At 40.3% G+C, this 144,179-nt stretch overlaps 2 protein-coding genes across 3 annotated transcripts; one reads left to right on the top strand and one right to left on the bottom strand.

The window, feature by feature from the left end:
* Positions 1-11,851: 11,851 nt before the first annotated feature.
* RDX (radixin) lies at positions 11,852-56,428 on the bottom strand. Of its 2 annotated transcripts, none has more exons than XM_060770985.2 (15): positions 56,191-56,428; positions 45,322-45,397; positions 39,026-39,109; positions 35,747-35,842; positions 33,358-33,632; positions 31,898-31,981; positions 30,834-30,980; positions 30,429-30,525; positions 28,053-28,216; positions 27,173-27,303; positions 24,212-24,372; positions 23,353-23,445; positions 22,464-22,730; positions 20,069-20,229; positions 11,852-12,494 (listed from the first exon to the last, which is right to left on the bottom strand). In XM_060770985.2, the coding sequence occupies exons 2-15, from the start codon at positions 45,331-45,333 to the stop codon at positions 12,458-12,460; spliced, it is 1,809 nt and encodes a 602-aa protein (XP_060626968.2). In that variant the 5' UTR covers positions 45,334-45,397; positions 56,191-56,428; the 3' UTR covers positions 11,852-12,457. The 2 variants fall into 2 exon arrangements, with proteins under 2 accessions (XP_060626968.2, XP_060626969.2); XM_060770986.2 differs by lacking the exon at positions 56,191-56,428 and adding an exon at positions 45,954-45,975.
* Positions 56,429-88,217: 31,789 nt separating this feature from the next.
* Positions 88,218-109,970, top strand: FDX1 (ferredoxin 1). The gene is made up of 4 exons (XM_060770984.2): positions 88,218-88,433; positions 102,261-102,385; positions 104,776-104,905; positions 106,807-109,970. The coding sequence occupies exons 1-4, from the start codon at positions 88,315-88,317 to the stop codon at positions 106,919-106,921; spliced, it is 489 nt and encodes a 162-aa protein (XP_060626967.2). The 5' UTR covers positions 88,218-88,314; the 3' UTR covers positions 106,922-109,970.
* The last annotated feature ends 34,209 nt before the right edge of the window (positions 109,971-144,179 follow it).

Below are 144,179 nucleotides of genomic sequence, written 5' to 3' on the forward strand. Positions count from 1 at the left end.
GCAAGTTGCCTGCAGGCCTGTGGAAGGGGATGAGTTAAATCCCACACATTGCATGCAGCTCCCTTACAGTCTCAAAGTCTTCTCTAGAGAGCTGGGAAATTATCCAGAGCAGATTTTCAAGCAACACGTAAGAGGGAGAACAGAAGGAGAAACTCCTATTATGCCAGGGAAAGTACACTAGTGCAGTGCTGTATCCTGGCTCAAATAGACTGTGTTCTCAAGTTAGTTTGTCTAGCCTGTTGAATGTAGGTCTCATTCTCTCTAGAAGCCACATAGTTTTAAAAGAAAATAGGCTTGTCTCTTCTAGTATTTTTAAGGGAGATTTCTGGTTTTAAGTTATGGGTTCTGCTAGCTCTTTTAAAGTGTAATTTTACATAGAATAGCAATTGATCTGGTAGTCAGCGACTTTATAGGCCTTGCAATCAGCTGCTTACACACTAGGATTTCCTACGGAGCAACATACTGTGATGTTTCCTTAGTATTCAGTGCTAGTGCTGATCAATGTGTGTGCAGCTGTCACCTGAAGACCCTGTAGAACCAGAAAGTACCTTTTACTGTTGATACAAATTGTATCTTTAACTATGAGAACGATTTTAATTTATAGATCTAATGGTAAAACACACACACACAAATGTCTGTAGATGATTTTAGAGACTTTGGGCAACATTTTATCACTTATTTTTAAAGAGGAAAAGAAAATGAAGCTAAAGGAAAGTTGTTGAGTCCTTATACACTGCACACATTTTCCTCCTATTTAAAGATGTCTCTTTCTCATGCTCTAAAACAATATTGAGTGAGATCTTACCAGAAAATATTGATAAAATGCTGCCTGAAAAGAGTGTCCAAGCACCTTTGAATAGGAAAACATTTTTGACTACTTCTCCAACACTGTGTGTTGTAAGAAGTAGGATTTTGGTATACCGTAAATGCTCCTATAAAGCATTGTGCTTATAAATATATCCAATAATCTGAACCATGTTCAGCAACTTTGATTCATTATTGTTCTTCTATACTGCTCTTACTGTTGACTGATGACATAGGATATGAGTTCTCTTAGGCATGCTTTTCCTAACCTGGTAGCATCCATGTATGATGGACTATAAATCCCAACATGTTAGGTTGATGGGAGTTGTAATCTAACACTGTTGGGAATTGCAAATGGTTAGGAAAGCCTGTGTTGAATTTCTCTGCCCTCCTGTAGGTGCTATCTTATGTTTTGTCCATCTCTCCTGAAGGAGAATGTAGGTCCCATTTCTTCTTCTGAAATTGTTTGTTCCCTATTTAAATAGAGTAGTTTTAAATAAGAAATTGTACATAGTGTATTGTGCACAAGACTCCCCTCCCCTTTACATGAATAGAATTTGTGCAAAACCCTGACTTGTTTGTTACCACTACAGCAAAAATTCCTGGTGGACTATGAATTCATGTGTTGTTTAATGGCTTTATATTGTAATTTTGAATTTTTACTGTCCTCTTACCTTATCCATGGTTTAATGGGATTCCTTATCCCTTGGGAGTGCACAGTGTTGAAACATATGTCTTCTGGAATGGGATATTTTCATAATTTGCTTTTTAATTTGTCTTGTGGTATGTTGCATGCTGAAGCCTGGCCACGTGGCACAGAGTGTAAAAACGGTTGTCTGTGCATTGAGTTGTTGTAGGGTTTTCAGGCTGTATGGCCATGTTCTAGAAGCATTCTCTCCTGATGTTTCGCCTGCATCTATGGCAGGCATCCTCAGACCTCACAACCTCTGAGGATACCTGCCATAGAAGCAGGCAAAATGTCAGAAGAGAATGCTTCTAGAACATGGCCATACAGCCTGAAAAACTTACAACAACCCAGTAATTCTGGCCATGACAGCCTTCGACAATACATTGTCTGTGCATTGTGTGCTACGATATGAAGTGAGATTTTTCTGTGTTCATGTAATGTAAAATGATTATACAAGAATATGCCCTACATTTATAGATGAACAGAGGTTTGCTGGTCTAGAGAGTCCAGAACCATGGTGGCCCTGTTTAATGACCTCCTTCAGTCCTGAAACCTGATTTTAGCTCTCCTTGTGCACCAGGAGAAGGTGGGAGTTAAAAAAGAAAATCCCATGGCTCCACTGTATTCTGCTGCAGGAGCTTTTCAAAACACTCCATGCTTTGAAAGATTAATATGCCTGGCATCAGTACTTATTCTGAAATGAATTGGTTGGCTGGTCCATCTGTAATTATGCTGTCTCCTGAACAGATCCTTACCTCTCTCAATTGATTGGGCTCAGCCCAACAATATACTTAGTTTGAAGAGTCATTTTCTAAAGGGAAAATCAAGAAATTGTATGACACTTTTACTAGCATGCATTACTGGGCTTATTCCCTTTACCTTTTTCAGTTCCAAGCCTGCCTTTTACTATTACCAAAACTGATTAAAAAAGCTTATATCTTTTCTCCAGAAAGATTTAAACATAGATGTGACTGTGAAACTAAATCCCAAAACTCCCCAACATTTCAGGCAAGAGAGAGACTGGACAATTTTGTGTAATATTTCTCCTTATTTTTCTAAATGTCAAGGTCCCCCAACCTAGTATTTGTACAATGTAGCAACTGCATATGAATTAAATCTATTAACATTAATGAGCTTTAAATGAATAATGACTGAAGTTCCATTGACAATCAGTCTACATTTAACTTTGATTTGAGCTCTCATATCTATCTATCTATCTATCTATCTATCTATCTATTTTTACTTCACTACTAATTTGCATTCTTAACTCCTTTTAGATTATGGATATCTTCACAGTTTTGATTGATATGTAAAGTTCCCTGCTGGTCTTAGTTTGTATTTGATTTAGTAAGTTGGACATCTGTTTGCATTTAATGCTCAATGGTACTGCTTTGTTCACTGCACTTGGATGTGGTTATCCAGTCATTGTTAAATATTAAATATTCAGGTTTCTCTATGGAGTCTTGGTCTCTCCCTACTTTTAAAGTTGTTGGCTATCTGTTGAGAAGAAAAATACTCCACATGAATATCATAATTGTAATGCTTCACTTTATCTACAGCTTCTAAAAACACACATATTTATGGAGACATCAGTAAATCAGCAAATTAGGTTTCATCAAACATAAAGCAAAGTTTTGGGTCTAGAATCTTGTTACATGATAGAGTACAAGTGAGCTGTAATTTCATATAATACTTTTATTTTTTCTTAGTTTTTTGTTGTTCCATTTCCATTTTTGCTTAATGTTCTTTTCTTTGTTGGTCTTGCTCCTTTCCAGGCCATCAATCCTTAGTCATGAGGTATCTACTTTTTCGTTGCCCCTCACCCCCATCTACCCTCTTTGGGAACTTGTGTATTCTATTTCACTTTCCTCAGATTGACTCTACATATCAATGTCCATTCAATGCTCTTATCACTCAAATAGTTCATAGCAAAGGGCACAACACACTCTTGAGGCCTGAAAGTTTCATACAAGCAGGTATGCACATTTTAAAAATATGTGATAACATTTGAGATATTGCCTAATATTTAAATGTTATATTCTGTTTTATTCTGTTCATCTTTGTTTCAAGTAATAGAGTAGGGAATTATTTATTTTGACATATTGTCATGGGAATTATTTAATTCTCATATTTAAAATGGGGAAGTGGGAGATCTGCCCTTTTTCATATTAGAATATGAAATAGGGGGGGGGGGGAGAGAAGAGAAAAGGTATTTTGTACAAGATTCCTCTAAGCCAGTGGTTCTCAATCTGTGGGGCCCCAGATACCCCCAGGCCTTTAACTCCCAGAAATCCTAACAGCTGGTAAACTGGCTGATATTTCTGGAAGTTGTAGGCCAAAACACCTAGGGACCCACAGGTTGAGAACCACTGCTCTAAGCAAACTTGTCTCCTGGTCATTATTTATTTTAAAACAAATTTAGTAAGTGGTCTTCATTTTTATGCTTTGTAAATGATTGACATTGTTAAGGGGTGTGCTGTTTTGCCCTTTAGGATGTTTTGTTATTGAGAGATCCTATTGTTATATGCAACTATGGAGGTGTCCGAGCCAAACCAACTACAGTCTTGTTGCCCAGCCTTCATAGCTTATGGTTGCAGTACGGAGACATGTGGCCTTGGCTCCATATTAGGGCAGTAGGGAATTTCCTTGCCATTGACATCACTCCCTATCCATTTGCCCTCACTTTTTGGCTTCACTTACCTCCACTCTGTGCAAAAGTATGCAGCCTGTATAAAAGGAAAAAGACAAGCAAGTGGATGGAGCTCAAGGGTTTGAGCAGATTGCCAGTAGTATTAAGTCTTGACTTTGCTCCTACACACATTAATATTAAAGTTGTTACATTCACATCACAAAAGAGGCTTCGTGCTACAAAAATATGTTTTAGGGCTCCCTCATCTGAAAAGCAAATGGTGTTGTCCATGTAGACAGAAGCTAATTTAAACAAGTGGTTCCCAATCTGTAGTCCATGGACCACCAGTGGTGTGCAAGAACAAAAAAATGGTCCACGGCCTCACCGTTACTACACTGTTGCCTCAAAACCATGTGGCAACAAGAGCAACTGGCTTTGCAAAACCCTCTTATAGTGCCAAGGCAACGGGGATGTTAGGGAGAGGGAGGGAGAGGCTGACTACTTACGAAAGATTATTACTACCACATCAGCTTTAGATGATTAAATAAAGTTTTCTGTGGGCGAGCAGATTGCGACTACTGAATGGCATATATTCTGTATCAGAAACTAGAGCTAATGTGATCTATCCAATGCAGTTTTCTGAATCAGCACCTCAAATAATCAAACCAAATCTGAAGTTGATCAGAAACTGATTTGTAACCCTTTTGATACTAATGTTGGAGAATGGTCTTTGTTCAAGTGGTCCCTGGTCAAAAAAGGTTGGGAACCACTGATTTAAACCATGTATATACTTACACAGTTCCATCTAAAACTTAACCATAGAGGACTGCATGACATAGTGATAGTACGTGTAATGAATGCCCCAAATCCTGGTTCGTTATATAACATATAAATGTTCAGTATTATGGCATTATACCATTGAAATGCTAACAGCTTAAGGTATGTATCACCAGCACCACTAGAGCTTCTATGTGAAATTTATTTATTTTTGAATGTGATTATTAGTAGTATCCACATTTGAGATATGAACTTGAAATTGTGTATATTGCTCAGTTGCAAAAAAAATTACACAATTGGGAAAAGAAATCAACAAAATGGTCCAAGATAGTGAAATATTATCCTTCAGAATGGATTTATTCAGATTTTCTATTGTACCATTCAAATGCACGACCATTTAGTGTAGTGGTTCTCAACTTGTGGGTCCCCAGGATTTTTTGGCCTACAACTCCCAGAAATCCCAGCCAGTTTACCAGCTGTTAGGATTTATGGGAGATGAAGGCCAAAACATCTGGGGACCCTCAGGTTGAAAACCACTGATTTAGTGTATTCTACATTTTGCTTTCTTTTCAATCTATTTCAATTCCTACTCTAACAGCTCTGAAATTTGAATTATCCTCCAGCTATGTACAGGTTTGTGGATCACTGGGGGGGGGGGGGGGGAGAGAAGAAGAAATAACTGGTGTAATGGTGAACCTAGGTTCTTGGCGCTGTGCTCCCACATTCTGTTTGCTTTCTTCCTGTGGGATGCTAATATCCATTTGGAAATTCTTATTTAAAGGGGAAAAGTTCATGTGTGTGAAACACTTGTTAATCCCATTTTCCACTGGCTGTCTTGTACATTGTCAATGATTTGGCTATTTACATCTAACACTGCAATATTTGGACTATATGAAAGCAGTGGCAAAACATGTGCATGGATCCTGCTCTCGAGAAATAAAATGCTAGGTTTTTCCCCCTTTATGGTTGAACTGTTTTTGTTTCACATCACCGACTTTGCTAGAACAGTACAAAACTATAAAGACAGTTTGTAACAAAATGGTAAGAATTGCATTACTTGAGTTGACTTGTTAGAAAACCCTCTTAACGCATCAAATCATTTTACATTGCTCCTTGTACATTGGGCCACTGACCTCAGACCCTCTTTTTTTCTCTCACCACTGCCATATTGTCTTTACCAGAGATTTGTGCTGCTGGTCTATTTCAGATGCATGATCAGTCATGCAGCAGGAGATTTTATATGAGAATCTTGGAATGAAGAAGAGATATGGGTCGCTTATTTCATCCTCTGCTGTTGCTGGCAGTTGAAGTGCGGTTCAAAGACTGATGCCCTGGTAGTAGGATTAATAGTGAGGCATCTCACAGGATTTATATAAAAATAGAAAACAAACTCAGACCTTTCAATTTTACATTCTGCAGTGAAAGAAGGAGCAGCAAAAAGATCTTGTCTCCTCAGATCTTGCACTGTGTTTTTGTTTTTGTTTTCGTGTCAGGAGCTATTTGAGAAACTGCAAGTTACTTCTGGTGTGAGAGAATTGGCCATCTGCCCAGGGGATGCCCAGATGTTTTACCAACCTTGTGGGAGGCTTCTCTCATGTCCCCACATAGGAGCTGGAGTGGACAGAGGGAGCTCTTCCGCACTCTCCCTGGATTCGAACCTCTGACCTGTCAGTCTTCAGTCCTGTCGGCACAAGGGTTTAACCCATTGCGGCACCAGGGAACATTGACGTCACTACATATGTTGATTCCATGTTATGACAGTTTGGAACAAACCACTTATCAACTACTCTATTGTATACCTTCTTATAGTTCCAGAATTCACACATGTTAGAAGAGCATTGTAGTAGTTGTTATCAAAGGTTGCTCCATCCAAGGACAGAAAAAAAATGTCTGTTTTGTAAACGTCTGTCTTCTGAGACTCTTTGCTTTCCTTACAATATTTTAGGAGCATGAATCAGATATTACTGGGACATTACTGTCAAATAAAAAGTTGATGAATGTTTCAGTTCAGGAAAGGAAAACTGATAAAAGGATATTCAAACATACAGTTATCTCAGGTATTAAGGGTCTGGATGCGGCCCCTTGGGCTCTTTTCTCAGGCCTTCCTCTCTCTCACCATCCTAGCCTTCCTTCATTCTTTCATGCCTCCTTCCCTCCCCCTCTTTCCCTTCCCTTTCATCCTTCCTCCCTCCCCTTTCTCCCTCTTCTTTCTTCCTTTCCTTTTGTCCGTCCCTCTTTCCTCTCTCCCTCTTTTCCATCCTTCCCTTCCTTCCTTTTGTCCTTCCTTTCTTCTCTCTCTCTCCTTCCTCCTTACCTTCCTTCCATCACCGGGCAGCTGATCCCCCTAGCAGGGAGTGATGGTACGTACAGCCCCCAAGTTAAGAGTTTGCCCATGCCAGAGCTATCTGGCTATACAAGTTTTTGCACTGTCCCATCACATCAACTCTTTAATCATACTGAGTTTAGTAACTGACACTTGATATGGTTTCTCTTCCAAGAAATCAAGATTAAAGGTGTCTTTAGACCCCAGTAAAAGGGGATGGCCATTATGGTTGCCCCCTCCCCAGATTTAGGCACCAAACCTTTCAATCTGAACACTTCACGGCACCCACATTTACTCATTCTTATCTACCAAGAAAAAAGATTTATATAAAATTTAAAGTAGAGGTGGAGAAGGTGAAGCCCTTGTGAGCACACAAGACTCAAAGACTGTTTTTGTAGTACTTGACTGTTCCAGATTCCCTGAACCATTCACTTCTGCTCACCTCGAAAGGTTAGTTGCCTCTGCTGGAAACCTCCAGATATAGCACTTAAATATGTTATGCTAATTTAAACATTTAAAAAAAATAGAGGTAGACTTCTTGCAATTTTTTATTTTGCTTGTTTCCTTCCATTGTCATTTTTGGCAGTCTGTGTGACACTACAGAGAGTTGGGAAGAAAGCTGGTCCTCATCCACACAATTTGTATTCATTTTCTGGAAAAACAACAACACAACAGCTTTATATCTAGGTATAAGAATATTAATTTTTTTGAAGTCGCTGTGTATATGGCATAATTTTGTTTGGTGGAAGTACTAATTAGCAGAGTAAATGTGAACCTGAAATTCGTATAGAATGTTCTATCCATGTCTGAAAATCAATCTTGTTAATCCATATGATTTACATTATTAGTAGCGGCCCATAGGCATATCTGTTTTTACTGATATGGTGACCCAAACCACTTTGTGAATATAGATTCCAGTGTACCCTCTCCCCTACTAAGAGATAGTTTGGCACATCCAATACGTTTAAGCAAAGCTTGGTAAAGTTACTTTTTGGACAGCAACGCCCAGAATCCCTCAGCCAGCTTTGCTTCCTGGGAGTTGTAGCCCAAAAAGGTAACTTCTGCACTCTGTATTTAAAACATTAGAAGCCTCAAAATGGTTGATTGTGATTGCCTGTCAAAATGATTTCTGGAATATCAGTAGAACTTTCCTTAATTTTGCAGAGCAGATGTTTTAAGTTCTTCCTTATCCTGAAGAAACTGAAGTTTCATCTGTTTGTGATGACCGGTTATGAAGAACCAGGACGTTGTTCTCTGAAGAGTCCTGACAAGAGAAATATTCTCTTTCCTTACCAGGTTTCTGCTGTCCCAGTTGGTGTTGTAGCCTTCCATTTCAGATACTATTCACGTTCTTTCCAGGACAAGAGATGTCAATTGTGTTCCTTTTTGTCTATTTTTGCTTCTTACTATTTTCATGAAATCATTTCAGCCAAATATATCTCTCCCAATGTGCCTTATAAGTATACCAGCAGAGCTATATTTGGTACAGTGTGCTTAAAATAACAGGAGCCAGCTTGTTTTGTGTTGCTTGGGAGACTAAGACATGGATCAGTGGTTTCAAATTGTAGGAAAAGGGACTTATCACTTAAACAATAAGTAAGTGCTGGTCACCAGTGGAGTATGATGCACGAGTCTCCTTGAATGTACTTATACAGCCCGTATGGCCATCTATCAGGAGTGCTGATAGCATGGGCTTGGATTGGATGGTCCTTAGGTTTCTTCCAGCTCTAGGAGTCAATGATTCTAGTACTCTTTTCTTCAGATGACTACATATAAATACAGATGAATAGATGATGATCACTCTTCTTGAGTTGTTATGCCAGCATAACTCCTGGCTAAGCCAGTAATCGTACTATTTAGACACTAAATGTAAGGAGATGTATAATGTCCCTTTATACTAGTCATTTCCCATGCAGGCACAATGCCACACAGACAAAGCTCTGGTGTCCCCCATGACTAGAAAATCATTGGCGTGTCCTCCAAGGCAGTTGGGAAGCCATCAGTCACACTGCTTATCTGCCACTGTTAACCTCCATCCATATAAGCAGGATAGCCAAGTAAAGTAGAAGAAAGGGCACAGCCACATATAAATTCACATACATAATGCATCTAACAAATCCTTTAAAGTTATGGCTTTTAAGTTGATTGGATTTACTCTTGCTGTTGAGGTCTCCCGCTCTTTTGAACTAGTGCATCTTTTGTAGTTTTCCATGGCATAGGTCTCATCAATTCCAGTCAACCTCATCAAGACAATAGCGAATAACAGCACACAGTAGATTTCTCAGTCAAAGTTTATCTTATCAGGCTTTAATTCTGCTGCCGCGTTTTGGCATTGTACAGCCAGCAGGTGATGTCTTCTTCAGGAACGCTACACTAGTCATCCCACATGGAAGTTCTTTGTTCCTGCTTTCTGTCCTTAGCCTCAGGATTTAATAGCCAAGCCATAAATGCAAAATATATAACAAGTACGAGATGGAGCTCAGAAAGAATTAAGACTCAACTGAGAACGTCAAGAAATTCACACTGCTTGTGCTTTTGTAACCATATGTTTATGTCACTTATTTGAAATGGAGGTGACAGCCAAGTAAGCTCTGTTTAGAGAGTAAAGGCTACAGCAGATCCTTTGGTCATGGGTCCAAATACAGCAAAGAAAATTAAAAATGCATTATTGTGATACCTTTATTAGGCAATTAAATACTACAAAATCCATTATACAAGCTTTTAATATCTGCATGTTGAGGCTTCATCATGCAGGTACTTAAAAGGGAATTAGATAATGGAGAGTGACAGAGCTGCATCTTTCTTGAAATGTTTTAGCTGAATGTAAGTTTCAGGAAATTGTGATGCAGGCAAAGGCCCAACCCCCTTATTGGCTGTTCTTGTCATTTGGGACACAAAAGCGAGATGAGGCAAGTTAATATTTCTGATTCTGGACCCGGATGCAGATCTGGATAGTTGCAGCAAGGATTCTTCGGCCTCATGAGCATCCTTTCCATATCAGAACACTCCACAGTATTATAGCTACAACACCAGAAAATTTGACAAAATCAACAAGAAAAATGAATAGCAATGAAAAAAAGCTCGTGCTTGTAGCATGTGCATATGAAACCATGTAATGTGAAAGATAATTGTAATTTCTTAATAATATCTCTGACCTAAACACATGTGCATTATAAGCTTCAAACATTTTAATCATTTTGGTGTCACCCTGGTGCAATGTGCACCCCCACATCCCCATAGCAATGCCACTGAGCTTACTGAACTCTGCCCTCTCAGACCATGAGTTTGAAGATGAGAAGGAAGAGGCCACTGGATACTAATTATACCCGGCAGCTTTTATTTTAAGGCTCCCTTGGTGGGAGCACAATTGAGAGGCAGGATAAAAATACAACTGAGAAGTATTACTTTGACCCGCAAAAGTCCAGCTCTTGCCAATGAAGAGGATAAGACTGCCTCGTTTTCGTAATGGTCACTTCCCTTTTCATCATTTCCAAGACTAAAAATAGTGTGGCAGTAGTTTTGCCCTCTTCATTGCATTGTGCAACCAATCTTGTTATGTCTTGCATTAGGGAAAACCTAATGGAAGCATCTCCATGGTAAATCTCACCCTTTGCTAAGAGTCTTTGGAGGGCACCTTTCTCCATTCTCATTCCACAAAGTTGACGACAGAGCCCTGCTTTCTGGTTGGAGCAGAATGGTGGGACTTGACAACGGATATACACCAAAGCCCCCGGTGGCACAGTAGGTTAAACTGCTGAGCTGCTGAACTTTCTTATTGAAAGGTCGCAGGTTTTAATCCGGGGAGTGGGGTGAGCTCCTGCTGTTAGCCCCAGCTTCTGCAAACCTAGCAGTTCAAAAACATGCAAGTGTGAGTAGATCATTAGGTACTGCTCTGGCAGAAAGGTATTGGTGCTCCATGCAGTCATGCCGGCCACATGACCTTGGAGATGTCTATGGACAGCGCCGGTTCTTCGGCTTAGAAATGGAGATACACACCAACCCTGTCGGACACGACTGGACTTAATATCAGGGGAAAACCTTTACCTTTACTATACACCAAAGAAGAGCTACTGGAGAACTGACCAGGAGAGCCTTTTCCTGAAAGTGTGATAGTGTTTTAAGAGAGAAAATATTTGCACATCCCAGAAAAAGCCCCCAGATACGAGGAGTTGCTGCCATGGCTTCCAGGAGCCATTTCACACTGGAACAAAAAGGCACAAGTTCACAGATGCTCATCTCCTAGCTTTCTGGTCTGTGCAGGGGAAGGAGGGTGTCAAGCCATCTGGCCTGGTGCCACTTTGCCTTGAGGTCAGGCAAGGCCAGCTGTTTGAAACATTTCTAATGAAGCCAAATTGAGGTTCTGATTATCTGGAGATCAGAACAAGCAACAGAATTGAATGTGTTCTGCTTATTTTCCCCCCTCTTTGAGATGACTTTTAGTTTCTCCAGGCAAAGAATTCTAGTTCAAACACTGGAAATGCCTGAGCTATAGCTAAGTTCATTCTTCGGTGTTCTTCTCCACCAAATACAAAGAGCCTCCCATTGAGGATGTTTGGACAATTATTTTCTTGGCCAGATGGCTTAACAATGGTACAGCAGGAAAAGCCGAGTCACCAAGCGGACTCAGGAGCAAGTTGAATCAATTTATTCAAATACGTATGCAGAAACAATTTACAATATATATACATAAAATATCGCCATATAAATTAGACAAAAATCAGCTGCAGAACAAAAGAAAAAAAGTGGGAAATGTTCATTTGCTGCTGACAAATCCTCCATTGTTCTGCTCCAGATGTGCCATCAAGGCATAACAGAAAACTTGCAAAACAAAGAACATAAAGGCAAGTGAAACCGCAATGACTCATAAGCGTCTGTTTCTGCCCAGGCTCCATGCAGAGAAGATCTGAACAATCCATTCTTGCAGAACTGGTTGTTTAGTGCTCTATTGCTTTCCATTTTAACTACAAGGTTTAAAAAAACAGTTTCCCCCTGTACATTGGTGGGAATTATCACATCAGGCATTTCCAAAGTCTGAATACCTTTTCAAGGAACCACCATCCCCTTCAAGCAATACTTTGAAGGAAAAACTTGAAAAAGAAATCTCCTATAGCCATGATGAACTCTTTCAAGAAAGTTGAAAACCACTTAGCACCTTTGGCTTGTTTAAAAGATTGTAAACTTTTCCCAAATAACAGAAGCACAGAGGCAGGTTCTTCTGTTGTTCCCCATTAAGTTTTTATCCTAAGGGTTGCAAGAGATCGTAATTTTGTAACCTGCATAAAGAAACAGAAGAAGAAAAACCAAGCAGATCAAGAAAAGAGAAAAGGACCATACATGCACAAGTATGGTTATAGCTGTGAAAGGGCCAGAGCAAGAATGTAGAACGTGTGGCTCTCTGGGTGTTAAGACACCCAACTCCCATCATTTTCGGTCGATGTGGCCAACCGTTCAGGAAGATGGGATGTTAAGTTCATCTTAAGGGTGATGGGGCCCCCATGGTTGGATTAAATGGTGAGCTGTGTAGATTCCAACAGAAATATGCAAGGATTCCTTAAAGTTGCATATACATGTGATGTCGTGTTGACAACAGGCAAGGCATGCAAAATGTGCTAGATCACAATTCAAATGAGCATCCCTGAGCTCAGTGCGATACATCAACAATACTCTCCACCTGTTCCCTTATGAGCCAAGCTTTTTACTTGGGATTGTTTTTTGTACATACTTCCTGTACTTTCCTCAATCTCTTTCCCAAGTTTAGTTTAAAGCTGTTACTAACTTCTGAAGTTTGAGGTTGGGCTGGTGTCCTGTTTAATATTCATGATGTTGTAAACCAGATTTATCATCTCATCATTTTGGCATTCATTAGTTAATGACTGAATGAGACTCACCCTGCCACCAGGAGCCCCCCATGGTGCAATGGGTTAAACCCTTGTGCTGACAGGGCTGAAGACCCACAAGTTGGAGGTTTGATTTCGGGGAGAGCACGGATGAACTCCCTTTGTCAGCTTCAGCTCCCTATGCAAGGACATGAGAGAAGCCTCCCTTAAGAATGGTAAAACATCAAACATCCGGGCGTCCCCTAGATGACGTCCTTGCAGACGGCCAATTCTCTCACACCAGAATTGACTTGCAGTTTCTGAAGTTGCTCCTGACACAAAAAAAAACCCCTGCCACCCATAGCCTATTTCTTAACCTAGGCAGTGCCTCATGCAAAACATTACAGGCGGGGCTGACTACGAAATTATGACTGCTGCATTCTTCTGGTTGCCAGGTGTATGAGACAAGCAGCTACAGCAGAACCCCAAGAAGTCTCTCCAGCTACCCATTGAAGCACAATGCAACAGTCTTCATTTGCTAGCATCCTTATCTACAGGGGGCTGTTCGTTGAGACTGCTGCCTGGCATAAAGGTTGTTCTCTGGGATTGGCATCGGCAAAAGTAGCTACAGTGCTGGAGCTCCATTGCCATAACTGCCTACTCATGCAGGATCTTGGTCAAGCTTTTTTCTTTTGGTCAAAGGGGACAGCATCTAATGAAGTGGGCTGCAGCCAACAAAATATTGTGCAAGATGTTAGTTGCTGAAGTGCCAACAGGTTCTGAACTGTTAACTATTTAATCATCCTTTTTTTACTTTATATCGTACTTATATTTTCTCTCATAAACAAGGCTCAAAGGTGTTATTGTGAGAAGGGATCAAATCCTATTATGGAAAGAACGAGAAACATGTAGCCCTCCAAATGTTATTGAACTGCAGCAACTAGAATTCCTCATCATTAACTATGCTTTCTAGGGATGCTGAGGGTTGCAATTCTCATCCTGTACTAGAATAACAAACAGTGCTATTGCTGTTTTATAAATAATGTTTCTGCGTCTCTTTCAGTCCAGTGGGAAATTTCTTTCATCTGTTTGCCAGCAGCCTTTCAGCTGCTGTTTTGAGGGGATTTGGATCCCTTGTTGGTGTGTAAGATATCTTTCTCTTTAGCTGTGGCACTTTAGAACCTTGGTGCACAGTAGCTTTATAGTTATTATTAGCTGTAGGGAAAGATACTGAACAAGATGTTTACATTTTAAAAATTGAAGAGTAGTTCTACAAAATTTACAGAAATTGATTTACTGCTTTGCTTTTATGTCTTTACCTGAGGATAGTCTGGAATTCCATGGTCTGCAGAAGATATTGGAGATGCAATAGTTCTTTTCTGCTCTCCCCTTCCAAGGGTGCTTACCTTTCGATATTATACTGGAAAAGGAGAAGGCTAGCAAGGGCTGTGGATCCACAACTCTCCTGGCCTCCAAACCTGCCCCAAATTGGCTTGTCATCTATGCAAGTGTTAAGAGCAGTGGTTCTCAACCTGTGGGTCCCCAGATGTTTTGGCCTACAACTCCCAGAAACCCCAGCCAGTTTACCAGCTTTTAGGATTTCTGGGAGTTGAAGGCCAAAACATCTGTGGACCCACAGGTTGGGAACTGTGTTAGAGGATAATGCATGCCAATCTCCTCCCACTGGTTTCAATGGGAGGAAGGTTTTTTAAAAGTAATACAGCTGGGGGAGGGGGAGAGACAAATACCATTTTTCTTGGCTAACAAAAGAAAGACTTGGATTTCTCCACAGCCCAAGGTTTAATGTTATTGAGAACAACATCCTACCAGTATATGTCAGTGAAGGTCAAACATGACCCCCCCCCTCGGCCTCCCCCCAAGTGTTTGGGCTTCTAACCCTCAATTACTCCATCCAACAGTGAAATATGAACTCTTTAACACTTCTAGAGAATAACAATAGTAATAGGGTGATACTTCCACTGGCTGTTTCCCCCCAAATGCTCAAAGACTCTTCTCAACATTAAGGTACAATTAATCTGGATTCTGCAGAAAATGCTTACAAAAAAGACTGCTTAACTACTTTTGATACAACCCTACAGTATATTCTCATGTATTAGTTGACCCCATGTATAAGTCGTGGGAAGGTGCTGGGGCCAAAAATATGGATTTGGCCATGACCCATGCATAGCTTGAGGGTCATTCCACAGAGAGGGGAACCACCAATGCCACCTCAAGGGGGGAGCCACCCCTGGTCATCACCACTTCCCAAGCCAGCCATTCAAAACAAGGCGGAGAAAGAAAGGATTGGTGTTTCTTTTATGTTCACTCAGGATAGACAAAGTTCTTGCCTTTTGCCAGTCTACTCGGAGGAGATTATTCCTTCTTTGATAAGACTTATGGTATAGTAGCAACCTGGCCTGTGGATAACTTAGAAACAGTGTTTGGGGGTTGATATTTTGTCAACAATGTTTAGTCTTATACATTATATAGGGTAATTTGCATATATCCATGGAAGCCCATCAGCAGAGGCAGGCCTCTCCTCCTTTGTGAAGGTAAAAAACTTGCATAACCCTGTTCAGTACAACACGTGTGTTTCTGTCCACCACAGGATCTTACATGATGGCAAGGTGGCCAAAAAGGCTTACAATTCAAGGTGAAAAAGTGACGAATGTCTTTCTGGCACAATTCTATTTGAAACACACTAGGAGAAACAAAAAATCTGAGCATCTTTGTAAATAAATTGTAATATTTGCAGTTTATATGGTTTTCCGATTATCTTTTTCTCTGGTTTCAAACTAGTGTTGCCTTTCTTTTTTCACCCTAATTGCATTACATATTAGAAGAGAAAAGGTAATCCCATGCGATCTTTTTACATAAAAAAATAACTATCAGAAAGACCTAGTGCGTTAAAAATACTTGTTCAACCCCAATACATCTCTGTGGAAAGAAAACTTCTATTTTACTTTTTCAAGAAAGATTTTTATATGCTGTGGGATAAGGAATAACATGCACCCTAAAGCAACCTTTTGGCAGAAAAAATGCTGGAAAACACATTTTATTTTTGAGAAGTCGGGTTCTGGACAACAGTGATCTAAAACAGCAGATGACATTTTCCACAAATATATGTTAATGTACATAAATGTTCTGCAAATCATTTGTGGTAGGAGTGGGGGTCAAATGAATATCTCTGTGTTACAACCAGCAACTTCCATTCGCACTATGATAAACAGTTTCCATTAAGTACTGCACTCTTGCAGGTGCACCTTAAATTAGCACCAGTGGTGTATGGGAATGGTGAGCATTGCAACCTTTTCTGAATCATTCTTCAATAAAAGCTTGAAATGCTTTTCCTGGATACATGCTTAATTGACCATTGAAATGGGGATAGTGGCATGCTACTGGAATCACAGGCTGGACTCTTTGTGGTTACAAAGACTAAGCATATGTATGGATAAATTCCTACTTAGTTCCATATATCCCGCAAAGAGCTCAGAGTTAATTAAATTGAATTTATCCATTTTACATAAGCAAGGTGATCTCAAATCCAAGTTCATGCAAAGATCTTCATGCTGATCAAGATTTTCCCAAAGTCCAATCCAGTCAACACATTCTTCCACTTAATTTAATGGAATACTAGTACCAAACCAGCCGACAAGGCAGAAAATAAAAGAGTGACGAGAAAAGCTGAGGAGAAAACTGTTGTAACTGAATCCAATTCCTGTCTAGTCAGCTGGCGCTTAGGGAAAACCCAGTAGTAAGTGGACTACACCACTTGACTATCCAGAGAATTATTAATTACAACATCTAAAATGGGCAGATAAAGGAGTATAGTATTAAAGTAGGGGCTTAACTGAACAGCTTTCATTTGCATGAACTGTCATAAATTTATTTGAGTGCAGGACATTGTGCATAACCTATGCCACAAACCATGATTAACAGTTGAATATAAACTGATGTGCACATGAAATGTGTTTTAGATAATTTGGATTTCACAAACCAGGCAGCGCACCACTTTGATACTTAAAAGCTAAGTTGCTTCATGTGCAACCTTAAGTCAATGATATTCAAATGTGCTTCCTCCAAAGTCTATGTATGGTAAAAGGTAAAGGTAAAGGTAGTCCCCTGACATTAAGTCCAGTCATGTCTGACTCTGGGGTGTGGTGCTCATCTCCATTTCTAAGCCGAAGAGCCAGCATTGTCCGTAGACACCTCCAAGGTCATGTGGCCGGCATGACTGCGTGGAACGCCGGTACCTTCCCGCCAGAGCGGTACCTATTGATCTACTCACATTTCCATGTTTTCGAACTGCTAGGTTGGCAGAAGCTAGGGCTGACAGCGGAAGCTCACGCCGCTCCCCGGAATCGAACCTGCGACCTTTCGATCAACAAGCTCAGCAGCTCAGTGCTTTAACTCACTGCGCCACCGGGGGCTCCATCTATGTATGGTACTAGCAGTGAATGTTTTACTCCTCATGTACCTCAACAAAGTAGATTCAAGCATACAGGCACATATCTTTGCATTTGGGTCACCTCACAAGAGGCATCAATGAAAGAATATCTAAACTCTGCCACATGAAAATTGTAGCTTCATCCAGCTCTTTATCTGTGAGACCAATTTTGTGCCCATGTTTGTATTGTTCACTCCACAATTGCCCTCCCTGACATGCTACTGCCCATCTCCCTCCCAGGTTTCTGCTTACACTTCAATTCCACTTCTGTCCCAACATAATGTTATGCATTGTTCAGATATTTATTTACTGGTTCTAGGAAAGTTATGCTTACAGGAAAGAACCAGGTAAAACTAATTGGGATCAAATAACAACAGCGGACCTCAGAAAAATGACTGTATTCTCTTTATTGTTAGCCAATGAATGTTATCCAAAATAATAGGTGTTATTTACTGTAGCTTAATTTTACAACACAAAACATGATGCTAAGGAGGGGAGGGGGAAGAAGAGGGGAAGCATGTGGGGGTATTTCCCCAGAAGCTGGTGACCAGTATCATCAGCATCATTTTGTTCATAGTGAAAAACCTTGCAATATAGGTTAATTCCTGATTGCTTAGAAAAATTCACACAGTTTTTATAAATGAATTAGATCCATTTAAGTACTAAGCTATACATCATAGATAATGAACAGCAAACCTGACTGGTATTCCCCTACTCCTCACACTCGCAGGCTAGCATGTCAATGCCCATGCATACATTTCAGGGGAAACCCATGCACTGCATTCCACCTGCTATGGCAAAGGTTTTGAACACTTCAGATATACAGGTTTTGTAATTCACTGCATGAAAAAAATGCAAGATGCTTGCCCCATTTTCTGCAACAGGAAGCAGAAATGCCCAGGGCAATCAAACAGTGTTTTGGGCACGTGCACACCATTTGCACGCAAGTCTATACAAGGCTAGCCAGCTACCCTTATCCAAAAATAATATACCGGTGTATGTGTTTCTTTCATAATGTGCCCCCTTGAAGGATCTCTCTTAAACACAAAGGTTCATAGGGAACTTGTGCATGGAAATTTTATAAAAATGGCAATTGTTACAGGTAAGTGTGAATTTTGAGTGCATAATACCTAACAAAAGATAGCTGAACCATCCTCAGAGAAAGCAGAGCTTCCTTCTTCCAACTTTTAATTAAATACCTAGAAACACTGCACACATTTCAGTTTCACTTCTATCAACAACATGATCCTCATGGTGCTAGATTCTAATTAGTCATTCCAGGTAAGAGCGATTCAACATGAATTCTAGACACACATTCAATATTCACTGGATGCATGTTTGCTTCCACCTAATGGTTGTTCATGTAACTCATCTGTTCCTTGTTCTGCCACAATTCCCCTTGTTATATTCCCTGGAAATGCAGAGCACATTGACATTGTGTCCTCCCTTACTGCTTCAATTTTCAGGAAAGAACAAGAAGAGCATGTTGAACGGGGCTTAGAGTGCGTTGTCAGATGCTGTTTTATGCACAGCCTTCATCAAAAAATGAGCCTCACAGTGATATCGTACAGAGGAATTCAGGAAACGTGCCCATACAGGTCATATCCTCTCATTGGACAGGATATAGTGACAGGTTACATCAAGATGCAGAATTTCACTTGACAAAAAGGCAGCTGTATATTCTTTGAATGCTATAAATCTATCTGTAATAGAACAAAATATTAAAAAGTAAAGGCTCCTAGATGCATGTGGCTTTTAGCTATGGAGAACCCAGCTTAACACAGTTAGCATCTTAACATGGTGTTTGAAGGACCAGTCATCATGTAAATAGTGAGGTAGGATACTGTCCCCTCTTCGGGACTGATGTTTTCATATGCTCCCTTGCCAGAAAGGTCCAGGTTTCCCACACTGCAATTCATACTAAACGAATGCAAGGGGAGGAGAACTGAAAGAACTTCACTTCTTTTCCTATTCCTACTTGAAATATGAAAGACTTTGGTAAAAGAGAACTATACATAAGCGCTTACAGGTGATGTTCCACTATTTTTTACAGGAACAGCTACCTGCCATCTAGACCTTTGTGAACAGGTAGGCAAAGAAAACCATCAATGATGACAGGACATGAAACACCAGATAATTCCACCCTTCTGGGGGAGGGGGGAAGGACCATCATATCTATGATAAATCAGCATTACCAAAATCCTTGCAAATTCACTAAGCTGAAAAGAACGTTACAAAGTGCACCCATGCCAAAACTATGGCCAGTTTTATAAAGTAAAAGCTAGTGTTCTTTCAAATGGTCAAGGCTTAGGTTAACAGCTTTGACCATATTAAACTTTTAGAGGACAAACAATAAGAATATGTGAAATGAGATTACAGAAACTACCCCCCCCCCCCCAAAGAGTCATAGCGGACAGACTGCCTTATTGTTGATCGACTGCCATGAAATGTGTTTTAAACCACAAATGGGTCTAAGTGCTTTGGCAAGGTGGGGTGTGTTTCTTTCACATGTGGAAAGGCCTGTGTTTCTCTGCTGGTGGTTCAAACTTAATGAAGAACATATATGCAAAGGAACAGCTCTCACATTGCTTCAAATTCATCAATGCGTTGCTTTGTATTTCCTTGTCGGATCTGTCGAAGAGTCTTGTATTTATCACGGCCTGCTTTGACATTCTCCGCATGAAGGACATCATTCTGGGTTTTCTTGGTTTCATCTCTGGCTTGGGCCAACTCAGAACTCAAGGCCTATTGAACAAGATCAGTAAGAATTTAGATCCTGTCACTCCTAGATATAGCATTCAACATTTCATTTGCTAAACAAAATTAACGTGGTCTATACTGTTAAGCAGGAGCCCCTGGTGGCACAGTGGGTTAAACTGCTCAGCTACTGAACTTGCTGACCGAAAGATCAGCAGTTCAAATCCAGAGAGCAGGGTGAGCTCCTGCTGTTAGTCCCAAGTTCTGACAACCTAGCAGTTCGAAAACATGAAAATGTGAGTAGATCAATAGGTACTGCCTCGGTGGGAAGGTAACAGCGCTCCATGCAGTCATGACAGCCACATGACCTAGGAGGCATCTACTGACAATGCTGGCTCTTCGGCTTAGAAATGGAGATGATCACCACCCCCCAGAGTGGGAAACGACTAGACTTAATGTCAAGGGGAAACCTTTACCTTTACCTTATACTCTTAAGCAGGGTGAGAACTGCACAGCCCTACACATGCTGCTGTACAGATAGTCAAAGCATCCCCTGTCATTTTAGTCAATAGAAAGGAACACTGGGAGCTGAGGTCCCACACGCAGAGTGCCAAATGATGCCAAGCCATGCCCTAATGTCTTCCAACCATAGAGCTTAATTTTATACATGAAACAAGGGAGTACATGTGTACTCTCTTTAAGTAAAGCAAGTTACACATTTTTCTATGACATTTTTTTAACTATCAGCATCTCAGATCCAAAAACCTTACTCAAAATATTCAAATTTTAACTGTGTAATAACTGTTTTAACCTTATGCTGTTTTTTAAAAATCACTTATGATTAACAGATACACAACTAATCATTTACATGTTCTTTGGAGGCATTACTAGTAAAGGGGAACCGACAGTGTAAAAAGAAGCATTGGAGTTGCATTAATTCTTTGTACGCTGGCAGTTTTCCAAATCCATGGCTCAAGTAATCCTTCCTTACAAGCAAGTGGGAGGGCTAAGTTATTTTGGTTTCTTTGCCTTTTGAGAAAGGAGGGGGAGAGAGAACACACAAGGTAGTAATTATCCTGTTGGGTGGATCAATTAATTTCTATATCCTTCTGAAATAATCATCAATTTTTCATGTCAGACTGAAACTTGGAAAGAAAATGCTCACTCCAAAAAAAAAACAACATTTATTGATGTTGATGACCTTCCAAAATAAACAGTGCTTTGATATGCATCACTGAAATGGCCTAGAGACTTTTAAAAAATAATGTCATCAAAAAGTCTGCTCTAAATGAGTCAATAAAAATATAATCTGATCTTTGGTTTAAAGGTTTCAACTAGATGCTCACTATTTAGACCAGCGTTTCTCAACCTGGGGGTCAGGACCCATGGGGGGGGGGGTCACAAGGGGGTGTCAGAGGGGTTGCCAAAGACCATCAGAAAACACAGTATTTTCTGTTGATCATGGGGGTTCTGTGTAAAAGGTCTGGCCTATTTCTATCGTTGGTGGGATTCAGAATGCTGTTTGATTGCAGGTGAACTATCCCAGCAACTACAACTCCCAAATGTCAAGGTCTATTTTCCCCAAACTCCAGCAGTGCTCACATTTGGGCGTATTGAGTATTTGTGCCAAATTTGGTTCAGTGAATGAAAATATATCGTGCATATCACCTATTTAAAATACGATTCATAAGAGTAGCAAGGTTACAGTTATGAAGTAGCAACGAAAATAATTTTATGGTTGGGGGTCGCCACAATATGAACTGTATTAAGGGGTTGTGGCATTAGGAAGGTTGAGAACCACTGGTTTAGACAGAACAAGTACATCTGTATTATGAATGTTCATGAAAAATTTAAAAACCTTTTGCTTTACTGAGCCTTTCACCATAAAAACTCAATGCTGTATATTACATAAAGTGCTATACTCCAAACCTATGCAGTCCTCAAATATTTCCATTTCATAAGTCAGCATTAGTGGTAAACTATATTCAGATCTCCTTTACATATCACATGAGGGATTATCACACGAAACACAATTTCTCAATTATGTGTGAATATATATATTATTATTATTGTTTGCATTTCTTATAGTCCTCAACCAATGAACTGAATGTGTTCTCCATACCTGCCCCTGCCCCCTACACCCTGCCTATAGATGATAATCCTGGGAAATATATATAAACCTATCTAGGATATTATAAGAAGGAATTGCAAAGAAGAGACACTCTTGAGAAGAATATACCACCCTCCAGCTGCACAGTTAGTTTAGTGTAAGCTTTCAATACCTGGAGCTGTTTCTTAACACGTTCATTCTTCTGTGTTTCCGTTACACGCTCTTCCTCATTTCTATGATTCACAGCTTCATCAGATGCTAATTCAGCGCTAGCCTCAGCATGGTTCTCATCCTGTTCATCATGTTCATTCTCTGTTTGAGGAACAACTGGTGGAGGAGGAGGGGGAGGAGGAGGAGGGGGCAGTGGAGGGGGAGGAGCTGACATCACAGTCTTCAGTTCTTCTTTGGTCTTTTCTAGATCTTCTTGGGCTGCAAAAGCCTACGGGTAACAAAAAAGTTCATTTAATATTCACAAACTACAAACAACTAAAAGCTGCCACAGAAGTTATTTATTAGGAATGCAGTGAGCAGACGTAAGCTTCTTTGTGGAGAGAAAAAACAAGGTATAAATAATAATGATGATGATGATGATGATGATGATGATGTTACAATCCCAGGCGACAGCAGAATTAATGAGAAGCAACTGGAAAAGTTAACACAATACGAGGATTTAAAGACCAAACTGCAAAGACTTTGGTACAAGTCCAGGGAGGGCCTCTGTAGTCTGTATAGCGTAACAGGGTGATTTTAGAAATTTATTCCCTCACGAAAAGAGTGAAGAAAAAACTGAGGAACTGCATACCTCAACCCCAGCAGTTGACCACCTCTAGTTTAATGTTATCCCCCCCCCCCACACACACACACACAGTATACCAAAAGTTCAACTCATCTTCAATGATATCTATTGAAATCATTTGACAACTTAAGTCCCATTGATTTGAATAGACCAACCATTATGTATAGCTAAATCTGGATTTAAGACAGCACTGCTAGAAAATGCCTTGATTAAAAACTCAGGTATACAGTTCACAACTCCCATTTTTCATGCACAAAGGGATTACTTTGTGTTGCCATTCTGAGGCTTCTTCTTCCTTCTTTTTCTTGGCCTCCTCCAAAAGTGCAATCTTAGCAGTGAATTCAGCAAGTTCTGCTGCCTAATAAACCAGAAAAAAACTATTTTAGATCAAACATACATCTCCATAAATGGAAAGATTCATACTTTTGCTGAGTGATTCCAGATATTATACACAGCTTTGTAAAAAAAATAGTAATTTCACATTCTGTTTTTTTAATTTATCATGTCAGAAGCGAATTGAGGCTACTGTTATAATGTATTTAAGAACATAAAGTTAAAAACTTCTGTTAATAATAGATAAATTAAACCACTAATTATAATCTCACATCTAATAAAAACATTTAGAAACCAGCCAAAACACCTGACAAAATAAACTCTTCTATTGAGGGTACTTTATTTTGAAATAAAACAAAATAAAATACCACAAAATTCAGTTTTATATTATAAACAGAATTTATAATATAGTGTAAATTTTAAGATGCTTTAATATGGTAGGTTTTTCTTTACTTTTGAAGCTAAGAAGAATAGGAGTTAGGAATGTTTCACTGTGAAGAGCTTCCCAATGGAACAAGGAAAGTTTCACCACCACAAACTAAGGACAACACCATGGCATATCACTGAGACAGTGATGTAACATTATTTCAGGAGTTTAAAATTTCATTCTTTCTCTTTCCTTACTGCCCATTGTACATCTCAATATGAGAATCAGTAATAACACTGAATTTTCATGCTCAGGGGACACCATGGGGTAATATACTTGAACCAGCTAATCACCATTGGACATATCAGTTCTAATCAAGTCTCCTAGAAAACTAAATATTCAAAGTTTGCATAAAACATCTTACTAGCTGCTCCTGATTTTTCATCTGATCAGCAGCCTGTTTTGCCAGAGCAGCTTTTGCTTCTTCTGCAGCTCTCCGATCTTTCTCCAGGCGCTCTGCTTCCTCTTTTGCTTTCTTTCGTTCTTGGTCCAGCTCAAGAGCCCTTCTAGTCTGTTCTTCTAGTTCTGTACAAATATTTATAAATAATGACTCAAAAATCTCACAAACAAAACCATATTTCAATGTAGATATGTAGATTAATCTGAAATATTGCAGGATACAATGATAAAGAACTGCAAATCCAAGAGATGGCCTGTTTTTTAAATAAAGTAGATTGAAAATTTCCAAGAAGGCACAGATTAAGACTCTCACATTGCTTACTAAGATCAGAAGCAAATGGAGACTGAATGGGATTAGCCAAGGCCTGCTTGTACAGCAGGTCAAATACACAGGATTATAACTGAATGCCATTTTGCACTGCAGTCAGTGTTTTGTCTTCCTTACTCTTTTGGTGGTGATCTTGATACCACAAAAATATCTTTAAAACAACTTCGTGCCTAGATTACTATGAGATTTTGTAAAGTAGATCTGATAAAAATAAGCACTATCAAAAATTAGGCTGAAAGAGAGGCAAAAAAGCAAAAGAGAGCTCAGAAGCTAGCCAATTCACCAAATATATTATACCCAAGGTGGTTGAATAGGAGTAGCTACACCATACACAGCAAGAATAACACACAGCAGTACACCTTACACCTTCCAGACATGAAGTCTCAAGTTCAATCCCTGGCCTGCCCAGTTAAAAGGATTAGTGGGCCATGGATGGGACAGTTAGCTTCATGAGAGCAAGAAAAGCCACTGCCTCTCAGTAGACACCAGTGAGCTAAGTGGATATGCAGTGATCAAGTAAAAGCAGCTTCTCCTGTTCCTTGCAGTTTCTTTGAGTGCAGCTTAGTACCACACCGCTCTTTCCGTGTAACAATAGCGAATTTGGGATAATTCCTGACAGTGTGGGAATACCCTTTTCAAACCCTGGTTCCTTTTAAGGCTTGTAAAAGTGCTTCTTGTTCTCAGACAACTACATCTAATTTTAAAGGTATCAACCACACATTTACTTTGGGGGGGGGGGGGAGTGAGTGAGAATTCCTAACACCTAGGATTTTTCATCCCTGTATATTTTGGTTCTTTATTAGCTGTTACTGGTTGTTCCAGTTGTCTCACTTCAGGAAATCCAATTCCCACAAGGACTTCCTGATTTGGGAAAAGCCACAAGTAGCTAGTGTGATTTGCTTTTGCTTTTTATTTGTGTTTGACTTCTGTGGGCAGATACTCTGGGTCTGCAAGTATTAGATTGTTCATTTTTTTGCCGAAATGTGCCACATCACAAATCAATGCAGACTTTGGAGAATTACTGATTACTGAACTTTAATGCAAGTTGTTAAGGAGATCTTTAAATCCTGAAAACAGATGTTTAAATGCTGAAAAATCCAAGGAATCATCCATTTTCTTTTTTTAAAAAGGATCAACACATCTTTGTCCAATTATGTTCTAAATGTTTTTAAAATGACACTTTGACTTCAAGTTGTATCATAGGCCAATTGAGCTACAATTCAAAAACTTTTAAAAAAAATAAACAGACGTAGCATTAAAAGCAATATACGAAACCCTACAAAACAGTCAGAAGGTATTCTATTTACCAAAATAAAGACTTTGTTTTAAAAATTAGAAATGCTCCTTGAGTAAATAGATTCTAACTGAACTTTTCCCTGAGAACTGGAATATGGAACACCTGGTTGATTTCTTCTTTGTCATTTCCCTCAGCTGTGAGTTTCTCCACATAGATTTCTATTCTTAATTTACATATCTGACCTATACAAACAAGATTAAAAGAGTTTCAGTATTGTGAAAATAAAAATATCACATAATTTTGTTCACTTATACTACGATGGTAGTTTATAGATAAAATCTAATTTTCTCTCATGCCTAAGTAGTAGCTACTTCAAAAATTAAAATTTAGAGAAGAACATCATATGCCATACTGTATTGTCAAAAGCTTTCATGGCCAGAATCACTGGGTTGTTCTAAGTTTTCGGGCTGTATGCTCATGTCCCAGAAGCATTCTCTCCTGACATTTCACCTGCATCTATAGCAGGCATCCTCAGAAGTTGTGAGGTCACAAGCTCATAACCTCTGAGGATGCCTGCCATAGATCCAGGTGAAATGTCAGGAGAGAATGCTTCTGGAACATGGCCATACAGCCCGAAAAACTTAAAACAACCCATATGTCATATTTACTGCCCTACAGCAGAATTTGATTTTGATCTAGGCTTATACTTTTGTTATAAGCATACATCCAAAAATCACAAGTAAATACTGAAAATCCACATTCTTCCCAACATATGAAACCTTTAGACCAGGGGTTCTTAACCAAGGGTCCCTTGGTGGTCCATGGAAAGATTTCTGAGGGTCTGTGAGTCTGAATTGGAAAAAAATCTCTGGCCTCTAATTGAAATATAGGGGCACCTATCTGCTACTATGTTCTGAGACAAGGTCCTTGAATTTCACCTGACTGGCACAGAGGTCCGTGGAACAAAATAGGTTAAGAAATCCTGGTTTAGAACATTATGTATGAACTGCACTCAAACATAAGTGTAAACGGTTGCAATTAAAAAGCTGTGTGCACTTCAAATTCATATTAAAGTAGCAGTAAAAATATTAAAACCTAAATTCAACTCTGATCCCAACTACAGTAGATCCACCAAAGCAACAATTAACAATTCATTAAAAAAATTAACCTAAATCCAACTCTGGTCCCAACTTGAATAGATCCACCAAAGCGATATTCAACAGCCTATTCTAGTTGTAAGTAACAATTCAATTTAGGACTAAATTTATTAACCACTTTACCCCTCTGCCTTCTTCTTTCCTATTCTGTCACACACATTCCACGGATAACTAAAACAAATTAATGTGAAGCAAAAGACTCACCTTTTTGTGCCTTCATTGTCTGTTCTTCAATTTGTCTTAGTCGTTCCAACAACTCGTCCTTTTCACGTTCTATTCTTTCCTTTTCTTTCTCTGCTATTTCTCTTTTCTTTTTCTCATTTTCTAATTGTGCTCTAAATTGAAGAGAAACAAGTATATATCTAGTGAAGAGCAAGTGATGTTCATTTTATAGTTGAAGAATAAATATACTTTATCTAAATATGCTAAACTAAAAAAAAAAAAAACTACTATAGATATAGATATACCAGAGTAGAAAATTAAAGAGAGTAATAAACTTCAAATGGTTTGCTTCAGTTATGAAGCTGTATACCACTGGATGTCTGCATCACCTTCTCCTCTTCATTAAGAATGAACATAGACAATCCAATGTGGCTCATATATCGTAATATCTTAGCAGCACTTATAGGCCTGCCACAAGAGGTAATTTCAGTATCAATATTCAACTTAACTAGTACAGGTTCATTTGAAATCACAGTGGGGATATGGGGCAAGCATGTCAGTGTAAGTATTTTATTTCACCCCAAAGCATTAAAAGTCCAGTTGAAGCAGACTGTTCTCACTGATCTTTACAGAAAGACACATTTTGTAGTACAAGCTGGAAAAACATGGGCCAAAGAAAAACCAGGAACTTTACAGAACATTGCCTCCCTCTCTTGATACAACACAACAATAGTTTCCACTAAGGCCACCATTTTCAGAAAATTGACTCCACAGAGTCTACTGTGGTCATATTTTTCCTCATTAAGTCCATCTCAAATTCCTACTTTGTAACAGACTATTTTGGAAAAACTGGACTATGAAATTAGTTCTTAAAACAAATACATTTTCACTCTTTGTTCCTAGGTACTAGTCCATATTATACCTTTCCAACTGTTTTTGGTGTTTTTCTTCTCTGGCTTGGGCCTTCATCTGTTGAACTTCAATTGTATCTGGCTTTCTCCTTCTCATGTATAGCTCATGGTTTCCCATACACAATGCCAATATCCTCTTATTAATTCTCAGCCGTGGTGCATAAAAGACAAAATCCTAATGAAAAATGTTTTAAGTTACTGACATCTTATTCATGTCCTAAAAATAAACAGATTTACAAATAACATTCTAGCTAAACACTCTTGCAAATGAGATTCCAGCATCTCAATATCAACACACTTTCACTTTCCAATGAAACCAACTGAAATTATCAATGATGCAGCCATGTTTAGGAAGGACATCAATTATGCCTGATTAAATCCCACACAAAGCTTCATCATATGCACTGCAGAGCTAGAAGGTGAACACGCACTTCAAAAATTGAGGTAAATTATTAAGATACTGGAAAAATCATTCTTCAGCACCAGAAAGTGGCAAATCTGCCCATATTGTATTTTCCTCTTGCAACTCAATTCCATCGAGTATCTTTTGTTTTCTCTTTGTCTCCCATATACATAACTTTCTGACTTTAGAGATTCTTTCAGACCTCTTTACAGTCTGGTTGGGATTTCATCATCAGAACTTGATGAACAGCATTCCCAAAACTGAACTCAATTGCTAAGATCTTGGAAGTTCCACCTGTCAACACCAGGGGTGGCTAAATCTGCCCACACTGCACTTGCCCCTTGCTCCATCAAACATTATGCAATGTTCTGCCTCAAATTCTGTCCCGCTCCTGAGCAGAAAAGTAAAGAGTCAAAAAATGTTTTTTCATCATCATCCTGCTGGACAGCTAAACCAGGAAATCCCAATTGGATGGCCCCCCACAAGGGTCTTCCTCCAAAGATAAATCAAGAATGAAAAACGTGAAAGTCCCTGAACAGACTAAGAAGTGGAGTGGGCAGATCAAAAGACAACCTGCAAAATGGCACTACCTAGAAGAATCCCCCACTTTGTGCGACTGTGGAGCAGAACAAACAACTCAGCACTTATAGGCTTGCCCGCAATGCATCTGTCTCATACACAGAGGAAGAACTCTTGAAAGCTACAGAAAATGCGGTCACTGTTGCCCGTTTTTGGTCAAAAATTATTTAGCCACTCTATTTTATCAGTTTTATATGTATTTATGCAATACTTTTGACACAAAATAAATAAAATCAGAACAAGAGAAACATCATGTGTTCCAACAGAACTGGGGCTAAGGTAAATATGAATTATTTAGCCCATAGATTGACAAGACAGAAGTGATAAAATGCTATTTGATCTACCTTATATACTCATGTAGAAGTCAAGATTTTTTTAAAAAAAATCAACCCCCAAAATGGATTTACTTGGATCCACAAATCAGTAAGAAAATGGATTTACTTGGATCCACAAATCAGTAAGAAAACTGTACCTTAATTCTGATAGAAAAAGAACCACCCCCTTCTCTGCGCAGAGCAGCAAAAGGCAAGAGCTTATTCCATCCCAAAAAAACCCCCAAAGAAGGGTCATCCCCTCTATCTAAAAACTACGGTACCACTTCTAGCCCTTTCAAATGCCTGGGCAGCAAAATAGTGGCAGCAACCAGGGGCTGGCACAAGATGGAATGACCAACTTAATTGATAGGTCAGAGCAAAAATTATAATTTGGGCTTCAAAATCTGTCAACACCTTATAGAAGGACATATTCAGTAGTCTCCATCGATCTATGTAATTGTTTTCTTGAAACAAATATTAATAGCAAGACTATGCATCACTCTGTAGAGATAACATGAGGATACAGTTTTATTGGTAATTAAGGTTTTATACTGTTTAATTAATGGCTTATGTATTTTATGTATTTTAATGGTTTGATGGTTATGTTTAATGGTTATTGTCTTAACTGTTCATGTAAAGGCATCGAATTGCTGCCTATGTAAGCTGTCCTGAGTCCCCCTTTCGGGGTAGAGAAGAGATGGGATATAAATAAAGAAATAAATAAATAAGTATTTGATACTTTGAAACTGACGCAGAACATTCCTTATTTGTGCATTCCCAGAGGTGTTTTGCAAGCCACTTTGAAAAGAGAATGCTGGACTACAACTTAGTCTAGATCGTTCTGAAATGCTTCCTTTATTTTCAAAATCAAATGAAGTTCAAGTTGGGCTTTGCATCAATCTATATATTTTAATTAAAAAAGTTAAAAATCTAATTCAAAACAGACTAGCAATCAACAGGTGGAAAGGGGTCATGGAATTATTTCCAAAACTATTAGAAAATACAGGCACAAAATACTAGAGAATAGTAAGAATCAGAGAGGAATGGAACAGGTGTGCACATGCCACTTTCTTAAAACTATTTTTACTTACAGGGGCCTTTTTGTCAATAGGCTTTATCACAAATTTTTTGTCATTAAATGAAATATTTCTGATTTCACTCCAAGGAAAGCCGATCTTGGGAGTCAACCTTTAGTGAAGACAGAAGAATCCTTAATAAAAGATCACACATACTTTATCCCCCCCCCCCCAAAAAAAGACACTTTTAATATAGTATATTAAAGACAAGAATACTTGGTTATCCACTTATTTTGTAATAAGAACAAGAACAGAGAGAAAAAAACAAGTTCTTCACCATTAATTAACTTTTGCATCTCAAATTCTCTTCCTAGGATCATATGTTAAAAATAACTTGCAGGTTTTACTGGTAAGAAGACTATTATTAAGATTTCTGAACAGTATTTTGGACGTAGTGAAATATATCCTGTTTTTACTTACTTGTCCCCATGTTCATAAATATTTAAACCCAACGCATCAACACCAAGCCATAACTCAGTTCCCTTTTTGTTCTTAATTTCAAAATAGTTGACGCCATACATTTCCAAATCTTGGGCAATTTTCAGATACTCCATCATAGAATCTTCCCTGATAAGGAAGAAAAAATAATTTAAAACCAAATAACATGCAACTCTACCTTTATTGTAATAACAAAAGTGGCCATGAACCCAACCTTGCATCCACTAAACACAACTGAAAACTAATGGATGCAAAATGGCCAACTAGGTACAAACATTCATCCATTTTAAAGGGATCTTCCATGATCATTTCATGCATGTTCATTTGGAAAAAACTCCGACTTTATTTAATGTTGCTCACTTCCCTAGTAAATTAACAAAACGTCTTATTTTTATTACAGGTTTATTTATTTATTTATTTATTTATTTACAGTTCTTATATTCCGCCCTTCTCACCCCGCAGGGGACTCAGGGCGGATTACAGTAAACACATATATGGCAAACATTCAATGCCAGTTTGACAGACAACAAATACAGACAAATACACCAAGGCTATTTAACTTTTTTCTGGCCGCCAGGGGAGCTGCTGCTTTTCATCGTCCATCAACGACACCGATGAAGTTCTTCCGCATTCCACATTCCCCGGAGTCTTCTTTCTTTATGGCCTCATAAATTAGTTAAATTCAGCCTCCCACACTTTAAGGTGGTACCTTATTTTCCTACTTGACAGATGCAACTGTCTTTCGGGTTGCAAAGGTCGACAATGGGCTACACAATGGCTGGACACCCACTCCAGCCCGGGCTGGCCTCGAACTCATGACCTTTTGGTCAGAGTGATCTTAATACAGCTGACACTCAGCCAGCTGAGCCACAATCCCGGTGCTTTTAAAGGTTTAAAGGAGAACTAGAGAAAAGCGACCCAAAAACAAAGCCAGTTATGTACAGAATGGAACTAAAGATAACATGTTTCTGTTATAAACATAAATCAATAAGCAAAAACAAACTAATCTCAAGCTTGGAGGACTATACAACTATTACAAAAATTACCTCAACATTCCCCTGTGTTCTTCATGCCAATTCTGTATCCTCTCTTCCCATTGTTCCTTTGTCAATTTATGTTGTTCCAATACACTGTGAAAATAAAGATAGCCATGTAATGTATACCCTGGGTTTTATGCAAAATCTAGTTTACAGCAACATAAATGAGAGGGCACTAAGAGTTCTCAGAGTATATGCAACTTAATAGTAATCAGAAATCGTAGTATTTGAAAATAAAAAAGGAAGATTGCAAATTAAGTTGATACAGTTTTCTTTTTATCAGTATTCCAAAAAGCAGCTGTAAGTCTAAAAGGACACTACTTGATTTTTAAAACTTGGAGAAAGGTAGTGAATAACTAAACGTATGCCTAGTCTACCTTACCATTTCAACTACAGTGACTACTTCGGGCAAACCTATCTTATCTTATCTTAGAAAGTTTTGCATTTTACAATTCACAATATATGGGTACTTACAACTATTTAAACAAAAAAAAAACCTCAACAATTAATATAAAAATAATATAATAGGAAAATAAAACTAAATTCTGCTGATTTAGATGATTGATTGTCTAACTGTCCCTCAGATATTCAAAGGAATTTAATGGCATGGGAATAGTAAAAACAATATTACCAGTGGTTTATCCACCATCAGTTGTTCTTTGCTTAAAGTGACAACACTGAAATGGGACTTGGATCTTTACAATTGAATTGATGTTCCTTTTGCCTTCCATTAAGGTTTTTAGTCAAACTAGCTAAGTTTAGTCTCATTACTAAAGAAAATAGCTCCTTGTTAAAAAGGGGCCAAAAACAATGGCTTATATTTGTGGTCTACAGTGCTTATATCCTCTGTAAGCACAACTGTTAGGAGTTATTAAGGCACATCAGCTATGAAGACATAACAAGTTAACATGACAGTATGTAGTCATGTTAACACGATGCAGCAAAAACCTCAAAATCCCTTGCAACACTAAGGAATAATGCATTTTATATGGCACAGGCTTCCTTGATTCAGTGTGCTTCAACTGGAATGTGCCAGTCTTAACAGCTCATTTGTAATGTTTGTGTTAACCATTGTTTGTTGCTTAAGTCTACAGGGTAAACAGCCAGTGGTTTATCTTCTTCATTTCTCTCCTGGTCTTCTTGTTTCCAGATGGGTAGATAGAGAAACAGAACATGGATTAAACAGTTGCAAGTCTGGAAGTCTAACAAGCCAGATTTTATAAAGTAAGATTTTATAAAGTTTGGAAGGTGGAAGCAGCTTCACAAGTCATGAAATGCTGAAATGTGATTTGTAGTGATGTGTGAAGCTGCTTCAGTTAACAAGGTGTATTACTGGAGATGCAGCATTTGTGTACTGAAACCTGTCTTGTGACATGTGGTGGTAAATCTTGTTTTACTTAAGCCATTAAGCATGCTTAGCATTCAACTGATATGCTATACCCCATAGTGTTTCATAATCTTTTGCTTACCGTTGGGGAAGCAGTCTGTCATTTGCCAAATATCCTAGCTTATGTATTTCCTTATTGTAATCGCCATACTTGGCTTGAACAGCATAAGAAGCTAGAAGAACAGCAGTTTCAGGCGGACAATAAATTTCATCATTTAAAATGGCCTCTTTGACTTGCAGGAAAAAAAGTCTCTGGGTTATTTCTTGTATTAATTCTTCAGATACATCCTCGGGGAAAAACTTGGCCCTGAATTTGAACTGAAGTGGATTTTCTTTCCTTACATCTTGCTGTGTTACCTGAAATAGGAATTTTAGAAAGATAAAGAAGATATAAGAGTTATCAGAAAAAGCAATCTAGTTACTGGTTATTACATACTGTAATTCAAACTCTAGAAAGCACAACACTGAAAGACTTGTGATTCACACAGACATCTAAATAATTAATTATGAATTAGGAAAACACGACAGCTTTCAGAGGCTACATAAAACCATTTAAAGTCTTTATTGTATTCTTGTGTCACTCCAATTTTTCATTATATAAATGCAGCTCTGCAGACTTATCTCTACATAAAAGATGGGATACATGTTTGATTTCCATGAAGTCAATTTTTAATTTATAAAAATGTAGCAGAAACACTTTCAACAGTTACAATTTTTATTATTTTGGCATGGAGTTGACAACACTGCTGAGCTAATGAGCATTACAAATCCCAAGCTTTTCAAGTACATCAACATATATCTGGCCAGCTCCCATTTAAATAGAATTTTCATTTTAAATCTTCATAAAAATTTCAAATTATATTGAAATGGGAGTTTGAAAAGTCTGGAACATGTAATGCTCATTAGTTCAGCAATGTTGGCAAGTCCACGCAAAAACATTTCTTGTAACATTACTTCTGTACCAAAATGCTGACTATCAATACAAAATAAAGAAATGGTAGCATATTTTCTTGTAATACTACGTTAACAAAACAAAAAAAAAAGGAAATTACAACAAATGTTTGAAATGTGGAGGGATCCTGTTTATGGTCCCAGACAGTCAAGCACGCTAAATAAGAAAATATCTGAAAAGATATTTCATTTCCACTGCCTTCGTGTTCCTTTTGTTTCCCTCAGACCAAAGCACTAGGGTTACTAAGTACAGTATGACCCCCATATCCAAAGTAGATGCGTTCTTGTATTTTGTTTGGATAAGTGAAGCCACGGATAATAGCAAGCCCTATTATTTTCAATGGCATAAACAGCAAAGGTGCTGAGAAGACCGTGTAACATGTACAGGAGACCTGAAGTGAATAAGTGAAACTGTGGATAACTGAAACCCTGTATATCAGTTCTGCAGATATGGGAGTCATACTGTATGCTCAGTTAACTGATTTGGTTTTTAATAGAGGGGTATAATTTACACTTCCTTGTATTCTTATACTTTCCCAAAGCATGGCGGCCATATGAGTATGTGGTAGCCCAATTTTGCTTATACCTGCCCGATAACATTATTATTACAGAGAAGAATGTATGAAATACAAGGAAGGGTATTTACTCATACCATTCTTTGCACACCTCAGCCCTTCACAGGTTAAGACAGTGACAAAGATGCTTCCACCCAGGGCACCTATTCATTTGTTGCTTCTTCCCGCTCCAATATACACATGAGCTCTTCAGCAAGCCTAGATTTGCCTTCTGCAGAGCTCATCTCTTTGGACAATAAGAATTTGGGACATTATCACAGTAACAAATTTTACTGAGCTTTTCAAAGGAAACAAATACAGAAGGCTCCAATAATGCCAAATATCAGTTGAGTTTATTTCCATAACAATAAGACTGTCACCTGGGTAAGGCAACATTGTAATGACATCAGCTACTCTAAAAATACATTTTAACTATACAGATTTTTTAAAAAGCAATTTGAGATACAAAATGGATGTATGTTCATATCTAAATTAGTTTGACTTGTGGCAAGACAATCCTGGAACAGTATCTTTCTAGGCTTGAAAATATATGGGTGAGATTCCAACTGGAGGATATATCAAACTGACTAACAGCACAACATCTAAAGCTTCACCATTATCCTGAGTCAAACAATTGTTCCACCCAGTCTAATTTTGTACATGCAGACTCTGTTTCTAAGTAAAAATAAAATCTAAACTTCATCATAACTTTTTCACAAAAGAAATAAAAACTACAAATGATATCACCACATACAATTGAATCTTTACAGCAAATCGCTAGTCGTAATTTATATTTAATTTGGGAGAAACATAATAACAAAGAGCTACCAAGGCAGGAAAACTGTTGAGGAAGATAGAAGAGTCAACAAACTTACTGGGGTAAGGAAGCAGCCCATTAGTTGTGGACTGCTCCCCCAGCCAGGCAGAGAATGAATTATTTCAAACTCTATACCTATCATGCATTACCTTTTTATTTAATTTCAACCAAGTTGTATATCCTTTGCTGTCCACATATTGAAGTCCAAAAAACCAGACTTCCCGCAAGCCAACTGTTTTTACAACCTTAAAAAGAAGAAATGCATTAGTATTGATCATATAACGTAATTTATAAATATTTGAGTTTCCTTCTCCACTTCTTTTTAACATGACAGCAACCCCATTGGATTAGAATAAAGTCCAAATAATTCCAATATGATATTTCCCACAGTGACCAACCAGATGATGATCCATTCATCTATTCCAGAGGTGTCTCCAGATGTTTGGGCCTCTCAGAAGTCCCAACTAGCTTCTCTAGTGGTCAGGAATTCTTGGTTCTCAAGCACAAAACACCGGGTGAGCCACAGATTTGACACCACTGATCTATTCATTCATTCATCAGTCCACCCATCCCTTTATATATACATTATTTCCTTGAAGCTGGGACTCAAGGAAGCTTCTAAATAGAAAGAACTGCAAATTAAAAGCACAGGTGGCTAGAACCATACAGAATAGCATTAAACTGTCAATAAAATTAAAATAATTCAAAAGAGTAGAAGTAGGGCAGCACATTAAAGGCCCTTATCTTGCAAAATACAGTAAGTCACTAAAATGCTGCAGCAATAAAAAGGTCATCACATGTCTAGAAATGGACATCTGCGCAGGAGACAACGTAGCCTTCCTAAGAAAGGAGCACCAGAATTTGAGAGTAGCCATACAGAAGACCCTTTTTCTCATTCCCACAAGATGTTTCTGAGATGGCTATAAGATTGAAAGATTAGCTTCCCCTAGAGACCTTAGAACTCAAGACTGTGGAGTAAAAGGACAATAGCTCTTCGGTTTTTTAAGAAACCGATATTCAGAGTCATAATATCTCTGATCCTAGAAGTAATGTATAACCATCTTAACTGCTAGCCATTAACAGCCTGATCTCCATAGCTTTGTTTGTTTAATCCTCTTTTGGAGTTAATGAACATCATTAGGGATCCCGGAGATCTTTGTCTGGACTAACCAACCTAGTTTCTAGGCTAAGATCAGGACACAGTTCTCCTTTGCAATGGAGCTAATTCCATTTTGAAAATTCAAGTTAAAACACCAAAAGCTTAAATATTTGTTGGAAAATATATATGATTTAATTATTATAATTGAAAGATTTACTGCTAAACCCACACAAAATCGGAAAAGAAGGATTTACAACTGAAACATACAAAAGTGACATATGAAAGCATACATTCATGGTCACATGTTATGGCAACAAAGTCCATCACTTAAGTGCTGTGTAAAAACCTTGCCTTGAATTTCCCACAACTCAACTTCACTCCATGTCAGAATCCTGATCTCATGAAAGAGGAAAATTCTTTTTCCATCCAGTTTCTTTGCACCTTGAAAATTTTCCCAGGGTTGTTGGTACTGCATAAATACAATATTTCAGATGCACAGCTCACTTGTTATTTTTGCGTAATGGACTAGCAGACAGAGATTCATTCTTTTCCGACCAGCTTAGTATTCACATTTGATTAAGTACATGTGTTAATATCTATTTTTTAACAAGAACTAAAAGCACGCATATCTATAAGACAAACCTTGCAAGCTGGTTTTAAAATAAATATTTTAGATTAATTTAAACAGAGAACGTCAACAAAAATCTGTTATAAATATCCTCAGTATATCTAGGTTACCAAAATATATGATTTCTTTAAACTCACCATTACCTGAACACTGCTAGAACAGGTCTCAGACTGCTGAATATACAAATATGGATACATGCTTCAGCAGTAGGCCTTTCGTTGCAGCATTTCAACAACTAATAAGACAATGTACTTTTATAGAAGTTAGAAACTTTTACTTCAACCAATCAATTGGCTCTCCCTTCCTGCCCACAGAATTCATCCATCTAGCCTGTCTTCCTCACTCTACCCACTTCAACACTCTGTCATCCATGGAATTATGTACTCTCTCAATCCCCATATCCATTCAGATGTTTCTCACATGGTCCACTCAAATGCCTTTACTCCACTCCCCCACTGTAGTACACAGACTTTCTCCCTCTCCACCTCCCTTTTTTTCCACTGTTCTTTCTCTTCCAGATTTGAGTGCATACCCTTCCTGGAGACTCTCCTTTTGCTTGCTGTTCTGATTCCTAACATATTAACCAATAGAACACACATTGACTCTCTGTCAATGTTTTGAAGATCTGAACCAAGAAAAAGTAGTAAGGGCCTAGCATGCTTGCCTCAAAGTTCTTGTGATCACATGCAATTTCCTAAAGTCCCTTTGGCAAAATGAATATTCCAGGTCTGATTGTGGCTTCATCCATGAAGCCACAATCACACACTTCTTGAAGAAGGTAGTGGAGGCCGTAATGCCAAACCGAGACAGTTAAGCAAGAAGACATTGAGATAAGACATTGAGGAGCCAGAGATGAAGGAGTGGTCAAATAGTCTGAGGCAGAGGAACCAAAAAGATGGAAGAATGGTCAGACAGTCTGAATCAAAGGTAGGAGATAAGCCAAGAAATGTAGCTGAAAACAAAATTGTGTTCTAAACTTAAAGTCGAAGTAGTGACCACTGAGAGGGAGTTCCTGAGGTGTTGCTACTGCAGCAGACAAAAAGGAATTGGTCCATGAGGTCTCTTCCAACTCTATGATTCTATGATTCTATAATGTGATTTTCCTGTTTCTTGAAAGGGGGTTGGACGGGATGGCCCGACTCTATGACTCTATGATTAGGTGGGAACTGCCCTTAGGTGAGGTTACCACCAAAAAGATTTCAGAAAAGCTCTAGAAGATTCTGAGTGGTGATCTGTGTAACCACAAAATAACCCATTTATTCACACAGAACACAAAGAAGAAGAAGAAAACAGACCATCTGGTATGCAACCTCATATGCATGTCAAAAACAAAATGCAAAAACACATACACAGAATCATTACTGTATTAAGATAAACAATACAAAGACAAACTGCTGTTTGCTATTGAAACAATAAGCAGGTAAAATAACATTCCCTCCAATTTATATATAAGGAAAAAGATGGGAAGTTTCTGGTCACAATTTACAAGAACAGGTTTACATTTTGTTTTATAAAGTAAAACAACTTTTTCATAAAACAGGTTCTATAAACAAAAAATGTTTGTATAAGATCATATAAAATGTAAAACTCCAGTTTTCTGCAATGATTGTCATACATATCTGAAGCTTTTACTTGCTTTTCTTCTAATGAAAAATTTTGGTTTTGTTATACCTGAATGAAACCATAGTAAAATAAAGTTACCTGATCAAAAAGTTGTTTTCCTGTTGTGTTAGGCTGAATGGCAAATTCCAGTTCTGCGTCCATTGTAGTAACTCTTACATTAATCTGCACAGAACAAAAATGTATATTATAAAATGTATCTTTTATTCTTAGAACAATAATAAAATTACAAACTGCATGACGGCCCTGTCTTTTTTATATTCCCTATAACTAAAATCAAAGAAAAGCAATCTAATTAAAATTAGTACAGTTGAAGTCTCTTTTTATACAAATTGTATACTAAATGGCAGTCTAGTATACAATGATTAAATGTCACCGCCATCTGGAAACTTATTTAATTGATCTATCCAAGTTCACGCTCAGGAGATCCCTGAGTCTTTTGTATTGGTAATTAATACCTTTTGTGATAAAGGAAAGTGCCTCAAACATATGCCATTGTTTTTGTGGGAATGAGACAGTAGAATTAACTGTCCATTACCTATAACTGTGTTAGTTTGAAAAATACAAAGAACGGACCCTTATAGTAAGATGTTAAGGCATTACAAATATGTCAATTTGGCATAAAAATAGCAATGCATTATGGCTAATAAAAACTGAGGCGGGAACTCCACAAACTTCCTTGGGTAGCTTTAAAGAAACCAAAACACTTACTCTCAATTTCTTTATTTTGATACAAATTTGTTATCTATTAATAAGTATATATAAACTTGTTTATACATATAAACACACACAAACTCTTTTCTGTCTGGATCAAATTTCTACCCAGTTATCTTCTAAAACGTTCACAATTTAAATGCTACATCTTATTTTTTTTGTTGTGACAAATCAAATCAAACAATGCAGAATATGCTACAACGCAAATTCCCACTAACCTCTAAGGAAACATTATTTACATTAAGAGCTAAACATAATCAATGTCTTTTATTCCGAACAAATAGTGACAGATGTGTGTTCATTTACATACACAGATCTCTATGAAACATATAACTCACAGAAATCACAAGACTAGAAAAGTTATTAATTTAGATTGTTAGGATTCTTCCACAAAGTAACAAGCATGCAACAGCTTAAAACCGGATTTGGCTAACAAGGTGTTCTCCCAACAATTAGAGTTGAGCCTCCAACTTCTGGTGTATGAAGATATTATATATAGTAATGAGTGACAATATATGGCGCAGGGGCCATATGTGGCCCACAAAGCTGCAGGGTTTTTGATAAGTTGCAAGGCATTCCAGTGCTATTTGAGCATAAAATACTTATTTGAAAAGACATGGACATTTAGTTACTTGTTTTAGGTTCCTTTTTTCTGATTTTTGACAGTCTGTGTAGCCCCTGAAGGGACCAAGAGACAGAAAATTGGCCCATCACAGTTACCTATATATAGCTTTATATTTATAAACTGTCTGTTGTTGAGATAATAGCAAGATGCATTTCTTAATGGTATTTTTACCGCCATTTAATCCTTCTCAGAATGGCTTGTAAAGATCAGCAGTGTAACATTTCCTGCCCTCGGGAGTACAATTTAAAAGTGCCTAGACAAGAAACTGTTTTTGCTTTTCCAAATGGCACCGGGACAAGAAGAGTCCTTTTCATTCTATTGTCAAATGGCTACCGTCAACATATAAACATATTATGTCAGCAGCTGAATACTGTACGGAGAATTAAGTCACCTTTAAACCCAATCTGAACTTGGGTCCTCATTACACTAGAGAACGGATACACTTTAAATCCTGTTTCTGCCTCCTATAGAATTCTAGGGCTTGTAGTTTAGGGAGGGGCCTTTAAACTGCTCAGCCAAGGAAGTCCTGGGCTTCACTAAACTACAAACCTCGAATTCTGCAAGAGGCAGAAACCGGATTTAAAGTAGATCCATGCATGAAGATTTGTTTCTTCAAATCACCTGTGCTCATACTGGGAGTATCAAGATTCTTCCACAGTTGAAAATACGATACTTTCTTCGAATCACTCAGCTTGGAAGAAGTATGCATTTGTACACAATCTGTTTGAAGTATTCTCCACTGGAAACATGTTTTTGTTTTCATGGTTAGGCTTCTGAACAGAGGCTGGATGGCCACCTGTTAGGGGTGCTTTGAACCTGATTTTCCTGCTTCTTGGCAGGGGGTTGGACTGGATGGCCCACGAGGTCCCTTCCAACTCTATGATTATTTGTTTTAACTATTATAATGATTACCTTGCCATTTCTCCAAAATGCTCAAGGTGGCTTACATAATGATAGAAAGAATGTCTTGCATATGCCTAGATTTATCAACTTTCCTGCCAGAATTACAATTAGTAATTACACTATACCAACCCCACTTTATTTTCTCTACTCCAGTGCTGCTTTGGGCCTTGGGGGAAAATAATGGCAATAGGACCGGGGTGACTGGCCCCTAAGGCACCAGTAGTATTTGCCCTTCTCTTTGAATGACCTTCAACTTATAAATGTATTAATTAAATTAAATTCCATAATTTTGGTCCCAAAATATTCATGAGCATATACGATAGTGCCCTTTTTTTTAACTTGAAATGAATGAGGTCTTGATCTTTTCCAACTGAAGCATGCCATTGAATTGCGCAGGAGGATCTAGCAATGCCTAAAGAAATGTTCTCTTTGGGCTTCTAGCACAATTCTACAGTTAACTACTGGCAGATGTTCTATAGCATTCAAAGCTCTTTGTGTATAATTGAAACTGTATTCAACAAGCTTTTGTAATATGAAGGCCTATGCTGAAATATGAATAAACATTTTCCTCCCTTCTACAGCAAATGTGCATTTATGCATGTTTGAGAAAAAAACTGAAAATACATTTACATTCTGTAAGAAATTATAATCTCTAAAAACTAGATGATAGATCTAATAGAAGGGCAACTCTATTTGGTCTGATATCAATTTACAATACAAAATACAAAGTTGGGTTCTAATTTAAGAACATGGAACCGGGTTAAACTTTTCTATCCTCTCCTCTTTTTCTGACAGCCTCCCTCTGAAAATTGTATATAGAACAAGACAGCCTTTTAGAATGGGACAAAATGCTGTACTCAGTAAAGAGGGATACCCCAAATAGAGTAGAGAAATTTTCCTCAAGAAAATACTGGATTCACTGTGTTTTGGAACTGTTAATGACTACTGAGCTTAGTTATTGTTTATTTATTTATTTTGTGCCAAAAGCATTGCATAAATAAATATAAAACTTATAAAAAGAGAGGGAACACGAGTGGTTAAATAATTTTTGACCAAAAACAGGCAACAGCAGTTATATACCACTTTTCTCACCCCTAGGGGGACTCAAAATGGTTCCCAACATAATCAATGGCAAAATACAATGCCTTACAGCTAAAACAACCCATATCAAAGCAACAACAATGACAATAGATTAAAACCATTCAAATTATAAAACTATAAAACAACAGTCAAAATACATACTTGAATTAGGACACCTATTTCTAAACTGAATTGACATTGCAAATATTCCTGTGGTTCCGAGGACACTGTTAAAAATACGCCATTTGAGCATCAGCCTGAAGTTCCCCAAAATATAATCTAAATAATTTGCTTCTAAATAATGTAAACATAGTACATTAAAGGGTCTGTCCTTTCATGTGCTTTCCTAAAGGAATCCCTCAAAGATTCTCTTCTCCCACTCACAGCCATTTATGCCGCCCAAAGTCTATCTAGAGGTGGGAGCACTCTAAAAAGTATAGGATTGAATGAGAGGGAAGGAATCGTCCCACATCTCACAAAAGCCTGCCCAGTTTGGAATAATATTCATTTTCCCAGTAGATCCCCTTGTTCCAACCAATATTGTTCTAAAGCAGCTTTTGCGGAGTTCCCTCTCTTTTACATATCTAACAACCTAAACCTGGGGTCCTCAAACCTTTTAAACAGAGGGCCAGGTCACAGTCCCTCAAACTGTTGGAGGGCCGGATTATAATGTTGAAAAAACCATGAATGAATTCCTATGCACACTACAAATATCTTATTTGGAGTACAAAAAACACTTAAAACAATACAATAATTAAAATGAACAATTTAAAAATATATAAACTTATTACTATTTCATTGGGAAATGTGAGCCTGCTTTTGGCTGGTGAGATAGGATTATTGTTGTTGTGCGCTTTCAAGTCATTTCAGACTTAAGTTGACCCTGAGCGAGGGCCGGGAAAATGACCTTGGAGGGCCGTATCCGGCCCCCAGGCCTTAGTTTGGGGACTCCTGACCTAAACCTTTATTCAAGGGAAATGAAAACAAAGATAAGGGAACAAATATATAATTGAAACTGTATTCAAAAGCAGTCCTCCTGTATTTGTGGAATTTTGCCAGTTAAATATTTTTCCAAGTAAAATGGAATTCAATGCAAGGAAGAACTGTAGATTTTGTATTTTGAAAAATGTATTACCGTATTTTCCGGCATATAAGACAACTGGGTATATAAGACAACCCCCAACTTTTCCAGGTAAAATATAGTGTTTGGGATATACTCGCCATATAAGGCTACCCCTCCTCCAACGCACACCAAATAATTTTTTTTTAAAGACCATCAGATTTGATTTTAAATCGAAGACTATCTGAGTGGCTCTTTGGCTTAGAAATGGAGATGAGCACCAACCCCCAGTCGGACACGACTAGACTTAACGTTAGGAGAAAACCTTTACCTTACCTAGAGTGAGACCAGGGCTGGGTTCAACAACCTTTCCCCAACAACAACAACAACAACAACAGAACCCTAGAGTCCAACCCCATTCCTGCCAGGCAAGAACACACAATGCAAGTCCTCCCAACAGGTGGTCATCCAGCTCTGCTTGTTAATAGTAATAAAGATGATGATGATGATGACGACGACGACGACGACGACGACGGAACCCTTGAGTTGGAAGGGACCCCAATGGTCATACAGTCGCTCTCGGCATCTCAGAGTGGCACAGCTTATACCCGGAGTACAAGACAACCTTTTAAGATGATTTTCCTGGGTTAAAAAGTCATCTTATACACCAGAAAACATGGTACTAACTGTGATTGTGACAATCCAGAGCTAAAACTATGCTGCAGGTGATAGCCTAACCACCAACCAATGCCTTCTGGCATTGCTAGTAGTGATGCATAACCAACTTTTTACGACCAAGATTTTGCATCAACAGATCTTGCTACACTTTATCATGTTGAATGTTTGCCTTTCTATAGAGTGTGACACTCTATAGAAAGACTAGTTCATTATTTCTGAATATGCAGTTAGATGAGGAAAACAAAACAAAACTGTCTTCTCTGACAGCAAGAGCTCTTTACTTCTACAGGAAGAACAAATGTGTCTTTATACATGCAGACAACAATATTGTTCCGTTGTTTTTTTAAAAAGAAAGCTATAGAAAATTAAACTGCAATAGTCACATTGGGTGATTCAAGGCCATAAGCATGGTATAGTCTTTTTCAAGTAATTTGGGCATCTAACCAGAACAGTAACAAAAAAATTCAACATCAGAGACAATGCAGGGCCAGAGGAGTGAGCACTCCAAAGTGGCAGAATACTAACATTTCATTAAGAGTCACACAACATGCACACAGTCAAAATAAAAAATACTCCCATCTCCCATGAAAAAACTTTGCCAGAGAGTGAGTAATCCACACCAGTGATTCTTAGACTGTTGTCCTCCAAATGTTTCAGATTTCCAACTCCAAAATTCCTAATTACTGACAAGGTGTGGTTGGACCTTCTGAGAGCTGCAGTTCAAAATATGTATAGGACAAAAGACTGAGAATGTGATTTAAAAAATTAGAATGTGGTTTAGAAAATTATGCAGAGCACACACTTTCCACAAAGCTATCCTCATTTTTATATCTGTTAGACAACTCTGTGGTTCTCAGCATGCTAAGCTGGAAATGTTAAGAACAATCCTGAATATATTTACAATGCCTTCGTCCATTTTATAAAATGTTGGCTGATTTCCCCATGACTGCTTCTAATACTTCAGATAAGAATTAGAATGGATACACCATGCTTCCAGTTCTTTTCCTCAATAGATGATGTACTTCTCTGGTGTAAAAACATCACACAGCATCAAGACAAGTGAGAAAAAGTCACATTCCAACCATGTTTCCCATCTGACTACTTCTATGAAATGAAACCGCTCAGAAGGCATGGGATTGTTAAATCACACTTTCCCTTTACTATGCCTTGAGATTAAGTGCAAATTCTGGGAATTATGACACTGGTTACAACCCAGTCCCTTTCCATAATTTTAGTAGGATAGAAAGGTTCTATTTAATACCAACAAATTACAGGATGAACTGAAAGTACTTAAGGGATTCAAAATGGTTTACTTACTGGTTTCGGCATTTTGCCCCCTTTTCTGTGTTTCTTGTTCAGTTAAAACATCAACTGGACTCAATCTTGTTTTCTTCTGTGAAAACAAAGCAATTATTTATAATTACCTGTACTTTATCTTTTACTAACCAGGTAACCGACCCCTTCACTCTATATTTATTTATTTATTTATTGCCATTATAGCCCAGCTTTTTCCTGAAGTAGATATTGAAGGCAGCTCAAAATTGTATAAAATTTAGGAACAAAATTAGCTCTAATATGTATTTAAGAAATCAATTTAAAACAATTAAAGATATGTCCTTAGAAAGTTGCATTCTCCACAGACAGGCCACTTCTAAAAGTCTGCTTGGTCTTTTTTAAAATCAACTTTAACTGACAGCACTATGTAGTATTTGAGTGTTGGACTAGTACTGTGGAGATCAGAGTTATTATTATTATTATTAAACTTTATTTGTACCCCGCTAGCATCTCCCGAAGGACTTGATGCGGCTTACAAAGGCCAAGGCCTCAACACACAACATAACAATACAAAACCTAAAGCAAATTAAAAACAATTAAAGCAATTCAAATTCCCACTCATTGACTGTGGGCAAGTCACACATTATCAGTCACAGAGAAAGGCAAAAACGAACCTTTTCTGAACAAATCATGCCAAGAATACACCACTAGGGTTGACTTGAATCAGAAATATTTTGAAGGTCCACAACAACAGTAGCTAGGAGGCCAACGCAGGCTCCCTTTTAGAGCTAAAAAACAACCACAAAGAAAGTACATATTACATCCATTAAAGATCACAAAATTTGGGGAGGGTAATATTTCATAATACAATCCTTTAGACATCCTGGATTTAGGTTATAATGAGGTTTACTATGAGCCAGAAGTTTGAAATTCTGCTTGGAAACAGACCAGTAGTTAGTTAAACTGTCATAAAAATGAATTTAGTTGTTTCAATAAATTGCCCTAATCAATAGTCCAGCTACAGCTTCGAAGACCAACTCACTTTCCAAGTACTTTTCAAAGACAGTCTTACATTAGCTAAAGTACAGTAATCCCAGTGGCATGTAAGTCTATCTTATATTAATAGACATGTGAAATTTCAAAAAAAAAAATGAAGCCTTGAATGAAAAAGCTGGGGATTTTTTTATTTTCTGGAAAAAACACATTTTCAGAAAAATTGAAATAATGCAACACTAGCACAACTTATAGAAAGTCTATTTGTTGTTTTAAGAAAAAAATGTTTTATATAACTTGGCTGTGTGTAAAGGTTCAGGAAACCTATTTATGGGTCAGAAGCTCTGTAACAAAGTACAATAAATTGAAAAGTAGAAACAAGTTAATTTTACCTTGCTAATGTATTGTGGCAGCTCAAAAATTTAAACAACACACTACATACTTTTGAATGCATGATAAACTTAAAGGAGCATTCAAAAGTAATTCAGGGAGAAAGCTGCTATTTCCATAGGGAATCTACGAGACCATACTCATGTGCTCAAGTAATCCCAAGAAATGTATTGTCGAAGGCTTTCATGGTTGGAATTACTAGGTTCTTGTGGGTTTTTTCGGGCTATAGTGTCATGTTCTAGAGGCATTTTTCCTTACGTTTCGCCTGCATCTATGGCAAGCATCCTCAGAGGTAGTGAGGTCTGTTGGAAATAGGACAATGGTTTTATATATCTGGAATGGCTGGGGTGGGGCAAAGAGCTCTTCTCTGCTAGAGCTAGGTGTGAATGTTTGAACTGACCACCTTCATTAGCATTTGAAGGCCTGGCTGAGCCTGGGAAAATCTTTTGTTGAGAGGTGTTAAGATGTGCCTAGTTGTTTCCTCTCTGCTGTTTTGCTGTTGTAATTTTAGAGTTTTTAAATACTGAGAGCCAGATTTTGTTCATTTTCATGGTCTCTTCCTTTCTGTTGAAATTGTCCACATGCTTATGGATTTCAATGGCTTCTCTGTGTAGTCTGACATGGTGGTTGTTGGTGTGGTCCAGCATTTCTGTGTTCTCAAATAATATGCTGTGTCCAGGCTGGTTCATCAGGTGCTCTGTAATGGCTGACTTCTAGTCTGCAGTGCCTTTCATGTTCCTTGATTCGTGTTTGGGTGCTGCGTTTGGTGGTCCCTATGTAGACTTGTCCACAGCTGCATGGTATACGGTAGACTCCTGCAGAGGTGAGAGGATCCCTCTTGTCTACAATATCAAGGGGTAAATTCTCGAAACACTGTGCTTTAAGGCAAATCATGGCCTTCTTTGCTGCTGCACTGCTGAAATTTGATGGCAGAGACAGGTAGAGTTCAGGATAGGGAACCACTGAAAACCTCTTCCTCTCACAAAATTCTCCATCAGGTTTCACAGAGTAACATTTATCAGGAGTCAACTGTTTACAATGTTAATGCAGAATGCTTTATACTTTCAGTGTTCCAGTTTCTGTTAACCTCCACAAGTGTCAATTTGCTTTGCAAAGAGTTCCAAAACCAGTAGGAAGTAAAGCAAATATTATGATAGTTGATTTAAGATTGTTTCACCTGGACTGTTTCATTTTCCTGAAAGGAGTAGAATTCCACCCAAAGCTTCCATAATAAAAAATTATAGACGTAAGTCCTTAAGAGATTATCAAATTGATTTAATTATAAAAGTGGGTTCAGAACAAAATACACACATCTGCTTTAAAAAGAACTTCAAAGAAGTAGTTGTCATTGTTGTTTACACACACACACACACACAATCAGTCTTGTGGTACTTTGAGAATTATAGCATAAGTTTTCATGAATGATAGACCATTCCATCAGATGAATGAATGCTCAGTTGGTCAGTGTACACAGAGAGATAAAGAAAATATAAATGGGAACCAGATGGGCAAGCGATAGCAAATGTAATATTCTGCAATTGCTCTGTAGTTTCTACATAGCATGGTAATTTGGCCCCACTGCTCTCAAGCTATCTCATTGACCTAAACCTGTGTAATGCTAGCAGAGTAAACATTTCTACTATTGTAGTTGTACTTCATTACACCATTACAAAGCACAACCTCAGGCACATACAACAGCCTTTGCACTAACTCTCAGTGTACAATCATTGCATGCAACAAGTCTTGCACTGGCACAATGATATCAGTTGATACAGACCTCCATACCCAAGGATATAGAAGCAATCTCCAAGTTACAAACAACCCATAGTTACAAACAGAGGTGAGATAACAGGAAGTGAGAGAAATTTACCCCTAGGAAAGAAAATTCGCTCCTGGAAGAGTTATCATGGGAAAAAGGTGTCTCAACTGAAGCTTTATTCTTGCTCTCACAACAAGCCAATTATCAGGTGAAAATCTTCTGAACAGGGGCACAGATAGCCACACAAACACCACAGGGGTGTTAACCCTATCCTATGTTACCAAAACCTTACATATAGATAGATTGAGTTACACTTTAAAAAGTACCTGTTCTGACTTACAAACAAATTCAACTTAAGAATAAAACTAAAGAACCTATCTTGTTTATAACTTGGGGGCTGCCTGTATACACACTAAAAGAATAACCTCAGTCTCCAAATAAAATGGACTTAGTCCATGGTAACTTTTCGCATAAACTGTAATTTATTATGTTGCCACAAGTAACGTCATTTCTTACCCAGAGTTCCCTGGAACCCTATGGGTCTACAAGAGGTCACTATGAGTTCATTGAGAAATTGTGACCAAATATAAACATTTTCTAGCAGCAGCTGTAATAATTTTTACACAGAAGTTCCCGGAGACCTAGGAATAATTTCAAGGATCCCTCCTGTGTAACAAGGCAATAAAGCAAATAAGATTTCAAAATTAATGTGGCATTTCAGTTACTGGTGTCTAAAAGTTGCAAAGTTTACACCAACATTATTTAACAACCTAGACATGACAGAATTGACAGTTAACAAGCCTAGAAATGAATAGTAGTTCAGCTATGAGCTGTCCCTAATGTCTTCACTAACTGAAACTCTGTTTCTTCAAACAAAACCTTCTTTGTATAATGAGTTGCCAAAATGGCAACATGTTTACATTCAAAATTTCTTCAGACTGCTATTGTGCATTATTTCAATATACACAGTAATAATAACTATGCCAAATATCAACATACATAGAATATTCAAAATTATCTGTTATATAATATGTGTATTAAAATATCTAAAATGAATGTAGGGAATCAGCTCAGTTTGTATATAAAAAAGTTAAGAACATTAGAATGTCACTTAGCTTCTCAGAAACGTATTGTGGTTTAATTTTTTTATTCTTAATTCCAAACCAAAATATCTAAACCAGAAATAAAACAATACTTCAATTTTTTATTGACCATAAACAGAGCTGATACAGTTTCAAATGCCAAACAACCACAAGTCAGAAGATGAATGTGCAGCTCATTTTTTTCCTAAAATAATTTTACATTATGTAAAAGATTGTAAATCACTCAAATAGTCATCCCAGGCAAAGTTGCATTAAAGTCACACTATCTCATCAACATGGGCAACCACTAATGGCCAAGTATGATTGTCTTCCAGAGGTAGCCTTGATGGTGGATCCATAAATGATGTGAGCTAACTATACTGACTATATTCTTTATTTAGAAGCAACACTTCTAAATGAAGAAATATCAACAAGAAAAATGACTTTTTAAAAAATAATTTTGCAAGTCGGTATGTGCACAGAAGAAATCTAAATATTAACATACTTGGATTGCTAAAAGTTTTTAAAATCTCTCACCAGAAACACATGACAAATTTTCAAAGCCATGGATTAAGAAGGCAGGCCTTTTATGAATTGGTAACTGGTTAAAGAATAGAAAACAGAATAGTATTAAGCATCACTAAATTAACAAGAGACAGTCTAGGGCAGGGGTCCTCAAACTAAGGCCCGGGGGCCAGATACGGCCCTCCAAGGTCATTTACCCGGCCCTCGTTCAGGGTCAACCTAAGTCTGAAACGACTTGAGAGCAAACAACAACAACAGCAGCAGCCAAAAGCAGGCCCACACTTCCCATTGAAACGCTAATAAAATAATGTTTGTTAAAAAATTTCTTCATTTTAATTATTGTATTCTTTTAAAGTGTTTTTGCACTACAAATAAGATATGTGCAGTGTGCAAAGGAATTCATTCATGGTTTTTTCAAATTATAATCTGGCCCTCCAACAGTTTGAGGGACTGTGACCTGGCCCTTTGTTTAAAAAAATTGAGGACCCCTGGTCTAGGGTTTTCACATGAATGAAAAAACTCCTACAAACTCCAATTTTTTAAAAAGGTTTTATCTCTGTTGGTGTTTATCCTCCAGTCTGCTATTAATGTTTAACTGAAAATGTAACTTAATTATTTCATTGTCTATTGTTTGCTGCTGTCATTATTATTTTGATGTGGATGTTGGGAATGATTTGGGTGTTAGTCATTCTTTGTTTAGTATTGTACAGCATTTAATGTTTGCCGCAAATTGTAAACCGCCCTGAGTCCCCACGGGGAGATAATTTTAACTACATAAATGCTGACAGGATTTGATCTTAAAGGGTAAATGAAAAGATCAATCCAGTGTAGAAAACCAATGAGAAATTATCTATAATAGAGACTACACTGACCCCTTGGTATCTACTGGAGTTTTGTTCCAGGATCCCCCATAGATACCAAAATCAATGGATGTCTAAGTCCCATTATGTAACATGGCACAATAAAACGGTATATCTTACCTAAAAAGGCAAAATCAAGATTTGTTTTTGAAGTTTTGGTGCCTAAAAAATCTTTCCAAGCCTTGGTTTAATCCATGAATGCAGAATATGTGATATCGAGAATAGACTGAATTAATAAAAAGACTGAAAATGAAATGGTCATGAAGTGGCCCTTACACACAGCCATATAACCCTGAATGTCAAGGCAGATAATCCACAATATCTTCTTTGAACTGGATTATCTGAGTCCACACTGACATACAATGCAATTCAATGTGGATTTCATATAGGTGTGTGGAAGGGGCCCTAGTCTCAGAGTCCTAGTCCACCACATCAACAATTACACCACAATAGCACTCCACTTATTAGATTAGCAAAAAGAACACAAAAGTATATGTTGTGCCGTTGTCCCCCCACCCTATTCTGTCCCCAATTTGCCTTTGGTAATTTCTCACCTGGTGAGGAGAAATGAATATCATAAAAGCTTGTAAATGTAACCACTAACAGCTCTTTTACTTAAACCAACAGATGTACTACGCTAATATTGATATCAGGATGCAAGTCAGATGTACTTCATTTTTTTTTAAAAAAAATTGTTCTACCATGAAGCAAGCTCAGAAATATGCTGCCCTCTTAAAAGTATAATCAAAACCTTGCCTCCTTGGTGTGGGAAGAAAAGGAAGATACAAAGAGCCTGGATAGAAATTTCTGACCTCAATGTACAATTACTGCTTCCTCCAATTGCTGGCAACCTCTTGGGACTCTTCCCACACCCAAGAGACTGTGACGGAGGGGGCTGGGTAGACATTTGGTAGCTGCTGACATGCAAAACGTGTTAACAGTGTGCTTGTCCCCATTTGCAACAAGTAGACAAGCCACATGGTGGAGATGTTTTTAGTTCATCTTCCTCCTTTACCCCTAGGCATTTCCTCCACTCCATAAAATGATTAGTTTTACTGCACACATAGAAAGAGTGGGAAGAACAAAAACATCTTGATCCCTCTTGGATAGTAGTTGACTAAACAAGTTTATATTGGAAATCTCATAGCAAACAGTTCAAACACAGTTCCTAACCAAACACAAGAACTTCAGCTTGGACTGCGAAAGACCTGCTGCTGGATCTCAGGGATGCTTTCCATTATACAAAAAATGAGTTACTCCTGAGATATTCAGTGAAATCTTCCTTTACTCCCTACAAATTAGGCTGCCCAGCTTCTATCCCAAAGGGCACTTTGTTGTTACGAATCTTCAAGCTATAGCTGATTTATGGCGAACCTATCATGGGGTTTTCTTGGCAAGACTTGTTCAGAGAGAGTTTACCATGATTGCTTTCTTCTTACTTGTTTTTAGGTCCCACTGTGCTCAGGCAAGCAACTTTCCGTAAATGTATGACAACCTTAAGATCCTTCCCACACAGTAGCCAAGAAATCCAAAGAAATGAAAAAGGTGGGGAGAATAAATGAAAAGAGGTCTGACCCCTTTTTTTGCCTCATTTTGACACACAAGCACTTGATCAAACTACATAGAGACCTTTCATCAAATGTTAGCACAGTGCATGAATCAGTGACACTTTTTACTTCAAGGAAGGGAGGTGGGAAAGGGAGAGACGGAAGGCAAAGAAAAGGAGAAGGCAGGGAATAAAAGGAGCCACTCTGGGATGGGAAATGGCCAGGGCGGAGGAATTATATCCAGCTCTTAAAAACAGGAGGAGGAAATTCCAGGGGCCAGTCCGAACTGCAGAATTATAGCAGATTGACACCACTTTAACTGCCACGGCTCGATGCTATGGGGTTCTGGGAGGTGTAGTTTGCTGAGACATTAGCACTCTTACCATAACCGGCTGTTAGGAATTGTGGGAGTTAAAGTCCAAAACACCTGGAGGGCCAACATTTGCCCTAACTAGCTATGTGTTGAAGTCCAAAACATCTGGAGCGCCGAAGTTGGCTCATGTCTGGCGTAGAACTAGGATTCCACAACACGGAGCTATGGCAATCAATGTGGTATCAAACCATTCATTCTATAGTGTAGAGATTTGCTGTAGCACCCGAGAAGGCAAAATATCCCACCAAACTGTAAATCCCAGAATTCTATAAAACTAAGACGTTCTAGTTAAAAGTGGTGCCACTGCTGCAACAATGCAGCAGTGGCTTACATCTCTGGCGGGTGAAAGGGTCTGGCCCCTTATTTGGGTATTTTTTTTATTATGTCTGTTTTATGTGGCATCTAACTGTTACCTATTGTAAGGTCACTCTGAGTCCCCTTTGGAGTGAGAAAGGTGGGCTAGAAATATAGTAAAATAAATAAATAAATATTGAAGTGCATAGTACAATAAATAATAAATAAATATTATAATAAATAAATAAATAAATAAATATTGCAGCATAGTATAATATAGTAATATATAACACTAATATTGTGCTGTGCTAATAATATAATATATTGTATGTACTTATAACATTAATCATAATACTGTAATATAGGCATCCTCAAACTGCACCCCTCCAGCTGTTTAGGCCTTCAACTCCCAGAATTCCTGACAAATGAACAAGCTTGTTAGAGCTTCTGGGAGTTGGAGGCCCAAACAACTGGAGGGCTGCAGTTTGAGGATGCCTGCTGTAATACAATATAATACTAATAATAATTCAATATAATAATTATTATTTATTATATATTACATGTAATACTACTAATTATATTGCAGCATAGTACAATATAGTACTATATACTAATATTGTGCTATGCTAATATTATATATTGCATGTACATATAATATTGATCATAATACCGTAATACAATATAATACTACTAATACAATATAATAATATTATTATATATTATATATTACATGTAATATTACTAATAACAATGCAGTATAGTGGTACAATACAATATAGTTATATATAATACTAATATTGTGCTATGCTAATAATATAATATGTTATATGTACCTATAATATTGATCATAATAGCAAAATATAATATAATAGTAATATATAAATTTTTTTTGTCGTGTCAGGAGTGACCTGAGAAACTGCAAGTCGCTTCTGGTGTGAGAGAATTGGCCGTCTGCAAGGACATTGCCCAAGGGACGCCCGGATGATTTGATGTTTTATCATCCTTGTGGGAGGCTTCTCACATGTCTTCGCATGAGGAGCTGGAGCTGTTAGAGGGAGCTCATCCGCCTCTCCCTGGATTCGAACCTGGGACCTGTCGGTCTTGAGTCCTGCCGGCACAAGGGTTTAACCCACTGCGCCACCGGGGGCTCCATATATAATACTAACAATATAATACTAATATATAATACTAATACTAATATAATACATATATAATACTAATAGTGTGCTATAACAATAATATAATCTAATATATTGTATTGTACATATAACTTGTAAACAGGGGCGGCTCAACTATTATGCAAAGTAAGCCTTTGCAGTATAGTTGATTTTGCCCAGGGGCGCTCTTGAGGCGCTCTTGGGGGAAAATAGACCTTGACATATGCGAGTTGTAGTTACTGGGATGTATAGTTCACCTACAATCAAAGAGCATTCTGAACTCCACCAATGATGGAATTGAACCAAATATGGCACACAGAACTCCTACGACGAACAGAAAATATATATCAGTGATTGGTTGGGGAGGGGGGTGCCAAAATACTGTTTGCTTACCATTGAAAATTACTTAGGGTCGCCTCTGCTTGTAAGCCGCTCTGTATCCCCTTCAGGGTGAGAAGGGTGGGGTATAAATGCCATAGTCACTGCTGAATGTTTTTATGTTGAATGTTTTATGTTGAATGTTTTTATATTGAATGTTTTTATATTGAATGTTTTATATTGTGTATAAACTGTTTTAAATTGTAAGTCGCTCGGAGCACCTTGGAGGAGAGTGACTAATTAAGAAATAAAGTGATGATGATGATATAAATGTCGTAAATGAATAAATAATAAATAAATAAATAAGGGAAGCCTGGGCTCCTTGTCGCCTCTTCCACAAAAGCTAAGGCTCACCAATGCAGTTCGACACCACTTCCAAGCGCCAAGGCTCAACGCTGGAAGTTGTAGTTTGCAGTTTAGAGAAGGCTAAGGACATTTTAAAATTAGGACTCCTGGGATTCCATAGCGGTGAGCCGTGGATGCTAAAAGTGGTGCCAAACTGCATTAATTCTGCAGTGTAGAGCAGGCCTGGGCAAACTTGGGCCCTCCAGGTGTTTTGGACTGCATCTCCCACCATTCCTAACAGCCTCAGGCCCCTTCCTTTTCCTCCTCTGCCTCTTAAGCTTAGGAATGGTGGGAGTTGCAGTCCAAAACACTTGGAGGGCCCAAGTTTGGCCATGCTTGATGTAGAGCAGTGGTTCTCAACCTTCCTAATGCCATGACCCCTTAATACAGTCCCTCATGTTGTGGTGACCCCCAACCATAATATTGTTTTCGTTGCTACTTCATAACAGTCATTTTGCTACTGTTATAAATCATAATGTAAATATCTGATATGCAAGATGTATTTTCATTCACTGGACCAAACTGGGCACAAATACCCAATACACCCAAATGTGAATGCTAGTGGGGTTGGGGGAGGATTGATTTTGTAATTTGGGAGTTGTAGTTGCTGGGATTTATAGTTCACTTATAATCAAAGAGCATTCTGAACTCCACCAGCGATGGATTTGAACCAAACTTGGTTCCCATGACCTATGGAAAACACTGGAAGGGTTTGATGGGCATGGACCTTGAGTTTGGGAGTTGTAGTTCACCTATATCCAGGGAGCACTGTGGACTCATGCTATGGTGGATCTGGACCAAACTTGGCACGAATACTCAATATGCCCAAATGTGAACACTGGTGGAGTCTGGGGAAAATAGATCTTGACATTTGGGAGTTGTAGTTGCTGGGCTTTATAGTTCATTACAATCAAAGAACATTCTGAACCCCACCAATGATAGAATTGGCTCAAACTTCCCACATGGAATCCCCATTACTATCGGAAAATACTGTTTTTTATGGTCTTTGGCGACCCCTCTGACACCCCCTCGCGACCCCCTCAGGGGTCCCGACCCCCAAGTTGAGAAACACTGATGTAGAGGCTCCCCTACTTATCTAAACCGCTAGAAACTCCATGTGCATCCCAGGCGTTTGAGGAGAACGGCGAGGGAGGGAGGCAGGGCAAGAGCAAGGCCTGAGGCAAGCCGCCGGCGTCCTTCCTTCTTACCTCCCTGGCGGGGGCTGCGACTTCTCTCTCCTCTTGGCCGGCCTTTTGGTCTCCCGGCGGCCTTGGGCGTCAAGAGGGCGGCAGAGCCGGCCAGGAGGCGCTGCGGGGCCGCTCCGAGCGCCACTCTTCTCCTCAGGGCTCCCCAGCTGACTGGCCTCCGGCGCAAAGAGCGGCAAACGCCGCCGCCTCCGCTGACAGCGCCGCAATATGGCGGCCGCGAGCCTTGGGTAGATATATATATATATATATATTTTAATTCTCGCCCCTCTCGGAGTTGTTGGCGCATGCGCACGGAAGGGAGCGAGAAAGGGCGCACGCGCACCGCACTGGGATGAAGCGACTACTCTGAAGTCTATTTGGGGGGAAAGGATGCGTAGGAGAGAGAGAGAGAGAGAGTTGGGAAAGTCGTTAAGGAGCGACCGTTGGTCAGGGTGTCACGTGGGATGAGAGGGGGGCGCGAGGAGCCTATAAAAGGGGATTCCGCCTATAAAAGGGGAGCGCTGAGAGGATTCTCTCCTCATTCTAGAGGGGGAAAGCAAAGTGAAGGGTCCCTTCACATTCAATATAATCAGGCCTCTTCCACGCAGCTGAATAAAATCCAACATTTTCTGCTTTGAATTGGAATATTTATTTATTTATTTAAAAGTTTTGCATACCGACCTTCTCACCTCTCCTGAGGGACTCAGACCGGTTTCCAACCATAATATCACATACAATCAATAAAACATCATAATGCATATTACAGTAAAACATTAAAACAGCAATTACAGTCAATCTAAAAACATATAATAACGAGTTAAAATACATATCAATTAAAATTACAAATAAGTCAAATCGCCAAGATAAAATCATGTCCAACTCAGGCAGTATGTCCAACTCAGTGCGTGTTATCTGAGTGTGGATTCAGATAACCCAGTTCAAAGCAGATATTGTGGGTGTTATTCAATTGTGTAGAAAGGGCCCCAGATAATTCAGGACCCTTCCACACAGCTCCATATCCCAGAATATCAAGGCAGAAAATCCCACATCTGAGTGTGGAGTCAGATAACTCAGTTCAAAGCAGATATTGTGGGTGTTATCCAACTGTGGAAAGGGCCTCAGATAACTCAGGGCCCTGCCACACAGCTCCATATCCCAGAATTTCGAGACAGAAAATCCCACATCAAGGCAGAAAATCCCACATTATCTGAGTGTGAACTCGGCCCTTCCACACAGCCCTATATCCCAGAATATCATGGCAGAAAATCCCACATTATCTGAGTAGCATTTAAGACTTTTAGATCCACTATTTGCTCAAAAGCAATACTACCATCACACCTGCATTTGATTTTTAAAAGCTTGTCAATCATGATGACATTCTGTGCATAGGCATATCAAATATAACTTCTAAAGTCTCTCTGTGTGTGTGCCTTCCACCTTCTTGCATATTTATCAAGGAGATATTTATAAGATATGCAGATGCTGAGCCTCCAGCAAAGGATCACTGCCTTGTCGGGGCGCTGGAGCTTGAGCACCTCAATGATGTCATGAGCGAAACCGTGAAGGGCCACCCAAGACGGGACGGTTGTGGCAGAGAGGTCAGACCAAGCGTGATCCCTGGGGAAGGCAATGGCAAACCACTCCAGTATCCTTGCCAAGAAAACTAAATGGACCAGTACAAACAGAGATATGTCGGTATGCCATTGGAAGATGGGACTCCCAGGTCGGAAGATGGCCAAAATGCTACTGGGGAGGAGCAGAGGATAAGTTCAACTAGCCCCAGATGTGATGACGCAGCTAGCTCAAAGCCGAAAGGAAGGCTAGCGGCCGACGGTACTGGAGGCGAACGACGAATCCGATGCTCTAAAGATCAACACACCATAGGAACCTGGAATGTAAGATCTATGAGCCAGGGCAAATTGGATGTTGTTATTGGTGAGATGTCAAGACTAAAGATAGACATTCTGGGGGTCAGTGAACTGAAATGGACTGGAATGGGCCACTTCACATCAGATGACCACCAGATCTACTACTGTGGACAAGAGGAACATCGAAGAAATGGAGTAGCCTTCATAATTAATAAGAAATTCGCTAAAGCGGTGCTTGGATACAACCCAAAAAATGACAGAATGATCTCAATTCGAGTGCAAGGAAAGCCTTTCAACATCACAGTGATCCAAATATACGCCCCAACCACAGCTGCTGAAGAAGCAGAAGTAGATCAGTTCTATGAGGATCTGCAGGACCTACTGGATAATACACCAAAAAGAGACATTATTTTCATTACAGGAGACTGGAATGCCAAGGTGGGAAGTCAAATGACAACTGGGATCACAGGCAAGCATGGTCTGGGAGAACAAAATGAAGCGGGACGCAGGCTGATAGAATTCTGCCAGGAAAACTCGCTGTGTATAACGAATACTCTCTTCCAACAACCTAAAAGACGGCTTTATACATGGACCTCACCAGATGGTCAACACCGAAATCAGATTGACTACATCCTTTGCAGCCAAAGGTGGCGGACATCCATCCAGTCGGTGAAAACAAGACCTGGGGCTGACTGTAGCTCAGATCACGAACTTCTTATTGCCCAATTTAGAATAAAACTAAAGAGATCAGGGAAAATACACAGACCAGTTAGATATGATCTCACTAACATTCCTAGCGAATATACAGTGGAAGTGAAGAACAGATTTGAAGGACTAGATTTAGTAAACAGAGTCCCAGAAGAACTATGGACAGAAGTCCGCGACATTGTTCAGGAGGCGGTTCAAGTTCATTGTTCAAGTTCTTGGTGGGATGGGCATCCCAAGCCACCTTGTCTCTCTCCTGAGGAATCTGTACAAGGACCAAGTAGCAACAGTCAGAACTGACCACGGAACAACAGACTGGTTCAAGATTGGGAAAGGCGTACGGCAAGGCTGCATACTCTCACCCAACCTTTTTAACTTGTATGCAGAACATATCATGCGATGTGCGGGGCTGGATGAATGCAAAGCTGGGGTGAAAATTGCTGGAAGAAACATTAACAACCTCAGATATGCAGATGACACCACTCTGATGGCCGAAAGCGAGGAGGAGCTGAGGAGCCTTCTAATCAAGGTGAAAGAAGAAAGCGCAAAAGCCGGGTTGCAGCTAAACGTCAAAAAAACCAAGATTATGGCAACAAGAATGATTGACAACTGGAAAATAGAGGGAGAAACCGTGGAGGCCGTGACAGACTTTGTATTTCTAGGTGCAAAGATTACTGCAGATGCAGACTGTGGCCAGGAAATCAGAAGACGCTTACTTCTTGGGAGGAGAGCAATGTCCAGTCTCGATAAAATAGTGAAGAGTAGAGACATCAGACTGGCAACAAAGATCCGCCTAGTCAAAGCCATGGTATTCCCTGTAGTAACCTACGGATGTGAGAGCTGGACCTTAGGGAAGGCTGAGCGAAGGAAGATCGATGCTTTTGAGCTGTGGTGTTGGAGGAAAGTGCTGAGAGTGCCGTGGACTGCGAGAAGATCCAACCAGTCCATCCTCCAGGAAATAAAGCCCAACTGCTCACTGGAGGGAAAGATACTAGAGACAAAGTTGAAGTACTTTGGCCACATCATGAGGAGACAGGAAAGCCTAGAGAAGACAATTATGCTGGGGAAAGTGGAAGGCAAAAGGAAGAGGGGCCGACCAAGGGCAAGATGGATGGATGGCATCCTTGAAGTGACTGGACTGACCTTGAGGGAGCTGGGGGTGGTAACGGCCGACAGGGAGCTCTGGCGTAGGCTGGTCCATGAGGTCACGAAGAGTCGGAGACGACTGAACGAATGAACAACAACAATGCTGAGCAGAAAATGTTTGAAAAGAGTGTGGAATTAGAGATGTTCAGGTAGTCAAGACATCCTGCCTTTTTGATGTTGCTGTTTGACTTCTGCATATGAATTGAGATGTTATCTTTTGCAGAGTCATCAGTGGCTATGGGCCCTTCTACACAGCCCTATGTCTCAGAATATCAAGGCAGAACATCCCACATTATCTGAGTGTGGACTCAGATAACCCAGTTCAAAGCAGATAATCTGGGATTTTCTGCCTTGATCTTCTGGGATATAGGGCTGATATTGTGCCACCCAAAATATCAAGGCAGAAAATCCCACATTATCTGTGTGTGGATTCAGATAACCCAGTTCAAAGCAGATATTGTGGGATTTTCTACCTTGATATTTTGGGATATAGGGCTGTGTGGAAGGGCCCCCAGAATCTCAAGGCAGAAAATCTCACAATATCTGCTTTGAACTGGGTTATCGGAGACCCTCTGCTTTGAACTGGAGATGTGGGGTTTTATTCAGCTGTGTGGAAGGGGCCTCAGATAACTTAGGGTTGCCCTAAGTCTGAAATGACTTGAAGTTACACACAACAACAATCCTTATTAATTGTCGAAGGCTTTCATGGCCGGAATCACTGGGTTGTTGCCCGAAAAAACCTACAACAATCCTAATTAACTTGACTATGTCATCAGAGCATTGAAATACTGGTAAGTTTATGTTGGTTAAAATTATTATTTGTTTTAAATATTGGGTTTTTTGTTGTTGGTTTTTGCACCATAAATACTATTTGTACAGTGTGCATAGGAATTTGTTCTTTAAAAGTTTGTGGATCCGTGTTCTAGACTGATCAGACTCTAGAGTGGAAGGGAAAAGGAACCAGTAATAAAGAAAAATAGTTGGAAATGGGACAGAAGGGACAACAATGTGAGGGTACATTTACTTTGTAGATGACACCACTTTAACTAACTGCCATGGTTCAAAGCTATGGAATCCTGGGAGTTGTAATTTTATAAGACCTCTCACCTGCAGCCAGGGGAGCAGATGGAAATAAGAGGTTTCTCACTGAAGAAAAATTGAATACTAGTACATTAGATGTAAAGTGGGTTTCTTCTCACTATAATTTTTCCCTTGCCACCTAAACTCACTGTATAAAAAACAAAAACAAAACTCAGACCCACTAGAGTTGAATGTTGTCTTTTGAGCATTGTTTCCCTTTCCTCTCTGGTAATAACCAGAAAGAAGCAATGCACAAAGGGAGGCCAAGTTTTCCCCTTTTGTTTTGGATAAAATGCAGTTCGAGGCACAGCAGGAATAAGGGAGAAAAAGAGAGTTCAGGACGAAGAGGGCCAAGAAATAGTTGAGTTACCAAACCTGAGTCATGTAAGAGCTATTAATATAACAGGCTTCTTACAGTCTTCTAAGAGCCTGAGGATGAATAGAGAGAAATTTCCAATTAGAAGACACAGGAAGAAGAGCAAATCAGGAGAAGGGGGAGAAATCTCATTGCAAGGAAGCATATGGTAAAAATGTCCCTTGAGAAGTAATGGGTGCTTCATAATTAAAGTACCATAATCAAATTAGTCAGGGCAAATCATGGATTGATATAGAGTAATCTGATCAAAAGGAGTAGAGCAAGTCGACATCAGATATTTATTGGTCTTATTCATTTCTATAATAAGGCAGATTCCTATCTACATTAAAAAAATATTCAAGCTTTCCCTATTCAATGTAGTAAATATTTAAAACATATATAATTGGCATGCAACAAGGAGCGGATGGCTTTTTTCTTCAAGGGCCCCCTCCCCTCATTGGAAATAGAAATTATAAAATATCCCCTCATGGATATTTTAAAATATTTCTTAACTGATTTTCATTACTATAATTTCTCAAACAATACAGTAACACTTGTAAATGGCAAATTATAAATCTACATTACATTGGATTGGTTTTAAACAACTCTACTAAAATATGATGCCATATAGTTCCAAGATGAGACAGTATGATATAGTGCTTTGGCTACTGGAGTATTATTATTATCATTATTAATATAATTATATTATTCATGTCCTGCTTTTCTCTCTTGATCAAGACCCAATGCAGTTATGGCTCTGGCGACAATGGGTCCCAAGATACCATTATTAGTATTATTTAAAAGGGTATAAAAACAATGTTCCTTTAATCAGAGTGAAATTGTCACCAGGGCTGACTGGTGATGGTGTCATCAAAAGTTTATTTATTTATTTACTTTGCTTATATACCGCTGTTCTCAGCCCGGGGGCAACACACAGCGGTGTACAACATAGAAGGAACAAAATTCAAAAATTCAAGACATAATCTAAAATCCACATCAGCAATAAACAAAAACATCATCATCAAAAACATCATCATCAAAACATCATCATTACTACAAAAGCCATTCCGCGTCGTCTCATCGTCCAACCACAATCCAGTATCATTTCCGTTGTTCCAATCCTATCATCATTACCAATCATTGCACTTCTTGTTTGAACGCCTTCTTGAACAACCAAGTTTTTAATTTCCTGCGGAAAATCATCAGAGAAGGAGCCATTCTGATGTCCACGGGAAGGGTGTTCCACAGCTGAGGAGCCACCACCGAGAAGGCCCTATCTCTCGTCCCCGCCAGCCATGCCTGTGAAGCAGGCGGGATCGAGAGGAGGGCCTCCCCGGAAGATCTCAAAGTCCTGGTGGGCTCATAGGTCAAGATGCGGTTGGACAGGTATCTTGGGCCGGAACCGTTTCATATTTTACATGTAACTGTCCCATTTTAATAAGCAGATATGTGACTTTAAATAACAGTGTGACATTCAGAAGTACTCTTGTATTCAAAATTGCACATAGTGAGCCTTTTGTTTATAACAGGTCTGTATTTTTTTAATCAAGTCTAAGTAAGATATTGAGCACTGGCATTCATTTTTAATATTTGTTTGGCTGGGTTGGTTTTTTTTTTAATCTGCACACTCTAATCTAATCTGAGTCAATAAAACATTTTTAAAGTTGTGTTAAAAGAAAATAATGTAAATAATGAATTGGTTTATCAGCTCCAGATCTCCACTCATCCTGCTCCCTGCCACTCGCCTTTTCCACAAGACTGTAAAATTTCAGCTGCATAAATAAAGTAAAACAAACAAGAGGCAATAAATGTTTGGGAATGGTGCCAGTTTAAGTGGCAGAGTGCCACTGTAGTCAGGTTTTATTCACCTTCTCAATATTTTGGTTGTTGTGGATAAGAAAGGGAAAAACTGGAAAACATTGTTTTGCCAGAAAATTGTGGTGGAGGTTGGAGACCTTTGGGGACGGTACTTTCTCATATCATACATTAATTTATGAAACAAGCCTTGCTGTCTGGTCCTCTGGATCAGAGCTTCTGAAACTTTTTCCACTTGCAACCTCTTTCTGCCCAAGGAAACAGGTATATAGGTATATAAAACGGGTATCAAAATCAAACATTAATTATAATAAATGTGCATTTGCAAGGTTTGCTAAACAGGCTGATTACATCTAAAACGTTTTCTGCAGAGTCCACTGTAATCACGGCATATTGTTACTAACAAATTTGTTACTAACCTTCTACTGTTGCCAGATTTTTTGTGATCCCAACATTGAGTTAAAGGGACCCCATTTGTGGTCAGGGCCCACAGTTTAAGATGCAGTGCTCTAGATTTAACCTTTAAAAGGAAAACAATAAGAAATCAGCTACTGTTCATGCTACTCTGTAAGCCTATGGTGCAAAAGAGCACACAAGGTGCAGTTTGACACCACTCTCACTGCCATGGTTCTGTGCTATGGAATCCTAGAAGTTGTAGTTTGGTGAGGCATGGGAACCCTCTGGTACAGAAGTCTAAAGGCCTTGTAAAACCACAACACACAGGATTCCATAGCATTGAGTTGTGATGTCAAATGTGTCGATATTGAGCTGACGTGATGTCAAACTGCACTAATTCTACAGTGTGGTGCACCCATAATTCCTGCATCCTGAATTATAGCTCTTTATCATTGGCCTTTTAATATTCTGAACTCCAACTTTCTGGGAGCAAAAGTCCAGAACATCAGATGGGAGGTCAAGGGCCACTGGTGCAGAACAGGGAGGTTTGGGTGTAACTATTAAACAGTAGGTGTAACTATAATGCAAATTTCATCTGCCAAAATTCTCAGGACAGCCGTACTAGTAAGTAGATTTATGTGGCTTATGCTAGGGATGATCATGGCAATCCATTTCCTCTTTGGTATTCTGATCCCACCCCCTTCCTCCTGATGTAGTCCATTCAGCTTTGAAATTTGCAAAATAGGACATGATCTTTCACAATTGCTAGTGTGATATAGAGGTCTGAGCATGGAAATCTAGATTTGATTGGGATTGGAATCCCCATTTGACCATGGAAACCGACTGGATAACCTTGGACAAGGCACAGTCTCTCAGATTTCATCTACAATGCAGAATTAATGCAGTTTGGCACCTCTTTGATTCCCATGGTGCAACAGTTTGGAATCAGGGGAGTTGTAGTTTTACAAGACATTTAGCTTTCTCTACCTAAGAGTGCTGGTGTCTCACCAAACTAGTACTCCCAGGATTCCATAGAATTGAGCCATAGCAGTTAAAGTGCTGAGGTGTTGTCTTAGGGTTGTCATTAGTCAGAAAGGACATGAAGGCTCACAACAACAACTTAATCTTGTCTTTGGCTGGTTCTGCAAATTCTTCTTTTCCTATATGACTTCCCAAGGTACAGAAACTCTTTGTGGCCCTTGGCTTCACTATTTGGTACCCCCCCTTTTTTTTTTAGCTTCATTGTCCAACTTCTTTGAAAGCTCTAGCCCAAAACCCAGAAGAGAATTGCTACCCAAAATACATTTAGGCTAAACAAGTTGGTGGAGGAGTAATATCATATGGTTTCAGAGCTGGCTGGTCCAGGTTACAAGTGCTGATTAAAGAATGAGAGAGAGGAGGTTGTGTTTTGTACCACATGTCATGGGCTGGTAACATCCAGCATTTAAAAAAAAACCTCATAATATTCCAATTATTTTTGAAATTAAGTTTTCCTTACTTTGGAACTATAATGGTAAATTAATTGCTTGGGGGCTTCAAATGGTAACTGGGAACGACTTACTGTTTAAAAGAACATTGAGTCTCTATATTGGTAGAAAGGAAGATAAAAATAAAGTAAGTAATGAAATACTTTAAAAGTAATTTTTGTCAATTACTATTCATTTCCGAGAGAATCTTTTCCTTAAAGACAACACATTTATGATTTCGAATAGTCCTTCATCTCCCAACTACTTCAAGGCGAGTAGCTAAGATCAGCTTCCTAGTCAGGATGTGTGTGTTAGTAGTTGACATATAAGTTCAATTCATAACAATAATGATCTAGTGCTGACAAGTGCAATTCATTTGGATATGGATCCATGTTGCAGTTCAGTGTGTGAAAATACCTGTTGCAAATACTTCAATAAAGTCAATATTATTTCCCAAGTAGAAAAACATTCTGCTGCATTGATATGCCAAAAAAGCTCTCATAACACTTGGCTAAATTCCTTAATTTTTTTAATTAAACCACCTTTGCAGTGACCTTGCACCATTTCTATTTGTCTCCCTATGGCATGCACAAGAAAGCCTCATAGTAAATTTGTGTTCCATTTATTTAATGAAAGAAGTGCCATTTAATCTTTTTATTTCAGTTACCAGAATGCCTTGTACCAGTTTTGAGATTCAAAGTAGAGCAAAGGTATAAATATAGTGTACCAATACATGTCTTAGAAAGGCAGGTGAATTTCATGTCAGCTTATTTACAAGAATTCACCAGAAAAAAGTAAATTATTTTTATTCAGGATGGAAATAATCTGAGATTTGAGAATAATGTGCGAGAAAATTGAAGTGACAGAGATGCTGATCTAAGCCTTGGCTCTGAGTGCTGAATTGTTTTTTTTTGTTTTTTTTTTAAAAAAAAGGTGTTTAAATCTCTGTGTTATTAATTTGCCATGTTGAAAATGTATTAGGGTTACCAGTTCTTCATTCTGCAATGCTCTTCTTCTTTAACATCTATATTTCAGGCAAATACATTATAGTAATTTCTATGTTGGGAATAGCAAAGCTGGTGGGAATTTTCACTTTATTTTGGGGAAATTTACAAAAAGTTGCAAATTTCTTTATATTCAGGATGGAAAGAAATTGAGATTTTAAAAAGAAGAAGCGGGAGAAAGCAAACCTGTGCAATGGTTTCATCCCTATGCTCTCGGCATGCTGCTTTAAAAATATTTGAATATTCATTTGAATATCTGTCCGGTGCATGTGGTGTCTTCAATAAACTGATATGATCTGAAGGACTCCAGTTCAGGGTTCCAGTTATCTAATTCTTTCATGATGTTCCATTCCATTTGTACTACTTCCCCACAGTTTTCTGAACTTTCCCTCAAAAAACACCATAGCTTTCAAATATTACTTTTGGAACTGTAGCTCCCAGAATGTCCTATCTAGCATGGGTGTGCTTGTCAGACCATTCCAAAGGCTGAAAAGAAGTAACATTTCCAAGTACTGCAACACACTTTTGGTATTCTGTGGCTATTGCTCAAAATTAACTCCCTTAGGTTTTGAGGGGCAGGGGAGAATTAGGATCCCCTACAATTCTGGAAAAAAGAGAGAATATCTTTTTAGTTGCATATGGAGCTATACCTGGAGGATGACTTCGGTCAATGTGATTCCACACATCCCTTTCCCATTCCCTCTTCAGGTCTCAGAGCTATTACAACAGAGTTAGGATGTCCTTGGATCATAATGCATTTTAACTACCCTGGTAGTTTCTTCTGCATTCTAAGTACAGACACAGACAGCTGGTAAATCATGTTTCCTAGAAATTCAAAGCAGGCTCTTTTCAACTAGCTCTAAATAAGAAGGCAGAATGGTGTTTGAAAGCTGGGCTCCTGCCATCATAGTACTCCTTCCTAGGCAACCAAACTAAAGCCCTAAAGTTCAAGGAACTTGTTCCCAAGTCTTCTCATTGGCTTCGAGAAAACGGATTCAATACTTTTCTCACAATCACTCACTGCTATGATGATCACTTACTTAGAGTAGGGGGATTAAAAATGTGCTCCTAAAGGAAGAAAACCAATGAAAAGGAGGGCATAGGTTAATAATAATAATAATAATAATAATAATAATAATAATATCCCACTTTTTTCTGTCTCCACAAGGAGACTCCTGCTGGTGTATACACACAGATGCAAAGTTAGACATAATTCTGATAATTTAAGATGTATTATCACTGAAATGGTTCTGACTAGGTGATCTCAAAACATTAGGAGCAGTTTTGATGGCCCTGTTGTGCCCCAGTCCTAATTTTCTTTATCCTTAAACTGGACCTGAACAGGACAACCCTTCAAAAAGAGCCCATCTGTACCTCTTTTAATTTAATTGTGGTGTAGCATATTGGCTGAGAAGAGAAAAGCCAAAACGGATTTTCCTAAGAAATGTTTGCTAACGTCTTTGGAATTAGCTTTCAAATTGATCAAGGTCAAGCCAGGGAAGAAGCCATACACAAAATTTAGAATTCATGAGGAAGAGGCCTGGTAGAGTTCACTCTGAGCAGGCAGGATCAAGCAGAACCAAAGGAAACCAGACTTCCAAAAACAGTCTAAGGACTGAGCAGGGAAGAAGTCATCCATAAACAAGTTCTGAAGTTGTTTCCAAGCAAACATGAAGGAATTGTAGATATACGTGACCTGAAACTGATGCTCAAAATATTGTTCCAAGAACCAATTATTTGTTTAACAATGAGGCTTCTCCACAGGAATGCCCATAGTTCTTCAGATGTAGGTCATCAGAGACAATCTAAAAGAAATTCTGTTTGCAAGGACAGACACGTTCATGCGTTTCACTTCATCTGTGAGGACTGCTTTTCTATAAGCGGATACTTCTATTATGTGATGCCATCCAATCTGTATTTTCAAATGTAGACATCCTCAAATGGAAGAAAGGTTACAGTGTTTGCTCAAAATCTATCTCTGAATCAGAATCAGAGCTGTTCATGTTTCAAGGGAGGGAGTAAATGTGGGATCTTCCTGACTTTGTACCATCAACATCCAGTAATCCTCATTTAATATCTCAGGCAGAGCTAAACGATCTGGTCAAAGATTTGGGTTTGTTGAAGAGTCAGGCAGAGCTGCTTGGATCAAGGCTCCAAGGATGGAATCTTTTGTCATCTGGTACAAAAATCTCCAAATTTTTCCTTTTACTGTGACATCAGCTGATTGTTTTGTGTTCTCATATGCAACATGACCCAGCAGAATGGTGATTGTTTATTGACTCATCATTCATAGAATCATAGAGTTGGAGAAAAAGCACAATCCAAGTACTCCTGACAAATTCTTAAGTTTGAAGGCTGTTTTGCTGCACAGCGGCAACATCAACACTTCTATACCTATTGCATATGCTATACAAAAGAATCCTATGAAAACATGCAACTTTTGCTGAACCGCCTTCAATACAACTGGAATTTGTGTGGTGATCTTGAGATACTTGCAATTCTACTGGGTCTGCAGCTTGGTTACACATTGCTGTTTCCTATGTGAGTGGGACAATCAAACAAGGGATTTGCATTATATCAAAAAAGACTGACCTCCCCACAATAAATTGGTTCCATAGTAGAAGACTGTCACACATAACCCATTGGTTGATCCAAAGATGATATTTCTTCCACCTTTACACATCAAACTCGGGCTAATGAAAAAATTCATTAAGGCAATGAACAACCAAAATGAAGCCTTAATTTATTTGCAGCAGATGTTTCCATGCATAAGTCACGCGAAGACAAAAGAAGGCCCACAATTCCAAGATGTGATGAAGGATAGCCACTTTGAGGTTTTCTACAGGGTGCATAATGTGTTGCATGTATAGCCTTCAATAATGTTGTTTGCAACTTTTTAGGCAACTATAAAGCACCAGATTATGTGCAACTGGTTGAACGTCTGCTTCAGGCATACAAATCAATGAAGTGTAATATGTCACGGACGATACTTTTCTTCATTCCCACTTGGACTTCTTTCCAGACAGCCTGGAAGCCGTGAGTGATGAACATGGTGAAAGGTTTCATCAGGACAGTGCCAAGATGGAGAAACAGGGCAAGTGGAATCCATCTATGTTGGACTCTCTTCCACAAAGCTTCGGATAGCGATTACAAATGAAAATCGGCAGCAAAACATTTTTTGTTTTGTTTCCTGATGTCATAGTGTATGCCGCTATAGACACAGAGCTCTGCGAGTGCAGCATTTTTCCGAATAAAGCAGAGAGTGTTTGAGGACCAAGATATCCGTAGGGATACCAAGGTGCTTGTTTATAAAGCCATTGTCCTCCCAACTCTGCTATACGCTTGCGAGACGTGGACAGTCTACAGATGTCACATGCAACTCCTGGAACGATTCCATCAGCGCTGCCTCCGGAAGATCCTGCAAATCTCTTGAGAAGACAAGCAAACAAATGTCAGCATGCTGGAAGAAGCAAAGACCACCATTATTGAAGCGATTGTCCTCTGCCACCAACTCCACTGGACCAGCCATGTTGTCCGGATGCCCGACCACAGTCTCCCAAAGCAGTTGCTCTACTCAGAACTCAAGAACGGAAAACGGAATGTTGGAGGACAGGAAAAGAGATTTAAAGATGGGCTCAAAGCCAACCTTAAAAACTGTGGCATAGACACTGAGAGCTGGGAAGCCCTGGCCCTTGAGTACTCCAGCTGGAGGTCAGCTGTGACCAGCAGAGCTGTGGAGTTTGAAAAGGCATGAATACAGGGTGAAAGAGAGAAACGTGCCAAGAGGAAGGTGCGTCAAGCCAACCACGACTGGGACCGCCTTCCACCTGGAAACCAATGCCCTCACTGCGGAAGAAGATGCAGATCAAGCATTGGGCTCCACAGTTACCTACGGACCCACCGACAGAACCTTGGAGGACCATCATCCTCGGACTACAAGGATCGCCTAAGTAAGTAAGTAAGACATAGAGCAATGACAATTCACAGTAATCCATATAGCAATGTTTCAGATGTAGCGCCTCTTTTCTGGAAAACTGTGTGCTACAGACATAAGAAATACATAGTTGTGTTCAGCATGTTTAAAATCTACTTGATTCATCCAAAATTGTGGAGGAAACAAAACATTTGTTAATCTGCTTTTGTATATCCCACCATTTGGATCAGCATTCCTCATGCTTTTTTACTTTTAAATGTCTTGATATCCATCGATTTATATTGTTCATCATGTCACTACTTCCAGTTATATTTTGTCAGGATACTACCCAGGATTTCAAGCAAGAACCTGAGGATATTTCCATACAGACACTATAATGCAATTCAAAGCTCACTCAAGGGCAGAGTATCCATAAAATGCACATTTCCAATGCACGCTGTAGTGCAGATCAAGCCAGAAACGGTGTGTCAAAAAAAAAATCTCACCAGAAAGTCCGGAACAACCCAGATAATACACTGCAGCCAGCCAGAGTATATTCCATGCAGGGCTTGAGTCTGAGATTGAAAAATGTGGAGAGATGTGGCTGAAGCATTTGTAACAATGCTGAAATACAGCTAGCTGAAAGCTAAACCATTACTCCAGAAAACTCACATCACTGCACTGAAATGCCAGATAACATTATTTAGTGCTCTAAACATGAAATGTCAGATAAATGCTTGATAAATATCTAAATCTCTTAAATGTCATATATTTAGAGCTCAGTATAATGTTATCTGACTTATTGCATTTGGTTTAAAATGCTGTATTGAAAGCCATTCAAATATTGCTTTCAATATAATGTAAATATAACAGCATATCATTCCTTAAAGGGAGCCTTTTCTGATATATCAGCTGTTGAGATATAACTGCATAAATGCTTTACATTCACTTCTTCATTCTCAACTGAAGAAACATCTGATTACAGTACAAAGAGCTAAATATTCTCTTTCACCGAAGAACTTATTGCACTACATTTCAATAGCATATAGTGTGAGCATTGGTATATCTTCAAACCATCTTTTGACTTATGGTGATCCCATGAATTAGTGTTTTCTTGAATACTCGGGTGGTTTGTCATTCCCTTCCCATGAAATATAGTATGAAGTGACTGGTATACCTTGGTTTCCCAGCCAAGTACTAACTAAGTCTGACCCCATTTAAATGGGTTCTGGTGCCTTCATGGCATTCAGGTCTTTAAAACATAAATGAGCAGCCAACTAAACAGAAATATTTTCTTCTTTACTCATTTAATTTTTAGAAACTATTTCTAGGTTTTCAATTTCATTGATAAATTAGCATAGATTCATTGTGGAAATCAGTGCCATCCTCTATTTCAGTGTTTCTCAACCTGGGGAGTTGCAAGGGGGATTTCAGAGGGGTCATCAAAGACTATCAGAAAACACATATTTCTGAAGGTCTTAGGAACCCCTTTGGCAGAGAAGGCTGAAGATCTCTGTGCCTGTCCTTTTGGAAACAGATGGCAAATCCTCCCACCAAAAGCGTTCATCTTGCTCTCTGGATGTAGGTGAACTAACCCTCCAAAACTCAAGGTTAATGCCCACCAAACCCTTATAGTATTTTCTGTTGGCCATGGGAGTTCTGTGGCGGGGTTCAGAATATTCTTTGATTGTAGGTGAACTATAAATCCTAGCAACTACAACTTCCAAATGTCAAGTTCTATTTCCCCCGAATTACAGCAGTGTTCACATTTGAGCATATTATTTGTTCCAAGTTTGGTCCAGATCCATCATTGTTTGAGTCCATAGTGCTCTCTGGATGTAGATGAACGACAACTCCAAAACACAAGGTCAATGCCCACCAGACCCTTCAAGGATTTTCTCTTGGTCATGGGAGTTCTTTGTGCCAAGTTTGGTTCAATTCCATTGTTGGTGGATTTCATAATGCTCTTTGATTGCAGGTGAATTATAAATCCCAGCAACTCCCAAATGACAAAATCAATTCCCTCCCCCCAGCCCCAAACTGGTATATGTGCCAGATTTAGTTCAGTGAATGAAAATACATCCTGCATATCAGATATTTACATTATATTTCATAACAGTAGCAAAAATACAGTTATGAAGTAGCAACAAAAATAATGTTATGGTTGGGGGTCACCACAACATGAAGAACTGTATTAAGGGGTCACAACATTAGGAATGCTAAGAAACACTACTATATTTTGATGAATTGTCTCTCTCCCCCCACTCTTCTTTACAATGTCAATATATACAACTACTTGGATTGAAACTTATTGAACTGCAGTATTGCAAATCTCTGATTTTCATCTGACCTCACTTTTGCCATATCTTGGTTCTGATTATGTGGCTTAGACAAGGAGGAAAGGGACTGGATACAGGTAAATCAACTGAGGCCAAATACAGACTGAAGGGAAAAAATGGCTCCATCAGTAAGCAGAAGTTGCAACTTTTTTTAACCGCATTGTACATATTAAAATACAAAGTGTAAGAGTAAGATGATAAGAAATGTAAGCTAGCTGATGAATGGACCTTCCTTGTACAAACACTGTTAATGTGTGATTAGATAAACATATAGCTTTTTATTCTTGGCAGCAAGAATTTTATTGTAAATACCCAAAATCAACAGGAAAACCACAAACAGAAGACAAAAGACCAATCTGTAGGCTGATCTCTGTATGTACAGAGCTATAGACAATTCATTGGAAGGTTCACCTTAATCCTCTAGATACCAATATTCTGTTAGAAATTGCAGGGCCTGTAAAAATAGTTTTGCTGTGAACAAACAAAGCTCTCTATAATAAAATTCAAGTTAGTAACTAGGTGAAAAAGTGGATTCTTAAATTCTTCTCCCTTCAGGCTGTATCACATGGAAATTTGAGTTGAGGTTCCACTTCTGATATCAAAGGGAGAGTCTAGACCCTTGGTAGTGTCAGCGCTCTATTGAGTCAATTGGGAGCCAGCTTTGTTCTGGCCATGCCCCTCACAACTAAGGAACATGGGGGTATGGATGAAGTTTCAACGTGTGGTAGGAGGATTACAGTTTTTGTAATCACAGGAAGTGCAAACTGAGTTTGGTGGCTTGAGGAGCATTCTTTGAGCCATGCAGAACAATTGGGATTCAGCTGTGCTCCCTTCTCTCGCATATTTTATAATCAGGAAAAGGTGGACAAGGAACAGGATTGGGGATGGGAATCAATTTGTTATTTTGATCACTGATGGGAGAGATTAGCAAGGTCTATTGCTGTGTAGCCTATCTTCCAAACTGAGTGAAGACAAGTGCTTGGGATAAGCTCTTTGTACCAGGGGAGGGGCTTAGATGAGAGACAGGCTTCCCATCATCCACTGCAGGCCAAATGGGTATACTCTACAGAACAGATTAATTTCTAATTTATACCGTTTGTACCATAGTCCCAAGCATGATAGCTGTCTTATTATTGTAGCATAATAACAAACAGGATATAAAAATATTAAATACCCAAACTGTTGTGGTACATACCACCACATGTGGTGGGAATAAATATGTGGTGTTTTAGTAATTCCATAGAATCATATAAACATACAGTAACAAAGGAATTCAACAGGCATCTAGCACAATCCCCTGCCAATGCAAGGAAACAAAGCTAGAGCATTCCTGGTGGATGACCGTTCAATCTTGGTTTTAAAACCATCAGTGCAGGAGAACCCACCACTTCCTGAGTTAGACTGTTCCATTTACCATTAGGGGATTCTTCCTAATATTTAATTTTTAAAAATCCTCTTTTTGTAACTTGCATCCAATGGCTCTCGTTCTATCCTCCTGAGCAGCAGCCAACAAGCTTGCTTCATTTTCTATATACAGTAACAACCCTTCAAATATTTTATACTTACCATATCATTTCTGTTTTCTCTACTCCAAGCTGAACACTTCAACTATATTCATATGGTTTAGTTTCAAGGCTTTTTATTATCCAGGTCATTGTTCTGTGGATATATTCCAACTTGGCACCCAGCTTGTGTACCAACTTGCACCCGTACCTTGGGAAATCAGACTTGACCACAGTGGTCCACGCTCTCATTACATCCGGGATAGACCTCTGCAACGCGCTCTACATGGGGTTGCCTTTGTAGACTGTTTGGAAGCTTCAAATAGTCCAACAAGAGGCAGGCAGGTTAATAAGTGGGGTGGCAAACAGGGAGCACACAACTCCCATGCTACATCAGCTCCACTGGCTGCCTGTTTTACTACTGTGCACAATTCAAAGTGCTGGCTTTGGCCTATAGAGCCCCAAACGGCCCCAACTCTGTTTACCTCTCTGAACGCATCTCCATTTACGAACCACCACAAAGACTAAGATCTTCTGGGGAGGCCCTGCTCTCAGTCCCGCACATCACAGGCACATTTGGCACGGACGAGAGACAGGGCCTTCTCAGTGATTGCCTGCGGCTATGGAACTCCCTTCCTGGTGATCTTAGATCAGCTCCCTCCCTCCTGCCCTTCAGAAGGATGGTGAAGACCTGGCTGTGGGACCAAGCCTTTGGGGCAGTGCAGTGAGGCAATAACAGAATGGTGTCCTGAGATGGTTTTTAAGCAACTGATTTTAAAGTAGATATAGTGATTTTAATGTTTGTGTATATTTATGGTTTTATGTCCCGGCATTGAATATTTGCTGTATATATGTAGTGCTCCACCCTGAATCCCCTGCCGGGTGAAAAGAGCGAAATATAAATGTTTCAAATAAACAAATAATATGGGACACAGCAATCCAGAGGATCTCTGACACAAGAGGAACAGAGTGGTACTGTTACTTCTCTTGACCTGGACAGTATATTTCTGTTGATACAGTCAAGGTATCAGAGTGTGAAGCACCATAGCTAAGCAACTACCATAAAAAATGAACCAACCAAAGCTGGTAAAAGATGCTCCATGAATCCACCAGGGACAATACTGGATCAAAGACAGCATGTTTAGTTTGGATACAATCTGCTCTAGAATAACTGTTCTCGGTTCCAAGAAACACCTACTCACATAGCACCTCCAGCATGTCAGCTTTCTCCTTATTGTTTTTGCCCACAATTGAAAACTTGTTCTTGTGCTTCTGAGAGGTGAACTCTATAATAATATAGCTGCTGCTGTATAATGAGATCGACATTTTATAAAAGTGTGTTATTTGGAAGTTAGATTTCTACAATGGGTAGCATTCTAGATAATAATTGTTACAAACCCAGTGAACCATTTTGTCACCCTTTGACGCCGGTATTTCTAAAAATCAACTTTTTTTTATTATAGCTCCTTGAATGAGGGATTGCAGAAGGTGCAATTAAAGAAATAACCTTTTCAAACTCAGCTCCCAGCTTTGCAACCCTGATTTTAAATATCAAGTTCCATAAACAGGTTTAAGAAACTCATAGTCTTGCTATTTCCTCATACAAACATAGATGAAAAAAATGAAATATTGTAGTTAAGTTATTGCTTAGGTTTTTTTTCATGGAGTAATGCAGCTTAGTTATACATTCTGAAATTAAAAATTAAAATAAGTTGTCTGGATAGGAAGGAAATATACGTTTTGGTATCATGATTACTTTGCCCATACCATTTGTGTTATTGCCCTGCTATAAGCAGCATTTCTCTAACAGTGCTACAAATGCATCTATTTCATATATCAGATGATGAAAAAGATAGCTATACACATAATAATCTAGCTATACACATAATAGCTATAACTATACACATAATAATAGCTGTAACTATAACTATAACTATACACATAATAAAAGTGAAAATGTGTGTATGTGGCGGAGGTGTCCACTTACACAGACAGCCTTCTGTCTTTACAAACAAGCTATAGTTCCAATTGCTGAGAAACCTCCAAAGGCACTCCCTCCACTGACATTGTAGGTTATAGCGAGCGTAATGAACATGTTGCCCAAACACTGCCATTGTCCTCCCCAAGCAGTACAGCTCACTACCCAAGGAATGTTTTCATTTGGGGGATTTCATCCTAAAGTTGATGTGTTTCTTCCACCACAGGCAGGCATCCCAGGGTTTCTTGTGTGGAATTTGCATGACTCCACCCACTGCCACTCCCTTAACCCTTTCCTACCCTTTCCTATGGCACATAGCAAACACAGAAGAATAGATCAGCAACTGAACAGACTGGAGGAGGTTGGGGGACTGACTCAACAGGATGGAAGTTATAGTTCACCCTGAATCATGACAGAGCACTGTGCCTCCCCTCCCCGCAACCAGGGAGCACTGAATCCAGCCGACAACAGCTCTGACCATGTTTGGCACACAGACCCAACATGGCCAACTGTAAATACTGGCAGGATTTGGGGGTGACTGCCCTTGGTACATGGAAGTTGTAGTTCACCCATATCCACAGAAGCCCAAACCCAGCCGACAACAGATCTGGACCAAACTTGGTGCACACACCCAACATGGCCAACTGTTCATACAGAACCTGGTTTGGGGACGATTGACTCACGATTCTGGGCATTGTAGTTCACCCACATCGTTATGTATTTTCTAATGGGAGCATTCATAAGAAAATGACATCAAAGATTGGCTTTTCTCTAATAAATAGTGTTACTAATTAATTAAATGATATTATTTAACACTCCAAAGCAAACAATGTCTTTAAAAAAACGGGGTACTTCCAGGTACCCAAGTTAGTAATGTACATAAAACATGTTCCCTTTAATACGTATTGTCCCTTTCTTGGTTTACTCTGCCCCCTAATGGCATAGGATTGTATTAGATCTTATGTTAACTTGGTTTTGAATGCTAAATGGAAAAAACCACCTTGGAATTGTGTATAATTAGCAGGATATATTTGCTGAATAGCACAACAGCAACTAGGAAGCTGTGGATTGATGAAAGTTTAATAGAAATCCACAACGAGACACTGCTTCTTTGACAAGAACCCTCATAGGGAAGAAGCTACTTGTCAAACACAGGATTATGGAATGTCTCTCTACCAGGTGAGTTTAAAAGATAAAAGGAATATATCCTGAAAGTATAAGTCCTTAACTGAATAGTTAAGGCAACAATCTTATACATGTTTACCTAAAAGTAAGTTCCTTGAGTTCTGAGAGGCTTATTTCTGAGCAGACATGTGTGGGACTGCAGTGCACACCTGACAAGATTCCAAACACAATGTTATAGTTGCATTATGTCAGTTTATATCTAGTCCTTGTCCTGCTTTCACACTCCTGGCTCCTTTTATGTCTGATCAATGGAACAGTGGTCGTGTTTTCAAGAGCACTGTAGATGCATCTGTTGTCTCGCTGCTATTTTTATTTCCTCTCCATGTTGCATTTTCCCTCTTCTTTCCCTTCCAAAGAAAAGCAAGGTCATGCTCTGGTAACTGATATAGCAGCAATGGATTTCTCCAACATTAAGGTAAACGTAGGATTGCTCAAGCATGTTACCTTGGCGTGAATGGGAATTGAATGGGATTCCTTGCCAAACCATCTGGTTTAACTAGTTTGTGGGCCGAGTCATGGGGACATACATACAAAGTAGATGTTGTTCTGCAGATAAGCATCTTGGAGACCAGTCCCTAAATCTGGATGATAAATGGTGCAAATGTTGCAAAAGCTGCTATCAGTAATACACACACACATACACAGAAGGAAGCTCTTTATACTGTCAAGAGAGAAATATTCCTGAAGAGAGAAGTTTATGTTATTGGGTACCTTTCTGACACTGGGACCCTAAACCATATCTATCATAAGGTTTTCCTCACAGAATTTGTTCAGGGTTTGCCTCTGCCAATACAATACAAACCAATACAGCTTCTTCTGAAGCTGACAGGATGTGACTTGCCCAGAGTCTACCAGGAGGCTTCCATGGTCAAGCAAGGATTTGGACTGTGATCTTTCAGTGTCCTAATCCAACACTCAAACCAATACACCTTGTTGGCTCTCATTGTTTACCAATCCATATCCCTCAATTGTTGGTCATCCATACCACCTGTCCAGACCCCATTTCCCAGTTACAAAATGAATGAAATGCCGAATGGCATGAGCCTCCAGCCTTGCTGTGAATTTGAACACACTTGAGACAGATGGCCAGAGCTGTCCCATAAGGGCACAATTTAAGGGAGATGTTGACAAGCTGGAATGTGTCCAGGGAAGTGTGACAAAGATGATCAAGGGTCTGGAGAATAAGCCCGATGAAGAGTGGCTTAAAGAGCTAGGCATGTTTAACTTGCAGAAGAGAAGGCTGAGAGGAGACCTGATGGCTATGTATAAATATGTGAGGGAAAGTCATAGGGAAGAGGGAGCAAGCTTGTTTTCTGCTGCCCTGGAGACTAGGACACAATGGAGAAATGGCTTCAAACTACAGGGAAGGAGATTCCACCTGAACATTAGGAAGAACTTCCTGTGATAGCTGTTCAGCAGTGGAATTCTCTGCCCTGGTGTGTGGTGGAGGCTCCTTTTTTTAAAGAAAGGCTGGATGGCCATATGTCTGGGGCGCCTTGAATACAATTTTCTTGCTTATTGGCAAGGGGTTGGACTGGATGGCCCATGAGATCTCTTCCAAGTCTATGAGTCTATGAATTTATGATCTCACTGTCTCGTCTTGTCCCAGCAGTGCTGCCAAACCCTTGCAGTGTACAGCTGGCACTCCATCAGAGTTGGTCACATATGGGCCAAAAGGTGTTGCTCTTTATAAGTGTTCCAAGACCTCACCTACCTTGACATTGCCTCACCTAAATGTATGTGTGCCAACTAAAAGAAAATGTAGGTGAATGTTCATGTAGGTCTTGCACTTAAAGGTGGGGCTATGGAATTCCAGCTGAAAGAATTTACTGCCTGGGAAGCAACCCAAGTGGGAGAAGGGTCATAAAGTTATGTATTGGGTTTACAGGCCATGACTTTTAATGTAAGAATAAAGGGATTCCAGACTGGGGGTTATCAGCCACAGGAAAACAGTAATCCAAGCTAGTCCAAAGACTAGATGACTAGCAAGATCAGCATGGGTGGCATTGTCCAGCTACAGCATGGTATCTTAACTTTTCACCTATTTTCAGTTTAGTTCTTCAGCAGGAACAGTGCTAAACCTTTGGCTGCATGAAGACAACATAGTGTTGTCATGTTAGGGGATGAAGATGAGCCATATGACATATGCAACTCTGTCCTTCATCAAAGAAGAAGGACCCAAGGACTAAAAGATCTGTTCCTGTCCTCTCATCACCTGTAATCTGAGTGGTTACCTCACTCTATCAAGGACAAACTATTATTTTCAGTTTTGAATCAATATTGTGGAAAGCTTCTACATACAGAGGATAAAATCCTTTGTTCTGGAAACCTAGAAACATCACATGAATTGATAAAGCTTCCTTTGAATGTATATCAGTCGTCGTCCTCCTCCTCTTCCTTCTTTTACAGGAATACTTATGGTACTTTAGTTAACAAAGGCCCACATTATCTGCTTTGAACTGGGATATATGGCATTGTGAACTCAGATAACCCAGTTGAAAGCAGATATTGTGGGTTTTTCTGCCTTGATATTCTGAGATATACTTCTGTGTGGAAGGGCCCAAAGACTCTAACAGCTCTTTTCCACAGTCTTTTTGTGCCCCAAAAGGCCCATTCTCCCCCTTGTCCACTGTCTAGCTCAGAGGTTCTTAACCATTTTGTTCCACAGACCCCTTTGTTAGGAACATGGACCCCTTCTCAGAATGTTGCAGTTTTGTGGCACTCAACATCAGCATGTTTTTGAATTTAATTTTAGAATTTTTCAAAATTACATTTTACAAATTTCCCGCTATTTCAAAACCACCCCTATATCTCAAAAGATCAGAAACCACTCAGGAAATCTTCTTCTTTTTGTTACCTGTTGTGTGTTGCCAGATAGTTGATCAACTACATCACACAATAGCTTATACACAGAACTGTAATCATGTGTGATCTGCATCAAGTCTAACAACCACCGTAATTTCAAAATATGGATGAGTGTAATCATTTTTTTAAGATATTCAACAACTCCAATTGTATACATTCATAAGTGAAGGAAACGCTAGATTTCATTTAGAGGTCTGAGAAGCTGTTGCCAAGCTGGAATGTGTCCAGAGGAGGGCGACTAAAATGATCAAGGGTCCGGAGCACAAGCCCTATGAGGAGCAGCTTAAAGAGCTGGCAATGTTTAGCCTACAGAAGAGAATGAGAGGAAACATGATGAGGGCCATGGATAAATATGTGAGGGGAAGTCATAGGGAGGAGGGAGCAAGGTTGTTTTCTGCTGCCCTTGAGAAAAGGACACCTTACAATGGCTCCAAACTACAGGAAAGGAGACTCCACCTGAACATGAGGAAGAACTTCCTGACTGTGAGAGCTATTCAGCAGTGTAATTCTCTGCCCCAGAGTGTGCTGGAGGCTCCTTCTTTGGAGGCTTTTAAGCAGAGGCTGGGTGGCCATCTGTCGGGGGTGATTTGAAAGCAATTTTCCTGCTTCTTGACAGGGGGTTGGACTGGATGGCTCACGAGGTTTCAACCAACTATGATTATATGAAAATAAGAATAAGTTGATTTAAAAAAATTATGCTCACAGACCCCCTGAAATCTTGGGGATCCACTGACCCATAGTTAAGAATCCTGGCCCAGCTGGAGGTTTGTTTGTTTGTTTGTTTTTTTTACAGCATCAACTTTGAGAGGTGGATGAAGGAGAGCTGGAGAAACGCATCGCTTCTGCATTACAGGGCAACAGTGTGTCTTCACCATGTTGTCTTTACTTCATACAGTATAATAAAAGCAGGACTTGAGAAATAACAGATTTCTGCTCATGTTGATCCTATCAGTGATGCATCACTTCCCTCACAATAGTATTATAGCTCCCTTTATTTAGCATCTATGAGCAGACATACCTATCTCAGGAAAAAGCAGACATACCTATCTCAGGAGAAAGCAAACATACCGTACCTATCTCACCAGCAGCGTGATAAAAATGTTTGGCTGCCAAAATGGAAAGCATGACAATAATGGAGGCTGGTGAAAAAAAAGGGGGGGGGGGAATCACCCCTTGATGCATTTTGAAAGAGGTTTTAAAATTGTCTAGAAGGTTCAAGATCCTTTTGTTTACTCATGCAAGGCTTTCCCTCATTGGGTTGCATTGAAACGATGCTCCTGCGCCATCAACTCCGCTGGACTGGCCACATTGTCCGATGGCCCGATCACCATCTCCCAAAACTGTTACTATACTCCCAATTCAAGAATGGAAAATGGAATGTTGGTGGGCAGGAAAAGAGATTTAAAGGTGGGCTTAAAGCTAACCTTGAAAACTGTGGCATAGGCACCGAGAACTGCCCTTAAAGCATTCTATCTAGAGGTCAGCTGTGACCAGCAGTGCTGCAGAATTCAAAGAGGCACGAATGGAGGGAGAAATGTGCCAAGAGGAAGGACTGACAAGCCAATGCCTTCCTTCTGGAAACTGATGTTCTCAATGTGAAAGAACATGTGGATCAAGAATACGTCTCTACAGTCACCTATGGACCCATCGCCAGGACACCTCACTTAGAAGGCAATCATACTTGGCCATGAGTTAAAGCCAACCAACTGTTAGGAATTGTGGGAGTTGAAGTCCAAAACACCTGGAGGAAGGGCCAAAGTTTGTCCCAATTCAAGGTGCAGGTTATCACCTATAAAGCTCTAAACGGTTCAGGTTTTGCCTATATTTGTGACTGCATCCTCCCCTACGAGCCCACATGGTCCTTAAGATCTTCCGGGGATGCTCTTCTCTCACTTCTGCCCCCATCTCAGGCGCGGTTGGTGGGGATGAGGGAAAGAGCATTCTCGGTGGTAGCCCCTCGTCTCTGGAACTCCCTCCTCAGGGAGATCAGGCGGGCTCCCTCCTTATCCACATTTCATAAGGAACTGAAGACATGGATGTTTCATCACGCTTTTGATTGACGATTCCTGATAGATGGCTCCTAGCCATGACCTGAACTCAGTTCCTATATTTGATTACTGTAGTTTAAAGCTAAGCTGCAATGATCCTGTTATAACTGCTCTATTTCCAGGAGGGTGGCCTACTGGCAAGGGATGGGGTGCATCTCACACAAGTAGGAAAACACCTTTTTGCTCACAGACTCGCAAACCTCATTAGACGCACTTTAAACTAGGTCCACCGGGGGAGGGGGACAACAGCCTTGCGAACACTACTTTACCCATAATGTCTGGGAATCGCCAGAAGGCTAAACGGAGGGCTGCACAAACGCAACAAGGACCAAGTACCAAAAGCACAATAATCCCAATTAAACAGCTCAAGGGAAGATCTCAGGGGCTCACATGTCTTTACACTAATGCACAGAGCATGGGAAATAAACAAGACGAACTCCAACTTTTAGCACAACACCACAAATATGATATCATAGGGATCACTGAAACCTGGTGGGATGACTCCTATCGCTGGAATGTAGATATCGAGGGGTATAACCTCTTTCACAGAAACCGAACAAAGGGGAGAGGAGGCGGAGTAGCCTTATATGTCAAAAACTCTTATGCTGCAGAAGAGATTCAAGACAGCAATCTGGGAAACCAGCTTGAAATCATCTGGATAAGAATCAAGGGAACTGGGACTCAAAAAGATGTTGTTGTAGGCGTCTACTACAGACCCCCAAGCCAGGAGGAAGAACTTGATGAAGTCGTCTGCCAACAGTTGACCAAACAGGCACAGAGAAGAGATGTAGTAGTCATGGGCAATTTCAACTATCCTGATATTTGCTGGAAAACAAACTCGGCCAAGAGTACAAGGTCCAACAAATTCCTCGCTTGCCTTGCAGACAATTTCATGATCCAGAAGGTAGAAGAGGCAACAAGGGGGTTGGCTACTCTTGATCTCATCCTAACAAATGCGGAGGACCTGATCGATGCGGTCGAAGTGGTAGGATCCTTAGGGGCAAGTGACCATGTGCTCCTGCAATTTGAGGTACAAAGGAAGGCCGAAACTAAGACAAGTCAAACCCGCATTTTGGACTTTAGGAGAGCTGATTTCCAAAAAATGAAGGAAACGCTGAGCAGCATTCCGTGGACACAGATACTAAAAGACAAGGGAGTTACGGACGGATGGGAATTTCTCAAGAGTGAAATACTCAAGGGGCAATTGCAAACCGTGCCAACAAAGAGAAAAAATAGGACAAGTGCAAAGAAGCCAGAATGGATGTCCAAAGAACTTCTAACTGTGCTAAGACACAAAAGAGACATGCACAAGAAGTGGAAAAAGGGAGAAATCACCAAAGAAGAATTCAAGCAAATAGCCAACACCTGTAGGGAAAAGGTCCGCAAGGCTAAAGCAAAAAACGAGCTCAGACTTGCCAGGGACATTAAAAACAATAAAAAGGGCTTCTATTCTTATGTCAGTAGAAAAAGGAAAAACAAGGAGGCAATAGGACCTCTTCGAGGAGAAGATGGGGCAATGCTGACAGGGGATAGGGAAAAGGCAGAACTACTTAATGCCTTCTTTGCCTCGGTCTTCTCACAAAAAGAGAGTCTTCAACCTCAGCAAGATGGAGTGGATGAGGGATTGGAGGACATCCAACCCCAAATTGGGAAAGAAGTCGTCCAGGAATACCTGGCCGCTCTTAATGAGTTCAAGTCCCCAGGACCAGATCAACTACACCCCAGAGTATTGAAGGAACTAGCGGAAGTCATTTCGGAACCATTGGCAACCATCTTTGAGAGTTCTTGGAGAACGGGAGAAGTTCCAGCAGATTGGAGGACGGCCAATGTGGTCCCAATCTTCAAGAAGGGAAAAAAGGATGACCCAAACAACTACCGTCCGGTCAGCCTCACGTTGATACCGGGCAAGATTCTGGAAAAGATTGTTAAGGAAGCGGTCTGCAAACACTTAGAAACAAATGCAGTCATCGCTAATAGTCAACATGGATTTATCAAAAACAAGTCATGCCAGACTAATCTGATCTCTTTCTTCGATAGAGCTACAAGCTGGGTAGATGCGGGGAATGCCATGGATGTAGCGTACCTGGATTTCAGTAAGGCCTTCGACAAGGTCCCCCATGACCTTCTGGCAAGGAAACTAGTCCAATGTGGGCTAGGCAAAACTACGGTGAGGTGGATCTGTAATTGGTTAAGTGGACGAACACAGAGAGTGCTCATTAATGCTTCCTCTTCATCTTGGAAAGAAGTGACGAGCGGAGTGCCGCAGGGTTCCATCCTGGGCCCGGTCCTGTTCAACATCTTTATTAATGACTTAGATGAAGGGCTAGAAGGCATGATCATCAAGTTTGCAGACGACACCAAATTGGGAGGGATAGCCAATAGTCCAGAGGACAGGAGCAGAATTCAAAACGATCTTGACAGATTAGAGAGATGGGCCAAAACTAACAGAATGAAGTTCAACAGTGACAAATGCAAGATACTCCACTTTGGCAGAAAAAATGAAATGCAAAGATACAGAATGGGTGACGCCTGGCTCGAGAGCAGTACGTGTGAAAAAGATCTTGGAGTCCTCGTGGACAACAAGTTAAACATGAGCCAACAATGTGATGTGGCGGCAAAAAAAGCCAATGGGATTTTGGCCTGCATCAATAGGAGCATAGTGTCTAGATCTAAGGAAGTAATGCTACCCCTCTATTCTGCTTTGGTTAGACCACATCTGGAATATTGTGTCCAATTCTGGGCACCACAATTCAAGAGAGATACTGACAAGCTGGAATGTGTCCAGAGGAGGGCGACTAAAATGATCAAGGGTCTGGAGAACAAGCCCTATGAGGAGCGGCTTAGGGAACTGGGCATGTTTAGCCGAAGAAGAGAAGACTGAGAGGAGATATGATAGCCATGTATAAATATGTGAGAGGAAGCCACAGGGAGGAGGGAGCAAGCTTGTTTTCTGCTTCCTTGGAGACTAGGACGCGGAACAATGACTTCAAACTACAAGAGAGGAGATTCCATCTGAACATTAGGAAGAACTTCCTGACTGTAAGAGCCATTCAGCAGTGGAACTCTCTGCCCCGGAGTGTGGTGGAGGCTCCTTCTTTGGAAGCTTTTAAGCAGAGGCTGGATGGCCATTTGTCAGGGGTTATTTGAATGCAATATTCCTGCTTCTTGGCAGGGGGTTGGACTGGATGGCCCATAAGGTCTCTTCCAACTCTTTGATTCTATGATCCTATGATTCTATTCCTATTCTACTATTTGTTTTATCCACCTTTTTGACCAACCTATCCTTTAACTCATTTGCATATTGATCCCCTCCCCCCAAAAACTGAGATTAGAGGTTGTTGCTTATGATGCTTGCTTTTATTGTTTATGACAATGTTGTTTTTATGCTGTTTTATATTTTGCTGTTCTGTTTTTAACTGTATGTTGTCTGGGAATGGCCCCATGTAAGCCGCCCCGAGTCCCTTTGGGGAGATGGAAGCGGTGTAGAAAAATAAAGTTATTATATTATTATTGTCCAGGCATGGTATAAAACAACCATCCCTGTGATTCCACAGCACTGGGCCATGGCAGTTAAAGTGGTGTCGAACTAATGACCCTTCCACACAGCCCTATATCCCAGAATATCAAGGCAGAAAATCCCACCTTATCTGAGTATGGACTCAGATAACCCAATTCAAAGCCGATATTGTGGGATTTTCTGCCTTGATGTTCTGGGATATAGGGCTGTGTGGTAGGGTCCTGAGTTAATTCTACAATGTAGATGCAACCAGTTATATTCTGCACAGTTCACATTCCCTTTGTGGCTCCCAAAGTGATCCATTTAAGGTGGAATCAGGTGTCAAACAGGAATGTCTGTTTGACACCTATTCTCCATCTTCATCGCTGTGATTCTTCACCTTGTTGACGGGAAGCTTCCCACCTGAATGGAAATCATCTATCGGACAGATGGCAAGTTATTGCCCCAAATTTATTCTCCATCTTCATCACTGTGATTCTTCACCTTGTTGACGGGAAGCTTCCCACCTGAATGGAAATCATCTATTGGACAGATGGCAAGCTATTTAACCTTAGCAGACTGAAAGCCAAAACCAAGGTTACAACAACATATATTATAGAACTCCAGTATGCTGATGACGTCATCTGTGCGCATTCAGGAGAAGATCTACAAGCCACTCTAAACACCTTCGCAGAAGCATACGAGCAGCTCAGCTTGTCATTAAACATCGAGAAAACCAAAGTGCTTTTCCAGCAGTCACCAGCCAATCCCTCTCCAGTGCCAGAAATACACCTTAATGGTGCAACATTAGAAAATGTTGACCATTTCTGCTACCTTGGCAGCCACCTCTCCACAAAAGTCAACATTGACACTGAAATTCAACACCACCTGAGCTCTGTGAGTGCAGCATTTTTCCAAATGAAGTAGAGAGTGTTTGAGGACCGGGACATCCGTAGGGATACCAAGGTGCTTGTTTATAAAGCTATTGTCCTCCCAACCCTGCTATATGCTTGTGAAACGTGGACAGTCTACAGACATCAAATGCAACTCCTGGAACGATTCCATCAGCACTGCCTCCGGAAAATCCTGCAAATCTCTTGGGAAGACAAGCGGACAAATGTCAGCATGCTGGAAGAAGCAAAGACCACCAGCATTGAAGCGATGGTCCTCCGCCATCAATTCTGCTGGACCAGCCACGTTGTCCGGTTGCCCAACCACCGTCTCCCAAAGCAGTTGCTCTACTCCGAACTCAAGAATGGAAAATGAAATGTTGGTGGACAGGGAAAGAGATTTAACGATGGGTTCTAAGCCAGCGTCAAAAACTCTGGCATAGACACTGAGACCTGGGATGCCCTGGCCCTTGAGCGCTCCACTTGGAGGTCAGCTATGACCAGCAGTGCTGTAGAATTTGAAGAGGCACAAATGGAGGGCGAAAGAGAGAAACGTGCCAAGAGGAAGGCGCGTCAAGCCAACCCCGAGCGGGACTGCCTTCCACCTGGAAACTGATGCCCTCACTGTGGGAGGTCAAGAATAGGGCTTCACAGTCACCTACGGACGCACCGCCAGGATACTACACTTGGAGAACCATCATCCTCGGACTACGAGGGATCGCCTAAGTAAGTAAGTAAGTAAGTAACATCCCCTTTTGGTAATGTGTGGGTTGTGCAAAATCTGCAATCGTGGCAAATCAAGAGAAGCCGACCAAGGGCAAGATGGATGGCTGGCATCCTTGAAGTGACTGGCTTGACTCTGAAGGAGCTGGGGGAGGTGACGGCCGACAGGGAGCTCTGGGCTGGTCCATGAGGTCAGGAAGAGTCGGAAAAGACTGAACGAATGAACAACAACAAACAAGAGAAGCCAAGGAAGGCACTCTTTGTGAGGGTTGAGCATATATTTATTTGTCGTGTCAGAACAACCAGTCAATTTATATTACATTTCTAACAGAACAAAGCAAACAAACAAATTACAAAATTTGTGAGTATGGTATTCGATTAAATGTCCTTTGACCACTATCTGGCCACTTGGAGTGACTCTGGTGTTGCTACAAGAAGGTCCTCCATTGTGCATGTAGCAGGGCTCAGGTTGCATTGCAGCAGGTGGTCTGTAGTTTGCTCTTCTCCTCACTCGCATGTCGAGGATTCCACTTTGTAGCCCCATTTCTGAAGGTTGTCTCTGCATCTCGTGGTGCCAGAGCGCAGTCTGTTCAGCGCCTTCCAAGTCGCCCAGTCCTCTGTGTGCCCAGGGGGGAGTCTCTCATTTGGTATCAGCCATTGGTTGAGGTTCTGGGTTTGAGCCTGCCACTTTTGGACTCTCGCTTGCTGAGGTGTTCCAGCAAGTGTCTCTGTAGATCTTAGAAAACTATTTCTAGATTTAAGTTGTTGACGTGCTGGCTGATACCCAAACAGGGGATGAGCTGGAAATGTCACTGCCTTGGTCCTTTCACTATTGGCTGCAACTTCCCGGCGGATGTCAGGTGGTGCAATACCGGCTAAACAGTGTAATTTCTCCAGTGGTGTGGGGCGCAGACATCCCGTGATAATGCAGTATGTCTCATTAAGAGCCACATCCACTGTTTTAGTGTGGTGAGATGTGTTCCACACTGGGCATGCCTACTCATCATACTCAGGGTTGAGCAGGCCTGGGCCAACTTGGGCCCTCCAGGCGTGTTGGACTACAAGTCCCACAATTCCTAACAGCCTCAGGCCCTTTCCTTTTCCCCCTCAGCAAGCAGATGAGGGGGCAAAGGAAGGGGCCTGAGGCTGTTAGGAATGGTGGAAGTTGTAGTCCAACACGCCTGGAGGGCCCAAGTTGTTCTGGGCTGGAGGCCACCCCAGCGTTCGTTGCGCAATTTGCGTGGCCTTACGGAGCCTGCGTGCCTGCTTCCAAGCGGAAGAGGAATTCCGTGGGCGGCGCCAAGGCTGAAGAGAAGAGCCTTTGGACTCACTCGGAGAAGGGGAGCCGCGGCCTACTCTCTGCCCTCCGACATGGCACCCTCCGGCCTTCTCCGCGTTGCGGCCTCCTCCTGCCGACGGATCCTCCTCGCAGCGCCAGGCGGGACGGGAAGAGGGCCCCGGCGGCTCCTCCACGCCTCGCCGCGGCCCAGGTAAAATTGGAGAGAGAGAGAGAGAGAGATCAGGCATGGGCAAACTTGGGCCCTCCCTCCGGTAGGCTGTTAGGAATTGTGGGAGTTGAAGTCCAAAACACCTGGAGGGAGGGCCCAAGTTTGCCCATGCCTGCTATATGGCCTCAGGGCAGTAATTCCCACTACCTTCCTTCACTCCCTGTCCTACTTCTCAGGATTGTTGTGAAGCTGGAGTGAGCACAATCCATAAGGCTGGTATAGACTGTGAATCCTAGTATATAGTGGGGGGAGCTAATTTCATATTAGGATTCATAGCATTATAGAACAAGTTGAATAATATCCCTCATCCACATATATATATATATATATATATATATATATATACCCTCTATACCCCGCATACAACTCCTCTGCTGCACCAGCTCCACTGGCTGCCGATCTACCAGGCTCAATTCAAAGTGCTGGCGTTGGCCTTTAAAGCCCTAAACGGTTCTGGCCCAATTTACCTATCCGAACGTATCTCGGCCTATCAGCCCACCAGGACCCTAAGATCTTCTGGGGGGGGCCTGCTCTCTATCCCACCTGCTTCACAGGTGCGGCTGGCGGGGACGAGAGACAGGGCCTTTTCTGTGGTGGCCCCGCGGCTATGGAACGCCCTCCCCATGGAGGTAAGATCAGCCCCCTCATTGATGGTATTCCGGAAAAGACTAAAAACCTGGATGTCCGAGCAGGCGTTCGGTTAACTCAGTGCAATAAGTGTAATGATTGAAGGACTGGCAATTTGGACGACGAAACTGGATCGCGATTTTAGTCAAGAGATGAATTGGATTGTTTATTGATATATGTATTGTGGATTGTGTTTTTATGTTTTTAAACTGTATACTGTTGTTTGTTATAAGTTGTTGTAAACCGCGTTGAGTCGCCGGCTAGGCTGAGAAACGGCGGTATACAAGTATAGCAAATAAATAAATAAATATTCTGCTTTGGTTAGGCCACACCTGGAATATTGTGTCCAATTCTGGGCACCACAATTCAAGAGAGATATTGACAAGCTGGAATGTGTCCAGAGGAGGGCGACTAAAATGATCAAGGGTCTGGAGAACAAGCCTTATGAGGAGCGCCTTAAGGAGCTGGGCATGTTTAGCCTGAAGAAGAGAAGACTGAGAGGAGATATGATAGCCATGTATAAATATGTGAGAGGAAGCCACAGGGAGGAGGGAGCAAGCTTGTTTTCTGCTTCCTTGCATACTAGGACGCGGAACAATGGCTTCAAACTACAAGAAAGGAGATTCCATCTGAACATGAGGAAGAACTTCCTGACTGTGAGAGCTGTTCAGCAGTGGAACTCTCTGCCCCGGACTGTGGTGGAGGCTCCTTCTTTGGAAGCTTTTAAACAGAGGCTGGATGGCCATCTGTCAAGGGTGATTTGAATGCAATATTCCTGCTTCTTGGCAGGGGGTTGGACTGGATGGCCCATGAGGTCTCTTCCAACTCTTTGATTCTATGATTATATATATATATATATACAGTGTCAGGAGTAACTTGAGAAACTGCAAGTCACTTCTGGTGTGAGAGAATTAACCATCTGCAAGGATGTTGCACAGAGGACACCCGGATGTTTTTGATGTTTTGCCATCCTTGTGGGAGGCTTCTCTTATGTCCCCCCATGGGGAGCAGGAGCTGATAGAGGGAGCTCATCCACACCCTCCCAGATTCAAACCTGCAACCTGTCGGTCATCAGTCCATCCAGCACAAGGGTTTAACCTACTGCGCCACCGGGGCTTCTAGCCAGAAATATGAAATGCTCTAAAACAGGCATGGGCAAACTTTGGCCCTCCAGATGTTTTGGACTTTAACTCCCTCAATAGGCTGTTAGGAATTGTAGGGGTTGAAGTCCAAAACACCTGGAGGGCCGAAGTCTGTCCATGCCTGATCTAGATACTATGAAATGTATGGAGGCACAACATATCTCATTAAAACCTTTTGAGAGAGACATAGTTTTAAAACAGAATATTCAGGAATGTCCTGATTTACTGCCATGCTTCTGCATTCCTTTGTTGGGAATTGTGGGAGTTAAGGTCCAAAACACCCAGAGAGCTGAAGTTTGCCTGTGCCTGTTCTAAAATCATTCATATGATTGGATGAGATAATGACACTTGAGCTTTCTGATAATATAATGTACACAAACTTGGTTTGATTCATAACATTATTAAACCATTGCGTATGAAGCCATCATCATGCTTTTTTGAGGCGTATCTATATGAAACATAAATGAATGTTGTGTTTAGACTTGGTCCCATCACTACGTATATGTAGATATTCCAACATCCAGAAAAATACAAAATCTGAACGACTTATGAGCCAAGCATTTTGGATAAGGAATAATCAACTTGAACAGAGGTATAAGTTTTAATGTCATCTGTATGCAGATGTTGTCCATCTCTATCACTCCTTTCCACCTGCTGCTAAGGAGGCTGTTCAGGTCCTGAACTGGTACTTGGCAGTTGTGATGGTCTGGATGAGGGCGTACAAATTGAAACCAAACAAGGCAGAGGTACTCCTGGGAAGTCGTAAGGCCAAACAGGGTATAGTGTTACAGCCTGTGTTGGATTGGGTTTCACTCCCCCTGAAGATGCAGATTCACAGCTTGGGAGTCCTCCTGGATTCATAGCTGAGTCTGGAACCCCAGGTTTTGGCGGTGGCCAGGGGCACTTTCACACAATTAAAACTTGTGTGCCAATTGCACCCGTACCTTGGGAAGTCAGACTTGGCCACAGTAGTCCACGCTCTTGTTACATCTCAAATAGACTACTGCAATGCGCTCTACATGGGGTTGCCTTTGAAAACTGTTCAGAAGCTTCAAGTAATCCAATGGGCAGCAGCCAGGTTTCTAACTGGAGTGGGGTACAGGGAGCACACCACTCCTCTTCTGCGTCTGCTGCACTGGCTGCCAGTCTGCTACTGAGCACAATTCAAAGTGCTGGCTTTAGCCTATAAAGCCCTAAACGGTTCTGGCCCAGCTTACCTGTCAGAACGTATGAACCATCTTCTATGAACCATCTCTGGGGGGTTAAGATCAGGAAGGCCCTACACTCAATCCCACCCCCTTCGCAAGCGTGGTTGGCAGGGACGAGAGACAGGGCCTTCTCGGTGGTGGCCCCTCAGCTTTGGAACTTGCTCAGTGAAATTAGATCAGCCCCTTCCCTCCTGACCTTCAGGAAGAAAGTTAAGTCCTGGTTGTGGGATCAAGCGTTTGTACAGTAATTCCTAGTGCACAATTGAAGTTTCAGTTCAATAGTGAACAATACAAATAATAATTGGAATGACTCCTGGCACATGTTTTTGGATTGCGTGATTTTAAATAATTGTTTAATTGGTATGTTTTAAACTTTGTGATTTTAAATTATATGTTGCTTTATTTTTATGTATTCAAGACATCGAATTTTTTATAAGCAGCCCTGAATCCCCTTCAGGGTGGGAAGGGCGAGATATAAATAAGGTAAATAAATAAACAATCCCCCCTTACTTTCTTGGCATATAGTAGACTACTCTATCCACTGGTAGGGAGGATAAGCTCCCTTCCATCTCAAGACTTGACATCCTCTACTTAGCTGTTGGAAAATTTTGAGACAAAGCACAAAGATAATAACCCTGTCCCAAAACGGACTTCTATACATGTATGTGACAGTTATGTTTAAGTAAGGGACTAACAGGACACCATATGTAAATATATTATGGAATCATTGAGTTAGAAGGGGTCCCATGGATTCAGCATCTCCAACTATAGTATTCTAAGCAGGTAACTGTCCGGCCTCTTTTCAAAGGCTTTGAGAGAAGGAGACTCAACAACCCCTCTAGACAATTGCTTCCATTGTCATATTGTTCTCACTGTCAATAAGTTCCCTCTAATGTTCAATTGAAATCTATTGTCTTGTGAGTTAAAATGAGGTAGCAGAGGGCAAACTTGCATCACCCTCCTTGTGACACTCTTTGAGGTGCAGAATTTAAACAGTGCAATCATATCGCCTCTAGACTTTCTCTTCATCTGCTTGTTCTCCGTATCTCTTATCATACTCATTGTTGTTCTCTGAACTCATGCTGACTTGTCCTTTTTAAAATTCGGCACCCAGAACTGAATGTACTACACCAAAGGAGATCTGAGCATCACAGAATATAGTGGGAGGATTACTTTATTGACTTGGAAATTATGTTTCTATTAATTCAGGCTAAGCATTTGCCTTCTTTGCCATAGCATCACACTGTTGACTCATGTTCAACTTATGATCCACAATAATTCCTAGATACTTTTCACACAGCACTCATTGATCCAAGTATCCATCATCTTACACTTGTGCATTTGGATTTTCTGGCATAAATGTCAAATTTTTACATTTGTATTTCATTTTATTACAGTAGAATCTCGCTTATCCAATATAAACAGGCTGACAGAACATTGGATAAGCAAAAATGTTGGATAATTAGGAGGGATTAAGGAAAAGCCTATTAAACATCAAATTACATTATAATTTTACAGATTAAGCACCAAAGCATCATGTTTTACAACAAGTTGGCTAAAAAAGCAGTTCAATACAAGATAACGTTATATAATAATTACTGTATTTAACACCAAATCATCGTAATGTATTGAAACAGATGTGGATCTGGGTGGGAGGTCGACTGCATTGGATAATACAGAATGTTGGATAAGCGAAACTATTGTATTTTAAATCTAGTTTCTAGTTTATCGAGGTTCCTTTAAATTCTGTTCCTATTGCCTTTCAAAGTGCAGTTTTGTTTATTGCAGTTGTGTACTTTCAAAATGTTTCAGACTTATGGTAACCCTTTCACAGGGTTTTCTTGGTACGTTTAGTTATCTATTTATTTACCGCAAATATTTGAGTATAAGCCGAACAAATGTAAGCCAAGGCACCTAATTTTACCAAATATTGGGAAAATGTAATAATAATAATAATAATAATAGAGTAAAATAATGTTAATGTAATAATAATAGAGAATAATAATAAATGTAATGAAATAATAATAATAATAATAATAATAATAATAACAACAACAACAGTAAAATAATAAAAAAATTGACTCTAGTATGAGCTGAGGGGGGCTTTTTCAGCCTAAAAAAGGGCTGAAAACTCTGCTTATACTCTAGTATATACGGTACTTCATTTATACCCTGCCTTTTTCACCCTGTAGAGGACTCATGGCAGCTTACAAACTGGCAAAAATTCAATGCTGTATATAGACATAACAATAAAAATGTACCCCATTAGACTATAAAACAATTAAAACACATGTGCAAATAAAATGCATAGAACAATAAAACAGATTTAAAAGGTTTTGTTCAGAGAGGTTCCTAGGATCACTTAGTACAACACTCAAAATCATTAAACTCTGCTGGTCCCCTTAGTTTTGAATCATTCACAGATTGGAAAAGGGTGTATAACTTCTGGATCTTTGGATATTGTTGAACTTAAACCTCTTTCCTTCCCAGACAACAGAACAATTGTAAATGATGGCAATCCAGCTATATGCATCACAACTGATTGCCCATTGTGGTTGGTTCTCTTTGTCATTCCTTCTGGTTGTAATTGTAAACCAAGCATAGCATTGTATTTTGTACTTAGAATTATGACACTGGAGGTGAGGGTTCAAATAACCGCTATGGAATTGCACTGGGTGATCTTGGGCAAGTCACACTCCCTTGGCCTCAGAGGACAGTTAGGGGGAGAACCCTTTCAGAACAAATCTTGCCAAAGAATCCTGTGATTAGTTTGCCGTAGCGTTGCCATAAGTCAGATATGACTTGAAGGCACACAGCAACTACAATGGTTGTTATAACACATTCCTGGAATATTGTGATGATGTGGAAAACAAAGATAATGTTCCAATTCTGTAGAACGTTTTCAGAGAGGCAACATGATGTGGTGATTTGAACATTAGACTGAGACTCTAGGGTCCAGGCTTTGAATCCCTGCTTGGCCCAGAAACCCCAAGTAATCTTGGGCAAATCACATTCTCTTAACCTCTGAGGAAGTCCAGTACAACTTCCATCTGAACAAATCTTGCCAAAAACTGCATAAGTCAGCAACAACTTGAAGACACAAAACAGTGACTTTTAATCAGGCTAGCTGCTACAGAAAGAAAGACCATAAGGTAGGTATGGAACCAGGAAACATGAAAAGTGGGTAAAAGTTGTGACTAAAAATATGTAGTGTAGAACTTGTCTCATAATTTAGATTTAAGAGTGAATTAACTGGGAATTATTGGAGGTATCAAAATATGCCTAGCAGTACATTTTGGGACAGAAGCAATATCTGATATCTATCTATCTATCTTTATTTATTTATTTATTTGCCATATTTATATCCCACGCTTCTCACCCTGAAGGGGACTCAGTGTGGCGCACATAAAGGCACAGTTCGATGCCATACAACAAATATCCAGCAAATAAAATATATACATTAAAACAACTGCTAAAAACATTTTAACATTAAAATTATTAGTGTCATTTTTTTTGGTATAAGTGCTGGCAACTGCTCAGGTCCCTGTAATGTCCACAAGTCTGCACCTGTTGCAAATTATGTGGAAAACAACGAGTTACAAAATAAACCTGTTGCATCAGTTGATTTAATAAGGATAGTTAAAACTTTTTATGAGTAATCAGACAAATAATTTTATGCAATCCAGGCTGCTTCGATACAGTCATTTAATCTGAATCAGGATGTGAATTAAAAAGATCTTATTCACTCTAAAATGCCTACACAGGCACCCCACAAACTAGTTCCAAGCCGCCATAGAGTCCACAATAAATCCAAACCCAGGATTATATTGTCGAAGGCTTTCATGGCTGGAATCACTGGGTTGTTGTAGGTTTTTCAGGCTATATGGTCTGAGGCCTCACAACCTCTGAGGATGCCTGCCATAGATGTAGGCGAAACATCAGGAGAGAATGCTTCTAGAACATGGCCATATAGCCCGAAAAACCTACAACAACCCAGGATTATCTTTTTCCCTATCTCTTCCAGTGAGAGACACTTGTAAAAAAGACAAGTTCTCAGTTCTTTATTGAAAGCTGAGCAAGGCAAGAGATGACAATCAAGTGTTCTCATGAGAGCGCTGTGGGAAGGTGTTTGTTTACCTTAATTCTGAGTTATGTATTTGGTTTCAGTCTCTGACTGCTGCAGCGTTAGCCCTCTTTACATAAGCGCTCTGCGTGTGTCTTTCAGATTCCTGCTGTGCATTGTTTAAAACTTCATCAGATTTTATGGTTTGATCCGATGAGTTTAACATGCTATTTATTTCTGGAAGCATGTTGGAGTTTGCGTTGGGAGTGGGAGTATATGTTTTTTATACAGCTTGACCTTGAGCTCGCTTAAAGTTGGATTTTAGTATCTGTGTAGAACAGCATTTCTCAACCTGGGGGTCAGGACCCTTGGGGGAGTCGCGAGGGAGTGTCAGAGGGGTCACCAAATGCCATCAGAAAACAGTATTTTCTGTTGGGCATTGGGGTTCTGTGTGGGAAGTTTGGCCCAATTCTATCCTTGGTGGGGTTCAGGATGCTCTTTGGTTGTAGGTGAACTATAAATCCCAGCGGCTACAACTCCCAAATGCCAATGTCTATTTCCCCCAAACTCCACCAGTGTTCACATTTGGGCATGTTGAGTATTCGTGCCAACTTTGGTCCAGATCCATCATTGTTTGAGTCCACAGTGCTCTCTGAATGTGGGTGAACTACAACTCCCAAAACTCAAGATCAGTGCCCAGCAAACCCTTCCAGAATTTTCTGTTGGTTATGGGAGTTCTGTGTGCCAAGTTCGATTCAATTCCATCGTTGGCGGAGTTCAGAATGCTCTTTGATTGTAGGTGAACTATAAATCCCAGCAACTACAACTCACACAGGACAAAATCAATCTCCACCAACCCCACCAGTATTCAAATGTGGGTGTATCAAGTATTTGTGGTAAATTTGGTCCAGTGAATGGAAATGCATCCTACATATGAGATATTTACATGACAATTCATAACAGTAGCAAAATGACAGTGATGAAGGAGCAACGAAAATGATGTTATGGTTGGGGGTCACCACAACACGAGGAACTGTATGAAGGGGTTGCGGCATTCGGAAGGTTGAGAAACACTGGTGTAGAAGGTTCCCCAGTTCGGTATTTTCAGGAATTTAATTGACTGCTATCAAAGAATTGCATTTTTGTATGTCAACATTTTGTGTGTACTAAACTATACAATATTTCGGAATATGCAATCAAAGCATGTAAATTCATGTATGCAAATGTAAGTTCAGTGCCCATGATTTTTGTGTTTCCAGGAAGCATGGGTAAATTAAATAAAGTCTGTATTTTACAGGTTTTTTTTTAAAGCAGAACAGGGTACTGAGATGTTTGTCAAAATCTCTTTACAATTAAGTTATCTTAAGGAGCATACTATAGATTCATTTCAAAGTGAGTTAGCCATCAACAAGTATTTCTCTACTTCAGGCTAGTAAGGTATCATCACTTGTTTGGACTATGTGGTTTCCATTGTCTCTGGCTAGCTAGAGGCACGAAAAGCTGCAGAATTCTTCAGTCCCTTTAATGCTTTTGGAAGAGGAATATAGAAAGAAAATTTGCTACTATGAAGAAAGAACCTTTTGACATAGCTACTTCCTTAAGCCCTTTTCTGCTTTACCCTTTTACTGTCTATATTTGCATTCTCGTGTGATAGCTGTGGTAAAACGTTGGATGAAGTGCAAGTATAGCTTACTTTTATTGGCCTGTGTCTCAGATGGGAGTTTTTGAACTTTACCTCCCATTACACTCAGCTAGTATTGCCCTGCACATTTGCTTTTGAATTATAGAAGGAATGGGATGCGAGTAGAATAACTTTACTGGATTACACCAAAAGTGTATCTAATGAAGAACCATCCTAATTGTGTCCAGTTGGATAGCTCTGAGTATTGTGCCAAACAGGCAATAGTTCCTTGCCTGTATTGAGATCTAAGGTTGATTGGCATCTTGTCACTATATTAGGAAAATTCCATGTATAACTAGTAGCTATTGATATTTATCCATCATTAGCTTGTTTAGCTGTCCTTTAAGAGTATCACCATATTGTGGAATGGCAGGGGTTTGGATTGAATCTCCTTGTGGTCTCTTCCAACTCTTATAATTCTAAGATAATTGTTTGTTCCCGAAATGAAGTTATTGGTATTTTATCTTCCTTTGATTCTCTGAAAATGAAGCTCATTGAACTCCCTTTCATGCATTCTGAAATTGCAGGAGAAGAAAGGCTCTGCATAATGTACAACTACCATAATGTTCCATCTCTCTGAGGTCACTTTCTTCAAAATTCACAAGCTCGAACAATGTATCCTTAAGGGCTAGTGCTCCAGTTCTCGTGAAGTAGTATATGAGTTAAGGCCCTCTTGTGGCACAGTGGATTAAATCACAGAGCTGCTAAACTTGCTAACCAAAAGGTTGGCAGTTTGAATCTAGTGAGCGGGGTGAGCTCCTGCTGTTAGCCCCAGCCTCTGCCAACCTAGCAGTTTGAAAACATTCAAATGTGAGTTTATCAGTAGGTACCGCATATGTGGGAAGGTAATGGCGCTCCATGCAATCATGCTGGCCACATGATCTTGGAGGTGTTTATGGAGAACGCCGGCTCTTCGGCTTAGAAATGGAGATGAGCAGCCCACCCCCCCACCCCCAGAGTTCGAATTGACTAGAATTAATGTCAGGGGAAACCTTTACCTGTGGCTCTTCTAAGGTGGCCCTATTGTAGGATTTTATTGGCAGAATATGTTTAGAGGAGGTTTGCCTTTGCAATAATTTCTGAGGCTGAAAAGATGCAACTTGCCCAGGGTTATCCAATTTCCATGGCTGAGTGGGATTTGAATCCTTGTCTCACAGTATCCTAACCCAGTACTCAAAACCACTACACCACAGTGGTTTTCATTGGATCTGATTGTTATTTTTGTGTCATCAATCTGTTCTTTCTCCCGGTTTTCTAGGTGGTCAGATGTATCCCGGGTTTTAGAAACTCGTGATTTTCATTATCAAGCAGAATGTTAGATTTGTTTTCCCTGGAAGATCTTGCCTACTCTCCTGTTTTCCTTGTCTTTCCTTTTTCTTTGAATTTCTATAGTTTGTAGCCCTTAGTTTTGCAAAAGAGCAGTTTGCCACACACACTCAACGAAGGGGGCATGAATAAAAGCATGCTATATTGTTAAATATGCTGCTAGAATATCAGTGTTGTGTATTCTTGTTTCAACGAGCATACCAATTATGTAGCAGCATGATCTATGCCATGTGTTTATTGTTAGCATGTTAATCACAACCATCCAGTGCCCACATTATTTTTATAGATAGCGGAGAGAGCACCCCATGGTTACCTTGGCATCTGATTGCAGTTAATTATAAGTTATAGACAAGTGCCCTTCGTTTATGTTGCCTGTAGTCAAGTGGAATGTTGCTTGTTAATTGTATGTTCATTTATACCCCATTTTTCATCTCAATCCAGATACAAAAGCAGAATGATGGTGATGATAGCTTCTTACATAAGACAGTGTCTGTAGAGCCGTTGTTCACTGTACTTTGGAACCTGTTTTTTGCCCACTGTATTCTCATTCACTGTATCTCCACATTTGTGGATTTGATTATTCATGGATTTGATTAAAATGTTCTCTCTAGGAATCTCTAGGTTCTCCAGTGTGACTCTACAGTAAACTTCCTCTAGTCATGCTGGAGATCCTAAAGATTTCTAGAGAAAACACCTCTCTAAGAATCTCTAGATCCTCCTAATCAATTCTGTGGCCAACAGCCAATGAATGTTAACCATACAGTCATGCTGGAGGACTAAGAGATACTTACAGAGATGTTCCCTCAGGTTAAAAAAATAGCAATTTCTTTCTAGTTTTTCACTTTTATGATCTTGCCATGCGCTATAACCCCAGTGAATGTAGAGGGCTGATGTATGGTATTCCTTTCTTTGAGTTTCTATATGCTCTGCACCATTCGGTGTTAGACTTGCCTATAAATCCATCATAATACTTATGGTACTATTAATACTCTTCTTTAAAACTTTCTTTAGCCTAAATAGAGAGATTTTATAATCTGCCGTGTCCTATGGATAGACATAAACACCTCAGAAGTCAATATTTTCGAATCCTGACTGCCTTCTATGCATATGGCCTCTCATTAAGTTTCAGGTGACAAGGCCTTTTGATGGTTCCCAATGGCAGTCTGCTTGTTCTCCAGACTGTTGTTTAGGTATACATTGAAAATGCTTTCTCTGTATGAAAGCTTTTGGGGATAAATTGCTTCATTTATTTAGATGATCTTTATGTTTTCTTTTGTTTATTATATTTGTGATTGTATAATCATGATTTTAATCATGTTTGTGTGTTGTAGCATATGTATCTTACGCAAATTGTCAGCTGCTCTGGGCTCTTCATCACAAAGAGAATGAGGTATAAATAAATAAGGAGATCCTTAGAAGGTGTACAGATATGACAGTTTTGTATATTTCAATGCATTTGTTTAACGCTAGAAATACAGAAGGCTAATAATCACATTAATATAGATTTGATTGAATTTTGCAGATAAGCAAGGTCAGTCTTTCATTGCTGATTATGTCTCAAGCATGCATCCTTGTCCTGGAGAATAGCTGGCGGCTGTCCTCTCAGGAGGACAGAAAAGGCTGAGGCGATATTTGAGAAGAATTGAATGTGGCATCATAATAAATCATGCCACACTCTGTTGCTAAAATGTCTTATAGTAGAGAAAATCATGCTTAATTGAACACCACATTTCTCCTTGAGAACAGTCTGGAATAATATTTAGGTGAAAAGTCAGACCAGAGATTTTAATCAAAATTGTAAATCTGAAAGAGGCCAGCCTCCTGAACTCTTAATAGCAGAATTATCTTTATTATTGTATTCAAGAAGTATTCAGCATTGATGTCGATCTGTTCTTTGTTTCTTAGTCTGCCTGCACAATTAACAGCATCCCACTGGGCTGTGTTTGCTGCATTTTTAGAATGCCACTAAGGAATTGTCCCGATAAACAGTTCATAAAATATATATTTAAAACTCCTTATATCTAGGATAGAGTAGGGACATCACACTGGCAACAAAGATCTGCATAGTTAAAGCAATGGTATTCCCCATAGTAACCTATGGATACGACCATAAGGAAGGCTGAGCAAAGGAAGAAAGATGCTTTTGAACTCTGGTGCTGGAGGAAAATTCGGAGAGTGCCTTGGACCATCGCAAGAAGATCCAAACAGTCCATACTCCAGGAAATAAAGCTTAACTACTTACTGGAGGGAATAATATTAGAGGCAAAGATGAAATTCTTTGGTCACATAATGAGAAGATAGGAAAGTTTGGAGAAGATAACGATGCTGGGGAATATGGAAGGAAAAAAGAGGGGCCGACCAAGGGCAAAATGGATGGTGGTATCCTTGAAGTGACTGGCTTGACCTTGAAGGAGCTGAGGGTGGCGACTGGTCCATAAGGTTTTGAAGAGTCAAGCGACTGGACAAAATAACAGTAACAACATATCTAGGATGATGTCTTGCCAGAGAGAAGAATTTCTCTCCTAATCTTCTCTGACATGCTTTCCATGATCAAGGAGTTTGTTTAGGTCTTTCTTCTGTACTCTGCATATATTCGAGTACAACTCTGTCATTGTATTTGATCATTCTAGCGGCAGAAAATTATTCAGGCATTTAACTTTTCCCATCTGTATGCTGATCTGGTACATCTTTGTCAAGGCTGGGAAGAGCTGATGAGCACTGGAGTTCGACATCATTTTGAAGGTCATAGATTCTCCTGCCCTATATTTTAAAAACGTGGAATTGGACAGGCCTCATGCGGAGTCCAAGCCCTTCTGAATGCAGGATCTCCAGCTAGAGTTTTCATAGAAGCTTTTTTTTAAGGACGTCCAGAGGAATAAACCCCACCACCTATGACTTCTCTTGCTGAACTACTCTTACAGTGGAGGACTTCCTTCTAATTAATATTCAGTTGAAATCTAGCCTCATGTAACTTACAACCATAAATCCAGATACAACCTTCTGGACCAAGAAAGAGACTGACAGCTTCCACTTTGTATCAGCTTTTGCGTTTTTTAAAGAGTACAGTCATATCACCTCAGTATTCTTTATACCCAGCTGAATATTCCCAGTTTCTTCAACCTTTCCTCTTACATTTTGCTCTCTGTATCCAGTACCTTATTTGTTGTCATGTTCTGAGCCCACTCCAACTTAGATATCCTTTGGTACATATACTTCTCATTTAGGTTTTCCAGATTTGTTGATGTCTCCTTTTTGGCAATGCTATTTTGTCAAAGTAGGATTGATACTAACATGATGAGTTTTATACATGTGTATTTCACCCTCCTTTGTTCTTGTTTCCACCTGCGTTGTACTTTTTAGAGTATATTATTGATGATGATAATCTTACCACCATGGGGAGGGACTGGGATGGATTTTGTTCTTCCTATGGTGCTTATAAAATCTTATATTCTATATAATAATAATAATAATTCATCATTACTGTTGAAGCCACATTCATGTTGTGAACTGTGCCACATAATTCTGACACCAGTGCACAGATAAACAGATTTCCAAAATATTCAATTAATATTCCAAAATTAATACCATTGCTTTGGCTATGCGGATCTTCGTTGCCAGTGTGATAGCATTACTTATAAATATTCAAAGGTTGTGTTAAAGTTTCCTTAATCTCTAGAAAGTCATACAGTCATTTTGATCCTTACACATTCTCTTGAGATTCAGCCTGCAATAAAAACATTTTTTTTTGTTTTTCTTTCACAGCTCAGAAGATAAAGTTACAGTGCACTTTGTAAATCGTGATGGTGACAAGCTAACAGCCCAGGGGAAGGTTGGAGACTCACTTCTAGATGTTGTGGTTGACAACAATCTCGACATAGATGGTTTTGGTAAGTAAATAATAATAATCATCATCATCATCATCTTTATTTATACCCTGCCACAATCTCCCCCAAGGGGGACTCAGGGCAGCTTACATGAGGCCAAGCCCGAACAGCAAATTACAATACAGTAAAATACAATAAAATTAAAACCGAAACGCAAGCAACAACACAGTAAAATACAAAAACCTGATGAATACAATAAGCAGTGAACACAAAACATAAGGATGCGATGAACAATCATAATAACAGTGAGCGGGCCGCTTGTAGAATAAAATGATTAAAAACTCAGGGTGAGATAAAAGGAGCAGATTATTTGCAAGGGAGAGCTCATAGGGAAACGGGGTACTGAACAGGCCTTTGTACAAGGGGGAGGTGTACTCCAAGGACAAAAGCGTTGAGGGGCGTAATAGCATAAGGTTGTATGTCTACTCTCCAAAAGCGCAACAGCAGAGCCAGGTCTTGAGATTCTTTTTAAAGCTTTCTAAGGTAGGGGCTTTCCTAGTCTCTCCGGGCAACGAGTTCCAGAGTCGGGGGGCCACAGAGGAGAAGGCTCTCTCCCTTGTACCCACAAGATGAGCCTGTGAAACTGGCAGGGGTGAAAGGAGGGCCTCCCTCAAAGATCGAAGAGCTTTGGCTGGTTCATGGAAAGAGATACGGTCACGAAGGTAGGCAGGTCCCAAACCATTTAGGGCTTTATAGGTGAGAACCTGTACCTTGAATTGGGGCTGGTAAATGAACGGCAGCCAGTGAAGCTCCTTAAACAGGGGGGTTGACCGCACCCTGTAAGACGCCCCAGTTATTAATCTGGCTGCCAAGCATTGGATGAGTTGCAATTTCCAGGCCGTCTTCAAGGGTAGTCCCACGTAGAGTGCATTGCAGTAGTCCAATCTAGAGGTAACTAAGGCATGGACCACCATGGTCAGATTAGACTAAAACTAGAATGTATGATTTCATAAGCCAGTGGATTTCTTTTTTAAACTTCTGAATACAGTAGCGTCTCGCTTATCCAACATAAACAGGCTAGCAGAACAGTTGGATAAGTGAAAATGTTGGGTAATAAGGAGGGATTAAGGAAAAGCCTATTAAACATCAAATTACGTTATGATTTTACAAATTAAGCACCAAAACATCATGTTTTATAACAAATCGTCAGAAAAAGCAGTTCGATACACAGTAATGTTATGTAGTAATTACTGTATTTACGAATTTAGCACCAAAACAAACAAGGATTTTGTCTTTCTCCCGCCCTGAACATTATTTCGGGCGGGAGGCAGATTGTGTTGGATAATACAGAATGTTGGATGAGCGAAGGATGGATAAGAGAGACTCTACTGTATATGAGTCAATCTTTTGGGAAGGGGTGTCCCCCCAATAGTTTGTTGCCCCTTTTGGGTTCCACCAATTTGAATGAGGGTGTTGCACATAAACTTTTCATCCGCGAGTTATAAAGCAGAGCTTATTTTTAGGACTATAACTCAGAATCCCCAGTCCATATCTGTGTTGCCTGGGGAGTTCTGCTGCAAAGCTAGGGCACTAAAAGCAGATCAGAATTGGATGATTTAATGCATTGTGCATCAGACTTGGTTTTGATATGGCATTGATATCCACAAGAAAATTCTAGTTTTGCTTCCAGATTTTTTTTTTCTTTCCATTCGCTTAATTCTGTGGGTTGTGATGGTTCTGCATATACAAAAATGTGTAATATTGTGGAGTGCACACTTGTAGATAAAAGACTTGTAAAAGCAGTGTATTCAGTTCAAACATTTCCTGTTCTTATCATGTCTTTGTTCTTTGAAAGCTGGCTGAGCCCTATAACAAAGTTATTGTCAGTCATTTTTGTTAACTTGCCCACAAAAGAAGCTCTTGATCCATTGGCCTTTGTCTTTTTTTGTTTTGTCACTAGAGGGCATTGCAGGGCCAGATTACTTGCTGCTCTCCAAAGATTTAAACATGGTTGCTTGTTTGATGCCCTCCTATTTTCCTTCAATATAGCTTTCTTTAAGTGTAATAGTTGCTCTGTTGACTTCGTAAGAGAATTTCACATGTACACTTCTTTATATTTAATTATTCTGGCATTAGCTATGTTGCTCATGCTTACCAGAGGCATAGCTGCATCTTTTTATAAATTATCCTAGTCAGTCATCATCAATCCTTATTACGATTCATGTTTCCTGCCATATTTTTAAGTACAAGAAGCAGAAATGCTGTTGTGTCCCTCCCATCAATGGACTAATTTCTGTTATAAATCTCAAGAACACCTTAAATTTTCGTAAACATTCCGTCAGTAGTGAATTAAATGTATATCCAATCTTAAACAATCGAGAGTACAGGAAAATGTTCCAGTTTAGATTTTTCATAATGTATGTCTAATTATTTCTTTTAAAAAAATAAATTAGGTGCATGTGAGGGAACACTTGCCTGTTCCACTTGTCATTTGATCTTTGAAGACCAAATATATGAAAAACTGGATGCCATCACTGATGAGGAACTGGATATGCTGGACCTTGCCTATGGGTTGACTGACAGGTGAGATGGAACCAGCTTCTTACTCTTAAGAGAGGAAATCTTTCTTAAAAATATTTTTTATTTATTTTTGAAAGAAAAGAAAGAGGGGATCTTGGGGTGTGGATTTTGATTTTGAGGGAAAGGGGGTGGAAAGTTGGGAAGAAATACTATCTAGGGAGGGGGAAAATAAAAGGGGGAGCCCTATTGCTGAAGGAGAAAAAAATAGAGGTAAAAAAAATAGGAAGCTGGGACGGGAAGACAAAAACAAAACAAAAAAAATGGAAGGGGGAAAAAAGAAAAGGGAGGAGGGAAATCATGAAGAAGTAAAGAAAAAGAAAAGAAGAAAAAATATTTAAAAATTAAAAGTTCTTGATTGTTGACTTCCGAATTTTTTCCTGTCAAGGTTATTGAACTCTTAATTATTAATTTTAGTTGTTCTCTCCGATATCTGGTATTTACGTGTTATCCTTTTACGTTCAAAAAATTATTTAGTAAAGTGCAGTCCGTGGAGCATTTGGGTTTGCCTTGATGTGTTTTCAAAAAATAAGTTAATTTGTCCATATTCATTATGTCCAATATCTTTAATTTCCACTTTAAGAGAGGAAATTTTGATTGTGCCAAGCTACCTTCTGTCTGTGTCTCTCACATTTACACACATAAAATAAATATATGACTAAAGCTTACCAGCCTTTCAGATTTGTTCTAAGAATTATAAGAAGGAATGGTGAATGCCTCCTTGACCCAAGGCATTATGCCAATTAATTTCAAGGAGGAAGTAGTAAGACCTCCATTAAAGAAACCGACACTGGATCCCACTCAATGGAACAACTATCAGCCAGTATTAAATCTCCCCTTCCCTGGGCAAGGTTCTAGAGAAGGTGGTGGCCTCACACTACAAAGTTTCTTGGATGAAACCAATTATCTGGATCCATTTCAATCTGATTTCACGCCTGGCTATGGGACAGAAATGACATTGGTTCCCCTGGTGGATGATCTACAACAATGATTCTCAACCTATGGGTCCCCAGATGTTTTGACCTTCAACTCCCAGAAATCCTAACAGCTGGTAAACTGACTGGGATTGCCAGGAGTTGTAGGCCTAAACACCTGGGGACCCACAGGTTGAGAACCACTGATCTATGAAGACAGCTAGGTAGGGGAAGTATGTCCCTACTAGTTCTCCTGGACTTCTCAGCAGTGTTCGATACCATTGACCATGGCATCCTTCTGGGCTGCCTCACTGGATTGGGAGGCACTGTTATACTGGAATTCTACCTCAGCCCTGTTGGTTGCAGTAAACTACAGCAGGTTTTAATGCATTTTTAATTAAGTTTGTATTATGTGGTTAAATGTGTGTAATGTGACAACAACCCAGTGACATATCATGTTTATTTTAGTTCTTATGTTTTGATTACTTTATGGTTATTATAAGTTTATATTGATGCCGTTTTATTTATTGCTTTGATTTGATTGGTTGTTTGTCTTTTTTTACTGTGGCATTGAATGTTTGCCACTTTTGTTGGAAGCCTCCCTGAATCCCCTTGGGGAGATAGGGCAGGTTACAAAAACTTTTCAATTATTATTATTATTTGATACACAACAAGATTAGTACACAGCAAACAAGATCACTATATTTGATCGCATTATTATTATTATTATTATTATTATTATTATTAAGCACGTGGGAGCAGTCTAAAGCTAAGTGTTGATGACTGTGTAGTTGGCTTTCTTGAACATGGAATTACATCTTTCCAGTGTCAATCTTTGCCTGAAATATTTAATTGGCTTTATCTTCTTCCTGCTGTACACAAACAGAAATCACTGTAACTTCTTTGTTCTTACAAGATGTGCAAAAACATCAATTTAAAATCAAAATGTTCTCTTTCTCCCTTTCTCTCTCTGCTTACCTTGATTCCCTGCAGATCTCGATTGGGTTGTCAAATCTGCTTGAAGAAATATATGAACCAAATGACAGTCCGAGTGCCTGAAGCTGTTGCTGATGCCCGACAATCTCTAGATATGAGCAAGAACCCTTAAAATAAAGCTTTGGCGAGTGTTCTGTGATATTAAAAGTATTTTTATAACTTATTTCTAAATGTTTAATTATATAAAGAAATCTAAATATGCATTTATAATTATCATTATTAGTTTATCAGGATCTCATCTGTCAAAATCAACCGTATGTTTTGATTCTAAGATTGAGAATCCTTAGAAAGGACCTGTAAAATGATAGACATGCAGTGCAATACAAGCCTTTTTTCTCTTAAAGAAATACCTTTATTTGAATTTAATAACAAATATTTTCTATCTGCTGAAGTAGTGAGTTTTATAATAATAGTTTGGAAATTCCCAGGCATTAGGGATTTTATTTTAGTTCACTGGATGCAAGGTGAAAGTAGAAGTCTTTTTCAAATACAGTTTTATTTCCCAAAACACTTAAAGAATGTGCTACTAGGAAGCAAATTTCTTCTCAGATGCTACACAGCTGTTGTGTGGAATATTAGTTGTATTACATGCAATATCTGTTCATCTCATAAGATTTGAGGGTCAGAAGTCAATTCTGTATTGATATAGTAAAACTTCATTATGCAGTTACTGTTTTGAGAAAGTAGTTTTGCTTCAGCTTTTATTGTTCCTGCAAAGAGGTATATAATATAAAGTCAAGTCAAGTCAACTTTGTGTTGTTGAAGGCTTTTATGGCCAGAATCACTGGGTTGTTGTGAGTTTTCCAGGCTGTATGGCCATTCTCTCCTAACTTTTGCCTACATCTATGGCAGGCCTCACAACCTCTGCCATAGATGTGGGTGAAATGTCAGGAGAGAATGCTTCTGGCACATGACTATACAGCCCAGAAAGCTCACAGCAACCAAGTCAACTTTATTTATATCATCTCCTCGTGGTGACTGGGGGCGGCTTACAACATAAATGGCATCTATTCGATGCCATACAATACACAGTGAAAATTCAAACACATAATAAATTAAGTGCAGATAATTAAAATGACAATGTATCTTAACATGGAAACCAATCAATAAATCACACATGACAACAGCGATTAAAAGGGGATTAAAAATGCAGTAGGTAGATTAAAACCATAATTGTCATTAAGGTCCTGTCCATAGGATAATATGAAGCCTTTTGCTTTTCCAAAGTTTCCACAGAGGTTTTTTGGGTGAATGGGTGACATCAACTAATGGGAAGTGCATTGAAAAAGTTTTAATGTCAGGGTTTTCCTGACATGACCTCCAAAGTCATGTTGCTGGTATGTCAGCGTGGAGCGCTGTTACTTTCCTGCCGGAGCAGTACCTATTGATATACTCACATTTGCATGTTTTCAAACTGCTAGGTTGGCAGATGCTATGGATAACAGCGGGAGCTCAACCCGCTCTCTGGATTTGAACCTGTGACCATTCGGTAAGCAAGTTCAGCAGCTCAGTGGTTTAACCCACTGCACCATTGGGGGCTCCATTTAACTGCCTATTTGCATCAAATCCTTCTAAGGTTCACTGGATTTCAGTATGCATAGCTCTATCCGGTGACCTAGCCAAAACATCATTTTTAAAAAAATGCTTCATATTTCAAGCTGTCACCAGTAACACTAGAAAGTTAGAGTCAGGAAGCTGTATATATAGATATTTGCATCTCTAAAATTTCATTATATGCAACAATTGCCTTATTTCCAAAATGTCAATGAGGGGAAAGTATGTCTGGGGCTTGTATTGGATCTTATATTTAGTAGCTGTCATCCAGTAAATAGGAGATTGTAAGATGGATTTAGGATCTCATAACAGCTGGGAATTTATGTTTTATAGTTGTAAGTGACCAAATGCGAACCCCTTCCAACCCTGTCAGCACCAAAATGCAAAGATTTATGGGGAGCTGTGTCCTTTCTGTATGTCCCAATCAGTGTTTTCGGGCACTGCCAAGTTGAAAATATTGGGTTTTTGGGGAGAGGGGCATTGCCAGATGTGATCCTGATGAGACAGCTTTTGCCATCATGATGATACAGGATCTTGGGCTGTGTCTGGCATTTGATACAGCATCCCTTCAGTCAGCAGATTAAAGCTGGCAGCAATACAGTTTAGCCAACAAAAGCACAAAAAGTAAAGGTCTTCACTCAGCAGAAATAACAAAATAGCCATCACCTAAACCTCTCTTGGGAGAAAACCCATAGATGAAGGACACCTGCTGAGCAAGCCTGCTTCCCATTTACCTCGTTTTAATAGCAAGGTCAGCCAGAGGAAGGCCTTGGATGAGTATTGCAAGCCTACAAGCTGAAACGTTACCTTTGGGAACTGCGATCCATACCATGGAGGAAGCAATTATTCTCACATGGGTTTAGGGCTTTTTGGTGTCTGATTCATAATGCTACAGTATGTAGGATTTTGGGACTTTCGACCTGGGTAGGATATTAACTTGGGTTATGTATAATATTATAGGAAAGAAGTAGGTAATTCCAAATATTTGTTGGAAGTTAAATAGGAATTAGAAAATAACATAACCTAAGGGATAGTGATAAAAATGTAAAATGTTTACTTTGTCTTCCTCCATTGCCCATGAGGACTAATCCGTCCCATAACTTATCTTGCTTTGCCTCTTCTACACTTGGGAGACATCTTATCTTGTGCATTAATGGCTCAGAACAAATAATGCTGCTTAAAACACTTTGGTCTTAGTGAAAAAGACATGTTTGGTTTTTCTTACACCAACCAAAACAATTTGCACAGAAAATTGAATCACTCTATGTCTATGGTGTTTCATAACACAAAACCTCTGAATAATTTTGTCAGAATTACAGACAGATGCATTTGCAAAATGTCAAACACATATAGCTTGAGTTTTCTGGTCATTTTGTGGTGGTACATCAATACAGAATTCACCTGTGCTTCCTTTGAAATGTAAATGTTCCTTTAACATTGGTACAAGGATTCATTTTAATACAGCCAGGCAGGAAAATGTCAGAATTTATTTCCAGCCTAGTAATTGTCATATAAATGTTGTTGCTTAAATTGCTCAAACTTCAGAGATGTATGTATTTCTCAATTGTTTTTTAAAAAATCTGGAAATAAATCATTTTTCTATTTTTTCCTAAGTTTTTTCTTTGCGATCAGGCAGCATCTTCTATTTTTTTGACATTGAGTGTAAATCACCTCACATACTGTGCTGGGAGAAACATGAGATACACATTAAATTACTAAATGTACTCGACTATAAGCTGAATTTTTCAGCCCTTTTTAGGCTGAAAAAGCCCCCCTCAGCTTACACTTGAATCAGAATTATTTATTATTTTACTCTGTTATTGTGGTTGTTGTTATTACTACTATTCTTAAATTTATTATTTTTCTTTATTTTTATTACATTTATTATTTTCTCTATTACATTTATTTTTCTCTATTATTATTATTATTACATTACATTTATTATTTTACTCTATTGCTATTGTCATTATTACAGGTTGCTGTGGTAAAATTAGGTTCCTCGGCTTATATTTGGGTCGGCTTATACTTGAGTATATACAGTAAATAAATAAATACTGTAAACTGTGTCTTTTAGTATTGAATACTGTCTCCAGGAAAATGAGAAAAGAAACCAGACCTAGATCCTTAATCCTCATGGTAATGTATTTACCTTGATAGCCTGATACAGTCTTTTTAATGTTGCTTGCTAATATACCTGTTTTTATAGCCATATCATCACCATAAAGAGAAATGAAATCATTCCCTATGTGTTGCTCTGGGAACAGAAACATAATTCTTGCTGGCAAGGCAGGACCACTGCTGTGGGAGTTCTGTACATGGACAGAGCGGGCTATATGAAAAATGATCCCTGTGGGGGGGAAATATGGATGTGTAATTTTTTTTGTTTGGTTTGGTTTTTTAAAAAACAAAATTAGTAATAGAGTTAGACTTATGTGTCCAGAGGAAGGTGACTAAAATGATCAGGGGTCGAGAACAAGCCCTATGAGAAGTGGCTTAAAGATCTGGGGATGTTTAACCTGCAGAAGAGAAGACTAAGAGGACACATAGCCATATATAAACATGTGAGGGGAAGTAATGGGGAGAAGGGAGCAAACTTGTTTTCTACTGCCCTAGAGACTAGGACATGGAGCAATGGCTTCAAACTACAGAAAAGGAGATTCCACCTGAACATTGGGAAGAACTTCCTAATGGTGAGGGCTGTTCAGCAGTGGAACTTTCTGCTCCAGAGTGTGGTGGAGGCTGCTTCTTTGGAGGCTTCTAAACAGGCTGGATGACCATCTGTTGAGGGTGCTTTGAATGCAATTTTCCTGCTTCTTGGCAAGGGGTTGGACTGGATGGCCCATGCGGTTTCTTCCAACTATGTGATTCTATGATTAGGCTTAGAAAGGATCCCAAAGGCCTTTCAATCCACTTCTGTCTGTGAAAAAATACAGTTGTAGCATTGTAACAGGTAGCCATCCATCACCTGTTGAAAAAGCTCCAACAAAGATAATTTATTGCATTATCTTTAGACAGCTCTTACCATCAGAAACTACTGTATTTTCCAATATTTATTGGTATTTTTCTTCCTTGTAGTTTGATTTCATTGGTTTGGCCCTTCGGACACAGCATAAACATTTGTAATGGTAGCTAGCTACCTAATTATCAGTACTTAATCTTCTCCAGACTTGTATCATCTTGGTCTTCCCCCTGAAGACATCCTCTACTTCGTCACTTTATTTCACGCTATGGATTCCATAACTGGACAACTGCAATCTGACCAAAGCATCAGCAATCTTTTAATGTGGACACTGTAGCTCGCTGATTTTGTCTAGAGCTGCTTTGGGATTTGTTTGTATTTTGCTCATCACAGTGTCTTATCTTTTACGTCTGCCAAAACCACTAGATCCGTTTCATATCTTTTGCATGCTCTCTATCTTGTCATTAAAAAATTCTTTATTAAAAAGTTGAACAACACTGAGACCAGACACCTAGAATACTAACAACAGGGACTCAAAGGGTTAAGGCAAGGCAACGCCTCAGGGCTAAATGAGCCTAGCAGGAAGTGCCCGGATGCAGAAGAAGAGCGTGGAAATCAGAGGGAAGGAGGGAGGACGCTTCCACTTCTGGTCCTGCCTCTTTTCCCCCTTTCTCCCTCATCCTCTTCCTTGTCTTGTCTTGGAAATGGAGAGAGAGTTGGGGAGTACTCCTTTAATTGAAGGGGAAATGCTGGAGGAAAGGGGGCATCGGATAAGACGAAATGTCAGATAAACGAGACTCTCCTGTAATAGCCCTTTCAGTTGTTATTTCTAGGAGTCTCTATGTCTTCTAATGCAGCTGTAGAGCATTCTGGAGCCAAAAGTAAACCAATTTAATGGCATTTGAGCATATCCATGTATCCACAGTTTCAAGTAACTGTTCTGGCCAGAAATATATCCCTATAGATATGGCTGTTTTACTGTAAAAAAACACTATGAAACTCTTAACTCACATTTCCTGTTATAAAGGTAATTTCTGGTAATACTGCATTGCATGTCATTTTTTTTTTCCTGTGATGTAAGGGGAAATATCCATACCCTAAGAAATGTCCCTACCACTATTTTCGAATTTACTTGGCAGGGAGACTCATTACCCAAGTCTCTTCACAATCACTTATATGTTCTTTTTGCCCTTTCTGCCTTTTCAAAAACAGTTGCAAATTCTTTGCTCGTAAAGGAAGGAAAGGATTTCAGATTATCATTGTGTAATACATAGCAGCAGCTCAATACATCTGGAGTTAATCAAGCAGTTGAAAAGGCATTCTTGGACGCTTGGACACACGTTGCCATTTCCTTTCTGAACTACAAGCTTCAGTTTGGGAAAGGGAGGGGAATCATGATTAGAATCAAAAGTCCAGCTTAGAAGTGTTTCCGTCATTGATAATTCTGTCATCTTGAGTAGAAGGACAACACTGAAGCAACAACAGACCCAGTTGCTGTGTGTATGGTGACTATGGTATGGAACCTGCCTGGCTGCATCATCCATCAAACTTTCTGCACTCTGCCTGTTGCCAAAGGTCATCACACACTGTTCTGGGAGGAGTGGAAAACTGAATCTGGATTGGTTGGCCTGCTGAGCAATTCCATTTGAATGATTAGAACAAATGTTTATTCTAAAGCCTGGTGTTCAACCAAAGGGTATTGTTTCCCCTGCTGAAGGTACAATTCTGGAAGTGAGAGCCAAATACACATCATCAAATCATTTTATGTATCAGTTGTCACAAGCTGCTGCTTCATTGCATTCTAGCACATTGAATTCACCACTGACCCTGGTTTTAAAAAGTTGAAATATGTGTTGGATGAGATTACTAGAAGGTCTTTATTTATTTATTTATTTATTTATTTATTTGCAGAGGCCCAATTCCTGTTAATGACAAATGATACGATGTTTAAGTATGCTTTATACCAGTGGTTCTCAACCTTTCTAATTCCACGACCCCCTTAATACAGTTCCTCTTGTTGTGGTGATCCCCAACCATAAAAATTATTTTTCTTGCTACTTCATAACTCTAATTTTGCTACTGTTACTGATCTTAATGTAAATACCTGATATGCAGGATGTATTTTAATTCACTGGTACAAATACCTGATACGTCCAAATTTGAACACAGGTGGGGTTGAGGGGGATTGATTTTGTCATTTGGGATTTATAGTTGCTGTGATTTATAGTTCACCTACAATCAACGAGCACTCTGAACTCCACCAACGATGGAATTGAACCAAATTTGGCACACAAAAATCCCATGACCAACAGAAAATGCTGGAAGGGTTTGGTGGGCATTGATCTTGAGTTTAGGAGTTGTAGTTCACCTACATCCAGAGAGCACAATGGACTCAAACAAAGATGGACTGGGACCAAATTTGGCACGAATCCTCAATATGCCCAAATATTAACACCAGTGGAGTTTGAGGAAATAGACCTTGTAGTTGAATTTATAGTTCACCTACAATCATAGAGCATTCTGAACCTCACCAACAATAGAATTGTGCCAAAATTCCCACACAGAACCCCCATGACTAACAGAAAATACTGTGTTTTCTGGTGGTCTTTGGCGACACCTCTGACATCCCCCTCACAACTCCCCAGGGCTCATGACACCCCGCCCCCAGGGCTTCCAACCCCCAGGTTGAGAAACGTGCTATAGAGCAATAAAGGATGTGTGTAGGAGGCCCGAATGAGACCACCTCAAGCCTTGCAATGGGAGGGTCTCTTCTGAGATAGCAGGGCTCCGGTGAGATTTCAACTCTTTCAGAACCCCCCACAGCTTTGCCACTGTTAGATAAGAACTTTATTCTGTTGCTCTGGATCAGCATGGCTGAAAAGGGGATGAAGAGTGATGCCAAGCTAGCTACAATCCCAACAGAGGGATCTCTGCCATGTGGTATGTAAGGCCCAATTGCTGCGAAGATACCAAATGCTGGGAAGTCAGTCTAATGGGAGTCCAGCTGGTGCACATTCTCAAACACAGGCTTTGTGGTGCTCTATATTATGGCTTTAAGACTCCAAATACAGGATGCCCCAGACAAAAAGATTCCTTGGAAGCCTAGCACAGAACATAAGCTTCTTTATTTGAAATAACCTAATACAAGGCAGATTTTACATAAAGACAGAAAAAGCTGCTGTATAGAGGCCATCTTCCTCAGAGGTGAGCAAGATGGCCTGTACAATACATTTCTATGTCTTTATCCTGTCACCTTGTCGTGGTGAGGGGGCTTGCGTGTTCCGATGAACCTGTGGGCACAACAACTGGAGTCGTGCACTCCCAGGAGTGGCCGCGGGGGAGGTCCCAGACCAAGCACAGTCCGAAGACCCAAAGACCTCAACGGCGGAGCAGGCGGAGGATAACATGGCACATGTTACAACGGCTGCGAAGGCGGAAGAAGGCTGCAACAGACTGAGAAGCCATGGTCATTGTGTTAAACTACATCACCAGTGGAACCTCATCTGTGAAGACTGTGTGTTGTTCAGCTGTGCACTGACCTCCACACATTAAAAAAACCCACGCACAGGCGTCTTCCAAAGAAAATAAAAACCAACCAACCAAAGTCCCATGGCGATCAGCGAGTGGCGACGGGGGCAGGACTGTGAAATCTGGAAGCCCCTAGTCACAGACTGGCACATGGGCGGTGGGTACGGACTCAGTCGTTCTACCTCAAGGTCCGAGGCAGTTGAGTAGTTCGGCAGCTGTATTCGCGACTGAGCAGCCCTTTTTAGGACCCACTCTGCTCACCCCACATGGGGAGGGGGCTAGAAAAGGTGCCCTAAACATAGTCTGCCTCACTTATCCCTGACTGGACTGCCGCGTCCAGTGGGGTCACCATCCTGCGGCCAAAAAAGAAAAATGAACTTCGGTACGTGGAACGTACGGACACTGATGGACAACAGTGACAGTGAACGCCCCGAACGCAGAACTGCCATCATCGCAAGGGAGCTGGGACGCTTCAACATCGACATAGCAGCCCTTCAGGAGACCCGGAGAGCAGGAGAGGGACAGCTGAAGGAAGAAAAAGGAGGCTACACCTTCTTCTGGAAGGGACTGCCCAAAGAAGACCAAAGAATGCATGGAGTTGGCTTCGCTATAAGAAATGATCTGATGAAACATCTGTCCGAAGCACCCACTGGCATCAACGAACGACTCTCCACCCTCCGAGTTGATCTTGCCAAAAACCAACGGGCAACCATCATAAGTGCCTATGCACCAACACTAGACGCTGACGAAGACATCAAGGAGAAATTCTACTGTCAGCTGGACACCGTCCTATCGGGGATACCTAAGGAGGACAAAATCATTCTCCTGGGGGACTTCAATGCAAGAGTCGGGCGAGACTTCGACCTGTGGCCAGGCACCATAGGAAAAGACGGGGTTGGAAACAGCAACTCGAATGGCATCCTGCTTCTCACCAAATGTGCGGAGCACAACCTTGTCATCACCAACACGCTCTTCCGCCAGAAAAACAAGTTCAAGACATCATGGAAGCACCCCCGGTCAAAGCACTGGCACCTCTTAGACTATGTAATCACACGTGCCAGAGACCGCCGTGACGTACTCCTCACAAGAGCCATGACAGGTGCTGACGACTGCTGGACCGACCACAGGCTAATCCGATCCACAATGGCTATCAAGATCGCCCCCAAGCGCAGACTCCAAGGAAGAAAGACAAGGCGCAAAATGAACACCCAAGCCCTTCAGGAGCCCTCCAGGCGAGCCCATCTCCAAACAGCACTCAAGGACCATCTACCCACAGTACACCCCGAAAATGTTGAGGAACATTGGAACAAACTGAAGACCTCCATCATCCAAGCCTGCGAAGAAACTATTGGATACCAAGCCAAGAAACATCAAGACTGGTTTGACGAAAATGACATCGAGATCCAACAGCTAATCGACAAGAAAAGGAAAGCCTTCCAAACATGGCAGAGAGACATCAACTGTGCTGCTAAGAAAAAGATCTACGCCAGTGCAAAAGCTGAGGTCCAAAGAAGGACAAGAGAACTCAAGAACATCTGGTGGACAAAGAAGGCTGAAGAAATCCAACACCTGGCAGATACCCATAATGCTCAAGGATTTTTCAAAGCCACAAAGGTCATCTATGGGCCAAGAAACCATGGCATACAGCCTCTACGCTCATCAGACGGAACCAAACTCCTGAAGGACCAAAAGTCAATTGCACTACGTTGGAAAGAACACTACCAAAGCCTCCTAAACCGCAGCTCCAGTGTGGCCGAAGAGGTCCTCTCACAAATCCCGCAACAACAAACCAGGGATGAGCTTGCAGCACTGCCTAGTTTGGAAGAAGTCAGCAATGCCATCAGCCAACAAAAGAACAACAAAGCCAGCGGACCGGATGGGATCCCTGCTGAAATCTTTAAAGAGGGAGGACCTGCGCTGACACACCAACTCCACCAGCTCATAGAAAAAGTGTGGGTGACCGAGAAAATCCCAGCAGACTTCAAGGATGCCACCATCATCACCCTCTTCAAAAAAGGGGAAAGAACAGACTGCGGAAACTATCGAGGTATCTCCCTTTTAACCTCTGCTGGAAAAATCCTCGCAAGAATCCTTGCAAACCGCCTTCTGCCCCTCTCAGAAGACACCCTCCCAGAATCCCAGAACGGCTTCCGCCCCTCCAGAGGAACTGTGGACATGATCTTCACTGCACGACAGCTCCAAGAAAAATGCAGGGAACAAAACCAACCTCTGTACATGGCATTCATCGACCTTGCAAAGGCATTCGACACAGTGAATCGCAGCGCTCTCTGGACCATCCTCCACAAAATCGGGTGCCCAAGCAAATTTGTGAACATCCTGCGGCTCCTCCATGACGACATGATGGCAACAGTCTTGGACAGCAGTGGCTCCCAAAGTGACCCATTTAAGGTAGAATCGGGTGTCAAACAGGGATGTGTTATTGCCCCAACTTTATTCTCCATCTTCATCGCCATGATACTTCACCTTGTTGATGGGAAGCTTCCCACCGGAGTGGAAATCATCTATCGGACAGACGGCAAGCTATTTAACCTCAGCAGACTGAAAGCCAAAACCAAGGTTACAACAACAGCTGTTATAGAACTCCAGTATGCTGATGACAATGTCGTCTGTGCGCATTCAGAAGAAGATCTACAAGCCACTCTCAACACCTTTGCAGAAGCATACACAAAGCTTGGCCTGTCACTGAACATCGAGAAAACCAAAGTGCTGTTCCAGCAGTCACCAGCCATCCCCTCTCCAATGCCAGAGATACAGCTTAATGGTGTAACATTAGAAAATGTCGACCATTTCCGCTACCTTGGCAGCCACCTCTCCACCAAAGTCAACATCGACGCCGAAATACAACACCGCCTGAGCTCTGCAAGTGCAGCATTTTCCCGAATGAAGCAGAGAGTGTTTGAGGACCGGGACATCCGTAGGGATACTAAGGTGCTTGTCTATAAAGCTATTGTCCTCCCAACCCTGCTATATGCCTGTGAGACATGGACTGTCTACAGACGTCACATGCAGCTCCTGGAACGATTCCATCAGCGCTGCCTCCGGAAAATCCTGCAAATCTCCTGGGAAGACAAGCGGACAAACGTCAGCGTGCTGGAGGAAGCAAAGACCACCAGCATTGAAGCGATGGTCCTCCAACATCAACTCCGCTGGACAGGCCACGTTGTCCGGATGCCTGACCACCGTCTCCCAAAGCAGTTGCTCTACTCCGAACTCAAGAACGGAAAACGGAATGTTGGTGGACAGGAAAAGAGATTTAAAGATGGGCTCAAAGCCAACCTTAAAAACTCTGGCATAGACACTGAGAACTGGGAGGCCCTGGCCCTTGAGCGCTCCAGCTGGAGGTCAGCTGTGACCAGCAGTGCTGCAGATTTCGAGGAGGCACGAGTGAAGGGTGAAAGAGTGAAACGTGCCAGGAGGAAGGCGCGTCAAGCCAACCCCGACCGGGACCGCCTTCCACCTGGAAACCAATGCCCTCACTGCGGAAGAAGATGCAGAGCAAGAATAGGGCTCCACAGCCACATGCGGACCCACAAGGAAACCCATGATGGAAGACCATCTTACTCGTCCAACGAGGGATCGCCTAAGTAAGTAAGTAAGTAATGTCTTTATGTAAACTCTGCCTCATATTACTTTACAAATCGGAAACATATATCCCATTCTTAGATCAGTGGTTCCCAACCTGTGGTCTGTGGACCACCAGTGGTCCCCAAGAACTGAAATGTGGTCTACAGCCTCACCATTACTACACCATTGCAACTAGAGCAACTGGTCTCGCAAAACCCTCTTATAGTGCCGAGGCTTATTAAATATGGTTTTCTGTGGGCGAGCAGATGGTTAACTACTGGATGGCATATGTTCTGTATCAGAGACTAGAGCTGATATGGTCTATCCAATGCAATTTTCTGAATCAGCACCCCAAATAACCAAACTGAATTTAAATTTGACCAAAAACCGATTTGTAACCGTTTTGGTACTAATGTTGGAGAGTGGTCCTTGGTCAAAGTGGTCCCTGCTCAAAAAAAGTTTGGGAACCAGAGTTATAGATAAATAGCCTACTGCAGCCATTCAATCCTTCAACTCAACAATCTTTTGCATTCTAATAAATGTGGATAACTAATCATTTGCTTCCCTTCCCCAGATTTATGCCACTCTCCAAAAATCTATGCTGCTAGCCCAATGAGGAGGCAGGTTGCGCAAATCATAGCTCAACTGTCTTATTGGCTTCAGGCAGAAAGAGCATAGCTTGGTTGAATTCTCTGGGCTGATCTCCCAGCCAAGCACACTGAAGTGAAATATCTGTTGCAAGATGGGAAGTGACCAGGAATTGCCAGACAAACAATAATTATGTGAGATGAGCTGACCTTTCCTCCAAATACTTCTCTCTGAAGGAGTCTGAAATGTTACGGCCATCAAAAGGATGGTAGGCACATACAGAGGAGGCATGTGCAGCCAAGGACGATAGTATGTTATTCTGGTAAGAATTTCATGGCTCTTCAGATATTGTTGGACAGTAAATCCTGGTACCCTTAACAAGTATAGTGAATAGTGAGGCATGTTGGGAATTGTAGTTCATCACTGTGATCCCCATCCTGTATTGTCATAATGACCATCCCCCATTCTCCCAAATTTGGGAGTCAAGGAGTTTTATAATCTTAAAAATAACAGTACAGCCGAAAACTTCAGAAAGTGATCATTAAGATGGAATTACACTATTTACTGTATTTAGTCCAAGCGTATTTAAAACAGAATTAAACTATTAATTGTATTCAATTTAAAATGCCATTAAAAATAGAATCATAGACTCCTTGATTACTGTTGCTGAAATACTAATAAATAACATCCACAGCATTCACACCATCTACTAAACTAGCGACCTGTGTCAGAAATATTAAAAATTAACTAGGAATTTTTAACAACAAAAAAAGTGAGTCAAGCACTGAAAGGGTTTAATGGATGCAATGACCCAGCAAAGGCTACAATTCTATATAAGCAGATGTGCCTGTAGCTTAGTAGGACTCTGTGTTAGTTTGCCTCAGTGGGAAAAAGGTCTCAGTGTGAGAAGGCCTCACAGTGTGAGGTAGGCCTTAGTCCGTGAGAGAAGCCTCTGTGTGAGATAAGTCTCGGTATGAGAAGGCCTTGTGCCTTGTCCAGTGTGAAGATTGAACTTTATTTGTGTCGAGGAAACCTTAGTCTTGTAAATAGTGCAACAATATTATTTTGCTATAAAGAAAAGCCTCCTAAGGAAGAGGCCAGCATGACTGCATAGAGCAGGGGTCCTCAAACTAAGGCCCGGGGGCCGGATACGGCCCTCCAAGGTCATTTACCTGGCCCTTGCTCAGGGTCAACCTAAGTCTGAAACAACTTGGAAGCACAAAACAACAATAACAATCCTATCTCATTAGCCAAAAGCAGGCCCACACTTCTCCTTGAAATACTCATGTTTATATTTGTTAAAATTGTTCTTCATTTTAATTATTGTATTGTTTTAAAGTGTTTTTTTGCACTACAAATAAGATATGTGCAGCGTGTATAGGAATTCATTCATGCTTTTTTCAAATTATAATCCGGTCCTCCAACAGTCTGAGGGACTGTGACCTGGCCCTCTGTTTAAAAAGTTTGAGGACCCCTGGCATAGAGCATTGTTATCTCTTCGCTGAAGTGGTACCTACTGATCTCGCATTTGCATGTTTTCGAGCTGCTAAGTTGGCAGAAGCTGGGCCTAACGGGGGCTCACCCCGCTCCCTAGATTCGAACCTCCAACTATTTGGTCAGCAATTTCAGCAGCTCAGCAGTATAACCCACTATGCCACCAGAGACTCTATTGACTCCCTTACATAGTATGAAATCAAGTTTCAGTAAAGATTAAAAGCATCTCCTATAAAGAAAAGCAACTGTCCTGCTATAGGATCCCAGCTTACATAAGGAGGAAATAACCTCATGCCATCTTTTGTTCTCTTGCCTTATGCGTGAATATTAGTATGCTGAGTCCTGTTAGCAAATGTCTCATTAAGTCTGTCAACATGCAGCCTTCCTCATTTCTATTTTGCGTTAGTATTTGTTCCCCTTTTTATAGACAGAGGCTACTGCTTGCATGAGAATAGCTTTGGAATCAACAGTCTTTCTTCAAAAGACAGCTGGAGGATGCCCCCATTCTTACAAAGGGCAGGCTGTCACAAGTCTCTTTTGCACTATGCAGTCGTAGCCCTTTGATGCCACTTAGACTGCCATGGCTGCATCCGAGAGAATATGGGATTTGTACCTTTGTAAAGTACAGAGATTTCTAAATGCCTTCCAAAAGGTCGGGCTCCAAGACCTCACACTGTAGAATGCAGTTATGGCAGTTAAAGCGTCAAAGTACTGTGACTGTTTCAAATGAAAGAGCCAGAGATGTAGGTATTTGTAGTTGTTGATTGGCATCAAGTATGACTTATGGTGACTGTATGAATGGAGACACCTCCAAGTCACCCCATTATCATCAACTGTCCTGCTCAGGTCTTGCAGACTCAGGACTGTGGCTTCCTTGATTGAGTCCTATCCATCTGTAATGAATTCTTCCTCTTTTCCTACTCCCTTCTACCCTACCAAGTATTATTGTGTTTTTGAGTGAGTCATGTCTCCTTGTGATAGTTTCAGTAGTCTCAATTTAGTCATCTTGGAGTCTAGCGATGTGATGTCTTGGCTCTGCCTTTTCCTCTCCTCTTCTTCAGTTCCCCCTGTTCATAGATTTTCCCAGTAGTGTAGACACCTTCCTTTGTATTAGTTTTGGGTGGAACATAAATGCCAGCGTAAGTTGGTGTATTCCATTTACCTGTCCAGAGCTCTCTTATTGGACTCCTCTATTTTATTTATTTATTTATTTATTTATTTATTTATTTATTTTGCAACAGAGCTACAGAGAATAGAGGCTTGGGAATTGTCTGGCAATCCGAGGCCAAATCAATCCAAAAAACAGACATCCTTAGCATGTGCCTCTTTCTGTTGCACCAGATCTCTGCTTCTTCCTTACCTGAAATCTGGTTGGGCCTGTGATGCTGATGGCAAGTGAAGAGCTCCGAGACTAGTTACTACCAGGCTGACACTTAGCCTGACAGAAATGACACGAATAGAAGCTGAAATGCACCTCCATGATGGAGTCCCTGATGGTGCAATGGGTTAAACTGGCAAGACTGCTGACCAAAAGGTCAGCGGTTGAAATCTGAGGACTGGGGTGAGCTCCTATCTGTCAGTTCCAGCCTCTCATGCAGGAACATGAGAGAAGCCTCCCACAGGATGGTAAAACATCCGGGCATCCCCTGGGCAATGTCCTTGCAGGCAGCCAATTCTCTTACACCAGAAGCGACTTGCAGTTTCTCAAGTTGCTCCTGACATGAAATAAAAATCTCTATGCTAGCAGATCACTTTTCTATTTTGTACATGCTACAAAAGTGGAATTCTCTCTATGGCCATTCTAGCAAAAGGATTCTGCAAGCTATAAACTAAAAAAAGTAAGATTTACCATATTCTGGATTTAAGATGGTATTTGCCCTGCATGGTAGAATCCTGACAGGATGCTTTCCCACATTTTGCTTCAAGTTACAGCAAGCTTTTCCTTCCTTGAGCAATTTTCTCTCCTGTATGATGCTTTTGAAAAGCCAAGCTCTTCTGCTTACAGGAAGAAAGTTGATTCCTTCTGTTCCTTTCATAGATCTCCCCTCCCTCATCCATTCCCTATTCCTATTTTTATCTGAGAACCATTACATGGTGGCCTTTGTTCATCTGTCCCTTCTTTTCAGGAGTTTCTGAAAATAGTAATTCCAAACAAAGTTGCCATTGTAAAAAAATGCCCTTGGTTTCTAATCAAGGCATTCATTTCACTAGACAGCAGTAAAACTAATAAAAATGCCTGCTGTCAATTTAAAATAAACCCTGCAAGACAAATAACAGTGTTTTTTGTGTCTCAGCAAGACTGTGCATTGTGGACCAATCTTTCCTTTAACCTGTTCTCTTTTCTGTGACAATGACTTCTGTTTTCCCTGCTACTTCATTTCTTGAAAAACACATATAAAGACAATTGCCAATTTGTCTTGAACAGCCTAGTTTGAAACTGGCTCCCATCCTCAGTTTGTTTACTGAATTAATACTCTGGTTTTTGTCCCATAATCTGGTACATTTCAGAAGTTTTGGGCTATGTAATTTTCATAATCCCCATGGGAAGCATGGCTGTGCTGCTCAGGAATTGTGGGAGCAGATGACTAACATAGAGAAGTCTGGTTTGTTCCAACTAACTGTTGGTGGATGGGTGGCCCATAAGTCACACCTGAGTATGTTCTCCTCTCTGCAGGGCTGCCAGTTTTTAAGCTCTATCCATGTCAATTCTTGTTTAAAACCAAAAAACCAAAAGAAGTGGTGTAAAGGAGCCACCACTTTGAAAGGACTTACTAAATTGATAACACAACTAATGGCTTGTAATATTGAATTGGTCTTTCTTCAATGTGTAGCATGGCTAGAAGTATTTGTAACAGAGACTTGGCTTTAGAAGAAACTGTAACAAGTTTATTGAAGTATAGAAGATGCTTGATGGTTTCAATGTTTCTTAACTCTTAGAGGAACATTTCTTCAGTGGTTACATTTATTACATTTCATAAAACAACTCTTAAGAGGACTATTCCTTTCACTAAACAGGTTTTGAACTTATTTTCCTTCAAAATGTGTTTCTTTCTTTGACAGACTATTTTTAAATCGCTGCCCTGCCAAGTGGCAGTTGGCTCCGCCCCTTTTCCATGGCAACCCAGCTCAAGGTGAGCTAAGCTGGCTACCATCCTCCCCAGTTATGCTAGTTTAAATACTTACCCTTTTAAAACACCTATCTATAATTATACATAACTGTAGATTAAAATTCACACTTCACCACAAAGGAATACAATGACTGTCAGAAATATTAAAAATTATGTAGGTATTTTTAATTACAAAAATTTAAGCCAAGCACTGTAAGGGTTAAATGGATGCAATAACTCAGCCAAAGCTGCAATTCAATATAAGCAGGCGTGCCTGTAGCTTAGTAAGCCTCAGTGTTAGGTGCTCTCAGTATGAAGAGGCTTCAGTCTGAAAGAGGCCTCAGTATGAGGTAAACCTCAGTGTTAGTAGGCCTCAGTTTGAGGTAGGTCTCAGAGTTAGTAGGCCTCAGTGTGTGAGAGTCCTGGTGTGAGAAGGCCTGGTGAGAGATGCTTTGATGAGAGAAGGCCCAGGTTGAAGGCCTTGTGCATGAAGCTCCAGTGTGAAGGCGGCTGTGTGTAAAGCTACTGTGTGAAGCACCTGTGTAAGTTTGGTGTGAGAGGAGGGTCTGTAAGAGCGAAGCTGTTTATCTGCATGAGAAAGAAGCCCAGCGTGGAAGCAAAGAAGGAAGTATAAATAACTTCATTTGTGTTGTGGAAACCTTGTTCTTGTAAATAGTGAAACCATATTATTTTGCTATAAAGAAAAGCCTCCTAAGGAAGAGATAACATCCGTCTGTGTGTTTTTTGTTCTTTTTATCGCTTTTGGCTACTAGTACTGGGTCACGCTGCTGCTAATAAGTTACTCTGATACGTATTGTCGAAGGCTTTCATGGCCGGAATCACTCAGTTCTTGTGGGTTTTTTCGGGCTATATGGCCATGTTCTAGAGGCATTTCTCCTGACGTTTCGCCTGCATCTATGGCAGGCTTCCTCAGAGGTCTGCTGGAGCTGGGAAAAAAGGGGTTTATATATCTGTGGACTGACCAGGGTGAGACAAAAGGCTTTTGTAAGTTGGGCTAGGTGTGAATCTTTTCAACTGACCACCTTGATTAGCATACAATGGGCTGACTGTGCCTGGAGCAAACTCTTAATGAAAGGTGCTTAGATGTCCCTGCCTGTTTTTCTCTCTGCTGTTTTAATTTTAGAATTTTTTAATACTGGTAGCCAGATTTTGTTCATTTTCATGGTTTCTTCCTTTCTGTTGAAATTGTCCACGTGTTTGTGGATTTCAGTGGCTTCTCTGTGTAGTCTGACATGGTGGTTGTGAGAGTGGTCCAGCATTTTTGTGTTCTCAAATAAAATGCTGTGTCCAGGTTGGTTCATCAGGTGCTCTGCTATGGCTGATTTCTCTGGTTGGAGTAGTCTGCAGTGCCTTTCATGTTCCTGGATTCTTGTTTGGGCGGTGCGTTTGGTGGTCCCTATGTAGACTTGTCCACAGCTGCATGGTATACGGTAGACTCCTGCAGAGGTGAGAGGATCCCTCTTGTCCTTTGCTGAACGTAGCATTTGTTGGATTTTCTTGGTGGGTTTGTAGATTGTTTGTATGTTGTTTCCTCATCAGCTTTCCTATGCGATCAGTGGTTCCCTTGATGTATGGCAGGAACACTTTTCCTCTGGGTGGATCTTCATCTTTACTCTTGTGGCTTGTTCTTGGTCTTTCAGCTCTTCTGATGTCTGAGGTGGAATATCCATTGGCCTGTAGAGCCCAGTTGAGGTGGTTCAGTTCATCTTGGAGGAGGTGGGGTTCACAGATTCTTTTTGCATAAACGTACTCTGATACGTTTATGAGGAGGGTCTTTTGTTAATATGCCCACTCAGCCAACAGTGGCTTCTAAATTCTGGTAACTGTGGTCCAAAAAGTAGCTTCTCAAAGTTTCTGTTAGTGGAAAGATTGTGTTTCATCCTTCTGTCATACAAAGATGTCTATCTTATTTGCCTTTTATCCTGACATTACAATCCTATCTCACTGCAATCACCTTCACCCGTTGCCTTCTCTTTTCTCTGAACCAACCGGCAGCAGTTGACCAGTATCCCAGTTTTCTCTCAGGGAGGAAAGGTCAGTGTCTGACAAGTCTCTGCTTGTCACCTGTCACTGAAAGAAATAAAATTAATCAATCAATAAAATAAAAGGGCTTGGCAGTGAAAGAAATAAGAATACGCCCAAAGGCAATTACGTGCTTCCTACTTACTCTGCAGCCTTCTTCAGATATCTGGCCAGCCACCAGTCTCAAACAATTGACCCAGGAGGTGACATCTAAAGCCTATGACACTTCATTTTCCTTTTTATAGGAAAGAGCTCACATATCTACTGGAAGTGCTTCCAGAAAAAGACAGGGGTCACTGGGGTGACATTCTCCATACTAGAAATCAAAGACCCTCAGGATTCAAGCAAGACAAGACCAGTTGAGAAATTGTGTTAGCATTAACTCCACACCTCCCTGCTTTGCTACAGCCAAGGTCATGTCGGCTGCCATTTTAAATGTTCAGTTTTGACAGTAACAATCGAAATCCATCCTGCTGAATATAATATAGTATTATGTGAGGTCCTCCCAGCATAAGTATTAGAGAGTGAAACGAGCCGTGAAAACCCAACTTCATTTTGGAACAAAGCAGAGCCAACTGTGAAAAGGATCTGTGGCCTAGAATCAGTGACATTGCCAATATTGCCTCTATTTCCACAACCCGCATAACTCCTGATGAATTCAATTAAACTTCTGATCTAGCTAATTTCTTTTTTTAGTCTGCAGTATAAGCAGACACTGGTACAACAGGCTTTCCACTTCTGGAGGGGTTTGAGCAATGATTCTCAACTTTCCTAATGCTGCGACCCCTTAATACCAGTTCCTCATGTTGTGGTAATCCCCAACCATAACATTATTTTTGTTGCTACTTCATAACTGTAATTTTGCTACTGTTATGAATCATAATGTAAATATATGATATGCAGGATATATTTTCATTCACTGGACCAAATTTGGCAAAATACCCGATACGCCCAAATTTGAATACTGGTGGGGTTGGGGGGGGGGGCAGAGATTGATTTTGTCATTTGGGAGTTGTAGTTGCTGGGAGTTATAGTTAACTTATCAAAGAGCATATTGAACTCCACCACTGATGGAATTGAACCATACTTGATACACAAAACTCTCGTGACGAAAGAAAAAACTGGAAGGGTTTGGTGGCACTGAGACTGTGGCGCAACTGGCTGGGAGTCAGCTGCATTAAGATCACTACTGATCAAAGGGTCATGAGTTCGAAGCCAGCCCGGGTCGGAGTGAGCTTCCGACCAATTTGTGTAGTTTGTTGTCAACCTTTGCAGCCTGAAAGACAGTTGCATCTGTCAAGTAGGAAATTAAGGTACCACTTATGTGGGGAGACTAATTTACTAATTTACAAGGCCATAAACATCTCCAGCAAGCATAAGAATGAGGAAGTACTTCATCAGTGTCACAAATGGACGGTGAAGTGACAGCTCCCCTGGTGGCCAGAATACCCTCATGAAGGCCAGAATACCCTCATGAAAAAGCTGGATTGTTAAATAGCCTCTGAGTGTCTGTCTATATATGTTGTGTGTCTATGGCATTGAATGTTTGCCATGTATATGTACAATGTAATCCGCCCTGAGTCCCCTGCGGGATGAGAAGGGCAGAATATTAATGCTGTAAATAAATAAAATAAATAAATTGACCTTGGGTTTTGGAGTTGTGGTTCACCTACATCCAGAGAGCACTGCGGACTCAAACAATGATGGATCTGGACCAAACTTGGCACGAATGCTCATTATACTCAAATATAAACACTGGTGTAGTTTGGGGAAAATAGACCTTGTCATTTGGGAGTTGTAGTTGCTGTGATTTATACTTCACCTACAATCAAAGATCATTCTGAACCCAACCAACAATAGAATTGGGCCAAACTTCCCACCCGGAATCCCCATGGTCAACAGAAAAAACTGTGGCTTTCTGATGGTCTTTGGCGACCCTTCTGATACCCTCTCACAACTCCCCCAGAGGTCCCGACCCCCAGGTTGAGAAATGCTGTTCTAGAAGATGAATGCTGATCTTAGGTAAAAGATGCAACAATATAGTAATCTTATCACTACCAAAGAGAATGATGGAAAAATAGCTACACCAAAAGGTCTTTGATGACATTGTCGAACTCTACAGTAACATCTTGCAATGATGTAGTGTCTGGAGAAAACTGCATTTAAAATCCTGCCTCTTGCATTTCATGATTATTTGAGGTTTTGTTGGTTGCTCTTCCACGTCATATTTGTTCATTTCCCTAATGGAGACAAATGCATGTATGTGCACACAAACCTGGAGGGTTGGCTACAAGCGCTAATAAGGATCCAACTTGTCAAACTTCTTCTGCCTGACGCAAAAACGCATTCTTCTGCCAGAAGCACCGTTGCTGAATGACTGATCCGTGAAACACACAGGAAGTGATTCTGTCAAAAGCTTCATTCCTGAGAGCAGCAAATTGCTCCAGCTTATAAAATGAGCAAATATATATGACGTTAAGGAAGAGCCATGGAAGTGAATATCTGATCATAATGGAATGACAAAGAAGCTTGGTTTCTTGCTATCGTTAAAGTCCAATAAGGTGGGGGATCGGAAACTTTAACAGGCATTCAGGATATGTGGTCCATTTGACTGGGCCAGAACTAAAATAGACTAAAATAATGAAGACAGAGGACAAATTCTCAAGTTCTTCTTCCATAAGAATTTTGCTAGGCGTTTATTTTCAGTTCACATTACCACTTAAGTTTTGTTTGGCTACAATATGGGAGAAAGTCTTCCCATATGAGCTACCTAGAGTTTGGAAATCCTTTTGAGATCCCTCAACTCTTCATTGTTGGCCTTCCAACACAGCTAGGAGGACTGCAGCAGTTTGCTTTTCCTTGATCCTACTGAGAAGGGGACAATTCCCTTCCCTTCTTTCCTCTCTCTTCCTCTGAGTTAACTGAATGCAAATAACTGAACTCAGTGTGCGCCAACGAAAGTAAGCTGCAATGGACAAAAGTGGGAGGAGAAGGAGAAAGGAACTGGAACATTTTAAAGCCAGCTGCAAAAGCGAGACATCAGGGAACGGATAGGAATTGTCCCTGCCAAATTGGGACAATTGGGTAGTATTAAATATGCACCTGATATCAATGAAACCAAATTGCCACTTTCCTTAGGTCAACATCCATTAGTTTACTCCTCAATTAATGCCAGTCGAGCAAGGTATATTTTTCTAAAACCATATAATACCTATGGTTCATAAAAGTATTCTCAATTTGCATAAGAATGCAGAGAAATCATGGGACTGAAATAAAAATAAAATAGCCTTACGGAGAAGACTGTGAGGACATGACCTTTGTTCAATCTGCTCTTCGTCTGCCTGCTGTTCAGTCTGAAAAACCAGTGAACTTTCAGGCTTCTTTGGTAGGATTATACTGTCAAGATCAAGGGAAGTATTGGTGCCACTATGTTCTATGTTGGTCAGACTTCTGCTGGAGAACTCTGTCCAACTCTGGGCAGAAAAATTCAAGAAAGATATTGGCAGACTGGAAGGTCTCCAGCAAAGGGAGATCCAAGTGATCAAAGGTCTGAACCCCTATGAGGCATGGCTAAGGAAATGAGTATGTTTAGCCTGGAGGAGAGGAGGGCGACATAATATTGTCGAAAGCTTTCGTGGCTGTAAACACTGGGTTGTTGTAGGTTTTTCTCATAACCTCTGAAGATGCCTGCCATAGATGCAGGTGAAATGTCAGGAGAAAATGCTTCTAGAACATGGCCATACAGCCCGAATAAACTTACAACAATCCGGTGACATAATAGCCATATTTAAGTATTTTTTAATTATATCATATTGAAGATTGTTTTCTGCTGCTTAGGAGACTAGGACACAGAACAAAGGATTCAAGAAATTACAGGACAAGAAATCCCACCTAAATATTGTTGGTGCATGTAAGGAATCAGTGTGTGTGCGTGTCAACTGTAAAATAAGATGCATGCAGCTAATTGGTCGGGCAATGCTCGGGGAAATGACTGAGCCTGGGACTTTTGGATAATGTTACATTTTTGTTCATGCTTGAGCTATGCAAGTGCAGAGAGGAGAAGAGAGAAGAAGAGAGACAGAGTTTTGTGTGTGTTCTGACTTCCTGAGCTACTGAAGAAGTTTATCCACATGGACAAAGAAAAACCATTTTAAATATCTCATAAAAAACATGAGTTGATGCAACTGACCACATTGTACATATGTTGTTTTGAACTAAGAAGAGTAAATTGCTTGTCCTTTACTGTTCACCCATATGGCATATTTTCTTTCTCTGGCAAGGCAGTGTGTGAACTGATCAAACGTGAATTACATGTAATTTATTTTACATTATGCCACAAACATTAGGAAGAACCTCCTGATGGGAAGAGTGGCTACAGGGTGGAAGATGCTGCCTTGGAGTGTGATACAGTCTCCTTCTCTGGAAGGTTTTAAGCAGAGGTGGGATGGCCATCTGTCAGGAGTGCTTTGATTGTGTGTTTCTCAATGGCACACAATCTGGATGGCCCTTCCAACTCTGTGTGTTTATGACTGTAAGTGCTAACTTCTTCAGCTTCCTGCAATTTTGAAATCTTTATATTAAACTAGCCGTCCACTGCCACGCGTTGCTGTGGCCTAGTCTGGTGATCTGGAAAATAAAGTAATGTGAAAGTGTGGGTTTCTAATATATGTAATTTCTTTCTGCTTGTGGGTAAACAGTATTTCATGTTGTTTGTTTGTCAGTGTTGATGTGAAGAATGTCTGGTTTGCCTACTCTGGAATATGCAACATAGACTTGTCCTTCTTTAGGGGTCGCTTTCAAATCTATGATACTATATCTGTGTTTGTGTGAATCATATATGTCTTTATCTATGGCTGGATGGCTCTTTGTCAGGAGAGATTTGATTACGTTTTCTTGCCCTGGTGAAGGGAGTTGGACTGGATGACCTTAAGTATTTTCTTCATGGGGGTTCTGTGTGGGAAGTTTGGCCCAATTCTGTCGTTCATGGGGGTTCAGAATGCTCTTTGATTGTAGGTGAACTATAAATCCCAGCAACTACAATTCCCAAATGTCAAGATTCATTTCCCCCAAACTCCATCTGTGTTCATATTTGGGCATATGGAATATTTGTGCCAGGTTTGGTTCAGATCCATCATTGTTTGAGTCCACAGTGCTCTCTGGATGTAGGTGAACTACAACTCCCAAACTCAAGGCCAATGCCCACCAAACTCTTCCAGTATTTTCTGTTGGTCATGAGAGTTCTGTGTGCCAAGTTTGGTTCAATTCCATCAATGATGGAATTCAGATTGCTCTTTGATTGTAGGTGAACTATAAATCCCAGCAACTACAACTTCCAAATGAAAAAAATCATATTTTTGAGTGATGGTCACTCCTTGTGTTGTGAGACATTTTGTTGCCAAATTAGGTGTGATTTCGTTCATTGGTTCTTTTGTTTTTAGGGTACTCATTATGAACAGAGCATTTATATATATATATAGATAAGCCTCTTCAAAGGGAGGATACTATTCAACAAGGGTGGGCCTTTGGCAGCCTTTCAAACAGAGGGCTGTCCATCATAAAAGCAAAGCACATGTCCATCCCAAACCACTCTCATTTATTGTTCAGTCCCAGTTCTACATTAATATGTGAATGGTTTTATAAATACTTGGGTTTCAGTAAGATTTTAAATTATTGTGTGTTTAATATATTTACCCCAATGTTTATATACTTGTTTCTCAATTTATTTTGTGGTTCCATCCCAAAATAAAACAATTTCTGAATTTCTCTTGAAATACAGATGTTTAGAGGCGCTGTGTTACATTATTTTCGAGCCAAGAACTGGAAGAGCACCTCTGGGAAGTGTGAAAACTGGTGGACCAATCTGTACTTTTGCTCAGAACATACAGATCAGGTCAGATTGCATCAGGATCAGCAAAGTGGTATTCCTTTAGCAGCCCTCCTTGAAACTGGAAGATCGCTAGGACCTCTTGCTATGTAGGAGAGACCTTTCCCCTTAAGACAATCTGCATTTTGTGTAATCTGATGTCAGGGCATACAGTTGTGTCATTTGTAGTTACATGATAAGTTGTCAGGATGCAACCTGACAGGGCATGCCACATCTTCCCGCCTCCTTCAGACTGCTCTCAGCAATGGCCCAATCTGCTATGTGTAATATTTAATTTGCATGGAAGTAAACATGAGATTGACAGCCTCAATCAGTTGTGTCATTCCAGCTGTCTTGGAAACTGTAGCAGCAGAATAAGAGAGGAAACATGGGAAGCGTCTTGAGCTTATACAACATCCATAAAAAAGAGCAATATATTTGGGTTGCTGTGAATTTTCTGGGCTGTAGGGCCATCTTCCAGAAGCATTGCTTTCTGACATTTCACACACATCTATGGCAGGCATCCTCAGAAGTTGTGAGGTTGTTTAAATATCTAAACCCCACTTGGCCAGTTTCTCCGAATGAATGAAGGGAGTGTGTGGGTTCATAAACGGAGATGCGGTCACGCAGGTAGGCAGGTCCCAAACCGTTTAGGGCTTTGTAGGTGAGCACCTGCACCTTGAATTGGGACCAGGAAATGAACGGCAGCCAGTGGAGCTCCTTAAACAGGAAGGTTGACCTCTCTCTATAAGAAGCACCAGTTAACATCCTGGCTGCCGCCCGTTGGACTAGCTGAAATTTCTGAGCCGTTTTCAAGGGCAGCCCCATGTAGAGCGCATTACAGTAATCCAATCTAGAGGTGACCAAGGCATGGACCAACTCTGGAAAAGTAACCTTCCTTGAGGTCCAACCCATCCCTGAGCAAGAAAATCCTGTGATATATTATTAAAAATAGTTACACTTTATTTATATTCCGTCCTATCTCCCCAAGGGGACTCAGGGTGGATCACAGTATACATACACGGCAACCATTAAATGCTGTTTTGGATAGACAGGACAGACAGACAGAAGAGAAAGGAGGTATATTATCTCAGTGTCCAGCTTTTTGGCACTTTGAAGGTTGTGCTCGAATCCAATCACAGAGAGTTGCTGTCACTCCATCTTCTATGATGAAGAGCCACCAGAACTTCCTCCTTCCTTTTTGGTCACCGGACATTTTCTAATCTTTGTCTTTATGGTGTTGTAAAACACCTCCCCTGCTTGTTTTAGCAGTACCTAATTTCTCTACTTACAGCTCAAGCTGTTCTTGAACTGCTTAGGTAAACAGTATGCTGGGCTGACAGTCAGGAGCTCATGCCAATCTGGGGCTTTGAACTGGCAACCTTTTGGTTGGAAGATCTTATCATTGCTGGTGATTTACCAGCTGTGCTAAAGCCATAAGGGCTGCTATAAGAAAGAAATGACTCAAAGGAATGCAACAACAACCATATTACTAGGAGAATTTAGACCTTGAATGGCTACTGGTGAAATCAAAATATAAAAGTATAAAAAGGTCAAAGATGCATATAAAAACCAATACAGGAATAATGATCACAGGTGAGTGGTATAATTTTAAGGTGGGTAATGAAGACAACAAAATATTTTAAGGTTTCCTATGGTTTGGTTCGGCCATTAACCAAAATGGAGACTGTAGTCAAGAAATCAAGAAGAACTAAGACTTGGAAGGACAGCTATGAAGGAACTAACTAGCTTGAAACAACATACTGCAAAGAGAAAATGAAGCAATTAACATTCTGGATTTCCATAATTAGTATGTAAATGTGAGTAATGTGTACAATTAGAATAATTTACATGACATGCAAATCAGACACCCAGATTTGAGGAAGTGGAATATGGCAACCATATTCTCTCTCCACCTACCCATTCTTCTTTGCCGTTTATACAGTTTCAAGACATTTCTTCATTTCTTACTTTTACTAAATGCATTTTATGCAATGCTTTGATCATATTTCTAGAGTAGTTTACAATAAGGACCCCCCTCCCCGTGGTGCAGTGGGTTAAACCCTTGTGCCAGTAGGACTGATGACCAACAGGTTGGAGGTCCAAATCCAGGGAGAGTGGGTTGAGGTCCAGGTCCCCATGCGGAGACATGAGAGAAGCCTCCCACAAGAATGTTAAAACATCAAAACATCTGGGCATCCCCTGGGCAACGTCCTTGTAAACGGCGAATTCTCTCACACCAGAAGCAACTTTCAGTTTCTCAAGCCGTTCCTAACATTAAAAAGTAGTTTACAATTTAAAAAGAAAGAAAATTGAAAATAATATCAAAATCAATAATTTCCCCAAAACTACCTGATCAGAGAAAAATTGTTGGCTATGTAAATTGGGCACAGAATTTAAATACCAGAAGCCACTCGAGAAACTGTAAGTTGCTTCTAGTGTGAGAGAATTGGCTGTCTTCAGGGACGCTGCCCAGGGGGTGCATGTGGGAGGCTTCTCTCATGTTCCCACATGGCAAGCTGGAGCTGACAGATAGGAGCTCACCTCGTCTCACGGTTTGACCCATTGCGCCACCACTGCTTCTTACCCAAGCTACTGCAAAATGTCAATAACACCCTTTGTCACTTCTCAGAGAAGAACATAGATGTCTCCAAATAGTGGCCAGTACAGCTGCCATATTGTCATAGTGGATAGGCAAGGAAATTAATCCACATGGATGCAGGTGCCTCATGGGACACTCCACCCCTTGAGGCCTATCAGGCGTGGCACATGAGTATAATTCCTTATTTTGAACTAGCTGTACTCCTTCTTTCTTTCTCTCCTTTTTTCCCTCTTTTTCTTTCCCTTCTTCTTTCTTCCTTCTCTACCTGTGTCCTTCCTCTCTTACTTTGCTCTTTAGTTCCATCCTTCCTTCCTTCCCTCCCTCTTTTTCTCTTTCATTCCTTTTCTACTTCCTTCCTTCCCTCTCTCTTTCCTTCCTTCTTTCACTTTTTATTTTTATTTCCTTCTCTCTTTCCTTTCTTCTCTACCTTTCTTTCCTTCCTTCCTTCCTTCCTTCCTTCCTTCCTTCCTTCCTTCCTTCCTTCCTTCCTTCTCTCCTTCCTTCCCTCTCCTTCCTTCCTTCCTTCCTTCCTTCCTTCCTTCCTTCCTTCCTTCCTTCCTTCCTCCTTTCACTCTTTTATTTCCTTCTCTTCTCTTTCCTTTTCTCCCTTTCTCTTTCTTCTCTCCTTCCTTCCTTCTCTACCTTCCTTCCTGCCTTCCTTCCTTCCTTCCTTCCTTTCTTTCTTTCTTTCCTTCTCTCCCTCTTTCTCGCTTTCTTTCTTCTCTCTTTCTTTCCCTCTTTCCTGCCTTCTTTCACTTCTGTATTTTCTTTTCTCCTTCCTTTCTTTTCCCTTTTCTCTCCTTCCTTTCTTGCCCCTTTCTGTGTATATGTGTTTTGTGTGTGCATATATTTCTGTATATATTTGTGTAGGTGTATATATGTGTGTCTGAGTATATATATGGTTTTGCACATGCGTTGTAATGCATTTTTTTTTTGTTTTTTGGCTTTTTAAGTCTCATCCACTGCGTTTTTCAGTTTTTTTAGGAGTGATGGTTACTCGTTGGCCTGATAGGTGTCTTGTGTCCAAATTTGGTGTCACTTTGTCCAGTGGTTTTTGAGTTATGTTAATCCCACAAACGAACATTACATTTTTATTTATATAGATTGTATTCTGAGTATGACTCTTGCTCAGCACAAGAGCTGCCTGAGGATTTATTACATCAAGGGTGTTCGATGGCATGACCGCAAATGTCAACTCTTCCCAAGGAACAAAGAGGGGCACCATGACCAGCAGCCACTGTCATGTTAAATAGTCCAGCAGCGAACTGAGAGTTTCCCTTACAGAAATGAGCTCTCATTCATTTTATAGTGTTTCTGCATACAATTTAAGTAAAAAGTCTGGTTGTAAAAATCATTTTGCTGCATTTCTCTATAATTTACGAGCCTGAGCTCTTCTATATTAGACTCTACACATTTGCTTCAAGAGTTAAAACCAGCAGCGTCCTGCAGGAAAGATGGCGTGGAGGTGCTTGAGAAATAAATTCTGACTTTCGCACACCGATTCCCTCAATATCCGCAGGCAATGTCTCTTAACCTCTCTGCTGCCGAATGAAGTACGCTTCGCAAGACTGCCGAAGAGATAAGCAAATATCAAATATTGCTTCAAAGATTGAAAAACCCAGAATGCAACGAGGAAGGTATCTCTAAAGATTTCTCCGGCATATTTGCTTTTGGGGAGAAAAATTAAATTAACTTTGACTCTGGCTATAACCGTTTTTAAATTATTGCCTTAGCGAAACGTGATAGGTTATACAATTCACATCTAAAAGGAGGAGGATTGAGCTAGATACCCTTTTGTTTGAATTTCTAGCTAGAGGCAAAACTAGTTGTGGAAGGGAGTCTCTGGCAGGTACTCCAATAGCAACCAATTCACTTTTCTCTTCCTATTGCTAAGAACGATCTCCCTGCACACAGACAAAAGGAGCCAACAACAAAATATTCCAGTGTAACCTCATTAGCGTCTTCCCAGTCCTGGACCCTAAAGTCTGGAGGTATTCCTGCTCATATTGGTGGAACTATATCCCCTTCGTGACTAGTAGCAATTCATGTTCAAAGCCTTTATCCATTATTCTTTTCCACCTTTAAAACCATCTCGGTTGATGACCAGCCCTAATCAAATTCCAATGCAGGTTGAGCATCCTTTATTTGGAATTCCAAAATGCAAAATACTTCAAAATCCAAAATGTTCACATGGATAGTTGCTTTTTGATGGTTCAATGTACGTGAGCTTTTTCCCCCATGCACAGTATTATTAACAATATAGTGTAGTAGACAATAGCCCTCATGCTGTTGTATTTCATGTACACTGTTTCTAAACATCTATGAAATTTCAACGATTTTGGGTTGCTGTGAATTTCCTGGGCTGTATGGCCATGTTCCAGAAGCATCCTCTTCTGATGTTTCACCCACATCTATGGCAGGCATCCTCAGAGGTTGTGATGATTGTTGGAAACTAGGCAAATGAGGTTTATATATCTGTGGAATAATGTCCAGGGTGGGAGAAAGAACTCTGTTTGAGGCAAGTGTGAATGTTGCAATTGGTCAGCCAGAAGGCTTGGAGGCTGCTAAGACAGTTGAGCAATGACCCCTCACAAACTAATACCCATGCCAACATAAAGGCAGATGAGATAACACACCAACTCTTGAAGAATGGGAAACCCAACCTTGCTACCAAAGTAGGAAAGAAACCAATAGACAACCAGATATTGAGAACAACAACCTTCATGAACCTTTTACATCTACTGAATTGGACATGGCTCTCAATAAATGTAAAAAAATGACTTAAATCAAGAAATAGTTTTCTAAGATCTACAGAGACACTCGCTAGAACACCTCAGCAAGCGAGAGTCCAAAAGTGGCAGGCTCAAATCCAGAACCTCAATCAATGGCTGATACCAAATGAGAGACTCCCCCCTGGGCACACAGAAGACTGGGCGACTTGGAAGGCACTGAACAGACTGTGCTCTGGCACCATGAGATGCAGAGCCAAACTTAAGAAATGGGGCTACAAAGTGGAATCCATGACATGCAAGTGTGGAGAAGAGCAAACCACTTAAGCGGCTGAGAGGGAAGAGGAAAGAGCCTGAGGCTGTTGGGAATTATGGGAGTTGAAGTCCAAAACCCTTGGAGGGCTCAAGTTTGCCCAGGCCTGCCATATATATATATATATATATATATATATATATATATATATATATACATCCACTGAATAGGCTGTCCTTGAATGTGGGGTTTTCTCTATAATGTAAATACAAACACACACTCACTGCAGGGATTACATTTACGCAACTCTCTGCGTTCACCTGAACCTCCTGCTGCTTTTTTAAACCCAGTGCTTTCATTATGATTCCAGCCTGTTTGGCACACATCACCTGTTTGCTATTAGGGGGGGAGTGATTATATATATTGTATGTAAGTCTAAAGAGGGCTATTATTGGTGAATATTTTCTGAAATGTTACCTGCTTTAAATCCGGATGAGATGAATAGCTATAAATATTATAATTGCTGAGAAATGTAATTGCTCCCTTTGGCTGATTTGCTGCACACACAGGGGGGCATTCCTGCTGTGCAATCAATCTGGATTAAAGTCTTGCTTGAACATTAAATGAATGACAAATTGCGATAAATAGTTAACTTCTAAAAAAAACCCACCAGTACTGTAAAGGTAATATATTTCAGTATCGTACAACAATGTGCTTTTCTGTCATTATTGAGTTGTGGATAAGTTGAAAAGCCTCATGAACAATGTAGCATGGCTATGAAGCCTTATGAGCAATAGACCAGTGGAAACGCACATTAAATCACTGGTTCTCAACCTTCCTAATGCTGCGACCCCTGAATACAGTTCTTCATCTTGTGGTGACCATAAAATTATTTTCGTTGCTACTTCATAACTGTAATTTTGCTACTGTTCTGAATCATAATGTCAATATCTGATATGCAGGATGTATTTTCATTCACTGGACTAAATTTGGTACAAATACCCAATATGCCCAAATTTGAAAACTGGTGAGGTTGGGGGAGGATTGACTTTGTCATTTGGGAGTTGAAGTTGCTGGGATTTATAGTTCACCTACAATCAAAGGTGAACTCCGCCAATGATGGAATTTAACCAAACTTGGCACATAGAACTCCCATGAACATGAGAAAATGCTGGAAGGGTTTGGTGGGAATTGACCTTGAGTTTTGGGGTTGTAGTTTACATACCAGAGAGCACTGTGGACTCAAACAATGATATATCTGGACCAAACTTGGCATGAATGCTCAGTATGACCAAATGTGAACACTGGTGTAGTTTGAGGAAAATAGACCTTGACATTTGGGAGTTGTAGTTGCTGGGATTTATAGTTCACTTACAATCAAAGAGCATTCTGAACCCCACCAACAATAGGATTGGGCCAAACTTACCACACAGAACCCCTATGACCAACAGAAAGCACTGTATTTTCTGATAGTCTTTGGCAACTCCTCTGACACCCCACAACTCCCCCCCCCCGGGGTCCTGACCCCCAAGTTGAGAAACACTGCATTAAATAGTCTGGAGTAGAAGTGGGCAGAGAACCCATTGGAAGATGTTGAACTTTAATTTCCATCATTTCCTATCATGACCCATGCAAGATAGAACTGTTGGAATATGTGGTTTAGTAGAATGGGCCATACTTGTTCAACTTCTGCTCTGGAGTGACATTATGTATGGGACATTTCCAATTATTTTAGGAAGTGAATGAAGTGATCCATGGAACCTTTGCTACTGCATGTTGACTTCTAGAATAGACTACATAAGAAACTGAGAGAGCATTACGGATTGAATGGCAAGTAACAAGATTTTGCCAGGAAGGTTGATATAGGCCAGAGGTGCCAGACTCATTTTCACTGAGGGCCTCATTAGCCTCATGGTTGCCTTCAAAGGGCTGCTAAATCCATGGATAGAGAATCCAGGGAGACAGAGGGTCAACTATATCTTTTTTCATAGTGGTTGGTACTCTTTAGTTTTAGGTCCCAGATGTTATTAAGCAACAACTCCCATCACTTTTGATTATTGGACTGGGGATAATGGATATGGCAACCCAACAGCACTTGAGACTCTGCAGTTGAGGAAACGTTAAAGGACATTTTAATGTCAGACAGCATATCCGTAAACCTTTATCTAAATGCAAACCCCACTCTCCTTGTGCTGTCACACGCTGGGCCTGTGAAAAGGTCTGTAGACAGGATGTGCTCTGTATGCCCAACAGGACACCAGGGATGCCTCAGATTAGAAGCCCTATAGATTTCCCTAAACAAAGTCTTTAGAAACTTGGAAAGTTTAAAAAAGTTCTTTATTAGTGCTTAGGTCTACAATAAATCAAACAAATACTTCAAGGCTTTGAATCAACTGGTAGCTTTCTTAATCTTGTCCACAAGGGACAGGCAACTATCTTCATGAACTGTTTCTTCTCTATCAGGAAAATCCTTGACCTCTACCTGGGCAATCTGTCTTAGGCTCTGCTGGTGTGGGCCCCTACACCCGGTCCAAATTGCGTTATGGCTGCCACGAGTGGTTCTTACCAAACAGAGACGTTTAATAGATTTCCAAGAGGAAAGAAGGTCTTCAATTCCCAGTGAAGGCTGGCTGTAAAGCTGTGGGACTGGATTCCCCCAGCAAAAACTATGCTTCTCTGTAGAGCTGTGGGACTGAATTCCCCAAGCAAAAGCTGTAAAAGACGAAGCTTTCTACAGGTTGAACCGACTCACGCCCTGTACGAAAGGCTTCTCTGTGAGAACTGAACTAGAGATCCCTTTTCCTCCTAAACCCAGAAAAAGGGGTGGAACTAAAGAACCTAATGATGATTGATGGGTCATTGGTTCTATAATTGCAAATCAAGGGAAGCCACCTTATTGCAAAATGCATGGAACTTTGAAATACAAAGAAAAAGAAGCTGGAGCTCCTGGTACAGCCGTACCAGAACACTCCTGGCAAAACAGAACAATCTGTAGCCTACCAGATATTACTATAGTGTATCAAAACTCTCATCAGTTCTAGTCATGGTGTCTAATGAGGTGGAAAACAGCATCTGGAGGGCCACATGGAATGACATGGTGGGCTGGATTTAGCCTCTTGGCCTTGCGTTTGACACATGTGATGTAGGCAATGAATGACTATTACCATACTATGAAGCAACTCTTTATAGGCAGATGGGATCTTTCAGCACAGTAATGAGAAAGCCATTTTTATCATTTTCTCTGTTAGCCTCCCTAAGAACGTCTTACTGGGAGCTGGCGGCAGTGCAATAAAGATTCTCTTCACTGTTCCGGATGATGCAAGCAGCAGAGTGAATCCACCTGTAACAAGGTCACTGCGCAATTTCTCAACATGATATTTCTTCCTGATGGGAAATGAGGAAGTCACTCATCAAAAAGTCCCCCCAAACCCTGTTGAATCAGCGCTTTTCATCTTTCTTCTTGCAGTGGAAAACAGTATGCATCTGGGAAGCCCACAAGGAACGTCTGAAATTCATTTTCTCATTCACAGTGGTATTTGGTAACTCTAAATAGCTAATAAAATCATAGAGCTGGAAGAGACCTCATGGGCCATCCAGTCCAACCCCCTGCCAAGAATCAGGAAAATTACATTCAAAGCACACCCTACAGATGGCCACCCAGCCTTTGCTTAAAAACCTCCAAAGAAGGAGCCTCCACCACACTCCAGGGCAGAGAGTTCCACAGCTGAACAGCTCTCACAGTTAGGAAGTACCTCCTAATGTTCAGGTGGAATCTCTTCCTGTAGTTTGAAGCCACTGTCCCATGTCCTCGTCCCCAGGGCAGCAGAAAACAAGCTGGCTCCTTCCTCCATATGATGTCCCCTCACATGGCCCTCCTCATGTCTCCTCTTGGCCTTCTCTTCTGAAGGCTAAACATGCCCAGCTCTTTAAACTGCTCCTCATAGGGCTTGTTCTCCAGACCCTTGATCATTTTAGTCACCCTCCTCTGGACACATTCCAGCTTGTCAACATCTCCCTTCAATTGCGTTGGACACAGTACTCCAGATGTAGTCTGACCAAGGCAGAATAAAAGGGTAGAATAACTTCCCTGGATCTAGATACTATACTCCTATTTATGCAGGTCAAAATACCATTAGCTTTTTAAGCTGCTGCATGACATTGTTGGCTCATGTTTAACTTGTTGTCAATGAAACTTCAAATCTTTCCACACATCCTGCTGTCGAGCCAGGCATAGTCCCCCATTCTGTATCTTTACATTTAATTTTTTTCTGCCTAAGTGGAGTATCTTGCATTTGTCACTGTTGAACTTCATTTTGTTAGTTTTGGCCCATCTCTCCAATCTGTTAAGATCGTTTTGAATTCTCCTGTCTTCTGGAATATTGGCTATCCTTCCCAGTTTGGTCCTGCCTGCAAACTTGATGATCATGCCTTTATAAGTCATTAATAAAGATGTTGAACAGGATTGGGCCCAGGACGAAATCCTGTTTATGGCACTCCACTTGTCATTTCTTTCAAGGTTGAAGAGGAAGCATTGGTGAGCACCCTTTGGATTCGTTTGATAAACCAGATCTTTCACAACATGTATCCAACCTTCATTAAAAGTAGAGACAGGGATCATGTAGTGACAAACACGTGACCCATATGTGAGCACTCCATTCCCTGGCAGACAATTTACAGCAAAAAGGAACCACTACTTCTAGAAATCTCCAGAATTTTGATTTGTATTTATATATGTATGAACCTAGTGCAATGAATTCCACTGTCCAATTCTGAATTGTAAATTAATGCATTTGCTGCATCTTATCAAATGTAATTGGGTCAGAAGGGATAATATACACGTTGTCCAGTTAATTTCTGAAACTGAGATTCAGAACACAAAAGGATAGCAGGAAAAAAATGGAATATACTATTGCAAGATTTACCAATGGATACGAGTTCTGAACAGTAATCAAAAGGGCCAAGTTATTACTGGCCCTTGAGTCAGTGTAATGTAGTAGTTTGAGAGACCAGAGTTTGAATCCCCACTCAGCCATGACGGGTGACCTTGGGGACTCTCTCAGCCTCAGAGGAAGGCAAAAAAAAAAAAACCTCTCCAAGAAGACCCCATGATATGATTTCTAGCTTAAGGGTCACCATAAGTTAGAAACAACTTGAAGGTGTGCAATAATGCCAATGACCCTTAGTCCGGAGGGTTATAATATGCCTCTTTCAGCTGATTACAGTATTTTCCAGAGTATACTATTGCGTTCTGCTTGTAGGTTCCCCAAAAGCATGTTATTGGTTGCTTTAGGAGCAGAACGCTAGAATCGGATGTGGATCTTGTGTAAGAGCCCCCTCCCTTATGTTAATGTTCACTGGGATACAATTCTGTGATCTCTTGATACTGAACTAGAGTAACTGTCCGTAGGTTTATTTTACACTCCTGTAGACAATCTGCTTGTCATTCAACTTCCTTCCTAGCAAGTAGCTGACTCAGCACCCCATGCTCCAGCTCTCAGGACATTTATTCTTGAAGCTGTTTGTCAGCATCAACCACAAGATGTTCCCTGGCCATACTTCCCTAGCAGCTGTGTGCAAATTACTTCCGAAAATTCCCCACTCTGTTTGCAAGAAGGGAAATTGGTTGGGTGATGGGCAGATTGGGTTCATCACAGGTTGGCTGCTATAAACAATAATGGAGAATATTAAAGTGGCCTTCTATGGTCTACAATCAGTTGTCAGGCCAAACTAAAGTAGAGCCATGCAATCAATGGGAACTTGGTAAGTTAGCAGTTATGTAAATACCACCAATTCAATGGGCATGCCCTAATTAGGATTAACAGTTGGATTTTGAGTAATGAAGGAGAGAAAAAGAAACGTTTTCAAAAATTTTCTCCTTAACTCTACTCCTCACCCCCTGCTATACATGCACTATATCACATGTTAATACTGTTCTTGAATTGACAGAGATGATCAGAAAACCCATAGGCTGCTCAGGAAAAGAACGGGACTGGTATAAGTTCTCAGTATTGATGAAGATGTCCAGAAAAAGAACATCAGAGAGATGATCAGTTTTGAGAAACCTCAAGACTAACAGCTTGCTAAATGGAATGGCTTTCACCGAAAAAAATGGTTGTAGAGAAGTCCATACTTCAGGAAATAATGCCCGACTGCTCACTGGAGGGAAGGATATTAGAGGCAAAGATGAAGGACTTTAGCCACATAGTGAGAAGGCAGGGAAGCTTGGAGAAGACAATAATGCTGGGGGAAAAATGAAGGAAAAAGAAAGAGGGGCTGACCAAGGGCAAGATGGATGAATGTTAACCTTGAAGTGACTGGCTTCACCTTGAAGGACCTGGGGGTGGCAACGGGCGATAGGGAGCTCTGGCGTGGGCTGGTCCACGAAGTCACAAAGAGTCGAAAACGACTGAATGAATAAACAACAAAGGGAAGTCTCAGGTATCTCCTGTGAGATGGAGAGGCAGTAAATGGACCTAGTGTTTTAAGAAATGCCACACACACTCTCATACACTTCAAATTAGAGGACCCACCAGCATCAAAACAGAAGGAATAATCCATTAGAATTGTATTAGATTAATATTAGAAGCCTTTGGGCTTCTAATAGGAAACTGAATAAATCACATCCCTGAAGTCTGTGAATACCTCATATAAATAATAATAAAAAAATATCCTAAATGTGGTGTATATCAACACTGAAAGTAAATTCTGAAGTGCAAACTTTGGCATTAAAGAAAGATTGAATTTTCAAGGTCGCTTGTTAGGAGACATTATCCGACAACTAGAGGTTACTTTTTCAGTTTCTCCTCACATATATTTTAATATGATTTCATGATATTCTAATGAGAAGCAATAAATAAAAGTTTCCTGCACATTATCCCATATGCTCAGATAAACAATGGATGGAAACATATGGCTTGTGGGCGGCCTGGAGCCTACAAAACATCGTTTTTTGGCCCAGGAACTTTTGATAAAACACAGAATCTCCATGTTGTTGGTTTCTTTCCTTTCCTTTCTTTTTAAAAGACCACATTTCTGAGTCCCCACACGTCCAATAAAATGTCATAA

This window comes from Anolis sagrei, chromosome 3, assembly GCF_037176765.1.
Source record: "Anolis sagrei isolate rAnoSag1 chromosome 3, rAnoSag1.mat, whole genome shotgun sequence".
NCBI lineage: Eukaryota > Metazoa > Chordata > Lepidosauria > Squamata > Dactyloidae > Anolis > Anolis sagrei.

What these genes read in the sequence shown, in the direction of transcription:
- RDX (XM_060770985.2), bottom strand. An exon ending in GACAATGAAGGCACAAAAAG is followed by an intron (nt 24,373 to 27,172) that starts GTGAGTCTTTTG and finishes ATATTTGTACAG; the next exon opens with AACTAGAAGAACAGACTAGA. An exon ending in TGAAAAATCAGGAGCAGCTA is followed by an intron (nt 23,446 to 24,211) that starts GTAAGATGTTTT and finishes CTGGTTTATTAG; the next exon opens with GCAGCAGAACTTGCTGAATT.
- FDX1 (XM_060770984.2), top strand. Translation starts at nt 88,315, where the DNA reads ATGGCACCCTCCGGCCTTCTCCGCGTTGCGGCCTCCTCCTGCCGACGG. An exon ending in TCTCGACATAGATGGTTTTG is followed by an intron (nt 102,386 to 104,775) that starts GTAAGTAAATAA and finishes AAAATAAATTAG; the next exon opens with GTGCATGTGAGGGAACACTT. An exon ending in GCCTATGGGTTGACTGACAG is followed by an intron (nt 104,906 to 106,806) that starts GTGAGATGGAAC and finishes GATTCCCTGCAG; the next exon opens with ATCTCGATTGGGTTGTCAAA.